The sequence below is a fragment of the Pongo pygmaeus genome, chromosome 10 (assembly GCF_028885625.2).
Source record: "Pongo pygmaeus isolate AG05252 chromosome 10, NHGRI_mPonPyg2-v2.0_pri, whole genome shotgun sequence".
NCBI lineage: Eukaryota > Metazoa > Chordata > Mammalia > Primates > Hominidae > Pongo > Pongo pygmaeus.
Window position 1 is genome coordinate 4264898 of NC_072383.2, and position 144179 is coordinate 4409076.

The 144179-nt window shown below is 43.7% G+C and overlaps 4 protein-coding genes across 4 annotated transcripts in view; 2 read left to right on the plus strand and 2 right to left on the minus strand.

Moving 5' to 3' along the window:
* The first annotated feature begins 40841 nt into the window (after positions 1 to 40841).
* CCND2 (cyclin D2) lies at positions 40842 to 72518 on the plus strand. The gene is made up of 5 exons (XM_054445484.2): positions 40842 to 41380; positions 43152 to 43367; positions 45910 to 46069; positions 56036 to 56184; positions 67023 to 72518. The coding sequence occupies exons 1-5, from the start codon at positions 41186 to 41188 to the stop codon at positions 67170 to 67172; spliced, it is 870 nt and encodes a 289-aa protein (XP_054301459.1). The 5' UTR covers positions 40842 to 41185; the 3' UTR covers positions 67173 to 72518.
* A 15545-nt stretch (positions 72519 to 88063) lies between these two features.
* Positions 88064 to 120244, plus strand: TIGAR (TP53 induced glycolysis regulatory phosphatase). Its single transcript, XM_054445487.2, has 6 exons — positions 88064 to 88259; positions 98223 to 98260; positions 103945 to 104066; positions 116856 to 116933; positions 118303 to 118413; positions 119293 to 120244. Exons 1-6 carry the CDS (start codon positions 88228 to 88230, stop codon positions 119725 to 119727), a joined length of 816 nt encoding a protein of 271 aa, XP_054301462.1. The 5' UTR covers positions 88064 to 88227; the 3' UTR covers positions 119728 to 120244.
* LOC134740353 (small ribosomal subunit protein uS19-like) lies at positions 88787 to 91762 on the minus strand. Its single transcript, XM_063672338.1, has one exon. The coding sequence runs from the start codon at positions 91760 to 91762 to the stop codon at positions 91328 to 91330; it is 435 nt and encodes a 144-aa protein (XP_063528408.1). The 3' UTR covers positions 88787 to 91327.
* A 16444-nt stretch (positions 120245 to 136688) lies between the features above and the next one.
* FGF23 (fibroblast growth factor 23) overlaps positions 136689 to 144179 on the minus strand; it is a 9642-nt gene continuing 2151 nt past the window's right edge. Inside the window, exons 2-3 of the mRNA XM_054444163.2 lie at positions 139365 to 139468; positions 136689 to 138000 (exon numbers count right to left, since the gene is read on the minus strand). Of these exons, the coding sequence (XP_054300138.1) occupies positions 137560 to 138000; positions 139365 to 139468 (545 nt within the window). The 3' untranslated portion in view covers positions 136689 to 137559. The remainder of the gene's footprint in view (positions 138001 to 139364; positions 139469 to 144179) is intronic.

Sequence of the window (144179 nt, forward strand, 5' to 3'; positions counted from 1 at the left end):
AAATCCATCTTTCTCTTCCTCTCCAAAGGGGGTGGAATGGATTGGCTTCTAGGAAGCAGCCGGATTTCCCCGCAGTGTTTGACTTCAGACTGGGCAGGAAAAATAGAACAGCCTGGGAAGGGCTGTTCATGCTTCCCTCAGAAAGGCTCGTCTCAAAAACACGACTAGCTTTTTCTCCATGAGATGTCAGATCCCGCACAGTCTCAGAAGAAAGTATTGGATCATGCACACTGTCATAAGAAAGAATTGGCCAGGATATTATAAAATCACGAAGAACCCCAAACCCATCCTGGATGGCGTTGGAGAACGTCATGATTTTCTTTTCTTTTTCTGAAGCTGACTTTCCTGACACTAATGAATATTAAAATCCATGCGTTCCCTGGTCGGGGATAGGGGAAGCTGATTCCTGATGAGAATTGGCTACAGACAAGTCTCAAAATAGACATTCTACGTGGCAATGTCCAGGAAGCCATTCTCTAGAAAGTTTTTTAAAAGTTGCAGGAATAGAGGAGAGTCTAAGAGCTGTATGTGTTCCATATTTTCTCTGATTTGAAAACAAAACCAGTCATAAAGTATCAATGCTGGAAGACTATTGAATCTTAACCCTTCCTTAAGTAGATGAGGAAACTGGGACCCACATGGTGGGTAGACTAGGTGGGCTGCAGCTGAAATATGACGGCACATTTCCTCTCATCAAAACTTTGAGTCATATACTCTTATACCACCTGGAAACCCACCTATCCAGTGCCCCTCACCAATGGCTCTGCAACTCCCCATAGATTTCTGCCCAATTGCTATTTTTTGCACCTGCTGAGTTTGTCTTTTTTGTGTGTGTCATAATGTACATTTTAACGACTTATTTCCCCTGTTAATCTAGAAGCTGGAAAAAACTGGGACCTTTGGACTTCTTCTTGTAAGCTCCATGTTAATGACTTATTAGTGTCTTCGCAAAAACACCTAATGACTTCTAACTAACCTGCTACTGACAACTATCTCGGGGTTTAAGTTCTGACTCTGCTAGTTTCTAGCTATGCAGTCTTCGGCAATTGACTTAACTTCCCTGTAGAAGTGGTACCTTTGCTTGGCAAAGGAGGGTTTTAGTCCCCATGATTGCCGTAGCCACCCCCAAACATGCAATGTGTAGAGTAAAAGCAACACAGAGCAAAAATCAGCTTCAGGACAAAACCTCCTGGTACCCCTGCAACCAAATTATAATCCATAAATCCCTGCCATAGGTTAACATTCTAGAGCTGCCACTGCTCCCTTCCTCTAAATTTCCTCTTCTGGAAAAGGGGAGAAATGATATATTGTAGAGTTTTTAAATTGATATGTAATATTTTACATATTTATAGGGTACATGTGATATTCTGTTGCATGCAGAGAATGTGTAATGATCAAGTTAGGATATTTGTGGTATACATCACCTGGAGTGTTTTTCATTTCTATGTGTTGGGAACATTTTAAATTCTCTCTTCTAGCTACTTTGAAATAGACAATACATTGTTGCTAACTATGGTAACCCTACTCTGTTGTCAAACATTATAACTTATTCCTTTTATCTAACTGTTATGTTTGTACCCATTCACCAACCTCTCTTCTTTCCCCATCTCTCGCCATCCACACACCCTTCCCAGCCCCTGGTAAACATCTTTCTCCTTTCTACTTCCATGAGATCAACTATTTTAGCTCTCCCACATATGAGTGAGAACACACTAAATTTGTCTTCCTGTGTCTGGCTTACTTCACTAAACACAACGACCTCCAGTTGTATCCATGTTGCTGGAAATGACATGATTTCATTCTTTTTTTATGGCCAAATAGTATTCCGTTGTGTATTTATACCACATTTCCTTTATCCATTCCAAGTGTCCGTCCCTTGGTGAACACTGAAGTTGATTCCATGTAATTGCTATTGTGAATAGTGCTGCAAAAAACATGTGAGTGCAGGTATCCCTTTAATATACTGATTTACTTTCCTTTGGATAAATGTCTGGAAGTGGGATTGCTGGATTGTATGGTAGTTCTGTGTTTAGTTTTGTGAATAATCTCCACACTGTTCTCCATAATGGGTGTACTAATTTACATTCCCACTGACAGTGTTTGAGTTCCCTTTTCTCCACATCCTCACCTGCATCTATTATTTTTTGTCTTTTTAATCACAGCCATTCTAACTGGGTTAAGATGATACCTCACTGTGGTATTGATTTGCATTTTTCTGATGATTAGTGACGTTAAGTATTTTTTATACAACTATTGACCATTTGTCTTCTTTTGAGAAATGTCTTTGTATGTCCTTTGCCAAATTTTTAATGGGATTATATGTTTGTTTGTTTACTGTTGAATTGTTTGAGTTCCTTGTATATTCTGAATGTTAGTCCATTATTGGATAAATAGTTTTCTCCCAATTCTGCAGGTTTTCTCTTTACTCTGCTGATTGTTTCCTTTGGTGTGAAGAAGTTTTCTGGTTTAATATAGTCCCATCTGTCTATTTTTGGTTTTGTCACCTACGCTTTTGGGGTCTCAGCCATAAAATATTTGCCTAGACCAATATTCTAAAGTGTTTTCCCTATGTTTTCTTCTAGTATTTTTATAGTTTCAAGTCTTACGTTTAAGTCTTTAATCCATCTTGAATTGATTTTTGTATATGGTGAGATAAGGGCTCAATTTCACTTTTCTGCATATGGATGTCCAATTTTCTCAATACCACTTATTGAAGAGAATATCCTTTCCCCAATGTATGTGCTTGACACCTTTGTCAAAAATCAATTGGCTATAAATAAGTGGATTTATTTCTGGATTCTCAATTCTGTTCCATTGGTCTATGTATCTGTTTTTATATTAATACTATGCTGTTTTGATTCCTATAGTCTATGTATCTGTTTTTATATTAATACTATGCTGTTTTGATTACTATAGCCTTAGAAATTATTCTGAAGTCAGATAGTGTGATGCCTCCAGCTTTGTTCTTTTTGCTCAGGATTTCTTTGGCTATTCAGGCTCTTTTTGGTTCCATACAAATTTTAGGATTATTTTTTATATTTCTGTGAAAAATAACATTGGAAATTTGATACGGATTGCATTGAATCTATAGATTGCACTGGGCAGTGTGGTCGTTTTAATGATATTAATTCTTCTAATCCATGAGCATAGGATGTCTTTTCAATTTGTGTCCTCTTCAATTTCTTTCATCAGTGCTTTGTAGTTTTCCTTGTAGAGCTCTTTTACATCCTTAGTTAAATTTATTCCTAGATATCTTAATAACTGTTATAAATGAAATTGCCTTCTTGATTTCTTTCTTAATTATTGGTTTATAGAAATGCTACTGATTTTTGTATGTTGATTTTGTTTCCTGAAACTTTACTGAATTTATCAGATCTAAGAGTTTTTTGGTAGAATCTTTAGATTTTTTATATATAAGATAGAACCATCAGCAAAGAGGGACAATTTGACTTCTTTTTCAATTTAGATGCCTTTTATTTCTTTCTCTTGCCTAAGTGCTCTGGCTAGGACTGCCAGTACTATGTTGAATAGGAGTGTTGAAAGTGGGCATCTTTATCTTTTTTCAGTTCTTAGAAGAAAGGCTTTCAGCTTTTCCCCATTCAGTATGATGTTAGTTGTGGGTTTGTCACACATGGCCTTTATTACGTTGAGGTATGTCCCTTCTATACATAGTTTGTTGAAGAGTTTTTAATCATGAAGGACTGCTGAATTTTTATCAAATGCCTTTTCTGCATCTATTGATATAATCATATGGTTTTTGTTTTTCATTCTGTTTATGTGATGTATCACATTTATTTATTTGTGCATGTTGAGCATCCTTGCATCACTGAGATAAATACCACTTGATCATGGTATATTTTTTTTTGATGTGCTGTTGGATTTGGTTTACTATCATTTTGTTGAGAATTTTTGCATCTGTATTCATCAGGGATACTGGCCTGTAGTTTTCTGTTTTTAGTTGGGTCCTTGCCTAGTTTTGGGATCAGGGTAATGCTGTCCTTAGAGAATGATTTAGGAAGAATTTCCTTTACTTCACTTTTTTCTTTTCTTCTTCTTTTTTTCTTTTTTTGAGACGGAGTCTCATTCTGTTGCCAAGGCAAGAGTGCAATGGCACAACCACTGCCTCCCAGGTTCAAGTGATTCTCTTGCCTCAGCCTCTGGAGTAGCTGGAATTACAGGCACCTGCCACCATGCCTGGTTAATTTTTGTATTTTTAGTAGATACAGGGTTTCACCATGTTGGCCAGGCTGGTCTCAAACTCTTGACCTCAAGTGATCTGCCTGCCTTGGCCTCCCTAAGTGCTGGGATTACAGGCGTGAGCCACAGCGCCTGGCCTGGCTTCAATTTTTTTGAATAGTTTGAGGAGAATTAGTGTTGGCTCTTCTTTGAATGTTTGGCTGAATTTGGCAGTGAAGTGATCCTGTTCTGGACTTTCCTTTTTGGGGGAGATTTTTTATTATTTATTAAATCTCATGATTTGTTATTGATCTGTTCGGGTTTTCTCTATCTTCCTGATTCAGTCTCCATAGGTTGCATGTGTTCTGGAATGTATCCATTTCCTCTAGGTTTTCCAGCTTGTTGGCATATGGTTAGTAGTCCTGATGATCTTTTGTATTTCTGTGATATCAGTTGTAAATTATTTTTCATTTCTGATTTTGCTTATTTGGGTCTTCTTTCTTGGGTCTTCTTTCTTTCTTCTGTTAGTCTAGAAAGTGGTTTATATATTTGGTTTATCATCTCCAAAATCTAACTTTTCATTTGTTTATCTTTTTTGTTTGTTTGTTTGCTTGTTTTTTGTTTTTTGTTTTTTTTTTTAGTTTCTATTTCATTTAGTTCTGCTCTGATCTTTAGTCTCTCTTTCCAACTACTAATTTGGGGTTTGGTTTATTCTTGCTTTTCTAGTTCCTTGAGGTGATTGTTATATTGTTTACTTGAAATGTTTCTACTTTTTTGATGTAGGTATTTATTGCTATAAGATTCCCTCTTAGCACTGCTTTAGCTGTATCTCAAAGATTTTGGTATATTGTATTTTGATTTTAATTTGTTTCAAGGTATAAAATATAATTTTGGTGGGTATAGTATCTTTGACAGACAGGTTTTTTTCTTCTTTCAGCACTGAATATATTATTCCATTCTCTCCTGGTCTGTAAGGTTTCTGCTGAGAAATCTGCTGTTTTTTATTGCCTACTTAATTTCTTCCTTGAGCCAATGGTCATTCTGAAGCTTATTGTTTAATTTCCACATATTTGTACAATTTCCAAAGTTCCTCTTGATATTGATTTGTGGTTTTCTTCTGTTGTGGTCTGAGAAAATACTTGATATTATTTTAATTTTTAAAAATTGTTTGAGAATTGTTTTGTGTCCTAACATATGATCTATACTGAAAACTGTTCTGTGTGCTGATGAGAAGAATGAGTACTCTGTAGCTGTTTGATGACATGTTCTGTAAATGTCTGTTATGCACATTTGGTGTAATATGAAGTTTGAATAAAATGTTTTTTAAATTTTCTGTCTAGATGATCTGTCTAATGCTGAGAGTGGGGTGTTGAAATCTACAACTATTAATGTATTAAAGTCTATCTCTCCCTTTATATCTAATATTATTTGCTTTATATATCTGGGTGCTCCAGTGTTGGGTGCATGTATGTTTAGAATTGTTATATCCTCTTGCTGAATTGATCCTTTATCATTATATAATGGCCTTCTTTGTCTGTTTTTACTATTTTTGATTCAAACCCTGTTTTACTTAAGTTTATCTGATATACTCCTGCTTGCTTTTGGTTTCCATTTGCATGGGATATCTTTTCCACTTCTTTACTTGCAGTCTATATGTGTCTTTACAGATGAGATGTTTCTTGCAGGCAGCATACAGTTGGTCATGTTTTTTTTTTTTTAATCCATTCAGGTAGTCTATATCTTTTAAATGGAAAGTTTAATCTATTTACATTCAAGGTTATTGTTGATATGTGAGGACTATTTCTGTCATTTTAATTGATTTCTGATTATTTTGTATGTCCGTTGCTCCTTTATTTCTCTCCTGTTTATCATTGTGATTTGGTGGTATTCTATAGTGGTAACATTTGAGTTTTTTTTCTTCCTTATTTGTATGTTTGCTCGACCAGTGGTTTTACATTTTCATGTGTTTTCATGATAGTAGCTATTGTTCTTTCACTTCCAGGTGTAGGACTCTCTCAAGCATTTCTTTTAGGGCCAGTCTAGTGGTGATGAATTACCTCAGCATTTACTTGTCTGAGAAAGACTAATTATCCTTCAGGTATAAAAGATAATTTTGTTGGGTATGGTATCTTTGACAGACAGGTGTTTTTTTTGTTTTTCTTTCAGCACTGAATATATTATCCCATTCTCTCCTGGCCTGTAAGATTTCTGCTGAGAAATCTGCTGTTAGTCTGATGAGGGTTCCTTTATAGGTGACTAGATGCTTTTTTCTTGTTGTTTTCAGAATTTTCCCTTGTCTTAACTTTTGACAGTTTGACTATAATATACCATGGAAAAGACCTTTTTGAATTGTGCTCATTTGGGGATTTTTAGGCCTCCTGTATCTGGACGTCTAAATCTTTTGCTAGTCTTAGGAACTTTTTATCTATTGTTTTGTTAAATAGATTTTCTAACTCTTCTGTTTTCTTTTCATCTTTTGGGACATTGAAAATTTGAATATTTGGTCACTTCTAAAGTCTTATATGTCACAAAGCTTTTGCTCATTATTCTATTACTTTTTTCTTTATTTTTGTCTGAGTAGGTTATTTCAAAAGACCTGTCTTTAAGTTCTGAGATTCTTTCTTCTGTTTGATCTAGTCTATTGTTGAAGCTTCAGAAAGTATTTTGTATTTCATTCAATTAATTCTATCATTCCAGAATTTGTTTGGTTCTTTTTCATGATATCTATTCCTTGGGTAAATTTCTCATTCATATGCTGAATTATTTTTCTGATTTATTCGTATTGTTTTTCAGAATTCTCTTGTATCTCACTGTGATTCTTTAGTATCAATATTTTAAATTCTTTTTCCAGGATTTCATGAATTTCTTTTTGATTGATATCTGTTGTTGCACAATTATTGTGTTCCCTTGGAGGTGTCATATTTCCTTGCTTTTTCATGTTTTCTGTGTCTTACGTCTGCTCATCTAATGTGACAGTAGCTTCTTCTAATTTTTTGAATTTGCTTTTGTGGGGACAGACATTTTCCTGAAGAGGAATCTATGGTGGTGGTTGGGTAGAGCACTTTGGCTTTGATTCTGGGTACACTCAGTAGTGCAGTTTCTGTATAATTTTTTTTGGCTGTAAACAGCATCAATGGTGCCTGTCATTTCTTCAGTGGCTTAGGGTGCAGTTGGTAGAGGAAGCTGTGGTGAAGTTTTGTTGGGGACTAGGATGCCAGGTGGGCCAATCTTTGGGCCCCAGTGGTGGCAGCAGTAGTGTGAGTGTGTCTGTCCTTGAGCGCCAGAGTGGCACTGGTGTTAATGAGTCCAGGCAGGCCATTTCTTGGGCCTCTAAGTGGTTTGCTTGCATTCTAGCAATGGCGGCGGTGGATCAGGCATATGGGCAGGTTCCCAAGTTCCTGGGTGGTAGGCATGGAATGGGTGATGGCAGTAGCAGTGGCAGGACAACCCTCTGGGACCTAAGTGGTTCACCCTGATGTGGGCAGTGGCTGCAATGAGTTGGGAGGACCAGTCCCCAGACTCACAGGTGGCATGTGCAGGTGGGTGCCAGCTGCGGTGTAGTGGCAGGTTGGGTAAGCCTGACCTTAGCCCCCAGGAGGAGTGCTCAGGTATCAGTGGTGGTGGACTGGGCTGATTGCTTCCCAGGTCCCTAGACAGTGTGCATGGGTACTGGGGGTGGAAGGGGGGTGGTGCAGGGCTGTGTGGACCTGACCTTAGTCTCCCCGGTGGTGCATGCAGGTGCTGACTGTCGTAGCAGAAGCAGGGTAATCTCCGGGCTGCCACACAATGCTCAGGTAGGGACAGCTGATGAGAGCCATGCTTCAGGCCATTGCAACATTCTCCTAGCTGCGCTCCCTGCTACTGGGAAGGGTGGAGTTGCTTTCCTGGGGAACAGTAGTAGGCAGGCAGCTGGAGAATACAGGCTTTGCTCTCACCTCAGCCCTATAGCAGCCTACAGGGGCAGTGGTTGTGGGCAGTGAAATTTGTCCTTGGGGTGCATGAAAATGCATAGCTGCCCATCTGCTGGTGGAGATAGTGAGATAGTTGCCCATGGCCCCTGTCTTGGCCCCAGAAGCAGAGCAGGATGCAGTCCGTGAGAGCTGAGCTCTCAAAATGGCACCATGCTGTGGCTGCTTAGGACTTGGGGGTTTATGGGACCCAGCATGAGCTCCTTCTCTGGAGCAATGCCTCCATGTGGTCTCCAGAGAGCTCCTTATGTTAGACTTAGGGCTTATAATGGTCAAGATGCTCTCCCATGGCTAGGACTGTAGGAGTCCACAGCAGGAATGTGGACCACTAAGGACCTCTCACTTACCCTTTCCCAAGTAGGGAGCCTCTCCAGACTCACGACTGATCCCACCCAAGCAGGCTGCCTTGCTTCTCTCTCCTTCCCAGCCAAGCAGGCTGCCTTGCTTCTCTCTCTCCTTCCTTGCTTTTGGTGCTTCCTGTCACTTCACTGTTGAATTCCAGTGTTCTCTCTTAGATGATCTATTTGAATTGTATTATCTACTCGCTATGTTGGTTTCTCTCCATGGAAAAGCTGAGTACCAGATGCATCTTGAAGCCCTCCATCTCTTACAGGGTAATTAAGGAACTTAAATAAGATAATCCATGTAAAGCACATGGTACTTTGAAAAACTCTTCAGTACACATTAGTGTCAGGTACTGTAACTGTCTTTAGGGAACTGATGACAAATAAAACCTGGTCCCTACCCTCAAGCTGCTCACAGATCCACAGGACAGACAGAGATGTGGTTGATGGAGTAACAGAAGGATAGAGACGGCAGTGTACCTGAATAGGTGTTTCATAAGCAGGCATATGAGTATCATACTAGCCAGAAGGACTGCTCTGTAACAATAGCCAGAGGCATTACACTGGTGGCACCTTCAAGGTGTGTGAGTAATAAAGTAAGGGAAGTGAGAAGCAGCAGACAATGAGGCTGCGGAATGAGACATTGCGATGTGCAGTAAAGGGCATGAACTTTGGAGTCAACAAGTCTTTGGTTCCAATGATGGCTCCATCACAGACCAGATACATGAACACATCCCTTTACCTCTCCAAGAACCATTTGGATGGAGGTTGCATCCAGGGAGAGAGGCATCCTTCAGGCCATTGCAACATTCCAGGAAAATGCTGACAAGGGGCTCAGCCACTCATGGAAACAGTAGGGATGCCAGTGGAAGGAGGGGGTTAAGAGACTCGGTGGGCATGGAGGCAAAATCAACATCTTGGAGAAACTTCAGATGGAGTGAATGATGTTAAGCGGAATTGACAGTGAAGCCCTTTTATAAAAGCTTTTTGGGCATGAATTAAAAGAAAAAAAAAAGGAGCGTACATAGACAGCACACAAAAGTTAGCATTACTATTGCGCTTTTATTGCTGAGTTTTCCTTTTGGAAAGAACTCTTGCCCCTCTCCCCTCCTTTCAGGTTGAGAAAGCTGAGGCCCAGAGTTGCCAAATCACTCTTGCAAAGCCCCGTGGAGGTAGAGGGTGGGGGTGGGGATGCCCAGTGATGGGGTCGAAACAAGGATCAAGGTCTCCTTGAGCCAAAGTCATTGGTTCAATGGCCATGTGTAGAAATAGCTATACGCTTTCATTTTTAAAACCATGTTGTGCGCTGTTTAAGTTGGTCTTAAAATGCTGTGTACTGCAGAAAGGGATATGGGCCCTTTTACGAGAGGCCAGTCAATGTCAGGGGCCAGACTATAAAAATTGCTACCCCGTGCCTAGGAGGATAAAACCATGTCTGGAGGGCTGACCTTGAAACGCCAGAGTCCTGAGGTGGTGGCAGTCACACCTCGGGTAGACCTTTCTGTCAACTCCATTTCCCTGCCCCCTGCACTGCGAGGCTACCTTCTTGCCTAGGGGTCCGGGCAGAAGAGAGAACTGAGAGCGTGCCAGCACACACCTGTGCCTGCAGGAGCAAACTGGCGAGTACTCTCCATTTGAGTGCCTTTCTGAGGGTGGAGCTAATGTGTATGAGTGAGGATGACTGGGGGAAGGGCCACAGGGGGTCTCTGCACTCCAGGAGCAGCAAGGGAGGCCATGAACTTTGCACGATTCTAGCCAAGCAAGGCGCTTCCTCCATTGGAAGAGCCAGCCAGAGCCTGCCAGGCTCAACCCTGTTTTCCTCTGGTTTCAATGGGCAGTGCGCATCTTATGCCCTGCTTGCTGGCCCTGGACTTCTCCAGCATCCCACACACAGGTTCTCTGAGCCTCGTCCTGCCTCCACCCAGAGTCCCTCATGCATTGTCTAAGCTGAGAGCAGGCGGCAGCCCCCAGGCCCAGCACAGGCTGGCAGGAGAAGGCTCTGATCCTGCTAGCGCTCCACCCCCCAGCTGTCACTCCCCCTCCATTCCCACTGGCACCATTTGGCAGACAGCGGCCCCCCACCCCCGACCCAGCCTGGTCCAGCAGGCACAGCTTAAGTATCCACAGAAACTCTGCCTTTCCTGGGGTTTGGAGCAAGCCAGGCAGGGAGGGAAGGAGGTGGTTTCTGCTGACCACAGGCTCAGCAACCACACTTCCCTCTGGGTTCCAACTGCCGCTGGTTGCTGGAGCCCCTCTCCTCCCAGGCTTCTGGTGGGGGATGGCCACGGCCACTGCAGAGGTTTGGCAAATTCTGGCTGCCAGGGCTGGGGAAGCCTCTTGTAGGTTCCTATTCCTCCACTCCCTGAAATCCAGGATAACAACAACCACACTTATGTGTCTCTTTTAACCTTTCTAAGAACTGTCCAAACTTTCTCTCCCTGGATCCTGTTTTCCCTACGAGGCAAGCAGGATGATTAAGATGAACCCTTTTTGACCAAAGGAGAAATGGAGACTAGAGAGGATGAGATGACTCACGACTGTTTACTGGGAGTGGAACCCACAGGACCTTCCCTGTGCCACACCGTCACCAGCATCACACATTCACACCGTCACCAGCATCACGCATTCACACCGTCACCAGCATCACGCATTCACACCGTCACCAGCATCACGCATTCCCACTATCACACATTCACACCGTCACCAGCATCACACATTCACATGGTCACCAGCATCACATTCCATACCCCACTGGAGGTGCCACAGCGTACTCCCAAAAGCCACAGCAGAAACATCTTTGCACTTTTCATAGTTCCCCCTAACATTGAAGAACCTGGAGGTGCCCCACTTAGCGAGTGCACAGGGCAGCCGAGGGGATGCAGTTCCCTTCTGGGCAGCCTCTCCAGGTCTGGGCACAGAACCTGCCCCTGCTTCTCTTCCAAAGAATGAAGCCCCTCCCAAGCCTGCTGGACTCATTTGCTTTGTGATCAATTCTGTGTCCTGCAAATGTTTTTGTTTATTGACATGAAAACCCCATGAAAAGATGCTTTGTCTGCATTTTTCCATAGAGGTGATAGGAAGCTTCAAAGGGTAAGGGAAGTTAGAAAAGACTGGGAAGGGTGAGGACACATGAGAAAAAGGTGTGCAGCCTGATGTGTGGGCAAGGACAGGTGTGTCTGGAGTTTGCTCCATATATGCCCACCTCTCGGTCCCTTATGTGAACTTACTGCCTTGGCCCTACTCTGGCTTGAGATGAGAATGCCCCCAAGGCCAACACTACTCCTCTCTCCTGAATCCACAGGGCTGACATTATTGAGTCCATGCCTCTGCCTCCGTGCAGACCCTTCCCTAAACTCCCCAAATGATGAGCCTGAACTCTGGCCTTCAAGATCTCCAGAGAAGGACATGTTTGGGTCTCTGTATTTGGATCGTTTCTATCGTCTTCCTTGGATCTAGCCAAAGTCTCTCTTCTGGATTTGTAAAAGATCTCTTCTTCAGAAGAGAAGAAGATCTCTGTGGAAGAGAGCAGGCATGGTGCCAACAGACAGGAAATGAAGTCACGATGCTGGTCATTTTCCTCTTCTCTTCCCTCTCTTCTCCCCCTCCTCCTTCCCCATCACCCCGCTGCACCACCCTTGCGACTGCTCGTCAGATGTTTTCACTGTGCTGAGCAATGCCTGCCTGTACAGTGCCTTTATGTGTTGTTGATTTTTGCCATGAGCCTTCAGGCTTCTCCTTGTAGCCCTGACAAGGGAAATCCCATAATGAAGGATTTCACGGAGCTCCACGGGCTGGTGGAGGCTTTTCTTTCCATCTGTCATTTTACTTTAAGCCTTGACCTTTCTGTTCCCATGTGAGGCAGTACCAGGAAGGGGCTTGGGCTGGAGAGCAAACGTCTGGGTTTGGACCCCAGATTGGGCTGCCAGTGAAGCAGAGAAGGTAGCCTAGGGTTTCAACAACATTAAAATAAGTCAAGGAAGACAATGCACATCCCAGGGGGTACGATGGGGGGGCAAAGATGGGGGGGTGAAGAGTTTAAATAAAGGAGAGCCCCTTAGTTTAGAAGGCAGTCCTACATGGAAGTAGGAAGGCAGAATAGTCTAGGCGCCCCGCTCTCTGGCCACCCCTGGCCACTCAGGGATTCCATTTTTACTGAAGAAAGCAGAGGCTTCAGAGTCCAAAATATCTGGGTTTGAATATTGGCTCCACAACTTGCTGGAAAGTTGGAGCCACGTGGCAAACAACCTTGCTAAGCAACCTTGGGCAAGCTGCTTATTTTCTCTAATTCTCAGTTTCCTCATGTGAAAGTTAGAGGTCTCAACGCAGACATCACAGGCTGCTCTGCAGCTAGAACAGGATAATGGCAGGTGCTTGGCAGAGCACCCGCACACAGGTAGCACTTAATCAAGAGTGGCCACAAATTTGTTTCAGATGAGGATAGAACCTCAACATAAACTGGAAGATAACAGAAACCAAAATGCCCAGCCTTGGCCTCTCTTTGCTGAGAGAACCCCCCGAAACTCTCCAGAGGGGCCTCAAAGCAGGACAAACAGCCAATAGGAAAGCAAGCTCGGGGCTTTGATGGCAGTAAAGGGCCATCTTCTGACCAACTTTCCCATGTCAGGTCGATAGGGAGACTGAAAAAAAAAATTACAGTCTCCAAGGCTCCAAGACAAAATACCCACCCGGCACTGCTTTGAAAGGGCAAACCCTTCGAGATGCACAAGGATTTTGATTGTTTGAAATGTTGGTAACATTTCATCTTCCCAGAGACCTTGTTCATTTATCAGGGTTCTTAAAACCCTTTTGTTCGTAAGCTTGTGGTGAGGACAGAAAACATTCTATCTAATATCAGAGCACAGCTGTTCAGCGACAGAAAGACTTAGGGGAAAAGCCCTTCAAAAAAAAAAAAAAAAAAAGGAAGGGGGGAAAGCACCAGGGCTATAAACATGGGAAAAGCGACCGTGGCTCTGAAAGAAGGCCTTGCAAGCAACAGCTGCCTAACAAGAATATGCTGTTTGGGGAAGTGTGAGAAAGAGAATCAGCACACTGACAGCAGGGCCTCTGCAAGGGCTCGGTAAACACTGGGACCAAGGCGAGGCCCCCAGAGCTGGGCTCCTCCTCTCTGTAGGGTTCCTGGCAGTTCTGCACAAGGCCCCAGCCAGGGCCCCTAAAAATGTTTGAAGTAGGTGTGGAACCTTGAGTAACATCTTCTTAAGGGCCAGTGTGGCTGGAAAAAAAAAAAAAAAAAAAAAAAAAAAAAGGCCTAGTGGAAAACTCTGTCCATCCAATGCCACAGAAGACCAAGAAATATTTTCTAAAAAGGGCTTTTACTGCTCCTGAAAGCACAAGACAGAGCGAGCAGGGTCAGACCAAGGCAGGGACCGTGTGGCACTAGCCACTGGCTGAGTGAGGCCAGGATGGACAGTTCCGGGGTCTTGGATTCATTTTCAGCTCTGCATTTTTCAGTCGAGGGTCATGTTGATTTTCACGAATTCGAACAAAGGAAAATCACATCCACATTTATGAAATGTCTGAATAGTAGCATTTTAAAAAATGTGGTTTCACATCTCAAGCCAAATTCTAAAAGGGAATAAGGATAAAGTTGATAGAAGAAAACTTTCACTACTGTGAATTACAGTCACCTTGTTATGTGATGTTAGCATGTGACAGTTATTGCAAGCAGGAGCTCTAGAATCAGAAAGACCTGGGCTTAAATGCTGGTGCTGGGTGACCTTGAAAAATGTTTCTATGCCTCTGTGCCTGAGACTCCCCATCAGTGCAATGAGAATCCAAGCATCTCCTCTACAGGGTTGTCATGACGGTTCCATGAGCTTCTATGTAGGAAGTATCTAGAAGAGGGTTGATCCTAGTGAGCTGCACAAAATTGAAGCTATAATTTTAATGAGATGGGAGTTATAATGAGATTTTGTTGCAGTGAAAAGAGCCAAGTCAGGAAGCGTGGGAGATCTGAGCTCGACCACTAATTAGATTCCATGCCACCTCCGGGCCTCAGTTTCCTCTGTTGGAGGCAAATGATACCTGTCTCCTTATCTGACATGAAAGTTATGGTTGGCCGGGTGTGGTGGCTCACACCTGTAATCCCAGCACTTTGGGAGGCCAAGGCAGGCGGATCACCTGAGGTCATGAGTTTGAGACCAGCCTGGCCAACATAGTGAAACCCTGTCTCTACTAAAACTACAAAAAAAATATATAGTCGGTGTGGTGGCAGGCACCTATAACCCCAGCTACTGGGGAGGCCAAGTCAGGAAAATTGCTTGAACTCAGGAGATGGAGGTTGCAGTGAGCTGAGATTGTGCCACCGCACTCCAGCCTGGGCGACAGAGTGAGACTCCATCTCAAAAAAAAAAAAAAAAAAAAAAGTTATGGTTAAAGAGACTTGGGAAGTATAAAGGCATGTATGAATGTGATCTATGGTTATTATAAAATCTCCTTATTATGCAATTTATTTTCCCTCATTCAGCAAAATTCTAATGCAAGGACTTTGAATGATCAGCTCATAATTCTACCCGATAATCTTGATTCTAATAAATCAATTGCAAACAGAGAGAGAGAGACATAGTAAGAAGGACAATCAGGGAAATTTGATGATATTAGGGAATTATTGTTCACTCTTTTTAGTTGTGACAATTGTACTGTGGACATATATGTATGTAGGAGAGGGGTCACACACTGTTACACATGGAGCATTCACAGATGAAATGACATGATGTTTGGATTTGCCTTAAAGTCATCTGGGTGGGAGGGGGAACTGGGGTCAGGTATAGAGAAAAACAGATTGGCCACGTACTAATAATTGTAGAAGCTGGGTGAGGGGGCATGGTAGTTATTTATATTATCTACTTTTATGTTTGAGACGTTTCCACAATAAAAGGAAAAAACAATAACAATGAAATCCAAAAGAGGGATCAATGATTAAACATCTGTGATGGCAGCTGAGGACCAGGTAGAGAGGCCTGACTGGGAGGGTCGGCTTCCCCGTATACTTTGGATGCAAGGAAGACGCACAGTAATGGGAGAAAGCTGGAAACTGGGCAGCCTGCTATGCACAAGACTGTGTGATGAAAACAAGTCACTTAACCTCTCCAGGCCACAGTTTCTTCACCTTTAAAGTGAGAATGTGAGACTCAAATGCCCCTTTCAATGTTAACGTAATATGATTTTTAGGGATCTCAATCAGGTATATCTTGCCAGATTTTCTGACTATAATAGATAAATCTCACTTTCAAGGAAATGAAACAATTTAAAATATACCAGGAAAAGAGCCGGGCACGGTGGCTCACGCTTGTAATCCCAATTAATCATGAGGCTGAGGCAGGCAGATTACTTGAGCCCAGGAGTTCAAGGCTATAATAAGCTCTGATCATATCACTGCATTCTAGCCTGAGCAACAGAGCAAGACCCCAACTCTAAAAAATGAAAATAAATAAATAAAATATACCAGAAATGTTCTTTATTTAAAGAAGCATGGCAACAGAGTATCTGGCTAAGTGACAAATCTTTCGTGAAGGGTATACCTTCCTCCCCAATGTATCTGTGGCTTCAGATTTGCTTAGTACAGTAAAAGGTCAATTGACCAAAACACTCAGAGTTTGCAGAAGTTCTTCCAAACTTCATTTTTACAAGTGGAATGTTAAGGAAAAAAAAGTCCTTTATGTTTCTCTCGAAATCAGGTAATTTCTCTCAAAAACAGGAGTGTACTTTCCCTTAGGAAGGCTAGAGCGAGGCATGGAGTCTTCTTGGTGATCTTGCAGGGTTCCAGCTTGAGGTGGCCACAGGGCACCAGCTCTCAGTGTCCGGAACTAGAGAGGCAGACAGCACAGGCAGAGATCAGCAGGAGTCTGTTGGTTTTATGGTAGATTCTCCTGGAAGTGGGGGACAAAAGAAAGAGGGCCATTAATAAAAGCTTCTGATTGGCTGCCTCAGTTAGAGGGCTTTCCTGCATCCTTCATTCCCAAATGGGCTTCTCACATTTCTCCTTGTTACCTTAAGGACTTGGAACATGGCTGGGCGTGGTGGATCACACCTGTAATCCCAGCACTTTGGGAGGCTGAGGTGGGTGGATCACTTGGGGTCAGGAGTTCCAGACCAGCCTGGCCAACATGGTGGAACCCCGTCTCTACAAAAATACAAAAATTAGGCAGGCGTTGTGGTGCACGCCTGTAATCCCAGCTACTCAGGAAGCTGAGGCAGGAGAATTGCTTGAACCCCGGAGGCAGAGGTTACTGTGAGCCGAGATCATGCCACTGCACTCCAGCCTGGGCAACAGAGCGAGACTCTGTCTCAAAAAAAAAAAAAAAAAGACTTGGAACAAAGTTTTCTAATACATGGCCTGCAAATCTCTCTCTCATTTCTTCCAAAAAGCACCTGATTTTGCCTACCAAGGATTCAACACTATTTTGTCCTGTTAAGGGCACCCTGTCTCACTGATCATTAAAAAACCAACCTAGAAATGTCTTTGAACAGTCAGTAAAAGCCCACATCTTTTGAAAAACTAGTGTATACAGACACTCGCCGGGAGCTACGGGAGATACAAGGGAGTAAGAAAGACTCTGACTTCTTTTTGTTGAGACACAAACCAGGGACAAATCACAGATTTTGATGGCCAGGGTTCCAATATTGCGTTTGAGTCCCAGCTCATCCCGTAGCCACTGAGCACTTAGGCCCCCGTTTCCTTCTCTGTAATATGGTGATAAAAATAGCATGAACTCATGGGGTTCTTGAGAGAATTAAATGGATAACCCCATAAAGCAGTTACAATGGTAGGCGGCACATGGTAAGTGTTCAATAAATGTTGTCTGATCATCTGAGAAATGTACTCACGCAAGAAGCCGCTAACACCAGGAGATGTCATACCAGCGAGGTCACATGATACCTAATACCCAAGGCCAAACGAATAGTAGAGAGGGTATATCTGCTGCAGGAGAGTAGGGTGTGAGTGTTCTTGGGGGCACCAGGACCAATTGGGCTAGCTTCCAGAGTGTCTGAGACTTCTATCACCCAAATGACTGGTTTGAGCCACAGCCCACCCAGGGATGAATGTGGAGCAGCCTGGACCTCAGTGCACTTGGGCTTTCTGTCTCCCAAAAAGAACTTGGAGCCTTACGGGTGTGGGGGATGGCTGGTCAGGAAGGGATTCGAAGAGTGGAGTCACTGGCGCCAGCGGCTCAAAGATGGACAGGATTCCCAAAGGTTAGGGGCAGAGATAATAAAGAGGCCAGCCTAAGGGCAGCCCGTCTCCTCTTTCTAGAGGCCCCCTTGATGGTCACCTCTTCCAGGGTTGAACATTATGCACTGTTGGGAACGGATTCCTCTCTCTCCCTGAAATTCCCCGGCTGCTGAGCTCTTAGTAGCTACATCCCCTCTCCTACAGAGCAGCCCTTCTCAGAGCTGAGGGCTGAGGTCCCATCAGCCCTTCCCTCGGGCTTTCTCCTCTCCCGAGGACCATGTTCTGCTGGCCTCCTGGAAGCCACGACTCGCCTTTGTGCACGACCCAGCACAGGGAAGCCAACCCTCGAGGGGACTTTGAGGTCTCCCCTGGCAGGGACCCAGGCTTGTGGCTGCTGTGTAGTTGCTGTCTCCACCGCCTCCACCTTCCAGAGCTGTAGGGGACACAGCCGCCACTGGCACCCCTTCCCAGTTCAGCTCAGAGACTTTATTCTCAGGACCCTGGCATTCTACTCTGGGCCATCGCAGGGGACTTCAAGTGAAAAACAAAACAGAATAAAAACTGAGGAATGTCTTCCTTGGTGAAACAGAAGCCCAGCTCTGTCACTTACTAGCTGGGTGACCTGGGGAAAATTACATGACTTTTCTGTGCTTCTGTTTCCCAATGTATTAAACAAGGATAATACATTGTTTGGAGGAGTGAGTGAGTTGATATAAAGGATGTGTTTAAAACAGTGCCTTTTACAGCATTAGGGAACTATTGGCGTGTTGTTCTTTTATAGTGGTTAAGGGTGCAGGGTACTGAATTAGGCAGATGGTGGAGACATCAATTAACCTTTCTGAGCTTCAGTTTCTTAATTTTCTTAAAATGAGGATAACGACAGTACCTACCCATTAGACTGTGGGAGGACCAAATGAGGTGATGCACGCTAGTGGTTTTATGTGAATGATTTAGCACAGTCCTCGGCATGTAGTAAACCAGAAAAATGCTTACACCTTTAAAAAAAAAGAAAGAAAGAAAGAAAAATCTTGAAAGAACAAAGGAAGGAAGGGAGAGAGAGACCAAAGGGAGGAGAGGAGGGAGGGAGAAAGAAAGAAGGAGAGAAAGGGAGGGAGGGAGGAAGAAAGACAGAAAGAAAGAAAAAGAGAGACAGAGGAAGAGAGAAAATAAAAGAAAGAAAGAGAGAAAGGAAGAAGGAAGGGAGGGAGGGAGGAAAGAAGGAAGGAAGGAATGAAGGAAGGAAGGAGGGAAGGAAGGAAAAAAGGAAGGAAGAGAGGAAAGGAGGAAGAAAACCCTGGCTGAAAAAATAATGACCAAACTCATTAGAGATATAAGACATGCAACCCAACCTCCAAAATGCAGCTGGCTACAACAGCGCCTCCAGTCTGCAGCCTCCTCCAGAGTGGTCTCCACGCTGGGTTATCCTCATGCCCTCTTACTGTTCCTGGTCTGGGGTCTTGCACATCACAGCCACTGAAGTAAACAAGTGTCGGATGAACAGCATGTTTAAACATGTCTACTCAGCCCCCAGGAAAACAGGGGAGGAAAAAGAATCCTTTTAGAATGTTTCTCTACTTGTTCAACACACAAGGTTCTACCATCCAAGAGGTGGCTGTGTGGGGGTGGCACAGATGGCATGAACCACCCACCGGGCTGTTGAGGGTAGTAGTGAGTGCCCAGGCTTTGGCTTTTGAGAGATTGTGGTTCATGTCTTGATTCTGCCCATTTCTTCGCTGCAGGATTTGGGCAAGTTTCTTAATCTTTCTAAGCCTCAGTTTCCCTCATCATAAAATGGAAATTGTAAAACTTACCTCATTAAGGAGTTGTGAGAATTAAATGAATTATTTGTAAGATACAGACAGTGTCTGGTAGAGGTAAGTGCTTCATACATTTGGGCTGTTGTTGTCAACCCTGGATTTCCCAAACACCTGAAGATAGCAGGGCATTCCGTACATTAAATTTTAGGGAAAATCTTGTACCTTCTTAATTTTTCTGGTTGTGGGGCAGGAGAAAAGGGGTGTGGTCATGACCTGAGCCCCTGGAGTGCTTCTGCCCAGCATCACTGACATGTTCCCACCCTGCTTTGGGGTCATTTTGCTCCTCTGGCTGCAACTGTCATTCCCCTCACCATCAACACCCCCTCCTTCTGCAGAGACGGTGAACACTCTGGCATTGTTCCTTCCAGCCAATGGCGTCTCTCTGGCCTGTGATTGGTACCCCCCAGATTCCAGCGCAATCCAGGCATCCCAGCTATGTCAGCGTGACTCAAATTGTGTGTGCCTGACATCCACATGGCCCCGTAGAAGGCTGGCTCCAGCAAGAGGGCATTTGGAACGCTGCTGAATGTTTGATGGCTGTCAAGTTATCTTTTTGGGGTTAGGCCATTAAAGTTGCATCTGATGTTTTATGGAACAAAGCAAGATAAACTGCATGTTGAAATCCATGAGACATGAAGAAGATTTTTACAGATGAAGACACAACGGCAGCTAAAGTTAGATGGGTTTTTTTCCCCTCAAAACTTTGTAGTTTTTCTTCCACATGGCTATTTCAAAGCAGAAGCAATCCTCAAAAGTGAAGCATAGATGCTGCCATAGTAACAGGTTCAGTGAGACCTGGAGCTGCTGGGGCACCTGGAAAGAACATGGATCTGTCTCTCCGCTCTCATCATCCCAACCAGAGTCGTCTGCTCCATTCCTAAATTCTCTACTCAACTTTCCTCACATACCCTGATGAAACATCCTTTTCTGTGCAAACCTAAATTCGTCCTGGGTGATTTTTAGTGCATGATCCCAGCCCTCTCTATTCTCATGCTACTTGCAAGTGACCAAGGAGCCAGTCACTCCCCTCAATTCCTGGCCCTCTGGGCACACTGTGCACCTTCCGACTTTTGTTCCTGGGCTTGGTCACCTTTGTCCAGAGCACCCTTCCTTTCCACTTCTGCCCACTGCTCATCCAAGCAAATGGTCCAAGAAGAGTCCACTCAATAACAGGCATACTGCCAGGCAACGATACGATAAGAAAGATTAGCAGACCAAGTACCAGAGCCTTTTGAGCCTTGAACCCAGGACTCAAGCACACCTCCTCCAGGAAGCCTTCTCAGTCATCTCCTCAACTGAACCCCTCAGTCTTCCTCTTCTTGCACTCCCTTAACCTTTAGTTGAGCCGCATCTCCCTAAGTAAAAGCTATGTGTGTGTCTGCTCCCCTCCAGACTATAAGGCTGTTGAAGATGGAGACCTCAAGATGCTCATTCTCTTTCTTGGACCACTTAATTGATAGAATCAGGACTTCAAGATCTTTCTCCTTCCACTGGCACTTGAATGCATAAAGAAGCAAGTGCGACAATGCTGATGGCACATCATGTATACAAGCAAACAACTGGTGAAGGAGGTCCCCCAAATGCCCATTAATTATGGGAAGTCGTAAAATTCTGGCATATCCTTGCTATTGAAAAGCATTCTGCACTTACAATGAATGAAGTAGATGTATATGTACTGGCATGGCAAGACTCCAAGAGATTATTATTCACTGAAAAAAATCAAGTCACAGAACAATATGTTTGGCATGATCCTATTTAGGTTTTTAAACTGTTATGTTCCAAAAAGAAAACCATCAGGATCTCTCTGATGTGATTGGGAAAATGATGAGTTATCTGAAAATGTTGGGAAAGTGAGAAATCATAAAAAATGAATCATACATACCAACACATTTTATTTAAAGTTAATGTACATTTATTTACCAATCTCTTAATAGCAGTCCAAAGCTTTTTTAGTCTGGGTCTGTTGATTAGAGCTGTACACCATTTTACTGAGTATGTAAGCCATACTCAGAATGCATTGTCTAAGACTTCTAATTTCATTTTCTTTAAAGTGGGATGAGAAAAAGTTATGGATACAGTAATTTGAGCAAAGGATCCTAAATTATGCTATGTAGAGGCTGTGTGATCTACATAAGTTAAATATCATTGTTGAGCATAAATTTCCAATCTGCAACACAGGGCACTGATAATATACCCATAGGTAACTGATAGGAAGCATGATGATCCGGTGTGTACAATCCCTGGTATTCAATAAGGGTGAGCTAGTCTATTAACTATTTTACTTTCCGCTCATTATAGGACAGTAAAAAGACAAAGCAGCAGCAGGCCATCACCCTACCTTGGACTCTGGCCACCTCCTCTTTCTGCCTTAAAGATGCTCAGAGTCTGGGCCAGGTACGGTGATTCACAGCTGTAATCCCAGCACTTTGGGAGGCTGAGGTGGGCGGATCACCTGAAGTGAGAATTTTGAGACCAGCCTGGCCAACACAGTGAAACCCCAGTCTCTACTAAAAATACAAAAATTAGCCGGCATTGTGGTGCATGCCTGTAGTCTCAGGTACTTGGGAGGCTGAGGCAGGAGAACGCTTGAACCCGGGAGGTGGAGATTGCAATGAGCCAAGACTGCACCATTGCAACCTAGCCTGGGTGACAGAGTGAGACTCCTCCATATCAAAAAAAAAAAAAAAAGCTCAAAATCCGTAGATACCAGGGGGAAATTAGTATCCAATAGGAAGTGTGAATGGACGAGAACCTGCTATGTGCCAGATCTGTACTAGGTGGAATGGCAGCATACTGCTCGGTAAGTTCATTTTAGTTCATTTTTGTTCCAAAGGACGTTATGATCTAATGACAAAGGTTTGATATACATGGGAAGATGATAGTAATAATAATATACAATATCAATGAGGATATCGAGGATATTTTCAGTTACAGATGATTTTTAAAACTAACAAATTAGCTTAAGTACCAATTTATTTTTTGAAACAGGGTTTCGTATGTTGCCTAGGCTGGAGTGCAGTGGCTACATAGGTATGATCATAGTGCACTCTACCATCAAACTCCTGGCCTTAAGCAGTCCTTCTGCCTCAGCCTCCTGAGTAGTTGGGACTACAGGTGCATGCCACCCCACCTGACCTAAAAGTATGCATTTTTTTTGGTCAGGTGCGGTGGCTCATGCCTGTAATCCCAGCACTTTGGGAGGCCGAGGTGGGTGGATTACAAGGTCAGGAGATCAAGACCATCCTGGCTAACATGGTGAAACCCCGTCTCTACTGAAAAATACAAAAAATTAGCCGGGCATTATGGCGGGCGCCTGTAGTCCCAGCTACTCAGGAGGCTGAGGCAGGAAAATGGCGTGAACCCAGGAGGCGGAGCTTGCAGTGAGCACAGATCATGCCACTGCACTCCATCCTGGGCGACAGAGCGAGACTCTGTCTCAAAAAAAAAAAAAGTATGCATTTTTATTTATTTTTTTAGAGACAAGTCTCACTATGTTGCTCAGGCTGGACTCAAACTCCTGAGCTCAAGTGATCCTCCCACCTCAGCCTCTTCAGTAGCTGGGACTATAGGCAACTATAGGCATGCACCACCGTGCTTGGCTCCCCAAATTTTTAATTGGCTCAAGCAACGAAACTTCCAAAGGTCAGTGGGACTTCAGGAGATCTCTGATCAAGCCTCTGGTTCTAGTTCTTTTGCTTTTCTCAGTTCTTTCTTACTGCATGTGTCAGCTTTGTCCTCAAGCTGACTTCCCTCTAGTAAAAAAAAAAAAAAAAAAAAAACAAACAAAACAAAACAAAACTCTGGCAATTCCAATTCCAAGCTTCATACCTGAGGCCACGTCATCTGCATCCTGGAAGCCACTCTAAACTAGTCAAGTGCAGGGACCCAACTCTGACTCAATCACTCTGCAAGATGGATGGGATCATGTTGATCATCTTGGGCCAATCAGGGATTACCCCAAGATCTGGTGAAGAAGTCAATTTAATGTGTGCTTCTTTCATGTGTCAGGCACTGTGCTACTTGCCTTTACCTGGATTATCACATTTATCCTCATAACAACCCTATGAAGTAAGTGCTACTAGCAGTTCCAGATTATAGTTGAAGAAACTGAAGCCTAGAGAGGTTAAGTAACTTTTCTGTGGTCGCACAGCCAATAAGTGGTAGAGCCAGGATTCATACTTTGGCCCTCTGTCTCCAGACCCCACATTCATAACCACCAGACCACAAAGTCTGCCAAGGGGTAAGTTCCAAGGTGATGCCTGATGTGCAGTGCAAACATCACTCTCTGGGTAAATTGGGAGGGAGGAGCACTTGGCCTGGTGTGATGATGACAGGTTAGGGCTTGAGCTAGGTCTTCAGCAAGGGTGGGAAAGTAAGATGAAGTGAACTTTCAGAGATGGGAATCATGTAGCAGAAATAACAAACACAGTGGGATCAGACCGACTGTCAAGTTTGCTGCTAATAGCTGAGTGAACTTCATCAAATTATTCACTTCTCTGAGCTCATAGGTGAAATAAGAAGCCATGAGAGTGAATCAAAGGCCCATGGGAAAATCTCAAGTGAGAAGTAGGCTGAGATTATGATCCTGGAAACCCTGAACAGGACCAGTAAAAGTCAAGTCGAGTCCTACGGGAAAATGGAAAGTCCCTTGGAAGGGTACACATACAAAGGATTCGCTACAGTGACAAATCTAGAGAAAGTATTCTAATCTTCCTTACCATTTCCTGCCAGCCCAGGAAACAAGAAAGAGGAAGATAAAGATGAAGCTCAGGCATTATAAGACTACACTAATAAAGATAGCTTTTTACAATCATCCAACTCTGGAGCTGCATAGGACAACAGACAACCTGCTTATTGTATAGATAAGAAAGGAGACACATTTTGAACACTTATATGAAGAGGCATATAGGTAAAGTGCCTGGCACAGTGCCTCATAAACAGTAGGTATTCAATAGACAGTGTGAAATATTACTGGTGAATAATAACAGCTATTATTTTCATAAGTGACTTATCCAAGGCCTCGGAAGTTGATTAGTGACCAAAAAAGATAAGAATCCATGTCTTTTAATGTCTAGTGCAGTTTCTTCATCACTCTGAGCGTTTTTCTCTGATGAAGGATGCCAGATACCACTGAAAGAAGGGAGAAGAAATAGCAACCTAAAGTAGGAAAAACTATCAAAGAAGGAAAATGTTGGAATAAACACTGAACAAGTAGTTTGAAAACCAAGATTATGAATCTTGGTCTGCCATTAACTGGCTCAATGACTTAACCAGCTCAGGCCCCAGTTTACTCATCTATAAAAGTAGAGATTTGAATAAGATCATCTTGGTTTCCTTCCAACTTTGAAATTCTATGAAAGTAGGTTCCTCTCTTAACATTGCAGTAGCCTTCTTTATAAAAGATATAAATATATTCTAGGAAAAAAATGTATAGGGACAAGGTCACATAAAAAATTGAAAGTAAGAAACGGCATGAGAGTTGGCTTCAAATATCTGAAAAACCTTCTAGTCATATATGTGTCAGATATATGTTGTGTGAGGCTCCAGATAACAGAAATAAGATCCAGGAGTAAAAGCAACACAGAGGCAAGTTTCTGTCCAATACAAAAAAGATTTTTTTCTATGTATTTTGGAGCTCTGCTATTAGGTGCATATATGTTCATAATTGTTAGGTCTTCAGATGGACTGACCCTTTTATCATTATAAAACATTCTTTTTATCTCTAGTAACAATTTGTGTCTTAAAGTCTATTTTGTCCAGTATTTGCGTGGCAACTCCAGCTCTCTTTTAGTTATTATTTTCATAGTATGTATTTTTTCCATCTTTAAACTTATTTGCTTTTTAATTTAAAGTATGTCTCTTACAGACAGCATATAGTTGGATCATATTTTCTTTTATCTATTCTCTCCCTTTTGATTAGAGTGTTTAGTCCATTTACATTTAATGTAAGTATCTATCAGGTAAAATTTATGTTTGCCATTCTGCTATTTGTTTTCTATATGCATTATGTCTTTTTTGTTGTTCTGTTCCTCTGTTACTGTCTTCTTTTGTGTTAAATGTCTATTATCTAGTGTGACATGTAGATTCTTTTTCATTTCCTATATTTTCAAAATTATTTTCTTACTGGGTGCTCTGGGGATTACAATTAACACTTAAATTTTAAACAATCTAGTTTGGATTAATGCCAACTTAATTTCAGCACTATATAAAAACTTAACTCCAAGCTTAGCTCCCTCCCCTCTCCTGTGTTATTATTGTCATAAAATTACACATTTATATAAGTCCATCAACACATTTAAAATTATTGCTTTATGTAGTTAGTTGTCTTTTAATCAGATAGAGCAAAACAATTACAAAAAAAGAAAACTTACATTCATATTGTCTTATATATTTACCTGTGTTGTTGCATTTACCAGTGTTTTTTATGTATTTATATGGATTTGAGTTACTGTCTAGCATCCTTTCATTTAAGCCACAAGAACACCCTTTAGTATTTCTTGTAGGAAGGGTCTACTAGCAATGAAATCTCTGTTGTTTTAAAAAAAAAATCTGGAAATATCTTAATTGTGCCTTCATTTTTGAAGAATAATTTTGCCAGATATAGAATTATTGGTTGACTGTGTTTTTCTTTCAGTGCTTTGAACATGATAGCCTACTACCTTCTGGCTTCCATGGTTTCTGATGAGAAGTCAACTGTTTAACTTATTGAAGATTCCTTGTACTTGATGAGTTGCTTTTTGTCTTGCTGTTTTCAAGTTTCTCTCTTTCTTTTGAAAGTTTGATTATGTTGTGTCTAGGTGTGACTCTCTTTGAGTTTAATCTACTTAGAGTTTGATGAGCTTCTTGTATGTGTAATGTTTTAAATAAATTTGGGATTTTTCAGCCATCATTTCTTTAAATATTCTTTCTGCACTTTTTTTCTCTCCTCCTTCTGACACTCCAATTATGTGTATGTTGGTAGGCTTGATGGTGCCCCACAGGTCTCTAAGACTCTGTTCATTTTTCTTCATTATTTTTTTTTCTGTTTCTCAGACTGGATGATCTCAATTAACACAGCTTCAGGTTAGATGATTCTTTCTTCTGCTAGTTCAAATCTGCTATTGAGCCCCTGCCTAGTGATATTTTTTCTTTTTTTTTTTTTTTTTTTGAGACAGAGTCTCACTCTGTAGCCCAGGCTGGAGTGCAGTAGTGCAATCTCGGTTCACTGCAACCTCCACCTTCTGGGTTCATGCCATTCTCCTGCCTCAGCCTCCCGAGTAGCTGGGACTACAAGTGCATGCCACCATGCCCAGCTAATTTTTTGTATTTTTAGTAAAGACGGGTTTTCACCGTGTTAGCCAGGATGGTCTCGATCTCCTGACCTCCTGATTGCCTGCCTCTTCCTCCCAAAGTGCTGGGATTACAGGCGTAAGCCGTCGCACCCGGCCGTGAATTTCTTATTTTAGTAATTTTACTATTTGATTTCAGAATTTCTATTTGGTTCTTTTAAAGAATTTCTTCCTCTTTACTGACATTCTCTATTTCTTATACTTTAATTCTTTAGAGATGGTTTCATTTAGTGCTTTGAACATATTTATATTTATAATAGCTCAAGTCTTTGTCTAGTAAGTGCAACATTTGGGCTGCCTTGGGTACAGTCTCAATTAATTGCTTTTTTCCCCTATGCATAGGCCATACTTTCCTGTTTTTGTGTGCCTCATAATTTTTTATTGAAAACCAAACATTTAAAATAATACAAGGTAGCAACTCTGGAAATCAGAACCCCCAACATCCTGCTGAATTTATTGTTGTTGTTGTTTACTTAGTGATTTTCCTGGACTAATTCTATAAAGTCTGTATATTTGGTCGTGTGCAACCACTAAATTATCTGTTTGATTTGCTTCCTGGTCAGCTAATGATTAGACAGAGATTTCCTTAAATGCTTTAAACCAATACATTTCCCAGCCTTTGTTGGGGGACTCTGTATCTGTTGGAGCATGGCTTCAACAATCTGGTGGGAAGCTTAAAGTTCTGTCTTCACTGTCACCTTCTACCTGCACAGAGCCTCCAGGTCAGCTGGTTTGGTGAAAGAGTAGCACCTTCTCAGGTCTTTCTTGGGCATGCACAGAGCCATAGACACACATGTGGTTTTCTAGATTCTCAAGAATGTGTTAGAGCTTTTCAAAGTCCCTTATGGACAGCACATTCACCTGTTCTTCTTTTTCCTTTTTCTAGTCAGCCTCTTGGTAGCACCAACTGGTATCACCACCTCAGGTAGTTGAAAGATAAGTTCAAAAGTGACTTTGAAAAGGCAGAGAAATTTGAGAAGGTGAGAAAACAGATGCAAACCCACCTAGGGACGCAAAAGTAACAGGTCTGGTGAAAAGCAAGTTACCCGATCCAGAAACCCAAAGTAGGGAGCATCATTAAAGCAAAAGTAAGCAATAAGAAGTATCTAATGTCATTCATAGGGCAGAATTCATTTGTGAAACAATAAGTGAATGAAATATTGTCAGAAAAAAACAAAAAGAATGAAAAAATTGTAACAATACTGTTCAAATGAGAAGAATCCATGCAAAGTCTTAACTTCTGTAGTTTTAGTAGTGAGGCACACTAATTTAGTCCCAGCTCTGTCACTAAAAGGCTATGTGATCCTGGGTGCATGTGAGCTGCTGTCCCTCTCTGATCTGGAGTTTTTTAAGGAAGCAATGTTTCCTAAATCTTAGTTATTTGCATACAACCTTCCTGATTTAAAAAACCTGTATCTATGTATCACTTATTCAAATTAATTTTTTAAAAATCAATTCCCTTTATAAACTTAAATACTATCGTAATATCTGTGAAATTATGAGTTTAAATGTTACTTTTTTCCTAATACTCATTAGAATAAACCTCAAATTACTAAAATGCAAAATGCATGCTCCTCCATATACCTCCTCTTTATGATTTGGGTGTCTCCACTCAAATCTTATCTTGAATTCTAATACCCATAATCCCTACATGTCAAGGGAGGGACCCAGTGGGAGGTGATTGGATCATGGAGGCGGTTTCCTCAATGCTGTTCTCATGATAGTGAGTGAGTTCTCGTGAGATCTGATGGTTTTATAAGTGTCTGGCATTTCCCTTGCTTGCACTTCTCTCTCCTGCTGCCATGGGAAGAAGGTCCTTGATTCCCCTTTACCTTCCACCATGATTGTAAGTTTCCTGAGGCCTCCTCAGCCATATGGAACTGTGAGTCAATTAAACCTCTTTTCTTTATAAATTACCTAGTCTCGGATATGTCTTTATAGCAATGCAAAAATGAACTAAAATATCCTTCCTCATTTTGGGAAACATTGGATTGGATACCTAAGGTTCTTTGCACTCCTGGGATTCTGTGGATGAGTCTTCCCTGTACCTTCTACTCAAGTTGGAAGGCTACCTCTTAGTACCTGTCAGTGAGGATGCAGTAATCTGGAGTTCAGAATAGACTGGTTTGAGATTCCAGCATGTTCGCCACAGTCATCGAGTGACCGATCCATGGTGAAGTGAAAAAGTAAAAGCCCCCCAGAGCTGAGATCTGGTACAGAAATTCCCATACCTTCACACAGTATATGACATACATGAATAATTCCACAGACTCCTAGAGGTAAATTGGTTCTGAAAGAACACAACACAGTAGACTTTAATTACTGTTAAAGTTTAAAAAACCCACTTAAGGCTTTGTTTCAGTGCTTACTATGCCAGGACACTGTATTAAACATGCTATAAACATTTACTCATTACAATCACTCTGCATGGTAGGTATTATTATTCCAATTTTACAGATAAGGAAACCAAGGCTAAGAGCAAATAAATGACTATTCAGTCCCCTCATAACATCCTAATGAGTTGCCATAGGCACTTTACCTGATTCCTGAAGTCAACGCCACTGTGTAGGGATGGCTTGCAGAGGAAGCTCATTATACAAACAGAAATCTGTCTTCTCTTTTGAGACACAGTCTTGCTCTGTTGCCCAGGCTGGAGTGCAGGGGCGTGTTCTCAGCTCACTGCAACCTTCACCTCCCAGTTCAAGTGATTCTCCTGCTTCAGCCTCCCACGCAGCTGGGACTACAGGCTGTGCCGCCGCCACACCCGGCTAATTTTTGTTTTTTTAGTAGAGACGGGGTTTCACCATGTTGGCCAGGCTAGTCTCAAACTCCTGACCTCAAGTGATTTGTTCACCTCGGCCTCCCAAAGTGCTGGGATTGCAGGTGTGAGCCACCACGCTGGGCCCAGAAATTTGTCTTCTAATGTTTAATCAGTGACACTAGTTTTATTCTTTGGGGCCACAGAACACAGATGAGGTAAAATGATCCCTCATTTAGTTCACCCGATTTACAGATGAGAAAATGGAGTGCAACTTGGGGTTTCATGAATGAGATCAGCTTCCAGAGGAAGAGATAACTCTTTTATCTTTCCTCTCTAGACCAGTATCCCCAGTGGTACTGGAGGAGGCTTGCTCCAGGAGCCTGGGGTGGAGAATGCAAAGATGGCAGTCACGCCCTATTGTATTCTTCTGTAACTGCCTTGATGGTCCACAGGTTTCTGAAGTTGCTCCAAATTGCTCTCTCTCATTAGCCACATATTAAGACACAACACTTTAAGATGGATACCAGTGAACTAGTCAGGATCCAGAGGAGGGCAGCCTGCTGGTGGTCTACGTCCAGTCGAACAGCTAAAGAGAAAGGGTAACTCAGTCTAAGGGACAGAAGATGAAGAGATGGCGCTTTCAAATATCTGAGCAGCTGTCAGTATAAATGAGGGAGATGGCTTGTTCTGCCTCGTTTCAGTGGCTGGAGACAACACTTAAGGGTAAAAGTTGCCAGGAGGTGGGATGTTTGGGCCCCTAACTAGCTGTGTGACCTTTGGTAAATCATTTAACTGAATAGGTACTGCCATGATAGATGGGAGTATGACCTCGGAGACTCAAGAAGTTTCCTTATAATCCTAAGTTGCTGTGATCTTGTTCAAGTCTTGCCCCAAGTTACACAGCTTGTGGCAGAATGAGGACTAGAACACATCTCTCCTAACCCCAAATCCAGCACTCTCTCCATGCCATATACCATAAATTTTAAAAACTATCTAGAACATTGTTTAAAAACTATCTCAGATATAATTATTTATTAATTACTATGAGTTTCTCTTTTGTAGGAGCCACACCTTAAAAAGGAAATGTGTCTACAAACATATCATTTTGTAAAGCAAATAATCTGCATCTAAGTGAACTTTACTGGAGTGCATGTAACCTCAATAAATGATGTTTCTCCCATGTTCAAAGCAATGAAAAGTGAGGGAGAAAAGTGGGATACAGCAGAAATCTTTTCTGGCTTGTTTCTGGTTATCAAGACTTGCCGGGAAACAAAAGGGGATGTCTTGTCCAAAGATTGCAACTCCACAAAATTTCCTTAATTCCCTTTTCACTAAAGGAGCAACCTGATGCTCCATGAGTTCTGGGTAGCTCAGAACGAGCTTTGTTTAAAGAGGCTCACCAGGTCCATGGACTGTCACCTAAAGAAGGATCTGCAAGTTAGGGTCCATTCCAAACCGTGTCCATATGTGCTCTGATGGGCGCTCTGTTTGAGTTGTAGGAATAAGCTTTAACCTAAAGCTTAAACTAACCTGCTAGGATTTCCTTAAACACCCTGGAGCAGTGTTATATTCCATATATTCTTATGCTCTATATATTTTTGAAGACTGCCATTCTATTAACTTAGGACAAGGAAAACAGCATTTTTCCTCAGCTGACAACATGTACCAAGTGCCCATCTATATGAGGAACTAAATGTTAAAATTTCCAACTCTTGATACATTAATTATCCCAGATACCTGGGAAGCGACAGCATACCTAAACCCACAATTTAAGAATCCTTGTTGAAAACATAAAGTATATAATAAATTGATTCCGATTTTGATGATGATAATAAAGTCACTGGAATTTTAGAGATTTTGAGCTGAAAGGGAACTTAACGATCATTTACTATAGCCAGTTAATTTTGTAGCTGAGGAAACTCAACCTTGGAAACACATAATCTATCCCCAAGGTCACAGTGCTGGTTAGTGGCAGAGTAGGAGCAAGAAAGAGGGTACAGTCGGCCCTCTCTATCCATGGGTTCCGTATCCACAGATACACCCAACCACCGATAAAAAATATTCAGAGAAAAAAACACAGTAAAAAAATAACAAATACAACGAGAAGTAATACAAATAAAAACACAGCACAACCGCTTCCAAAGCATTTACTTTCTATTAGGTACTGTAAGTAATCTAGCGATAATTTAAAGTATATGGGAGAAGTGTGTAGGCTATATGCAAATATTACACCATTTTATATCGGATTTTTACATCCTGGATTTTGGTGGTGGGGTGGGAGTCTTTGAACCAATATCCCCACAGACACCGAGGGATGGCTGTGTTCTGACTTCTAGGCTAGAGGTGTTTCACCAACATGATGCTAATAAAAAGGACAGTATTTTCTGCATCAATTCCAGGAGACAGTCAAGCAATAATCAGAGGTCTATATTCTGCTCTTAATGTCTGGGCGTCCCAGGACAAGAAAATGAGCTATTGTGACCTCAAATTCCCTAGCCAAAGGAGTGAAACACTAATCAATGCCTTGTCAGATACAGGGAGGGCTCGTTCAGACGAGAAACAGATGCTGTGGGAAATACAGCTACTCAAAGAAAGGAATGCTCTCAGTATGATGGACCAAGGAAATGGCTCTATCTTTGGCTACTTTAAAGGGACTGAGTCCCAAATATGTGACATGTGAATCAGACATCCAACCAACTTGTTCCCATAGATTATAAACAAATTAAGAACATAATTTAGGAACATAATTCTTAAAATCACTATGCAATCCAAGTAACAGTTACTTGACTAGACTGAGTTTTAAAGAAAGGATAAACTTCCACCTCCCTGGTTTAAGGTGTGTTGTGTAAGGTGGATAAAATAGCATATCATTCTATGCCTTTTGTTCTATGATTTTATTATTTTTTAAGAACATGTACTTATCCGGGATATTGTTTCCCATGCTTAATCACTAGACAATGTGCTTCCCAGGGACAGGGACTGTATGATTCAACTCTCCTTCCTGTCTACCTTCCAAAACATTGTCTATGTCCACGATATCCCCAATGCCTAGCATAGTGTTTGGTACGTGGTAAGGACTCAATTTTAATCAAATAAATGAATGGATAAATTGCAAAACCCAAAGGCATTCTCCAAAGCACAAAAATCTCAGCATATTTAACTCTTCCATTAAAACCACTTAAATTCTACCTTACAGATTGGAATCATACCCCTGACATGTTCTGATGTATCTCTGCACAGACCTGTGATGTTATCAGTTTAACACATATGTGATCTCTCAGCATGAATAACCTTAATGAATACTATATAGAGTTTCAGTCGCAAACTTCCAGACACAGAAGGCGTATTCTATGACTGGCCAAAATGGCATGAGGTCCTGCAGTCCCTTCCCCTGGCTCCAAGCAAGACTGCATCTAATCTGTGGTTGAGAATGATGCTTTCCTGAATGGGAAAGATTTCCGCTAAATGAAACATACAGTCTGCCTAGGTAAAGTCTTAAGTGTCTAAATGGAAGGTCAGACTTTGATTTCTTGAGGTAAGTATGGTTTTCATCCCAAGTGTAGCAAATTTCACTGGCGTTCCATTACCGACTTACTTAAATCATTTGCTAGATGACATAAAATTGCTGGTAATTACACTACAAAGAGTGATTATATGAACTTTTCTTGTACAAAAGCAAGTAAATTTGAGCCTTATTCAATATTTTGTTAGGGAAATTTTAAATTAAATATGCCATTTTATTTAAAAAGAGAAACATTAGAAGAATATATATTCAGAAGAAAGCAGGGGGTGGAAAAGGTTGCAAGTCACTAGTTTACTGGAACTACACAATGGGGATGATGTGCTGCTACTTGATACAACTAAATTTCCTGAGTTTAAATGATTTCAGTGAGACCCCCACACAAAACGGCCTGCACAGCCCTAATCCATGATCTAGGCTCGCCTCTCTCAAAATATTTTTTTAAAATAATGGTTCACGATCCTGAAATAATTGGTGGCCATGGGACACCAGATGTGAGACATTTCATCTGAAACCTTATGTAAACTAACCCAAACCATTTGCTTCAGAATATCTTCCTTGACACCAGTAAAGAGTTTGGGTCCTGGGTTTGCATTTGCCTGATGGACTGACTGGCTGCTCTCAAAAATGGAAACATATGTGGGTACGATGAAGGAAAGGCTTTGGAAATTACGCAAAGGAATTTTATTTTCCTTTTTAATCCTGTCTCTTTTTTTGCCTCCCCTAGGCAATAAGTACATTAAATGTTGGTGACTTTTTATTTTCAAAAGCACAAAATTAAATGTTTTTTGTGTTATTTCTCAGAACAATAACCTAACTTTGGCATCCATACTTTTTTTTTACAATTTGATGACAATGTTTAAAGAAATAAAGTGAACATCCCCCCACACACACTCATCGAAAGAATAAGGAAGATAATTTGTATTATTATCATCATCATAATTACTATTATTACCAATGAAACTTGAAGGAACTCACCTCTGTACATCACAAAGAAATACTTATTTGGTTTACAACTGATGAGACCACAACGAAAGTGTGATTTGAGATAGCTAGGAGCAGAAATAAATTTGGATTTTTTTGCTCTAATTTCACCTTCCACATAAACCCCCTTTGCTCTGGATTTGTGCTTTTTGAGTTGTTTGCATCATGCATAGGTGCAGACTTTGTTTCAAGTTCTTGTAAGAGCAGATGCCCTTATTTAAGGCTGAGTAAAGAGGAAATGCATTCCTTATAGGCATCTACATCCAACTGGCTTGGATTGTCTAGCACACTTATACGAACTACCTATTTTCAGGTCAATTCTAAAATAGAACATATCTCTCCAGAGGTATACATTTTGAAGATTATAAAACTTTAAAATCAACCTGTTTCACATTTCAAAACTCATTCCTTTTAATGCCAACAAAAGAACAACATGAAAATGATTTTAGAAAAATTTTAAATCTGCCTCCTGAAATTTGCCACAAGGAAAACAAACCAAAAAAAGCCTCAAGAAGAGAACTATTTCTCTTTTTTTATTAATTTGTTTTTTTAAGTTTGGTAAATATGAATTTAGCATGTTATGGAATTATGTTATAAACTGTACTAATAGATGCTAGTAATTCTTAAGTTTAAAGATTGAAAATTAAAATATGAAATATTTGTTAGAAATACTTTATATTGCTTCAATTGGCTGTAACTGATACACAGCTGAATAAAACCAAGAAATCGAAAGAATATTTAATCATATTGGGAAAGTGGACATTTTTAAGGGGAATGAATGTTTGAATTTGGACAAAATTAAAGTGTTTAGAAAACAAATAAAATTGACTATTGTTCAAAAAAAAATTCTGGTGAGGATAGTCTTAACATTTTACAAAGAATTTACATCTCTAAAGTGCTTAAGTTAACCTCCACTACTTAACTGTCTGAAATGAAGCTGAAGCAAAATTTAAAAGACATTTTGCTTTTTTAGTTTTTTAAACACTTCCTTTGGCTCCTTCCTTTTCTTTTAATAATTTATCCTATTTTTTCTACCTTTATGCAGACAAACCAAGTGTCCATCAAATCAGGCACCAAAAAGCAAGCACTCTTAAATACAGTTCACTCAGGCTAATCATGACAGTAATTACTGACATTTTTATTAATTATAGCTCATTTTTTCCCCCAGAAGAAACAAAACCAAGTCTCTTGGGTCAGACCAGCAATCATAAAACGAAAAAGAAATAAATAATAAGTTAAAAATAGAGGGAATGTGTTAAAAAGAAGGAAAAAGTACTGTTCATAACCAAACTGTGTCACCTTAAAAAAGAAACATTTCCACACTTAATATCTGATTCAGACAGAAAGCTTCTCTCCTACTTTTGAAACAAATAATTCCACTTCAAATCCACATTTTCAGAGACGCCCCTAGCTTTCTGCATCTGATTCCTACAACAGCCCCTTTACCTCAAAGAGGTAAAAGTGAGTTCATAGTATTTCTCTCCCAAACATCCCCACTGAAGCTCCTTGTAAATTTCAGCATAAACTCAGAACTGTCACCGTGGGTTTAGAAAATAATGACACAGTTCAGCTATAACCCCCCAGATTGAAAGATTAAAAGGACTTTGCCCAAATTTAGGGGAAATGAAGGTGCGTGGGCTCACTCTGCAGCTGCAGTTTTCAGCCCTTGTAGTTTAGAAGATTCTGCATGAGCACGGATGCCACGAGGGTATCCAGCGAGTGGGAAGGGAGTCGCCCTACATGTTTTCACATCGATTTGTAAAACTGTTTTGAAAGGGTGTTTCTAGATCCATTTGTTCCAAATGCAGCAAAATTCATCCGACATCGCTCACAATGCATGCACGGGATATCTTACACGTAATAGCCATCGTATTAACCAACCCAGCTGATACTGAGATGGTGAATGGGGCGGAGGAGCAGGGAGGAATATGTCGCGCATGAAAGGGAGCAGCGAGGAATATGTCGCGCATGAAAAACTCCGGGTGTAAAAGTCAATGCAGAACTCACTCCCCGAGGAACCGAAAAAGACATTCTCGACTCTCTTAAGCGGAGAGAGGATAGAAAGTCAAGTGGCGGGGGTCTCGACCAGTGATCGGGATTTCAGTCTGATCTCAGTACCCAGCGGAACAGGACCACAACCTAAAGAAATGAGCTTTTTCCGGAGCAAAGAGCGGCCCCGATTTCAAAGTAGAAAAAATAAACTGCTCGGGGGTGGAAGATGGCGGGGGGCGGGGGGCGGGGAGGGAGGCGGGTCGCGGCGCTGGCTCCCGGGTCTGCGGCACGGCCTCCTCTGCCGCGCCGCCCGGGCCCGGACCCTGCCCGGCGCTGCGCCCACCGCGAGGGTGCCAGACCCGCCGCGCCGCCGCCGCGCTCTCCCGGCCGCGGCCCCCTCCCCCGCCGCTTCCTCTCGCTCTCCCAGCCCCTTCCCCCACGTGTGGATGACGTCAAAATTCCGCGAAAAAGCCGCGTGGTGGCTCCCCGAGCGGAGGCGCGATTCCGCCGCCCAGCGGCCCCCTCCCGGGGGCGCCTGCAGGGGGAGAAGGGCGGAGGCGGCCGGTTCCTTCTCCTCCCGGGAGGCAGGGCCCCCCGACGCCGACCGCCGGACGCCCCCCGCCCCAAAGCTTATTGGAAAATTCACTTTTGTAAAGCAAATGTATTTCCAGAGCTATTTTCGGCCGCGTGAGGCGTGTCCTAAGCTGAATCAGACAGGAAGAGGGGGAAGTTCGGGTCTTTTAATTTTTTTTTTTTTTTTTCCCTAAGGGAGGGGAGTGAGATGCTAGGTGGGTGACAGACGGCAGGCGCTCGCCTTCTTAACTCACGCCTGTCGCATCTGCCGCCTCAGTAATCCAGCCCCGTCCAAGCCGAAATTCGCCGAAGGGAGTGCGGATGCACAGGCCGGGCGGACTCTGCCCCCTTCCAGAACGCAGCGGCCCAGCGCCCCAGCGCCCCGGTGGGCGCGGCTGCGACCAGAGGGTCCCGGAAGCGAGTTCACACCTGCAATGGCACTGCCGGTCCCCACCCACCCTCCTCCCCCGTGCTCTCCGCTTCCCGACGTTTCCCTCTTTTCCTTGTCCGCATTTTTCTACTTTGCCTGTACTCCCTCCTTCCTCTTGATGTGCCTCCTATGTGTCCCCTCGGATTTATGTGTCCCCTCGCATTTTGCCAGTCGGGTTTTCGGTTTTGATCGACCATCCATCCCTCCACGGAGAAACACAAACACAGCTTGGGGGAGCCGAGGGGAAGGCGGTGGCTCCCATTTCTGAGCCTGAACTCAGTCACTCCCCGGTCCGCACCTGGCCTAGGCGCCCCTGCGCGGAGAAGGCGGGACTCGAACTCGCGCTGCTCCCGGGCCTTGAGCCGACCGCGGAATCACCTGGCCGGCAGGCATCCGCCAGGTGAGCTTGGGAGTATGTGTGCTTAGTGCTGCAGGCTTCTGCAGAAAAGTGCCTATAAACACCCAACACCCTGCTGCACCCTCCACCTCCAGGCTTTGTACACTTTCCAACCGAAACTCCAAAACGCTAGCGTAGAGGGTGGGGAGCCGGCCGGAAAAGGGATAAAAGTCCAATAAAACTGGCGTTCGCTAAAGTTTATCACCAGTCCTACATGGAAGATATATATATATATATATATATATATATATATATATATATATGTATTTTTTTTTTCCGTGAAGGGTGAAAAAGAGATAAGTAAGAACCAACATTCCACCCCCTCTCGCCGCCCCCCACCCCCGCGCCACGGTGATCAGTTTGGACTTCAAAGCCAGAGCACAGGCTCTTGCGCTTTTTTCTTGAAACCTAAGTCTACACTGAAAGAAAATGTGCACTTTTGCCTAGAAGGCAACATGCCTTTTCCCGCGTGCTAGGTGGAGTGCATTTTAACAAGAAATTAGGGTTTTAACACATGGCTGGAGTGGCGACCAAAAGGGAAAACTCAGTTTCCAGTCCAAGCCTCCTAGAGACATTCCTGCCAACCTCCGCACCCTCTCACGCCCCACCCCACGTGTGAGAGTCTGCAAAACCACCGAGGATTGGATTCGATGGCGAGCTTCACGCTCGGGAACAGTCAGTAATCGGAAGGGGAAGTGGACAGGGGAACTTCAAGAGGCGAGCCTGCCACGCGGGAAGCGCCCGAACTTGCGGGTCTCCATGAATGCAGAGGGCGCCGGGAAGGGGGGGCATCCGGCCGCGACCCTCTCTGCCCCTCCCATTCGCTGCCCCCTCCCCGCTGGAATTTCTCTGTAAAGCAAGATGGAATAGGGGGGAGGGGGAGAGGGAAGGGGCGAGAGGGCCCTCTGCTCACTCCCGAGACAGGAGGACTCGCCACCCAGGCATTCTCCTCGGGGTGGGCTAGGCCCCGGGACGACCACCCGCTTCTTCCTCGCCCCCCCTGCCCCCACTTCGGGAGACCCAGAGCTCTGGATGCCTTTCCCCCGAGAAGGGGGGTGTGTGGAGTGGGGGTGGAAGAGACCTTGCTCGCAGAGCTATCAAGTGATGTCCTGAGGCTGGGAGCCCCGGCGGCCTCTGTCCTTGCCTGTCGGGTTAGATTTATACTTTATAAATACCTCCCGCGCTCCCTCCTTCTCTCCGCTCTCCCCGCTGCAACTTTCTTTGATCCGCTCAAAGGTGGCTTAGGTGAAATTGGAGTAATTCCCTTATGGGGTCTTAAAATGTAAGTGAATGTACTTATCCGGGGTGACTCAAAAGCTTAAGTCGGGAAGCCCAAGGTGACTAAAACCAATAGGTGATTGTTTCGGGACCGACTGTGTGCGGGTGTACACGGTATTCGGCCCGGGTGTCATCCGCGGCGCTGGACTGTTTCATTTTGAGTTTGCAACTTGGGTTTTTCAGCGAGCTTTTTTTCTTCCTGAAAGCTAATGGCTTCCACAGCAATTAGACATTTTCCTCGCCCGCCCCTTCCCTCCCCTTTCTTTACATATAGGAGATGGGATACTCATTCCCGCTGCTATTGATAAGGTCGGAGGCGGCCGGGCCTCTTCCCAGCTTTCGCCCGCCCAGCGCCCGCTCTCCCTCCGCCCTCCCTTGGCTTCCTTTTGATGTAGTGGGGAACGCGTCCTACTAAAAAAAAAAAAAAAAAAAAAAAAAAAAAGTAATCTGCCCGGTAACAATCAGCGCGCAGTAGCAGGAGCCCCAGAGCTATTGGCTATGCAAATAGAGGGAGGGGAGACGGCGCCCCAAACTCTTACTCACCCTTTTAAAGCGATATCCCCTCCTTTCCCCCTCACCACCCCTTCCGCCCCACCCTCGTTTAAAGAGGCTGGCTCCGGGGCCTGAGTTAATCGCTTGCACCTCTAGTTTATTTGCTCCCCTCCTCCGCCTTGCAGGGAACCTAGTGTACGGCTCACCCAGCCCGCGCCCCACCCCGCCTTGCTGGCTCTCCGCGCCCCTGCCCGGGCCCCCTCTCTGGGTGAGGGAGGTACTCGGTCGGCCTCGGTGTGCCCAGAGAGCTCGAGCCACGCCATGCCCGCTGCACGTGCCAGCTTGGCCAGCACATCAGGGCGCTGGTCTCTCCCCTTCCTCCTGGAGTGAAATACACCAAAGGGCAGGGTGGGGGGGGGGGGGTGACAGGAGGAAGGAGGTGAAGAAACGCCACCAGATCATATCTCCTGTAAAGACAGCCTTGACTCAAGGATGCGTTAGAGCACGTGTCAGGGCCGATCGTGCTGGCGGCGACCTCACCGCAGTCGGCTCCCAGGGAGAAAGCCTGGCGAGTGAGGCGCGAAACCGGAGGGGTCGGCGAGGATGCGGGCGAAGGACCGGGGGTGGAGGCCTCATGCCTCCGGGGAAAGGAAGGGGTGGTGGTGTTTGCGCAGGGGGAGCGAGGGGGAGCCAGACCTAATCCCTCACTCGCCCCCTCCCCCTCCCGGGCCATTTCCTAGAAAGCCGTATCGGTGTGGCCACGCTCAGCGCAGACACCTCGGGCTGCTTGTCAGCAGATGCAGGGGCGAGGAAGCGGGTTTTTCCTGCGTGGCCGCTGGCCGCGGAGGAACCGCTGGGAGCCCTGCCCCCGGCCTGCGGCGGCCCTAGACGCTGCACCGCGTCGCCCCACGGCGCCCGAAGAGCCCCCAGAAACACGATAGTTTCTGCTCGAGGATCACATTCTATCCCTCCAGAGAAGCATCCCCCTTCCTTCCTAACACCCACCCCTCCCTCCCTCGTCTTCCTCTGCACACACTCTGCAGGGGGGCAGAAGGGACGTTGTTCTGGTCCCTTTAATAGGGACTTTTGAAACAGCTTCGAAGTTATCAGGAACACAAACTTCAGGGACATGACCTTTATCTCTGGGTATGCGAGGTTGCTATTTTCTAAAATCACCCCCTCCCTTATTTTTCACTTAAGGGACCTATTTCTAAATTGTCTGAGGTCACCCCATCTTCAAATAATCTACCCTACATTCCTGGATGTTAAATACAAGGGCAGGAGGATTAGGATCCGTTTTGAAGAAACCAAAGTTGGAGGGTCGTATTTTGGCGTGCTACACCTACAGAATGAGTGAAATTAGAGGGCAGAAATAGGAATCGGTAGTTTTTTGTGGGTTGCCCTGTCCGGGGCCCCTGGCATGCAGGGCTGGATGGAGGGAGAGGGGTGGGGGGTGGCGGGGGACCGCGTTTGAAGTTAGGTCGGGCCAGCTGCTGTTCTCCTTAATAACGAGAGGGGAAAAGGAGGGAGGGAGGGAGAGATTGAAAGGAGGAGGGGAGGACCGGGAGGGGAGGAAAGGGGAGGAGGAACCAGAGCGGGGAGCGCGGGGAGAGGGAGGAGAGCTAACTGCCCAGCCAGCTTGCGTCACCGCCTCAGAGCGGAGAAGAGCGAGTAGGGGAGAGCGAGACCAGTTTGAAGGGGAGGACCGGTGCGAGTGAGGCAGCCCCGAGGCTCTGCTCGCCCACCACCCAATCCTCGCCTCTCTTCTGCTCCACCTTCTCTCTCTGCCCTCACCTCTCCCCCGAAAACCCCCTATTTAGCCAAAGGAAGGAGGTAAGGGGAACCCTTTCCCCTCCCCTTCCAAAAGACAAAAACAGAAAAACACTTTTCCAGACCGGAGAAAGCAGGAGAGAGAGAGGGGTCGCCGGGCTGGTCATGGAGCTGCTGTGCTGCGAGGTGGACCCGGTCCGCAGGGCCGTGCGGGACCGCAACCTGCTCCAAGACGACCGCGTCCTGCAGAACCTGCTCACCATCGAGGAGCGCTACCTTCCGCAGTGCTCCTACTTCAAGTGCGTGCAGAAGGACATCCAACCCTACATGCGCAGAATGGTGGCCACCTGGATGCTGGAGGTAGGTCGGGGGGCGGCGCTCGCTAGGAGCCAGGACCCCTCCGGATTCTCGGGCCCCCGGCCGGAGCCCTAAACCCGGGAGAGGGCGATCCCCGCGCCGGCCTCCCGGCTCCTGTGCGGGAGGTTACCGCGCGCCTTTTGGCGAGACGCGTGGCTTCATTTCTGTTCCTCTCCAGATAAACTGGGGAGGGAGAGGGGGGAGGAAAATCTGGGAGAAGCGAGGCTGTCCTGGGCGGGGGTGGGGGAGCATCCCGCGCGCGTGTGCCTGCATGTGTCTGCCTCTTCTTCCCACCCCCCTCGCGACCTGTCTTTTGCGAAGCCCCGCGGCTGCTTGCCCCGCGGCCAGGAAGGGAGCAGGGGCCTGAAATCGGGACCCCGAGTAGAAAGGCAACCCCCCCAAAAGGCCAGAGCAAATACGTCTTGGCCTCAGGTCCCCCCGCATGTGGTCGCAACTCCGCGCTGGCACTTCACGGGGGAGGTGGAGGGAGGAGGGAGAAGGAGAGAAACGGGGAATTCAGGAGCCCCGGAAGTCCCATTGAAGAAACGTGTGTTTCAGGGGAACCCAAAAGAACCACTTCTTGCCCCTCACTCCAAGCCTTTGCCCAGCGAGCCGTGTGCCCACGTATGCACAGCTCTGGACCTGCAGTGGTTTCGCCATGTTGCTTTGCAAACTCCCTTTGGAAAGGCTGGGAAACGTCGCCCGCTTACCCTCGCACCCCGTTATCCCGGCCACCCCACTTTTAATCGTGCCCTCTCCCCCACCCCCCACCTCACGAAGATTACTTACAGTTTGGTTTTCCAGCTTCCTCGGTGCGGAGATTTGGGTGGGGTAGGAAGGGGGGGGAGGGGGTGTGTGTAGGGGGGATATCGGGTCACCCCTAAAGGAGAGGTTAGAGCCCCCCGTGCCTCTTTCCAGGGCTCCCTGCTCCCGTCTTCCCCCTAGCTCGTCACCACGTTCCCTAGTTTCTGTCCTTGTGGGCCGCAGCCGGACACTCCCGCCGCGGCGCTCACCCCTTCAAGTTTCCTCCCGGGATCCAAAGCCCCAGGGGTCGGAATACAGACCTTTCTGGCACCCGAAACCTCTGTTTCGGGAAGCCTGGCTCCTCTTTGGGGTTTTCACGCCAAAAGGGCTTTTCTAGGATATTTCCTCGATTTTTAATTATTTTTTGAAACCATCCCCCCCCTGCTCCGACTCCAGCTGCCGAGGCTGCGGCGCTCTTCCTCCTCTCCTCCCTCCCCCTCTCTTCCCCACCTCTCCCCACCCGCCCCCCCAATAGCGGCCCCTGGGCCGCACGGACCCCCCCAGACATTTTTTCCAATTGTCGGGAATGATAGAGGAGGATCTGGGGATCCGGATGAGACCAAGAAGTGGACCCCCGGAGCCTCCAGAATATTTTTATTGATTTTTTGAAAAGATGACGAAATCCAAAAAAGAGTGAGTGAGTTAGAGTGCGCGAAGGAGTAGCCAAAGGGAGCGTCGCGGAGCTGCCGCGGCTGCTGCGCACTTCTCCGACTCCCCGTTTTGGAGCTGTAGTTCACCCCCTTTTATAGGCTCCCTGGGAATACCAAAGCACTGATGGGCTATTCTGATTCACCCCAGTTTCCTCATCTTTGTTCTTTATTCTTATCACGCATTCTACTCCCCTCCCCCTTCCCCACAGAAAAATTAATTTTTTTTGTTTCCATAGATTATGCTTTTTTATTCTTTCTCTCTTTTGCTGATGCTATGCTCTCCACCCCCGCCCTCCAACCCTTTCCCACTCCCATTATAGGTCTGTGAGGAACAGAAGTGCGAAGAAGAGGTCTTCCCTCTGGCCATGAATTACCTGGACCGTTTCTTGGCTGGGGTCCCGACTCCGAAGTCCCATCTGCAACTCCTGGGTGCTGTCTGCATGTTCCTGGCCTCCAAACTCAAAGAGACCAGCCCGCTGACTGCGGAGAAGCTGTGCATTTACACCGACAACTCAATCAAGCCTCAGGAGCTGCTGGTAATGACCGGCCCCTTCCTCCCTTCCTTTCTGCGATTCCCGCTTTCCCCTGGCCAGCAATATGCTTTCTACTCACCACTTCCAGAGCAAATTCTTGGGATCCAAAGTGACCCCACCAATAGAATTTACCCACTTATGGGCGATAGCTCATTTAATAGGAAACCACTGTCTATTGTTTTTGTGTTCCTACTATGTGCCCAGGCTCCGTGCCCAGCACTGAGGCTACATCTGTGAATAAGATCCTCATGGAGATTTGGGTTGGTGAGACTCATTTGCAACTGTGTATGCGTGTGTGTAGGGGACGCGTGGAATATTTTAATTAACAGTGATAATATTTTAATTAAATTCCAAATTTCCAAAAATAGTCTGAGAATGTGTTCACATCATAGGTGTGTGGCTGTGGTGTCTCCTAAAAACTTGGAGTTCAAAGGTAATGCCCTCTATATCTACGAAGTCTCAAGATACCAACACATAATAGCTGTTCACTAAATATCAGTTCATTGACTTTTGAGCAAAGTCAAAATGTGGCCTTTCACTGAAGGAGTCCGAGGCCTGGGTTCCTACCTCCAGTGGGACTGTGACATCTCTACAACCCCAGGGATCCTGTCTTATCTCTGGTTTTCTACCAGGGAACCTTTTTCCCACCCGATCTAACTCCTTTTCCCTGCAGCTTGACATATAAGACGACCATATTGCAGCTGTACTGGATGGAAGAGCGGCTCCAAGGCCCACTTTCAGGGGTTTGCACACCCCTCTTTGCACTGTTGAGAAAAGCACCCCCTCCTTCCCGCCCCCTCCCCCTCCTTACTGGCAGGGCCTGCACAAAGTCTACAGGGCTGAGGCTGGCTTCTTGAACTGAGCTCTTTGTGAGGAGCCTTCCTTTCTGGGGCTCTGCTGCCATCTAGTGGAAGACATGCACAAGGTTGGGGGAGGAATTGCCGAGAATGTGGAGAGGGGCCTGAATGACTTCACCTTTGAACCGCTGCCAGGTTTTAGCTGCTTCTGGTTTGGTCCGAGAGGCCTAGAAAGGTGCTTTCTTCTGGGAGATCTGCTTCCTTTAATAATGGTGCAAGACCAGTGGTTCGTACTCGCAGTACCCTGTGAAGAGGAAGGGCTGGCATTTCAAGCCATCTTTGAAGATGGTGGTGGTTTAGTAGTTTATTGGGGTGCTTTACCCGAGCTGTCCACAGAAAGCCAAGGCAGATTTTAAAGCTTATGAAGAAAACATTGTTAGAATTGGGAAGCAATTTGTTTTTCTCATGAGAGAGCAGGAAAAATCATCTTCATATGGTTCATTTGTTTCAAGAGGATGGTGAATTCACATGTTCTTCAGGACACCCAAATCTTTCCAAGACTAGCCAAGCAATATATTGCTCCAAACAAACTTGGCTTTTTCCTATTCCCTTTATCCCAGAAGTTGGGATTTGGAAGAGTCCTGTTTTACAAATGAGAAGGCTGAGGTCTGGGAGGGAAAGGGAATCACCCCCGGCCCCACAGCTGTGGGACTGGTGCTCTGGTTGCTGGTTTAGCAAATGAAAGAGATTCCAGGTTCTCCAGGTGAATGGAGAGAGGATGCATTGGCAAACAGGCCCTGCCTCTCATTCTTCTGATGACAGCTCAGTGGATAGGCATATTTTCTGGTAGCACATACGATATTTTTAATGTTTTATTTTGCACTGTTTCCCTTTGAGCACAGTTTCCCATAAGTATCTCAGTGAAAGAGGGAAACAAGGTTTTTTTTCAGATGGGTTGCTGGTGAGAGACCCAAAAGAGACAGGGTTGTGTGGTCCCCACACTTGCACTGAGGGATGCTGTGACACTGAGCAGGCACCCTCACCTTGCCCCAAATCACCTCCATCTGCAAAATGGGGTTGCTAATGACCATGTGGTCCTTTAGTCATGATGACAACGGCCCGTGAAACATTTAGGTGAAAGGGCTGAGTGTCACATCCCCAGAGTTTCTGCCTGATGTGTAAAAGGGGAGTGTGAGCAGCAGAGAGATAAAGGCACTTTTTGGCACTGAGTAAAAGCAAGCTAATTGGTTGCCAAGGAGTTGGGCCAAGGAACCTTATTTTGAGCTTTATCTGTGTGCATCATTTTTCCATGAAGATTAAAAAGACTATTAATTCGGTGATAGAGACATATACAATAAATTACCATGAAAGGGCCACAATGACCTTGGCGGTATCTCATTGTAGGTTCAGCTTTCTGGGTGGGCGGGAAGCAGTATTGCGGGCAAGTCAGGGTTGGGAGGGGGTAAGGGGAGCTGGAGTGGAAACGAAGTAGAAGAAAATAGAATCTTGGCAACAGCTACCTGGGCTCTCATTATTTTCAGTGGAGCCTGACATTTGAAGCATAAGAAGAGCTGTCAACAACTTCAAAGCTTCAGGGGCACATTGACAAATGGGCCCGCCTTACAATCTAGCAGCCACGTCCTAATGAGCAGCCTTAAAACTGGTCTGGAGCCCAACCCCCAGCCCCCTACACCAGGTCAGCTTGTGGATCTTAGATTCTCCTCTTCTCTTCCTGCCTTCTCCTCCAGGAGTGGGAACTGGTGGTGCTGGGGAAGTTGAAGTGGAACCTGGCAGCTGTCACTCCTCATGACTTCATTGAGCACATCTTGCGCAAGCTGCCCCAGCAGCGGGAGAAGCTGTCTCTGATCCGCAAGCATGCCCAGACCTTCATTGCTCTGTGTGCCACCGGTAAGATGAGGCTTGAGCCAGGGAGGGGGACGGGAGAGCTCTTTTGGGAGATGTCCAGGGAGAGGCAAAAGGCCGTACGAACTTTCATTTTAGTTTAGGAGTTTGGAGGAGGGGTGGTCTCGAGTAGTCTAAAGTCTGAAGTTTCATTCCTGGGTTGCTTTTTATTTAACTTTATCTGAGCTTTGTATATTCGCTTTCTCTGCTAAACTCATAAATGGTTTATGAGGACAGGTGTGGTTAAGGCAAAAAAATTAGTGCCTGTTAAGATATTCTTTATGATGGCTAAAGTGCTCTTTGAAGATTACATATACTGCTCACTGGTTGTGTTCAAATCTTTAATCTTTTAAGGAAAAGGATGGCTTGGAGGTAAGCCCAAGAGGAAATCTCGGGGGGGGATGGGGGCAAATACAGGTTAAAGGAACAACGTCAAGATAAATATGCTGCCTGCCTTGATTAGTGGTAAGGGAGACCGAAGAAATTCTTTTTTTTTACTGTAGGGCATTTATGGCCTTCTAGCTGTTCGCTTCTCTAGCTGTTTGTCCCACTGGGCGCGGGAGTGAACCTGGTTGGCTTTCAGTGAGGCTTTACTTTCTGAGCGCTGGGTTCTGATGCCCTCAGTTCATGTGGAGGTGTTTTGATTTTGGCCGCAGCCTTTAACATTGCAATTCTGCCTGCTACGTGGGTCCCACAATTGATACATCGTTCCTACTGGCCCATTTGCTTTGTAGTTTCCTAATAAACTAAAGGCAGTGGTTTGCTGTTGTCTTATTAAACAGCCTTGGCCAGTGTCTGCTGGTTTTTTGTTGTTTTTTTTTTCTTGGTAGTGGCCATGGCAGAGACCCTGGAACCTTACTCATCCCAGGGAGAGATGTCAGGAGTTCATGTTTTGACAATCAGAAACCTTAGGTAAAAAGCTGATCACTTGGGAAGACCTTTTGGTGTGGTTCACCTCAAATTTGCCAAGAGTAGTTAAGTTGCTAGGGGGATTCAGGTGGTAACTTTTTTCAGTACGTTGTTACATGTTACTCATGAGTTCTACGGATGATTATATAACGTACAATGTAGTGCATATGCCCTGTGCTCACAGTCAAAAAGTCAGGCTTTGCTACATATCAGTGGGTGACCTTTAATTGGCTGCTTAACCTCTCTGAACCCCAGCTTCTTCATCTCCAAAACAAGCCTATTGATACATCATCCTACAGCCTTTTCAGAGCAGCTAGGAAAATTAAAATCAGAAAGAGGTGATGCACGTGGACGTGCTTTGTAAACTGGAAGTGTAGGTTGGACCTTCACTAATTGTGAAAATGTTACCGTCTCCGATTTTAACCCTGATTTTAACTGTTCCGACTAAAGTGGATATGATGGCTTTCCTTTTCTGGCTGCCCTTACCTGTTTCCGGCAGGACCTGTGTGTTCTGCACTTGCAGGCTTGAGTTGGAGTCCTCCCGGCCCCCTGCCTGTTCATCTAGGGCACAGGTTTCCCCTTGCTGGTTTTCTGTAGTCCTGTTCTTCTGGATGCAGGCCAGGCCTCATGGCGTGCACATGCGCCCTGTGCCCCTTGGTGGGAGAGTCCATTATCCTTCCTGCAGTCCTGGGGGCGGTTCTTAGGACCCCTGTGGACCCCTGCTGCCTTTTGGGTAGTGGGCACTCTGGCTTCCTTCCCTTCTGCTGTCTGGCCCGGGCCCGAGAGGTCAGTCCTCCAGTGACCTGTCATTTTGTCTCCCAGGCTTGGCTGTCTCCTTCCTCTCTCTCTCATCATGAGTCACTGTGGGGGAGGGGTCAGCCAGTTCTTTCTCTCTGGCCCAAGGACAGCTGACCCCCGACCCTAAACTCCCCCATTGCCCAGCTGTTGATAGCCAGAGCTCTGCTTAACACTGTCTCTTGACTAACATCTTTTGGGGTCTATCTGCCCCTTCCCCCTCTTTGATCTCTGATTGGAGTAGGGGTGCTGGGTGGAGTTACCCGGGTGTGGGCAGATCCCCAGATTCCGTCTAGACCCATTCTGGAAAACTGGGGATCCCATCCCCCACCCGTGGCCTTCTTGCCCAGATCTTTGGGCTGGCTGCCAACTCCGGGGCCAGAGTAGGGAGCCTGGGATTCAGGGACTGAGGACAGAGGCCCAAAGGGAGACGGAGGCGGTTATAAAGACTGTGTTTTGGGGGCCTTGAACTAGCTTTGGTCAGGGACTGGGAAAGGACACCCCCAAACCAAATGAAAATCGTGTGCTAAGCACTAAGCCTCAGGCGTGGACTGGGCAGAGCACAGGGAGGTCCTCTAAGCCTCAGGCGTGGACTGGGCAGAGCACAGCGAGGTCCTCGGCAGTTTCCTGGGTCTGGAAAGGAGGGGCCTGTATCGCAAGACGATGCTTTCCCTCATCTGCACTTGGGTTTGTGCAACTGACTGAGTCACATAGAATCCTGGCTGCGTGGAGTTTTACAACAGTTGGCCTCACAGTACAAACACCAAAGGCCGCTTTTCTTGAAGGAGACACCTTCCATGGAGAGGAGATTGTGCGTTGTGGAGCCAGGGTATGACGAATGGGCGACGACCCAGGACTCTGGCCAGTAGCGGGCACAGAGTGGCTGAGGAGCAGAGGTAGGAGATGCAGATTCCCCAACCCGAGCTGTTGCCCTCACCTGCTCCTCATATCGCACACTTCCCTCCTTTTCTCCCAGTCCTGGATGTTCCGTCCTGGAGCTGATGAAACACCTGCGGCCAGGGTCTTGGAGGTCCACAGTGTGTGGAGGGTGGGGGTCCCGAGACATGGCAGCCAACCCTCAGGCCGTGCAGCTATTTGATGGGAAAAGCTGGTTGTGAAAGAGCTGGCAGTGGTTCTGCAGTGTGTGGGGAGCGTATGTGTGTGTGAAAGGGGAACGGAGAGCAGGAGAACACAGAGGGGCCACGGAAGTGTGGCGAAGTGGCGGTCTTGCTTTATGGGGCTCTGGGTTAAGTTGGTGGCAAGGCAGAGAGGAGCCCTCCTTCCTTCCCTGCTCAGCCTAAAATGGCTTCTGGAAGAGCAAGGGCCGCAAGCTGCTGGTATCCCTCTGCAGCAGGTCCTGGTCAGTGCAGGCATGGGTGGGTTGGGTGGGGGATCTTCCTGACTACAGCTCCTAGCATTCCTGTTCCTGGAGTCTCCAAAACTGGGGAAGCAGAACTGAGCCATAGCTTCCCTGGTTGCAGCTCTGCTGATAGAGCACCCAGGTCTGCAAGCAAGGAAAGAAGGCCATTGGAGATGACCTGGGTTCACGCTGTGGCATTGGGAGATTCTTGAAATGTGATATCATGCTCGGCGGATGATTCCAGTTAGTCTAGCAGAGCCAATGGCATTGAGTTTACACCTGGCAACGGGGAGGGGAAGGTGCTCACCCTCCCTCCCCAGGCACCCACATCCCCTCTTTATTCACTAGAAGCCCACTCTAAGATGCTGCACCTTGGTATTTGTGTCACACACGATAGCCACCCCCAGGCCTCCCCACACCAAGGCCAGAGCCCCAGTGTTGACTGGAACCCATTGTGCTGTCCTAGCCCCTGTCCTGGCTTTACCTACGGGTGTTCTCTCAGATTCCATCCCCAAGTGAGAGGGAGACATTTGTGGCCCAGAGAAGTTCGATGACTTGGCCCTTGATCTAGAGTGGGAGATTTTGCCTTGATGGGTGCTGGGAAGGAAGAATGGAAACCCATCTTTCCATCTGCAAGTCTCTGAGCAGCCCCTGAAGCCGCGAGGTCATGGGACTGAGGGGAAGTCGTTAGCATACCCTGTGGGGACAAGCAGCCAGGCAGTGTGGTGCTTGCCATCGCTCTTCCCTCTGGCTGTAAGATGAATGGGTAGCAGGCTGCTCATCGCCCTCCAACCAGCCCCCTCCCCAGCTCCTCCCAGCAGGCCTTGCAGTTGCATGGGCATTCCCTTGTCATGGCGGCCCTGCCCCACAAGGACAGGGTATGCTGGTCCTCTTCTGGGGGTGGCAGATGAGGTGCGTGCCCAGTGACGTCCCTGGTCTGTGGACACTCTGGTTCTGGCCCTTTGAATTTCCACCTGACCGCAGGTTGGAGAGAGAGATGGGGAAAGCCTGACCTGGCCTTCCCTTTCTTCTTTAGCCTCAGAGTGCGTATCTCTCTCCCCCTATTGGTGAACAGAAGCAAAGCCATCAGCCCTGCACCCCAAGACCTCGGCCACCATAGCCAAAATGATGGGTGCTAAATGTACTGGGCAGGACCATGTGTTCTGTGGTTTTAAACTTACTTAGCTCTGAACTCTTTATTCAGTAAAATCCTACCAAGAAATACAGATACCAAGTTGATGAAATGGAGCACTTCTCAGGGCCCGTGCCCCGGTGAGGGAGCCCAGCGGTACCCCCAGGGGCTCCCAGGGCGTCCTTGGGAGGATAAGCCTTTTGTGCTTGCTGGTGCTGGGGCTGGGGCTGGGACCCAAGTCCTTTGATTCCTGAGCCAGAGCGCCACCTTTGGGGCTCTTCTCCCACTTCTGACATAAAAGGCTGCACTGTCCTCCCGAGTGGTATATGGGAGGTGACTTTGAGGAGCTGGTCAGCTTCCAGTAAGTTACGAAGAGCTCTGGATCCAGAGTCTCAAAGTCTCATCCGGATCCCAGGCCCAACACTCACGGTGAGTGACGTGAGCCAGATCACTTCATCTCCCAAGACTTCATTGATTCACCTGTAAAAGGAGATGTTTGAAACAGATGAATTTCAAGCTCCTTTTTATTAATACCTCACCATCATCACCGCTGTCATGAGCAAGCATGCAGCCCACACCAGAGCTGCCCCTGGCGCCTGTGGGTCCAGCTGGGATTCCCCTAAGGTGTGTCCTTTGCCTCCACCATTTTGCCAGGAGGGAGGCGAGAATGTCGGGTGTTCCTGGTTATGTGGGCATCGTTCCTTGGCTCGGGTGAACTGCATCTCAATGAATTGTGGAATGTGCTGGGTTAGAGTTGCCAACTTCTCTCTTCCATTCGCTGAGTGTTCATGGGGTTCTTTTCATTTCCCTGTGGGGCTGCACTTTCTCCCAGTTCTGCAAAGCAGCAGGAGACTTTGGGGACTCGATGATGTCATTTCTGGGACACATACACAACTGGATAGTGACAGATTCTCCAGGAAGCACAGAGCCCTCATTCTTCCTGGCCTGCTTGGCCTGCTTGGCCTGCTTGGCCTGCTCCCTGCATCTGCTTGCAATCCAGGGATGCTGGGCGCCTTTCTCCTCATCCCTCCAGACGCTGGAGAGCATCTCCAGTCAGAACTCCCCACCACAGTCCTGCAGGAAGTCCCAGGAGTGACAGCAGAGGAGGGGCAGGTTGGGGAGGATGCTGGCTGACATTCATTTCTTACCTTGAACCAGGCACTGTGCTTTTACAAGGATTATTTTAAGTGAATCCTCAGAACAGCACTACGACGTGGGTATTGCTGTTCTCATTATTTGCAGATCAGAAAATGAAGACTCAGAGAGGTCAGGTAACTTGCTCATCTTCACACACTTGGTAGGTGGTGGGATGGAGATTCAACCTCAGTCTGATTCCAGAGCTAATACTCTGAACCAGTGAGCTGTGTTCTCCAGAGGTCTGCTTTGTTTGGAGGGGAGCTGGAGCCCTAGGCCCTGGGACGGCCTCTGTTCCCCATGGCAAGGCGTGTGGCTGCTCCTGCTCTCTTCGGATCCCCAGATGCAGCAACCTGGAGAAAGGCCTTCCTGGGTCTGGTGGGGACTGGGGCAGGAGTGGAGGCTGCCCAAGCTCCCTGCACTCCACGTTCCAGCTTGGAGCTTTTTGGGTCTACTCTCCAAATCCTTCCCATCTCCCTGGAGAGTCTTCTGAGAAGTGTCTCAAATGCTCCTCTTCACTCAAGAGCCTCCTTTCTTTTTTTTTTATTTTCTTTTTCTTTTTTTTTTGAGACAGAGTCTTGCTCTGTCACCCAGGCTGGAGTGCGTGGCATAATCTCTGCTCACTGCAACCTCCCACTCCCGGGTTCAAGTGATTCTCCTGCCTCAGCCTCCGGGATAGCTGGGATTACAGGCACGTGCCGCCATGCCTGGCTAATTTTTGTATTTTTAGTAGAGACAGGGTTTCACCATGTTGGCCAGACTGGTCTTGAACTTCGAACCACAGGTCATCTACCCACCTCGGCCTCCCAAAGTGCTGGGATTACAGATGTGAGCCACTGCGCCCAGCCTTCAAGAGCCTCCTTTTTTTGAGAAGTTTCTTCAGAAGTTATCCATATAGTAGTACAGACCTAGCCATTATAGCACACCATCCTCTACTATCTAATGCGTTGATGCCCAGCCTTAAGAAGTCTCAATGTTGTATGTTTTGGGGGGAGTCCTCCATGCTGCCTGGAACAGGGAGGAGCACATTGTAACGAGTCGATCAGAATGGGTTGCTGATCGGTTCATTGCCTCTCTCTCTGCTGCAGGAGGAGGATCTCAGGAAGTCACCAGCATCTCATCTCTCCAGGTGGGCAGTTAAGGATGGAGAGGGTACACCCTCACCCCTGAGCGTGCCTTCTGCACCAGCATATAGCTTGTTGGCATTTTTGATCAAGAGACTTGAGATTGCTGAGAAATTTATACCTGGTTTTTATTTGTTAAAATAATATTACATGCAAATTTTACAAACTCATCTGTGTTTCTCCCACCTAACAGAACAGCTTTTATTTTCCGTGCATCCTTCCAGTTCATCCATAGGCATGTATGTATGTATTTACCCATGGTTGTAATCTTCATTGTCGCATGCATGCATGCAGTTTGGTTTTCTGCTTCCTTCTTCTGAGAGGCTATTGTGACCATTTCTCCATCCTGTCATAGCGACAAAGCTGATGGTTTCCAGGAATGGCTGCATTGGGTAGGCGGAGCTTTCCACAGTTGAGGGTGGGGGTTGGCTAAGTACAGCTAGGAAGCTAGTGCACAGATGAAACGATGTTTGATTTTTCTGTTTTTCTCTCTGTTCAGTATCCCCTACCGGTAGAGAGGGGGATGTCCTTGAGAGTGGTCCTGCGGCAGCCCTGGTGCTACAGGGAAGTAACACCGCTCTGTGGAGAGGGCTGCTTTGTGAATTTGCCGGCTGGTAGACGCCGTGATCCATTCTATTGTCTCTTCATTGTTCTTCTCCTTGGGAGTCATTCCCATTCCAGATCCTCAAGTAAGAGCAAAGGAGAGCTGTGAGGCACCTGGGAGGTTATCCTGCCTACATCTTTAAACTCTTGACGGAAGCCGTGAAGGAAGGAATACATTTTATAACACAACTCAGGACACTTGTACAAGTATATCAAACTGATACAAAAGTTTCTCCGAACAATATTTACTCTTAACTACATGCAGTGAGCCTGATACTTTCTATCCTACTCTATTTGGTTAAAGGAGAACAACAACAAAAAATGCTGGTCACGACCCACAAATGCATTTCATGACCCATTAATAAGTTGCAGCTAGAAGTTAGAAAAACATTTGTCTCACCCAACCCATTATTAGACAAATGGGAAACCAAGCCCTTGGAAAGAGGAAGTGACTTGCCCACAGACCCACGTCTGGACCTAGCTGGAGGGCTGATGTTGCCTCAGTATTTGACTAACCTGGAGGAGAGGTGGGGCATGCTCAGGGATCCTGAGGAAGATGCTCGTCTCCTGTGTAGCGGGCAACGGAGGGCAGCACGGCCGCCGTCCTGGTCTCCAGCAGCTCTTCTCCTCTGGCTGTGGGAACACACTACTCCTTTGGTGCCACTCTGAGCTGCTGAGAGGCAGCCAAGTTCATGCACATAGTGCTCCCCAATTCTGTGGGATGGGACAGTGTCCCCAAGAGGACTCCCCTGAAAATCTTCTTAGTAAAACAAAAAGGGAGGTAGAGTCTCCCTGTGCAACCGGTGCACCTGTTCCCCCTATGCCTGCTGGTTTCCAGAAGTTCATTCGTATGCTGGTAATAAGAGTTGGTTTTGCTAGCAGTGGGACAGCAGAGACGGGCATGTGTGAGGTGTGTTTCCTGGTCTGAGGCCTATGGCAGAGGGAAGGGAGGACCGGGGATACTCGCCTGCCCCTTCCCTGACAGATGCTCCCACCCGGGCCTTTGTGGGCCCAGGGCCATGGGCCGGCTGCCCCACTTGTGTTATGAATGTCACAGGGGGGAGCTAACGAGGTTATTGGGCAGAGAAACACTCTCCTGTGACCCCTGTGGAAGAGACCTACAGCAGAGCAAGAGGCAGGGAGGCTGGCTTTGTCACACGGTTCATGGCGACAGAGAAGGCACAGGAGGAGCGGGTGGACAGCAGGAGTGGGCGCAGCACCATTATATACGTCCCTCGAGGTGGAGATGGTGAGAGGGCAATGGAAAAAAACCAAGGAGACAGGCAGATGGCCAGGTTTGCTCTGCATTCATGATGGGAGGGGAGGGCTGTGCTTGGCTCCGGGATCCACGGTGTCTAACAGTGCTGCTAACTTGATGCTGGGGTGATGGGCTAACCATTCAAAGAGCTGCTGCAGAAAATGTGTTTGTAATAGAGCGTGTACAGGAAGAAGGGGAAATAGGAGAGGGGCTGGTTTTTGTAGGTTTAACCTGATTGTTTTTGCTGTAAGTCGAAGGGTGACCCACGGTTCCTTGTATGCTGTGTCTCCTGCCCCAACGTGCCCCTTCCGTGTCTACACACAGTAAGCTCACTAGAGCAATGCTAAAACTAGAAAGAGTACACTTTGGAAGACTTGCTCACTCCAGGACCGTCACTAGGGTGATGGCTGCAACTATACCCACCCCAATGTCTGTCAACACAAGCAGGGGCAACTTAAACTCTCAAAAGTCTCAGGGTTCTCACCCATACCATTAGGGTGACGCTCGTGTGCACCTTCTGTGGCTGATGGGTAAATTAAACAGGACATAACGTGTAGCATACTGCATATGGTGGTCATTGGTAGCTGTCAGCAGCAGTAACAGGAGAAGTTGGCTGTCTTTATTTCCCCTCGATGGACCAAGCAGCTGCTGGATCATGGCCACCCAGCCCCTCTGAAGGAGTGCTCGAAGGAACACAAGGGGGCTGGTCTCCCAAGGGGAGCCCTCTAGCATGGCCGTGGATGGGGTTCAAGCCCCTCTGATTTATTATCCTCATTCTGCACTTCTCTGTAGCGAGTCACATTTTTTTCTCTTAGCAATAAAATGGGGCCTTCAGGCTCATGAGTCATAACATCGAAACCAAGTCACCCATCTGATTCGGATGCAATGATTAATCTTCGGTGCTTAGTTAGAGCCCTATGTTAGGGTTAGAATCCTCTGTCCTAATGTTCTGAGGGTTCTTGCTGTTGGCCTAGAGGTTGGGAACTGGGTGGGACTCAGCCCCCACTCGCCCACTCCCTGCATTGCTGCTTCTCTCATTTCCTTTTTTAAATCAAATCTTTTTTTTGGGGGGTGGGGGTCATATTAATCCTCGATGCCTGTCCAGAGACTATAACAAGATCCCATCTGAATTAGCATTCTGCATGGATTTTGCCCGTTTCTCCCACCTCCTTGTACTTTCCCTCCTTCTCAATCTGGAGCCCCTGGTCTGTCCTGCTTGCATGGCCCATGGGGTACCTTGTCTGCACTGGTCTCAGGCATTCTCTGCTCTGTTCCCACCATCACCTCTAGAGGAGACCGTGACTCGCTCACCGTGCTTCTCCCACCAGGGTCAAGAATGTTACCTCGGACATGCTTAATATGCCTGGGATTTGGGGATTGGGGACCTTGAATCTTCTGTGCATTCATTGTGTGCACTTAGATAAGCTGTCTTCCTTCCCTGCCTCAGCCTCCTTCGTTTAAATCTGGAACAGCCACGGTGATGGCAAATAAACACAGGCTCCTTGCAAAAGAACTCGAGGGAGGACATGCCTGTGGGGCACGGGGTCACTCGTGCCGCTGACCTGCTGCCGTCCTGTTTCGGAGTCTCTGCAGTCTCGGGAGCTCCGGGATCCAAATTCGTTCTGTGCCCTGACCTTCTGCCTCTCATTCCTTGCAGACTTTAAGTTTGCCATGTACCCACCGTCGATGATCGCAACAGGAAGTGTGGGAGCAGCCATCTGTGGGCTCCAGCAGGATGAGGAAGTGAGCTCGCTCACTTGTGATGCCCTGACTGAGCTGCTGGCTAAGATCACCAACACAGACGTGGTAGGTGGCCACCACCTTCTTGGCTAAGTCCAGATGTCTCTTCTCAGCTCAGGGAAGGAGATGACGGATTTGATTATGTTGTGTCAGAGGTATTGTTCTGGTTTGTTTCCTAAGATTGACATCCAAGGGAGTGCAAAGTTCAGCAGGTGACACCCCCTCTTAAGGTTCTGAAGAGCTGTGCACGGTAAAATACAGAAGAAAACTCAGCAAGCAGATGAAGGGGGTGGGGGCAGGAGGGCTATTTACCGATGTTCCTTTATGGCGTGGGCTTCTCAGTGGGTCTGAATTGTTGCTTCATTGCCATATTTGTACACGCCGCCGGGCTGCCTCTGCCCGGCAGTGAAGAGCTGCCGTGTCTGCTTTCACACGCTGAGGCTGTGAGGCGCACAGAGGAGAAAGGAGAGCCAGGACTCAGCTGCAGTGGACGGAGCAGACACACAAGCGGTGCCCCACTGTGAGAACGGTGTCCGTCCCTGGCAAACCTCTCGACCCCTCCCCGCTCTCTCTTCCCTTTGTTCAATGCAGTAATGGATTACAAAGTGTTTTCAAAAGACAAAGTGCCATACAAACTCAAGAAACTATTATTAGCTACGGAGCTTCCCTATTCTGTGTGCCCTGTGGACGGCCCAGAGGCTGTTAACTTCCTGTTGCCAGAATTTGGAGCTCCTGAGAAGAAAGGTTTCGAGAGAGACCAGGGTCAAGTGCGACTCTGAATTCAATCGGTAGGAAGCTGCAGTCCTAGCCCGTCCGAGCCAGGATGGTGCTAAGAGGTCAGAGAGGCAGTTCCTTCATTTTCCACGAGCAGGACAGGGGCTGAAGTAACCAGCCAGGAGGGGGGTGGGCAGTGGCTGAGCTGGGACTAGAACCCCCAAGCTCCGAGTGCCCCCTGGAAACTTTCCACTCCACCCTTGCTGCCGCTCCTGGGATCTTTTGGTTTGGAAAAAAAAAAAAAACCTTGGGTTTAAAGTCAACCCGAGAGAGGGGCGTTGGCCCTGAGCCCTCATGCATCACCATGGAGAGGCTGAAGAATGCTGGGCACTTCACGATGACACCCTCTGGATGGTCCAGGGGGATTCAGATGCCCTCTGTGGGCTTTTATTGAGTTAAGGGATCATGTGATTTATAGGCCTATGGCTGAGGCCTGCACAAGGGACACTGGACAGATTAAACTTCAGAGAGCCCACGGCTGCAGCTCGCTGGCCTCCTCTCCCGCCCACCTGGATTTTTCCTGGCATTTGTTCCCAGCTCAGAGAAATGGCGCGGGGAGATGCTGACAGAGCAGATCCGGGGTCCTCCTCTGAGATAGTTCTTAGATATGGTTTTAAGATGCGGGCTCCAAACATACGCTTTTTAAATGAGGACTCCAGAACACAGACTGAAAAGCTCCCTCCAGTGCAGCATGAAGAATGCTTTTCTAATCCTCCAGAGAAAAATCGTGGACAGGACTTAACGTTTATAGAAATGGTATGCTTTCCTCCTTTTCTGAATGTCTCCAATTAAGGCTGCCTTACAAATAGGACTCTCAACCAGTTTAAGACAAGCCCTTCCTCAATGCCTGGAGACAAAAATGTCAGCGACAGGAGTTTGAGCGGCCACCCCCCTCCTCCTGCCCCCAGGCATTGTAACCTTTTCCCACCAATGTTGATAGACCTTCTCTGATGGGCTGACCACCCTACCGGCTCCAGCCTTTTCCCACCTCCCTTTGTCCCCACTTACTGATCTCACATGGACAGTGGTGTAAATTTCCCTCCTGGGAGTTGCTGCTAAGTCTCTTGGCTTTTCAGGACTGCAGGCAAGTCAGTCTGTCATCTCATCTGGAGAAACTGTTTGCCTTTTTCTGATACTACGTAGCCAATCCATTTAAGTCAGCTGGCCAACTCTGTTAAATGGATATGAAGTGGATACGAAGCTGGTTTAGGGGTGTCCTCCTATAAATCCTAACTGTTGGTCGAGTTGGTATCTCATTTCTATAATGGGCACACACTGTGTTTCTTAACTGGGGCTGCCTATGTATGCCTCATTCACACCAGTGGGCCTGGGTTGAACATTTTCATATTTAAAAACCAAGAGTGAACATAGTGAAATGTAAAATTCATAACACTTTTTCAAATAAAAATCTGAGACCTCAGGAAGTTCCAGGCTTACCTCTGGCACCCCAGAGGCTGGTTCGCTCTCCCTGAAAATGTTTTTAGTGGAAAGGTTCAAGCAGCTCTGGGCTAGGCTGTGTGTGTGTGTGTGTATGCACCTTCCCAAGTGCTAAATCTCCTCCCAGCCAGTGTTCTCCAAAAAGCTGACGCTCAGAGGGAAGAAAAATAAAAGGACTAGAATTTAGAACACATTAGCGTTTGGAGGGAGGTGAGTTGTGCTTCCTGAGCTCTGTTTACCATTTCACGAGTCAAGAAATGGTGTATTTCCTTCATTCATTTCTGGAAGTCTTTACTGAAGGCCCAGTTGTTGCTAGAAGTTGGGGTGGATGGTGGCATGTGGGAAACAGAGGATGAGATTCCTGCCTTCAGGGAACTGAGCAGTTGTATGATGAATCAAGAGTAAAGCATGCAAAACTCTAGCAAATTAAGAACATAAACGAAGGTGTGCTAAGTAATGTGTTATGAACACTAAATGCAGTAGGAAATCAACCCAAAAGAAGGAGCTCATGAAGCCTAATGTAGAGTGCCGGCCTCCCAGCAGAGAAAACTTGGTGATAGAAACTCTTCTTAGAGTAGAGAAGCAAAATGTATGGGCACGCAATGGAATATCATTCAAACCTTAAGAAGAAATGAAATTCCGATCCATGTTATAACATGGGCAAACCTTGAAAATACTATGTTAAGTGAAATGAATCAGACACAAAAAGACAAATACTGTATGATTCCACGTATACCAGGTATCTGGAATAGTCAAATTCGTAGAGACAGAAAGTAGAATAGGGGTTCCCAGGAGTCTGGGGAGAGGAGAGGATGGGGAGTTATTGTTTAATGGGTATGGAGTTTCAGTTTGGGATGATGAAAACGATTCTGTAGATGGAGAGTTCTGATGGCCGCACAACAGTGTGAATGTACTTAATGCCACTGTACATTTAAAAGTGGCTGAAAAGGGAAATTTGATATTATGTGTATTTATGATAGTAAAATGTGTGTGTGTATATATGTATATACACACACACATACATAAATGGATATATATATATGTATGTATGTGTGTCTGAAACATCCTCGGGCCACACTATGAAATGCCCATAGGTTGATGTTGAGCTCTTCCCTGGAAAAGTGAAATACACAGGACCACATTTTGCCCCCTGGCCCTAGAGCATTGACAAACGGGAATCAGGAAGAGCTGACAGTTTCCCCCAGAGCCCCTGAAGTTATACATCAGCTCCTACACACCTTGCTGTTTCTGATTTCTTCAAGCTTGCAGTGCTCTCTGTTACTTTGGGGGTTAGGTCGTGGGTTGTCGGGGATCGAGCTGTTGAAAGAGGGTCCCCCTGATTCTTGTGAGATGGCCAGGCGAGTCTGTGGTTCATTGACCAGGAGCAGATAGCTTTGATATGAGGGACGCATGCGGCTCTGAGAAAGTCGGCCTTTGTTGCTCCGTCTGGTTGCCAAAATAAACCAGAACGCTTCATTCCAAAGAGAAAGCTGAGTGAGGGGCCTGACAGTTTTATAGGGAATAAAAGTCTCAGAGAGTGGTATATTTTAAATACTTTTTTCCTTCCAATCATAAGAGTTGCTGAAAACAGCCAAAGAGGCAGTTTGGCTGTAGGGGGGACGTCTATTGGGGGTGTCCAGTGCCTGGGTAGGTTTGAGAGGGGAGGGCACCACTGGCCTGGGTCCCCGGTGACCATGGCCCTGCTTCCTTGGGCTGAATCGGGGTCCTCTTCCATCCCCTCTGCACACTAGTCGGGCTATGTGCCAGCATTGATCTCACTGCTTCCTTGTCTATAGAACCTCTTGAATAAGGCCCAGCTTTTCCTCAGCTCTTTATCCAGAGCCCCTGGCAGAGTCATTGGGAGTGATGCTTAAGAGAGGAAGGGAAGAGGAAGGAAGGAGCAAAGGACAAAGGCAGGCAGATGGGTTTCCAGCGCGTTTCCGATTCACTGGTCTGTCCATGTCCTTTGAAAATCTGTATCTTTTCTTTAACTTCAGTTCTGTGTCAGGGCCTTCCGAGCCTTCTGAGTTTTCCCCAACCTTATCTTAGAGTAGGTTAAACGAAGTGGCTTCATGTTCACATGAAGTTGCACAAATTCAGTAACGAAAAAATGGAATTGAGGCTCACAGGCCATAAAGATGTTGTGAAGTTATTGCAAGATACTTAACAGAAGAAAGACTCTAGTCATCTGTTCCTTATATTTATCCTTTTTTGTCTAAGTCACATCAAAACTCTTTGTCACATTCCTTAAAAAAAAACAAAAAACAAAACTTTAGATTCAGGGGATCCATGTGCGGTTTGTTACGTGGGTATATTGTGTGATGCTGAGGTTTGGGCTTCAGTTGAACCTGTCACCCAGATAGTGTGCACAGTACCTAATAGGGAGTGTTTCAACTCTCTTCCCTCTCCCTAGACACATTCTTAAATATTGCCCAGAGAAGATTCCAGGATATCCCTTCCTTAGGGTCATCCTGGCATTTTATGGTCCTGGTTATCAATGAGCTATGAAAAAGCAGGGAGGTGGAGGCGCCGTGGAAGAAGTCTCAGTTTCAACCACATGTGTGTGATTCATGGGGTTTAGCATTGTGTCTTTCTGCTCCGTAGCTGGAAGTGCCGGCGCCCTCGCTGCACATGTCATTGTCAAGGCTCCACTCTTACAGATTCTGTCTTCTGTGGACTCTTCAGGGCCTGTGGTCAGGAACCTTGTGAAGTGTTGCTGGAAGCTGGGGGTGGGGAGGTGGAATAGAATCGGGGGCTGATGCCTCCCTCTCCTGCCTCATTTTTCTGTGGGCCTCATTTGGTATGCAAGGAAATAAGCCAAACAGCCTGTGAAGAAAGGAAGAATGAGATAGTTTCCTAAGTTGTCTCTGCCTGAGTTGGCCGCGGGTCTGGGGCTCATTCAGCCCTTTGTCCCCCTGTTGAGTGCAGTGCGTGTGTGGTGACAATGGAGTGGTGCAGTTACACTGAGGGCTAATGGTAGGAGTTCCGTCAGCCCATTCATGGAGGCAGAGGAGGGTGCAGGGCGCGGAGCTCGAGCCAGCGAGCAGAGGAAGTCAGAGGCCCTTGTAAGGAGCTGAAGATCACAAACACTGCTGTCAGGGCTCCAGGCTTGGGGGCGGGGGCAGCCAGGAGGAAGGGGCAAGGGAGGGGGCCTATCATCAGAGAAGTTGGAGGTCTGCCCGACCTCCAGCGCGGTAGGGTACCACCTGTCCAGGCTGACAGACGAGCATTATGGCTTCCCTTTTAATCAGCTTAATTTGGGGCATCTTAACACAATGGCTGGTGCTTTGGAGGCTGCAGGAAAGCTGATGTCCTAGAGCCGCCGCACTTTACATGCGTGTAACATCTTTTGATTAGAGGTGCTTTCGTGTTTTTCTAGCCACTTGGGCTATGTCTCTTTTTCTTGGAGATTCTCTGGTCTGCATGTCTTTACTTAGAGCTTAAAAGTCGAGGTATATAGGAAAAAGGAGTTCGGAAATCGGAGGCTTGCCCTTTCTAAAGCCAGTCTGAGCTTTCAGCCAGATGTCACTGCGGAGCAAGCCATGTCAACTCTCCACACTCCATTCCCTAGCTGGGAAATGAGGGCATTTGGCTATTGGATTTCCAAAGGCCCTTTGGACCTCCAGATTCTCCAAGTCTGTGATTATTTATGTATGTCTTCTTATAATCCAGTCCCTTTGGAAACACTAACTCCACTCTTCTCTCAGCTTGATCCTCTAACAGAAGCAACTTGGTTGGATTTAAGGTGGAGGTCCTCCTCTCTCCAGGTGACTGCCCCCCTCCCTACCCCCACCCCAGTCGCATGCATCCTCCTGCCTTCCTGCTTTGGGCAAGACCCAGGCGATGTGGAGTTGGCATGTCCAGTTGCAGGTATCAGCACCACTGCACAGTCTCCTCTCCCCTTCACCTCCCACCAGCACACAGAATTTATATGCCCTTCACAAGTCCAAAAAGGGCCCCTGCCATGCTAAACAAAGGTATTCATATGCAAGGTGTGAGCTCTGTCTCATGGAAGGGAGAGGCCAAGTTCTCTTTCCACCATCAGAGAGTAGTGTTCAACATCATTTATACAAGACGGGCTTTTGCCCTTTTAGTCTTGCTGAGCTAGAATGAGGGATTTGTGTAGTTGAAAGTCAAGCTGATCATTGTCAAGTTCCGTGGAAGTGGAACCTGAAGGAAGGTTAGGTGGAGACTGCAGAGAGGGTTAGCGTCTTGCTTTGTCACAAGGTAAGTCTAGAAGAGGGTGGGGAAGGGAGTTCAGAATTCTTCATTCATGGAGTACCTGCTTTGGTCATCCTTTTATCTTCCAGTCAGAGGGGTCATCAATCAAGAGCTGGCCAGGCTGGGTGTGGTGGCTCATGTCTGTAATCCTAGCACTTTGGGAGGCCAAGGCAGGTGGATCATCTGAGGTCAGGAGTTCAAGACCAGCCTGACCAATATGGTGAAACCCTGTCTCTATTAAAAATACAAAAATCAGCTGGGGGTGGTGGCGTGCACCTGTAATCCCAGCTACTTGGGATGCTGAGACAGGAGAATTGCTTGAACCCAGGAAGTGGAGGTTGCGATGAGCCGAGATCACATCATTGCACTCCCGCCTGAGTGACAGTGAGACTCCATCTCAAAAAAACAAAACAAAACAAAGCTGGCCGTAGTCAAGTCAGTGATGATTTGGATTGAAATTAAAATGTGACTAAAGAAAAGAGAGAATATGCAGTTTTGTCTATCTATGAAACCTTCCTCTGTTTTATGTGGGACACCAGGGCACTCATTCTTGGCTGGAACTTATATAAAACGCTACTGTGCACACACGTCACCTCAAGTCCTGTGGCTCTGAAAGTCGAGTAGAAGTGACAGCCAGACATCCCAGTCCTCCCTGTAGGGTTTTCTCAGAACTGTTCCTTTAAGGTCTCAGGCTGCTGGAAGAGAAGGCTGATAGCAGAAAAAGTGGGGACACTGGGAACCCCAAAGGGAAGACGTGCATGGCCTGAAACCGAGTTCTTTCGCTTTCTGGAGCCTGGTCTCCCCGTGTGGAGGGTCTTGCTGGCATGGTTAATTCACCGATGGCCATGGAGTCCCAAGTTGGCCATATTACTGCAGTAGAAGATACATTAACCCAGATGACCTTGCCGGGGGCCAGAATAGAGCCTGTGAGGAAGGAGAGCAAGGCAGAACTGGCCTGGAGGCGAGAGGGTTTTTGTTGAGGAGCAAGGTCTTTCACAGGAACTGCAACTTGGAAAGTATTCACCAAGGGCTATGCCATGCGAAACCCTCTTTAAAGGTACCACATTGCTAGGCCTAACAGGCATTTCTTTTTTAATGTAATGGTTCAGAGCTATTGTCTACCACGCCTCGCATGCACGCGCACACACACGCAAGTTCCCTCAGTCAGCCGAGAATCCTGCCATCTCTTTTAGATAACAAAAGCTCTTAGGCCTTATGCTTTGGGTAGGATTTGTCTTCCACGGACAAGTATTCAGTTGGAAACAAGTATATAGTCACTGCCTCTGTGGTATGGAGATACTCTGATTTAGTCCCACTGCCTCTTGGAAAAAAAAATATTGTAAACATCCCCTTCAACAGCTTCTCGAGTCCCCGTACGGTGGAGGAACATTACACGTGAACTTCCTGGATTCAATGGATTCTTCTTTGCAAGAAAAAAACAAAAACAAAAAAAACAGAGAAAGAAGAAAATATCAATTTATATTGTTAGGTCCAACGTTTTAGTCAGTGAGTGAGCACAGGGGATGAGGGAGGATGGCTAGAATGTGGGGTTGAAGCTGCTGTTCTGGGTCTCAGCTCCTGCCCGTGTACTGTGGAATGAGCATCGCACACCACGATGATTCTGGCATTTAAGTCAACTCCTTCACACAGTGCTCAAGTGGAGAAAGGGCTGTCTATGTCTATCCCAGCTTAGAAGAAAAACTGATGGTATGAGACTTGCCATTCCTCTCTGATGTAGAACCTTCCTAAGGGACATTCCACAGTAGTTTTGACCGTTGTCACTTTTTGCCTTTAACCCCCGCATTCATTTTGATTCTATATTTAGTATTAAATTTTTTAGATTATAAGGATTTAAGGTTTTCAAACATCTACTGAAATGCAAGTGCCCCTAGAAACGTTATACTTTTAGGCCAGGCTCAGTGGCTTATGCCTGTAATCCCAGTACTTCGGGAGGCCAAGGCAGGCAGATACCTGAGGTCAGGAGTTCAAGACCAGCCTGGCCAATCTGGTAAAATCCCATCTCAACTAAAAATACAAAAATTAGCTGGGCGTGGTGGCACGTGCCTATAATCCCAGCTACTCGGGAGGCTGAGGAAGGAGAATCGCTTGAACCCAAGAGGTGGAAGTTGCAGTGAGCCGAGATTGTGCCATTGCACTCCATCCTGGGCGACAGAGCAACACTGTGTCTCAAAAAAACAAAAACAAAAACAAAAACAAAAAAACAGAAAAGAAAGGAAACATTACACCTTAACTTTTCCCACCTAGCGAGTGGTAACCTATGAGGCTAATGCTGCCACATGGTCCTTGAGGGAAGAACTTGGGGAAGAGCTGAACAGGGATGAGGCGGGTGAGCCCCATGCGATTTATCATCATTCATTCAGCTCAACAGGTCGGACAGGGTAAGGGATGTGACCAGGAGATGCCACAGGAAAGTGAGAGGTGTTAGCAAGTCCCAGAGGCCAGTGCCTGACTCCATTTCAGCCTCGTTCGGGGTGGCACGGAGACTCCTGCCGCTGGGTCACGTCTGTCATGTTCAGCACTCTCCCCAGACACACAGTCTTGACTAAAGATTGTCAAGATCTTGACACACACTTCACTAGTCTTGACTAAATGTGAATCTATACCTCATTTCAAAGAAATCTGAATTCTTTCAGGTTCCAGGACCAGTTTATTGTTATACATAATCACGATCATTTATGGAGCTCCACTTAGCACTGCACATATATCAGTGTCATCTCAGTTGCCCTTTACTCTGATTGTTTTGTGGGGAAACTGAGATCAGAAAAGTTAAGTAACTTAGGTGCCACCTGCAAGTATGGTGGGTGGGCAGCAAATACCACCCTTCCTCATTTCATTGTTCCAGGTGATATTTCGTCTCTGCCTTTGGCGTTTGGTCTGTGGTTGTTCCTAATCTTAATTTTCATTGAAAGCTGTAGTTTGAAATGTGGGATAGATGAGAGATAGGAAAGGAAAATTTAGGGGTATGGAAATTTTGTTCCTTAGTGGTTAGTTCCAGCTTTATTTTATTTATTTATATGTTTGTTTTTAAAGATGTGGAACTTGCTATGTTGTCCAGGCTGGTATTGAACTCCTGGTTTCAACTTCCCGCCTCAGCCTCCCAGAGTGCTGGGATTACAGGCGTGAGCCAATATGCCTGGCCAGCTGTGTTTTAGATCTTTGGGAAATAAAGAGAATGCTTTTGGGCTTGGCAAAATAGAAACCTCTGGGTGGGGAGAATTGCACAGTGAAAGAAAGAAAAGGGAAGTTTATATTAAACTATGAAAAGACACAGGGAGGTTCAATTTCACATATTTTCCTTATGTATGTGCTTCTTAAGAGAGTGCACAAAGGCATCTTTGCAGATGAGGCTAGAAAATGCCTGTTAGAAGCAACTCTACTGTTTGCACCCTCTTACTAGCACCAGCAACGGTCCCTGTCTAGTGATACCCATGACTTGTCATTGCATTGCCTGTCACCTGCCTAAGAGAAGCTCCTGCCTGGGGCAGACACACTGTCAATTACCCCTGCAATATAGACTGATACTAAAGCAATGCTGCATATTCTTGCTTATTCCCAAATTGGATGGCTCAAGGGTCCAGAATGTTGTAGACATTCTGCATTATATCTTTATGAGAGTTAAGGAAATGGTAAAGAAGCAGAAAAAATTGGGGATTTTTTTTTTTTAAGTATTTACAGTGAGGTGCAGTGGCTCGCGCCTGTAATCCCAGCACTTTGGGAGGCCGAGGCAGGCGGATCACAAGGTCAGGAGTTCGAGGCCAGCCTGGCCAATATGGTGAAACCCTGTCTGTACTAAAAATACGAAAATTAGCCAGGCATGGTGGCGGGCACCTGTAGTCCCAGCTACTTGGGAGGCTGAGGCAGGAGAATCGCTTGAACCCGGGAGGTGGAGGTTGCAGTGAGCCGAGATTGTGCCACTGCATTCCAGCCTAGAGGACAGAGTGAGAAAAAGTATTTACAGTTTATGTGAGGGTCAGTACGTTGGTTCATTGGCGTCCTTCTTATCTAGTTCTCAGGGGCTGAGTTTGCTGTCATAGCACTTCTAGTAGCCTTCCCCTTTTCTCTGCCACTTCCCAGCTTCCCCAGGCAGAAAGCACCTGGTTGGCCCCTTGATTACCAGGCATCCATAAGTGACCATCATTTAGGCCAGTGCTTCTCAGAATGCCAATCACCTGGGCTCCACTAAAATGCAGGTTCCGAATAGCTCGGCCTGGGTTGACTGAGATTCTGCGGTTCCAACAAGCTCGCAGGTGATGCTGATGCTGCCAGCCCATGGACCCCACCTGGAGTAGTGGGTTCCTTGGCACTTTAAGAACATCCCTCCTTTACTTCACATTTATTTCTACTGGAAACTAGCATAGACTTATGCAAGCTAAATTATGCATGTTTTCTCGGTAGGATGCTCTATGTCCTGTTCCTCTTACTAACAGCTCTGGTCTGGACCATTGTTCTAGGATTGTCTCAAAGCTTGCCAGGAGCAGATTGAGGCGGTGCTCCTCAATAGCCTGCAGCAGTACCGTCAGGACCAACGTGACGGATCCAAGTCGGAGGATGAACTGGACCAAGCCAGCACCCCTACAGACGTGCGGGATATCGACCTGTGAGGATGCCAGTTGGGCTGAAAGAGAGAGATGCATCCATAATCTGCTCTCTCCTTCTTTCTGGTTATGTTTTTGTTCTTTGTGTTTTAGGGTGAAACTTAAAAAAAATTCTGCCCCCACCTAGATCATATTTAAAGATCTTTTAGAAGTGAGAGAAAAAGATCCTACGAAAACGGAATAATAAAAAGCATTTGGTGCCTATTTGAAGTACGGCATAAGGGAATCCCTTGTATATGCGAACAGTTATTGTTTGATTATGTAAAAGTAATAGTAAAATGCTTACAGGAAAACCTGCAGAGTAGTTAGAGAATATGTATGCCTGAAATATGGGAACAAATTAGATGAGACTTTTTTTTTCATGTTATGAGCTAGCACATACACCCCCTTATAGTATAATTTCAAGGAACTGTGTACGCCATTTATGGCATGATTAGATTGCAAAGCAATGAACTCAAGAAGGAATTGAAATAAGGAGGGACATGATGGGGAAGGAGTACAAAACAATCTCTCAACATGATTGAACCATTTGGGATGGAGAAGCACCTTTGCTCTCAGCCACCTGTTACTAAGTCAGGAGTGTAGTTGGATCTCTACGTTAATGTCCTCTTGCTGTCTACAGTAGCTGCTACCTAAAAAAAGATGTTTTATTTTGCCAGTTGGACACAGGTGATTGGCTCCTGGGTTTCATGTTCCGTGACATCCTGCTTCTTCTTCCAAATGCAGTTCATTGCAGACACCACCATATTGCTATCTGATGGGGAAATGTAGCTATGGGCCATAACCAAAACTCACATGAAACGGAGGCAGAGGGAGACCAAGGGTGGGATCCAGAATGGAATCTTTTCTGTTATTGTATTTAAAAGGGTGATGTGGCCTTGGCATTTCTTCTTAGAAAAAAACTAATTTTTGGTGCTGATTGGCATGTCTGGTTCACAGTTTAGCATTGTTATAAACCATTCCATTCGAAAAGCACTTTGAAAAATTGTTCCCGAGCGATAGATGGGATGGTTTATGCAAGTCATGCTGAATACTCCTCCCCTCTTCTCTTTTGCCCCCTCCCTTCCTGCCCCCAGTCTGGGTTACTCTTCGCTTCTGGTATCTGGCATTCTTTGGTACACAGTTCTGGTGTTCCTACCAGGACTCAAGAGACACGCCTTCCTGCTGACATTCCCATCACAACATTCCTCAGAAAAGCCTGTAAACTAAACTCTGTTACCATTCTGATGGCACAGAAGGATCTTAATTCCCATCTCTATACTTCTCCTTTGGACATGGAAAGAAAAGTTATTGCTGGTGCAAAGATAGATGGCTGAACATCAGGGTGTGGCATTTTGTTCCCTTTTCCGTTTTTTTTTTTTTATTGTTGTTGTTAATTTTATTGCAAAGTTGTATTCAGCGTACTTGAATTTTTCTTCCTCTCCACTTCTTAGAGGCATTCAGTTAGCAAAGAGGTTGGAGCAACAACTTTTTTTTTTTTTTTTGCACAATTGTAATTGACAGGTAATGAAGCTATTTGTTAAAATATTTGCCTTTTTAAGTAAAAAAGAAAAATCAGAACAGGGCTATTTGAAGAATTATTTTATACACAGATTCTGCCTTGTTTCATAGTATGAGGGTTGAAGACGGAAAACAATCTAAGGGTCTCTTATTTTTTTCATTTTGTTTTGTTCAGTTTGGTTTTTTTTTTTTTTTGCGCTGCTAAGAAGCTAAAATCATCCATCCTTATTCACATTGACAGTACCTAGCTGTAATGTTTCACAGAGTGTGCTGCTATTTTATAAACATTTTTATAATATATTATTTTACTGCTTAAATTCCAAGTCCTGAAGTAGATGGTTGAGATATGAGTTCTTCGTACTGGAAAAGCCCTTCCGTAGTTTGTTTTCTTCTGGTAGCATATTCATGGTTGTTGTTTTTTTTTTTTTCTTTTTTGGTTTTTTTTTTTTTTCCTCTGATCACATTCTTCAAAGACGGAGTATTCTTTACCTCAGGTTTACTGGACAAAATCAATAACTACAAAAGGCAATGATTCACACTTTTGTTTTCATAATACCTCACAACCGTACAGTTTCTGCTTGGGAGCCCATTCGCGTAAGGAATACAGAAGCAGTGTGAGCAGGGCTGACTCCCTCTCAGGTGGAAGGCAGGGCGGTCTCACTCCCAGGGACCTTTTTGGTCATGGAGGCCATTGGGCTCCCATTTAGACCCCAGTATCCTCATCATGATGGAAAAAATACATTGAACCAAGGGATCCTCCCTGCCCTTCAAGGCAGACGTTCAGTACAAACATTTATGCAGTAGACTCAGATGTCGTAATTTGCACTTAGGTACCAGGTATCAGGAAACAGACTAAAAAGAATTCCACCAGGCTGTTTGGGGATCCTCATCTTGCAGCTTTTTCAGAAGCGGGGCTTCATCTGCAAAGGGCCCTTTCATCTTGAAGTTTTTCCCCTCTGTCTTTCCCCTCCCCTGGCATGGACACCTTGTGTTTAGGATCATCTCTGCAGGTTTCCTAGGTCTGAATCTGCGAGTAGATGAATCTGCAGCAAGCAGCGTTTATGGTGCTTCCTTCTCCCTCCTCTGTCTCTAACTGCGCAGGCAAGCACTATGCAAGCCCAGGTCCTCTGCTAAGCGGTACTAAATGGTCGGGTTTTCAATCACACTGAATTGGCAGGATAAGAAAAATAGGTCAGATAAGTATGGGATGATAGTTGAAGGGAGGTGAAGAGGCTGCTTCTCTACAGAGGTGAAATTCCAGATGAGTCAGTCTCTTGGGAAGTGTGTTTAGAAGGGTTCAGGACTTTGTGAGTTAGCATGACCCTAAAATTCTAGGGGATTTCTGGTGGGACAATGGGTGGTGAATTCTGAAGTTTTGGAGAGGAAAGTGGAGCAGCCAGCAAGTTAGCTAGCCAGAGTTTTCTCAAGAGCCAGCTTTGCTCAGCACACTCTCCTGGGCCCCAAGGAGTCCCACAGAATGGGGAAAGCGGGAACCCTGGAGTTCTTGGGAATCTTGGAGCCTAAAGAGAAACCGAGGTGCAAATTCATTTCACGGCGACTGACCCTTGAGCTTAAACAGAAGCAGCAAATGAAAGAACCGGACAAATAAGGAAGGGCACAAGCCTACCCGACTCTATTTACAGTCTGTAACTTTCCACTCTTCCTGTAGTCCTGAGGCCCCTGGGTCCTTCTAGCTTTTCTCTTTCCCATCCTTGGGGCCTTGTGTGATGGTGGGTGTGGGGCTGCTGATGGGAAAGTCGGGTGTTGTTAGGCTTTTCTGCCTGCTCCTGCTTAAACAAAAGAAGGAATCCTGGATTTTGCCCTCTCCTTAGATCTTAGTCTCTTTGGTAGGAGTTTTGTTCCAGAGGAGCTTTCCCCCTTGGATTTGAACTTGCTCTTTTTGTTGTTGTTGTTCTTTCTCTTCTTTTTCTTACCTCCCACTAAAGGGGTTCCAAATTATCCTGGTCTTTTTCTACCTTGTTGTGTTTCTATCTCGTCTTTACTTCCATCTGTTTGTTTTTTTCTCCATCAGTGGGGGCCGAGTTGTTCCCCCAGCCTGCCAAATTTTGATCCTTCCCCTCTTTTGGCCAAATCCTAGGGGGAAGAAATCCTAGTATGCCAAAAATATATGCTAAGCATAATTAAACTCCATGCGGGTCCATAACAGCCAAGAAGCCTGCAGGAGAAAGCCAAGGGCAGTTCCCTCCGCAGAACACCCCATGCGTGCTGAGAGGCGAGCTCCTTGAAGAAGGGGCTGTTCTTCCAGGAGGCCTTATTTTGAACTGCCTCAGGACCCCACTGGAGAGCACAGCATGCCTTACTACTGGGTCATCCTTGGTCTATGTGCTCTGTACTGGAGGCTCTGTTCTGCCTCTTATCAGTCAGGTCAGGGGCACACATGGCTTAAGTGACAAAGCCAGAGGAGAAGACAACCCTGACAGCATCACACTGCATCCCATTGCTAGCAGGATTGGCAACTCTTCAGACGGAGCTGCGCTTTCCTGCAGTCTAGCACCTCTAGGGTCTCTCCAGACTGTGCCCTGGGAGCTCTGGGACTGAAAGGTTAAGAATATTAGGCAGGATCAGATGACTCCTCTCAAAGAGGGCAGGGGAATTTTCTCTCCATGGGCCACAGGGGACAGGGCTGGGAGAAGAAATAGACTTGCACCTTATGTCATGTAAATAATTGATTTTCTAGTTCAAGAAGATAATATTGGTAGTGTGGGAATTGGAGGTAGGAAGGGGAGGAAGTCTGAGTAAGCCAGTTGGCTTCTAAGCCAAAAGGATTCCTCTTTGTTTATCTCTGAGACAGTCCAACCTTGAGAATAGCTTTAAAAGGGAAATTAATGCTGAGATGATAAAGTCCCCTTAAGCCAACAAACCCTCTGTAGCTATAGAATGAGTGCAGGTTTCTATTGGTGTGGACTCAGAGCAATTTACAAGAGCTGTTCATGCAGCCATCCATTTGTGCAAAATAGGGTAAGAAGATTCAAGAGGATATTTATTACTGCCTCATACCACATGGCTTTTGATGATTCTGGATTCTAAACAACCCAGAATGGTCATTTCAGGCACAACGATAACTACCTTCGTGTGTGTCTGCTTTTAAACTTGGCTGGGCTATCAGACCCTATTCTCGGCTCAGGTTTTAAGAAGCCATCAGCAAATATGTACGTGCATGCTGTAGCTGCAGCCTGCATCCCTTCGCCTGCAGCCTACTTTGGGGAAATAAAGTGCCTTACTGACTGTAGCCATTACAGTATCCAATGTCTTTTGACAGGTGCCTGTCCTTGAAAAACAAAGTTTCTATTTCTATTTTTAATTGGTTTAGTTCTTACTGCTGGCCAACTCTTATATCCCCAGCAAATCATCGGGCCATTGGATTTTTTCCATTATGTTCATTACCCTTATATCATGTACCTCAGATCTCTCTCTCTCTCCTCTCTCTCAGTTATATAGTTTCTTGTCTTGGACTTTTTTTTTCTTTTCTTTTTCTTTTTCTTTTTTTTTGCTTTAAAACAAGTGTGATGCCATATCAAGTCCATGTTATTCTCTCACAGTGTACTCTATAAGAGGTGTGGGTGTCTGTTTGGTCAGGATGTTAGAAAGTGCTGATAAGTAGCATGATCAGTGTATGCGAAAAGGTTTTTAGGAAGTACGGCAAAAATGTTGTATTGGCTATGATGGTGACATGATATAGTCAGCTGCCTTTTAAGAGGTCTTATCTGTTCAGTGTTAAGTGATTTAAAAAAATAATAACCTGTTTTCTGACTAGTTTAAAGATGGATTTGAAAATGGTTTTGAATGCAATTAGGTTATGCTATTTGGACAATAAACTCACCTTGACCTAAATTATCTGGCCGTTTTTGACTTATTTATAAACCAGCAGTCCTCGGAATGGAATACACTTGTCTCATGTCAGAACTCTGTTTCATGCCGCTGCAACATTTGGCAGTGGCATAAAAGACATTCTAACCTGGAATGGAATCTACATGTGCCTCTGTGTTATGGCGGTACAAGTCATTGTTGACATTGCTAGGGGACGAGGGGTGCCCACACAGCCAGCTTATAAGCTAGAAGCCTCAGTCCACCTTCAGAAGGTGGGTACATCATAGACACTATGACTGGTCCTCAGAGGATCGCCCCGATTGTTGCCAGCTACTCATTCTGGGCTGTGAGGAAGCATCTCCTGGCATGAGAGGTACCAGAAGCCTGCGGTGCCATCTCCAGATTCTAGGGAGTCTGTGAGGAACCCTGCCCCTGCAGCTTTCCTGGCTCCTGCCTGCTGTTCTCTGTGGCTCCCACCTGATTTCTGATCCTTCCTGCACCCCTCCTCTGAGACACAGGCCACAACTACCCTTGCTGGAGTCTGGAGAAGCAGAGCCTGGGAATGGGATGTGACAGTCTCCGTACTGCTGAAATGAATTGCCAGGCCCTAGGCCCAGCTGCTCTTGGAACTTAGCTCAGACCAGCTTCTTTCCCAAGAGTGATGGGTGTGCAGAAGGCAAGGGCCTAATGAACACTGTTTTTGTGTTTTGTTTTGAAACAGGGTCTTGCTCTGTCCCCCAGGCGGGAGTCCAGTGGCACAATCCCAGCTTGCTGCAGCCTCAAACTCCTGGGCTGAAGCAATCCTCCTGCCTCAGCCTCCCAAGTAACTGGGATTACAGGCGCCCACCACCACGCCCAGTTAATTTTTTTATTTTTTGTACAGATGGGGTTTCCCTTTGTTGCACAAGCTATAATAGATATTTTGATGTTACTATAAAATTCATTTCTTCCAAAGTTCCTTGTCTGAAAGTCATCGAAGGCTGTTTTCCATTTTAATTCTGACCTGAGTTGTAAACAAGATTTAAAACTGGCCATTGGGGAAGTCCAGATTAATATATTCCGGGCTGATCTCAAGTAACTTCACTTAATAGGACTTTTAAGCGTACAAGGACCCTAGAAATTCCCCTTTGTTCCCATTCCCCTTGACATCCGCCATTCTTAGCGACAAATGGGGGTAACTTTTTTCTTGGGTTTCTGCCTAGTGAAGTCTGCTGGCCTCTTGGGAGTTTCAAGGACCTCTGGTTGCCATTCTTAACCATCCTTGGAATTCTCTTCGGCATGACAATGTCCAACTGGGTTCCTCTCCCTCCCTTTCCCCATCTTTTTGCTCTGTAGGATCAATGCTATATCTGTTTATAGGATGACAACTCCACTCCCTCTCTCAAATGCCACCCAGCAACACTGCTGGGCTTCCCCCATTCTGAGCAATGGATGTTTCAAGGGCAGGAAGAGCAGATGAAGCACACAGCCGAGCAGTGAGAAATCTGACTGCCCCATCTATGCTCTTTCAGACCCAGATCATCCTATAACTGGAAAATCTCAAACTTGAAAGTGCCTTTCCTGAAAGTGGCCATTAAAAATGCAATGAAGACCTGGAAATCCCCGATCTTTTGTGCGTGTTCAAGGGAGTGCTTTTGTATCTCTAACGACTTTCTGAGATCTGGAGCTTGTATTCAATAGGCAGAGGTATCACCAAAATTCACCTTCCCAGTTGGCTTAGCAGTAATACTGTCAAAATACTGACACGAAGCCAGTACTCAAAAGCTGAATATTACACCAGATTACGTCCCTGCTCTGCTAGCAATTACAGCAACAGCAAAAATGCTGTGGGCAGAGTAGGGAGATCTGGAGTATCAAGGTAAGCCTAGTACTCCCAGCTGATGTGTATGTGGGGCCTGTACTGAGCCTTTAAGGAAAAGCACAGAAAAAAACAGGACACACAGGCCTATGAAGTTGCAGAGAGAAACAGCAGCAAATGCAAATGAATCTGGGGGAAAATCGATGTTAAGGTATGGTGGGGGGGTGGGGGGGGGCCTTGCAGAGGAACAGGTTTCCTCAAGCAAGTGAGTTTTAGGAAAACACTTTTGTTAGGAAGACCATGTGGGTCAGCATAGTTTGGAAACGGAAACAGAGTGTGACCTTTCCAAAAATAAAAGGGATGGGAAGTAATTTTTTTTTTAAATGAAGGGAAAACATTCAAATAGGCGGCTTGAAGAGCACACACAATTTAATAGATTTTAAACACTATAAACACAGATGTTAGGCTTGTGAAACAGGATAAGCACAGCCACAAACATTGATTTGGGATTACCACCCACCTAATTTCTCATGAGGCTTAAAGAAAGAAGGCTGGAAGCTTCGATGTGACTGGTGGCTTTCCTTGTCTTTGGGCTCTGGGGGCCTCCCTGTGCTGGAGGGGCGGATTCCATCCGCTCGGACCACAGGTTCAGTCAAACAGAACTGGGCGGCCTGAGAAAGCAAGACCAGCTCCCCTGCCTCTGTCTCATTATCCCCCTGAAGCTTTGAGTTTATGCTTCAAGCTTTGAGTTTATTCATTATCATGGTTTCTTTCACGCTGATTCGCTTGGACCCTGGCCGTTCTGCTGCTCTCACCGCCACCGCACTGCTAAATGACTGTCCACGTGGTTTCAACATAACAGTTCTTCCTGCGAAGTCCACTAGGTGGTGCTAATGCCACAGACAGGATCACTCACAAAGCAACCCAGAGCCAGCCAGGTGTAGGTTGTCTCCGCCCTGCAGGGAAGGGAACGCCTCCCTCCAGCAGACAGCAGGAGCAGCAGCCCCGCCTCCGCCATCTCCCCAGGGCAGCCTGGGGAAGGAACGTCAGGCCTTTCCCGTCCGCACCTGGCGCAGCTCCCTCACCTGGTTCTCTCACTACCGCCACATCGTGACTCCATCTGGGGTGGCTGGTGCTGATTCATCACCTTTCCTGATCCAGAGATGGCACACTGGCAGCTTACAGACCAAATCCAGCCTGCAGACATAATTAGCTCGACTCCCGCAGTGATTGAAATTGCCTTGGATTTACTTGCCAATACAAGATGAGCGCTTTCACATAAAAGTCAGGATTGTAACGACTCTTGGGAAATTTAAGTCCTGGCAACCACAGGCCTGTGAGGCCGCGAGGGCTGCAGCTGAGTGTGACTGGCCCCTTTCTCTACCCCCTGGCCACCCCACAACCCACTGAACCCGCTGCTCTCTTTTACAGCGCCTGCCAGTCGGCTTAGGGCTTCCAGCTCTTCAGCCTAATCTGTGTCTGTTTCACCTCCCTGGCCAGGACCCAGTAAGTCCCAAGTGGAGTCATCCTCCTCCAACCCTCTCCACCACAAACAGACCTGGAATACTCCCTTCAGTTTGTGGACCATAACCTCTCCTTCTCAGATAAAGAAAGACCTTACTGCCTCATGAAGCATTAAGATCTCTTTATGTCTTTATGAGTTTTTAGTTATCAGATTACCCCGGGGCTGGGCCAGATTTTTGAAATTCCTTTGAGATCCCAACATTCAGCCCCACGCCCAGGTCTGCAGGTAGGCCCAAATAAGGTGGGGTGGGTAAAGATCTGCTTTTTGTTTTTTGGTTGTCTTTTCTTTTGTTTCTGGAGATAGGATCTTCCTTTGTCTCTGAGGCTAGAGGGCAGTGGCGTGATCACAACTCACTGCAGCCTCAACTTCCCAGGCTCAAGTGATCCTCCCACCTCAGCCTCCCAAGTAGCTAGGACAACAGGCATGCACCACTACATCTAGATGGTTTAAAAAAAATGTGTTATAGAAACAGGGCCTCACTATGTTGCCCTGGCTGCTCTCAAACTCTGGGCCTCAAAAGATCCTTCCCACCTCAGCCTCCCAAAGTGCTGGGTTACAGGTGTGAGCTACTGCGTCCAGACAGCTTTTCCTGCTTTTGTTTGTCTGGAGAGTCATTTTTAGTGCTCCTGGCACCATGGAGATTCCATGAGAAGACAAACCTGTGAGATTTCTAGATTTGTTGAAAAAGTGCAAATCTCTGTGGCTATGTTTCGGTCAACCCATTCACTGAAAATCGTTACTCTTCATCATCCCCTTCCCACACAGGGCTCCTGGGCACTGCTCGTTTATTCAACAAATGAGGGCTGGGTACGTGCCTGGTGCTCCGTATGGGATCCCTCATTCAACAAATGTGTCTCAGTACTTGCTTTTCCAGGGATGAGATCTCTGCTCTCCTTGATCTCAAAGGCTGAAGACAGAGACAGATAAAAAGACAACTGCTACTTGGTGGCTGGCCCAGAATACAAGTGCTCTATGCTCTGCTCTGGAATGCCCCCCGGGCCACCCACTCACTTTGTAACCTTGGGCTCATTACTGAGCCACCCAGTAACTCACAGTAAACTCAGTGACTTAGTTTTTTCATCTGTGAAGTGGGGTTTTGTAGTTTTGAAAGAGCTTTCCACAAGCCTCTCCTAGAATCCTTTTGTAACTCTGGTGAATTTGGTACCTTGTTTTGTAGCTAAGTGAATGGAGGGTCACATGGCTCACTTGGCTTATCACAAAGAGTTAGGCTAGGACTGGATCCCAGATGTGTCTGAATTCAAATATCATGCATCTTCTGCTACATTGGGCTACTTTATTGATCCATATTTTGCTTACTGAGCATTGAGCTGAAAGAGTGAGACTTTTAGCCCAGTGTGGGTTGGAAGGTTGTGGGGGGTGGGGTTGGATGATGACATCACTTAGTGAAATCATCAAGGGATAGTTTTTTAATGAAGACAAAGTCAATGAAGAAAGTAAAGGGCCTTGTAATCTAAGGAGGAGTTTGTCAGTGAATGTACACCAAGGAAGTAGCCTTTTCTTTCCAGCGTCTTTGCCTTGCCCCTTGGCTGTTCTTCATGCTCATTCCATTCAGGTTATAAATGAGTTGCTCATAAACTCCTGGGAAGGAGCCATGGGTTCTGCTTTCCTCCCAAATCCCCAAGCCTATGTCAATTAAGAAAAGAATCACGGCCAGGCATGGTGGCTTATACCTGTAATCCCAGCACTCTGGGAGGCCAAGGTGGGCGGATCATGAGGTCAGGAGATCAAGACCATCCTGGCTAACATGGTGAAACCCCGTCTCTACTAAAAATACAAAAAATTAGCTGGGCATGGTGGCATGTGCCTGTAGTCCCAGCTACTCGGGAGGCTGAAGCAGGAGAATCACCCGAACCCAGGAGGCGGAGGTTGCATTGTGCCGAGATTGCACCACTGCACTCCAGCCCGGGTGACACAGCGAGATTCCATCTAAAAAAAAAAAAAAATCACACATCTCGTTTTCCCTATTCTTCAGGGACCCGCGAATATCTGTGTTATTATTATTTCTCCCCCAACGCTCCCTCCTTCCCCCACCAAGCCCAGAGAATCTCAGTCCAGAGGCAGGGAAGCCTTGCTTTTATCATCACAGTCTCCCAAGCCTTTGCTATTTAAAGATTCCTTTTGTCATCCTATAGAAAGAGATATTCTTTTTCTTGGTTTTTCGTGGCCACCTTCCTTGCCCCAAAAAAAGGGACACAGGAGGAAGGGCCCAAAAACATAGAGGAAAAATACCGTAGGAAAAAATGCTGATTAATATTTCAAAAAATATTATTTTACCATGGATGCAATGACCTGAGGCCCTGCAAGGGTGAATGCTATACTGAGGGTCACCCAGCAATGTACAAATGAACAGTGAAGGAGAACTCCTGGCCTCTGCAGGCTTCCATTCATTGCTCAGCTCTGTGAGCCTCTGGACATCTTGGTGAATACTCTCGGAAAATCTTGAAGCACCACAGGTTTTAAAAGCAGTCACTCACTTATGTTTTTCATATGTCACTGTAAACTCATAATGAAGGGACTATGGAAGATTTGCTTCCATATGGCACTGCCTAGGTATTAGGGCCAGGACACCTAGGATTTTAGGGCCTAGTGGTCTTCTCTTTTCCTTAGCGTTCTGTCAGGGCTCTGGCAAGAACAAGAGGATTGGCCTTTCTAGCCGATGTCCCCCCCAGTGCCTGCTACTTGCCTGGAATATTATGGACTGTATCATACATTTCTGTATTACCTACAATCATTGTGACAGAGTCAGGATGCTGTGGTGGAAAAAGGCTTAGTTAAAAAGATGATCTGACTTTGAATCCCAGGGCTGCCACTTAGCTGTACAAGCTCTGAGTCTCTGCTATTCTTTTATAAAATCTCTCTGGATTATTAGAAGGATTAAATAAGGTAGTCTATGTAAAGTGCCTAATACATAGAAAGCTTTAACAAGAATCAGCTGGTCTGAACATATGCAAACACACCAAGGACTGCGTTAATTGCTTTTGCAGGCATTGTAGATGCAATGTTATTTTCCCAAAAAGTCAGGGGTGGAGGTGGATATGGGTTTTCTGTGGATCCTGATGAGACTACTGTCAAGAGCACAGCAGTGAAACATAAGCATTTACAGCTCTCATAATATCCCCTTGGTGCTGCTGCCCTTCTTCCAAACAGCAATGAACTTGGGCTTGGAGAGCGTTCTCTTCCCCACTAAGCAACAGGCTAACAGGCAAGGCATGAAAAGGGATTAGAGGATGCATGTATTCAAATAAAGGGGAGTTCCCCAGAAGCATGGCAGGCTGAGAAGGCATCTTTCGACTGTCCATCAGTAGGAAAGCTGTTTGACTGGCAGATATAATTTTTTTGGAACCAGCAATAATGGGGAGCTATTGGTGACAGATGTCAGATGTTGGCAGAGCAGCTGCCAAAACAAGTCTCCCTCCACCTTCAGACATCAAGCTGATGGGGGACTGGGAGTCCCTTCTCACTTGGATCATTGGTTACATTATTATTTCTCAGTCGCTGGACAAAGCAGATGGTTTACCATGTATTTGCGATTTTCTGTTGGCCTAGAAATTCTGTTCTTCCATCAGGGTACAGCATGTAATCAATTATGACAGTGGGTGGTGCAAGAAAATCCCTGCCAATAAAAGCCCAAGACTTTCTCTTTTATTAAGTCTGCATAAACCACTACAATTTCCAACTTCAAAGCAATAGAAGAAAAAAGCAAAGTAGTGGTGTTATAAATAACTTGGGTAATCACAAAAACCACAGTTCTCAGTTGGTCCCAAACACTCTCAGTCTGTACTATCTGATGTCAGTTTTGTTTGTCCATTTTTATTCTGAAACTTAAAATCCTCTTGTCTCTATTCTAGTAAGTCTTAATAATATATATATATTTTTAGACAGAGTCTTGCTCTGTCACCCAGTCTGGAGTGCAGTGGCACGATCCTGGCTCACTGTAAACTCCACCTTCCAGGTTCAAATAATTCTCCTGCCTTGGCCTCCGAAGTAGCTGGGACTACCATGCCCAGCTAATTTTGTATTTTTGGTAGAGACAGGGGTTCGCCATGTTGGCCAGGTTGGTCTTGAACTCCTGACCTCAAGTGATCTGCCCGCCTTGGCCTCCCAAAGTGTGCCGGGATTACAGGCGTGAGCCACTGCACCCTGCCTCTATTCTGGTAAGTCTTAAAGAGCTTTATCTTAGAATCATAAAGTGACCTAATTAAAAATAAACAGAACAGATACCAGGAACATACTACTCCTCAACAAAGGTTTTTTTAAAAAAAAAATTCTCAGCTGTATTCTATTACATAATAAAAATAGTAAGTTGCCTTGCTTTAGTATATATGAGTAGCCACATAGAACAGTTTATATGTTCTCCGTCACCCACCCTCTGGATAATTTTCTTTGTGAAAGACACCTTGCTTATTTGTATGCATGTGTCCCAGGAAATAAATTCTTTAGTAATAGAGCAGAACAAGCATTTTTAACGTTATAACTACCAAGTAGAGAAACCCTTGACATAAATTACACGTTTTTTCTTGTCTTTTAAAAATATGTATGCATTTTTTCTTAAAAATCAGGCTCATAAATGAATGGCTTTCTACCCTTTCTTCATTTAATCTCCTATCAGGGGAATGTTATCATACCATTCAATATTCTGTAAGAACATGATTTCTAGGGCTGGACACGGTGGCTCACATCTGTAATCCCAGCACTTTGGGAGGCCCAGGCAGGAGGATCACCTTAGGTCAGGAGTTTGAGACCAGCCTGGCCAACATGGTGAAACCCGATCTCTACTAAAAATAGAAAAATCAGCTGGGCGTGGTGGCACATGCCTGTAATCCCAGCTATGTGGGAGCTGAGGCAGGAGAATTGCTTGAACCCTGGAGGCGGAGGTTGCAGTGAGCTGAGATGGCGCCACTGCACCCCAGCCTGGGTGACAGAGCAAGACTCCATCTCAAAAAAACAAACAAACAAACCCCCCCAAAAAACCATAGATTCTAATGAATTGTTTGGGCTCCTACAATATATCTAGTACTAATCGAGGCGCTGAAGACACAGAAGGGAACAAGCCAGTCCCCACGGTCAAGGAATACATATCCTGCTGAAGAAAGACAAGCAATGAACCTACACAAATGTTCATAAATGTAATTTCAGAATAAAATCGGATGATGGATAGTGACTGGGCAGGCTACTTTGCTTGAGGGAAGACCTCTTGAGAGTGGGACTTCTGAGTTGATACCTGAAGGCTGAGAAATGCAAATATCTTGGGAAAGAGCTCTGTGAGCAGAAGGAACAGAGAATGCAAAGATCCGGAGGTAGGAATGAGCGCATGTTCTACGAGCAGAGAGAAGCCCTGATGGCTGGAGCTGGATGAGGAGGGGCAGTGAAGAGAGAATTGCAACTGGAGGGCCAAGAGGGGCCATGCCACATAGGCCTTGCAGGAGTTGGGACTTCATTCTAACTGCAATGAGAATTCAATAGAGAATTGTCCCGCAAGGGAGTGACACAATAGGGACATCTCTTCAATGGCTGAGTATCAGAGTAGAGGCAGCAGAGCTATGCCAACAGGCTATCACAGTAATCCAGACGAGAGGTGATGGAGGCTCAGCCTGGGACACAGTGAGACTCCAAAAGTGGTGGATTCAGGACATAATTTGGTGATAGACCCCATAAACTTTTGTTAAAGGTTTTGGATAGATAGCTTTTATCATTTATTTATTATTGAAGATATGTACAACAGAATAAATAAGCTTGCTTCAGACGTATATATAGAACTCTGTATCCAATAATGAGTGAATCCACGTTCTTCACAAGGACACACGAAACATTTCTGTGAAATGCCTGTGGGCTAGTCCACAAAGCAAGTCTCCATAAATTTAAAAAATGTATACCCTTGAAAATCTTTGAAGTCCTGGAGATTTAAGTCTGCAGCTATCTTAGTCTTACTACCAAGAATAGCCATTAAGGAAAAAAAAAAACCTTTCAATAAAAAAAATGATAAACAAGAAGAATATAAATTTCACAGACTCCAGCTAACCAGCTTTTGGTGGTTAGTCAACAGGCCAGCTTTTGGTCACAATGTAATTAATTTCATTCTTAATGCATTGCTGAAAGTATTTAAATGCCTGGGGAACTGGCTCCAACCCACAATCTCCTCCCCTACCCTACATTCCAAATAGATCAGGCATTTTACACTTGGCTTATCTTCAGTGAAGACAGTAATTAATCTTTATTTGAAAACAAGATTTGGGAGGCAGAGGCGGGCAGATCACCTGAGGTCAGGCATTTGAGACCAGCCTGGCCAACAAGGTGAAACCCCGTCTCTACTAAAAATATAGAAAAATTAGCTGGACGTGGTGGTGTGCACCTGTAATCCCAGCTACTCAGGAGGCTGGGGCAGAAGAATCGCTTGAACCTGGGAGGTGGAGGTTGCAGTGAGCTGAGATCACACCACTGCACTCCAGCCTGGGTGACAGCAAGACTCTGTCTTAAAAAAAAAAAAAAAAAAAGCAAGAAAACGAGTAAAATCCAGCACTCATTGCATTATTGAGCCTACAGAAGTCTATGATGAATTTGACGGGGAATATTAGGATAGGTAAAGAATCAAGGGTTTCATGAGCAGTCAAGTGGAGGGTGTTACCATTTACTGAGATGAGAAAGACTTGAATATCAGCTGTTTTTAGGGGTAAAAATTAAAGATTCTGTGTGGACAAAGTTAGCCTGATGTCAACTACAGACCCAAGCGTAGATGTTGAGTAGGCAACTATAACAGATAAACGAATGAGGAGCTCAAGGGAAAGGCCAGGCTGGGGATATAACTAAGATCTATACATTGGATTAGATCACCTAGCTGACTGCACAGTTGAGTAGAGAAGAGAGCCAAGGGCAGAATCCTGAATACTCCAACATGCACAGGGTTTATGGGATTGTCTACCCCCCAACCATTCATGTGTCCCTCATGTTTCCCATCACCTCTGCAATTTGGTAGGGCCACGTGAGTGGCTCTGGACAATGAATGAAGGAAGCATCTAATGACTGGTTCAAGACCCTCAACTATTCTCATCTCCTGCCTCAAAAATCGTGAATTCTTGTGTTTCTGAAGTTAACATGTCTGTCAACCCTAGGTCCTGAATGAGTATGTGGCGTCAAGACCCTTTCTGATCCACGTCAGACATATAGCATGAAAGAAAAACAAACACTTGTGTGTGAAGCCATGGAAATTCCGGAGTTAATTTGTTACCTTGGCATAACATGGCCTAATCCAGAATGCCATCATATGATGTGCTTCAACAAAGCACCATTTTTCATTTTTTTAAAAAGGCATATGTGATTTGAGAGGCTGTCAACAAAATATATTGGTGGATGGCTGGGTATGGTGGTTCATGCCTATAATCCCAGCACTTTGGGAGGCCGAGGCAAGCAGATCACTTGAGGTTAGGAGTTTGAGAACAGCCTTACCAACTTGGTGAAACCCTATCTCTACTAAAAGTACAAAAATTAGCCAGACATGGTGGTGCGGGCCTGTAGTCCCAGTTACTCAGGAGGCTGAGGCAGGGGAATTGCTTGAACCCAGGAGGCGGGAGGCAGGAGGATCACTTGAGCCTGGGAGGCAGAGGTTATAGTGAGCTGAGAGCATACCACTGCACTCCGGCCTGGGGCAATGGGAGTGAAACCCTGTCTCAAAAAAAAAAAAAAAGAACATATATGTATATATATGTATACACACACATACACACAAATACATGTATATACATGTATATACACACATCCTGCTTATAAAATGAACAAGGAGTTCACATAAACTTTAATTCAGATAGAACCTAGAAACATATATATATATGGGTATCTCTGGCTTCTATCTGAATATATATGGATACACACACACACACATATATATACACATACATACATATATGGGTATTTCTAGCTTCTATCTGAAACACAGTTTAAGTGAACTCCCTGTTCATTTTATAAGTGGAAGGGCAATCCCTGAACCACTCAGTGAATAATGCAGGACAATGTCCACTATTTCGAAGACACCTCATTTTTCAGCCTGGTTTTTGCCCCTGATTAGTTTTTTGTTGTTGTTGTGTTTTTTTTTTTTTTTTTAGACGTAGTCTCGCTCTGTCACCAGGCTGAAGTGCAGTGGCGCGATCTTGGCTCACTGCAACCTCTGCCTCCCGGGTTCAAGTGATGCTCCTGCCTCAGCCTCCTGAGTAGCTGGGACTACAGTTGCACACCACCACGCCAAGCTAATTTTTGTAGTTTTGGTAGACAGGATTTGCCCACATTGGCCAGGATGGTCTTGATCTCTTGACCTAGTGATCTGCCTGCCTCAGCCTCCCAAAGTGCTGGGATTACAGTCGTGAGCCACCGCGCCTGGCCCCTGATTCTTAAAATTTATGAAGAATTGTTTTTTAATTTATTCCTTAGATAATTAAAAGAAATAGCATAGGTGGATGCTATGCAACTTTCTAAATTTCTCCTAAAACAGTAATCCTCTCCCATATGCCAGCTTTTTTTCATATGTATGCTTCATTAGACAAATTGATCATAACAGCTATTCTTCATTTGACAGATTTTAATGGAATCTCCACTGTGTTCCAAACATTTTCTTAGGAACCTAGGAAGTAATGAAACAGAGCCGGTAGTTACCCTCATGATTTATAGTTGTGAAACCTGGAGTATACTTATGTGGTCTCAAACTCAGTTCTGAGATCTTGAGAGATGGGAAATTAGTTTTTGTTTGTTTGTTTGTTTTTGGAGATGGAGTCTCACTCTGTCGCCCAGGCTGGAGTGCAGTGGCATGATCTTGGCTCTGCAACCTCTGCCTCCCGGGTTCAAGCAATTCCCCTGCCTCAGCCTCCCAAATAGCTGGGATTACAGGCGCCTGCCATCACGCCTGGCTACTTTTTGTGTTTTAGTGGAGGAGGGGTTTCACCATGTTGGCCAGGCTGGTCTCCAACTCCTGAGCTCAAGTGATCCGCCCGCCTCGGCCTCCCAAAGTGCTGGGATTACCGGCGTGAGCCACTGTGCCTGGCCCAAGAAATGGGAAGTTAGTTAACCTGTATGTGCCTTAATTCTTCATCTGTAAAACGGAAATAACTCCTACCTTGCAGAGTTATTGTGTGTATTAAATAAGACAAAATGGGAAGCTGTTTTTATTTAGGCGTTAGAAATGCACTTGGACCACCTTAAAGTGAAAGAGGTTTTACTATACAAACTGGAACCTTCAAGGTATCTGGTACTATGGCAGTTTGAGTGACTAGTGACTGGGTACTCTTCGCATTACTCACTTGTTGTGTCTGTGTCTCTCTGTGTTTCTCGTTACTTCTTCCATTGACTTTGCTTCTTCGTACCCTCTCCTCTGTTCTCTCACTTGTATTATTTATGGCTTCTGTTTCTTCACAGCTTCAATCACCATATGCCCCTTTGTAGCCCTAACTCTATCTTATGATTTCTTTCTGTGTCTTCTTTCTGCTTCACCCCTCACAGATAACTACTTAATTTCATTTTTTCAGCTCAAACTTCCAGGAGAATCTGCTGGGATGATTCATTCCTTTGGGCATTCAGAACATGAACACACACACACACACACACACACACACACGATACCTGGGCCCCACTGTTAGGGCCCTCTGGATTATCCCTCCACTCTCATCCTGAAAATGCCTCCTGTTGACCTGCGAGCTGTTAGAGATGCTGAATTTGGTCCCCACTCCAATCTACTAACTCCGGAATCTACACTTTTACGCTATGCCCAAGTGCTTTGTGTGCACGTTCAAGTTTATGAAGCATTGCTTTAAACTGCTAGCTCTCAGAACAGCCACTTTTATGTTGGAAACAGCTGGGAATTAAAAACATACAGATACTGCTGCCTGAGTCTTTCCCCCAGAAGTTCAGATTTGATTTTTCTGGGGTGTAGCCTGGCAAAGGTCTCCAGATTCTAATGTAAAGATAGGTTTGAGGACCTCTAAACTAGTTCTGTGTCACCACTGACCAGTTGTGTGAGCCTAGACGAATTGCTGTTTCTCTCTAGGCCATATTTCTCTCTCTCTCTTTTTTTTTTTTTTTTTTTTGAGATGGGGTCTTGCTCTGTCACCCAGGCTGGAGTGCAGTGTTGGAATCTCGGCTCACTGCAACCTCTGCCTGCCGGGTTCAAGCGATTCTCCTACCTCAGCCTCCCGAGTAGCTGGGACTACAGGCACGTGCCACCACGCCCGGCTAATTTTTTGTATTTTTAGTAGAGATGGGGTTTCGCCGTGTTAGCCAGGATGGTCTCTATCTCCTGACCTCGTGATCTACCTGCCTTGGCCTCCCAAAGTGCTGGGATTACAGGCGTGAGCCACCATGCCCGGCCATATTTCTCATCTCTAAAGTGAAGATAATGTAGCCTATCCTGTCTACCTTAGAATTGTTCAGAAGGCCAAATGTGATATTACATGTAAGATTGTTTTGAAATGTGTGCCTATGAATCTATCTCATTCATCTTTTCTCTAAACACATCTTTTCGTATATAAGTGGGGATTCAAGGAAACAAATGCATTATGAAATACAAGAATTTAGCTAACAGTGCATGGAAGACAATGTCACCTAGCTAACATTATTGTTACTTGTGTCACATTGCTAGGTACTGCTATCCCAGTTTACCTGTCACAAAACCCAGGGTTAGAGAAGTTAATGTTATAAATAAAGTTTCAGTGCCGCAAAAGAAACAGCACTCGAATATAACATTTTCTTTTTAATTCTCAGCAAGGCAAGGTACTTCTATAGGAGGGTGCGTCCTTACAGATGGAGCAATGGTGAGCGCACACTTGGACAAGTGAGGGGAAGGGGTTCTTATCCCTGAGGCACGTGGCCCCTGCTGCTGTGTAGTTCCCCACGGCACAGGCTAAACTAATTCCGACTGGCTAATTTAAAGAGAGTGATGGGGTGAGTGGTTTGGCGGGAAAAACGGTTATGACAGAGCAGGTAATCTGAATGAGTCAGGGTGGAGTAGGTAATGGGAAGGAGTCAGAGTGGTGCAGGTAATTGGAATGAGTCAGGGTGAAGCAGGTAATCGAAAAAGGTGTGGCCGGGCGCGGTGGCTCACGCCTGTAATCCCAGCACTTTGGGAGGTAGAGGCAGGCGGATCACGAGGTCAGGAGATGGAGACCATCCTGGCTAACACGGTGAAACCCTGTCTCTACTAAAAATACAAAAAATTAGCCGGGCGTGGTGGCGGGCGCCTGTAGTCCCAGCTACTCAGGAGGCTGAGGCAGGAGAATGGCGTGAACCCGGGAGGCGGAGCTTGCAGTGAGCCCAGATCGCGCCACTGCACTCCAGCCTGGTGACAGAGCCAGACTCCATCTCAAAAAAAAAAGAAGGTTGCTTTAGGAGGAAGTTGAAAGTAAAAAGCAAAGAATTGAACATACTGACACGTTGATTCTTTGAAAAGAAATTTAGAACTCATATCTAACATTAAGTAACTCCCTCAAGGTTCTGAAGGCTATTAAAGAGAAATTATTCATCTGAGGCTTGTTAAAAACGGCAAGACTTTACTCAAGATTACTGCAATAGGTGAGAGAGACTGAATTCGACTCTAGAATGAACCGGGACCAGTGGAGATTTATAGCCGGGGGCAGGATGGAAGGGATGAAAGAGAAGATGGGAAATTACCAGAACGTGGTAAGCTATCTAGGAGGACGGGGAGCAGGAACTTGACTAGATTATCAAGGGCCTTAGAAGAGAGCATCAAGAGTGAGGTCTCTCTTGATAAACAGGCTTAGCAGGATTCTTTACCGGGCTCAGCAGGCCAAGGATGCCGTCTAGTATAGAAAAGGCCTCAAAGGAGCCCGACTAAAGTTTGGTCGAGGAGGGCGTCTGTCCCGGCGGAGTTGGGGTGGGTGGGTCTAAGTCTACAGACCTTGCAGACGCTACATCCCTAAGGTTAGGGACTAACAGACCTCATAGAACACAGTCTGTTGGTCGCTGTACACCCGTGAGGGATTCATCACAGCGGCCAGCTATAAGACGAACGGTTGCATTCCAGCCTCAATCGGAACAACCACAAATCTGTGCGCCGGTTTCCTTATCTGCCCCGAACGCAGGCTGCCGGCTATCAAGCCAAGGAATCCTACCGCGGACTCCGCGGGCGGGGCCTCCCGCACCTGCCGCGCGCCAATCACAGGCCCGCGCGCAGGGGCGCAAGCGCCGCAGCCCTGGGCGGGGCCTCCGTGGCTCCCGCATCTCCCCCGCCCCGTCGGCCTCGCCCGGCCCTGAGTGGCCTTCGGGGATGACGTGCGAGGCCGCCTCGGCCTATGGCTGCGGAGCCGGCCGGCTGCTTGGCGGAAGTGGTGTGGGGGAGGTAGCCCGCAGTGCAGGGGCAGCGCGGCGCGGGGCCACTGACGGGACGCGGCTCCGGGAACATGGCCCGCTTCGCTCTGACTGTTGTCCGGCAGTGAGTATGGCTGTGGCAGGATGACTTTCTCTCTCTCTTCCTTGAGTGTGTTGGAGCGGGTGAAGGGAAAACGGGTCTACCACCCTCTCCCCTCCCTGCTCGCTCCAGCCCGTGAGGGCTGGCTTGGAAGCGCTTTTTCCGGGGCGCTTGCCCTGGGGCCGTCCCGTGTCGCCCCTCCTCTCACCCCAGCAGCCCCGAGGGACGACGGCAGGTCTTAGATAGCTTCGTCCCGTGTTTCAGATGAAGTGAGGCCCGGAGGAGCAAAGGATCGGGGTTCGTAGGCACTTGGTGGCTGCACCAAAAACGGTGCCAGACATGTCCACAGACTTGTCTGGGTACCGATTTTGCTCCCCAGCAGATTGCAAAGAGTTTGCAGAATTGCTCGTCCATGGCTGCTGTTTTTGATGCCGGCTGCCTTCCGCTATCCTCTCTGTTTCTGAGGTTCCCCCTCGTTTCCCCAGGCAGTCAGCCCCCCAGGCACATATATGAGACTTCTTTCTTTTCCCCAGAGGTTACAGTTCTGGGAAAGAAAAGAGGATCACAGCTCTGATCTCAGCAGACCGTATCATCCCAAATAAATGTTTTTATTATCATAACATTACATGGAGCTGAATGCTGATACGTCTTTATGTCTCTTATCTTTTCTTATCAACATGTATTTGCCAAGTGTTTACGGGAGGTGAAAATCAGGGTAGTTAAGAGCACAGATTTTTCTTTTTTCTTTTTTTGTGAGATGGAGCCTCGCTCTGTCACCCAGGCTGGAGTGCTGCTCACTGCAACCTCCCGCCTCCGGGATTCAAGCGATTCTCCTGCCTCAGCCTCCCGAGTAGCTGGAATTACAGGCATGCGCCACCACGCCCAGCTAATTTTTGTATTTTTAGTAGAGACGGGGTTTCGCCATGTTGGCCAGGCAGGTCTGGAACTCCTGACGTTGTGATCCGACCACCTCGGCCTCGCAAAGTGTTGGGATTACAGGCATAAGCCACCGCGCCCTGCTAAGAGCACAGATTTTTCAGGCAAGGTAGACCTCGGTTGGAATCTGTTCTCCAGCTAAGAGCCAGGTAGCCTGGACTTAAATTTCCTGATATGCAAATGATAGTGCCTATCTCACTATTTTAATGCGAGAATTAAATGGGGGACAGGTAAAGTGTACGATGCAACAGGGGAAGAAATATATCGAGAAATAACTTCTATAAAGAAAGCTCCAATAAAACTGCAGTTGATTCCCAAATACGAACGTACAGTTTAGCACACCAGCATTTTGAGTAGGTACTATGTGCCAGTAGACTGGATCATACAGATAAATAACATACCATTTCTGCATTCATGGAGCTCACAAAGGACATTAATATGATTTAACTTTGTCAATTGACTTTAACAGCTATCTTTTCTGGCCTGTCCTTCCGTTATAAGAAAGATAATCTTAAGAATCCTGTAAAATTGTCCGTTTAGGTTTAGCAGGATTTTAATGGCTACCTTAGAAATCTAGTTCCTCACTGTCTCTTCTCCCACCCCTCTCGGTTGTATAGAATGCCTTGGGAGGATTCTTAACTTACTAAAGGTCACACAGCTAATTGGTAGCAGAACAGGAACTAGAGTCCTGATCAGCCTTTCTTCCAATGTTAGTGCACTTTCTAGATGCCTGACCCAGCCAGCCCAGTGTCATATTTATAATTGAAACTCAGACCATCAAGGTGGTTCACCCCTGTAATCCTAGCACGTTGGGAGGCGGAAGTGGGTGGATCCCTTGAGCACAGGAGTTCAAGACAAGCCTGGGCAACATGGTGAAACCTCCTCTCTACAAAAAAAAAAAGCCGGGTGTGGTGGTGCATGCTTGTGAACTTAGCTAATAGGGAGGCTGAGGCAGGAAGATCACTTGGATCACATGAGCCTGGGAAGTCAGGGCTGTAGTGAGCTGTGATTGGGCCACTGCACCCCAGCCTAGGTGACACAGTGAGACCCTGTCTCAAAAAGAAAAAAAAAAAAAAGAAAACTCAGAAGTTGTAGAATATTTGGGGTAAGGCAACCCCTAAAAAGTAAGATGATTCTTATTTAGATTCTTAATAGACAATAGTCATATAAATGTGGATTTTATTCCCTTCCTGCTGCTTAGAAAGGGTTTGATTCCGGAGGCCCTCATAGGAATCATTTAAAAAATAAGTCTTAATAAATGATTATTTGCCAGGCACTGTTGTAATTAAAATCTGACAGTTTAGTGAGTTAAGGACTGAGATCCTCGTTTTTCACGTGAGGCAGCTGAGACAGAGACGCCTTGTAACTTGCTTAAAGTCACATGGCAAGTTGAGGAAGTAGTTTAACCAAAGCAACTTTACCACTCACCATCTTTTGTTTCCTACTTAATGTGTTAAAACCTGATATTTGTAGATTACTTGAACATCACCAGCCATTTTTGAGGCTACTTTTTAGTCTCTTAATATAATTGTGTGGAGTTATGACAATAGTTTATTTTGTTCTGTTTTATGTGTAGGAAGATGGAGTGAGAAGGCTGGTTCAATGCTTTCCGGTCTGGATCGGATATCCCTCTTCTTGCCTTCAGAGTTCTCAAAACCAAAACCTGGTGATTCTTTCAGGAAAAGAAGTGATTTTTAAATTTGACTCATTATCACCATAGTTAAATGTAATGACTTTTTGAAGAGTTAGATAATTTTACTGGACTTACCTCTTCAGATAATGCAAAAAAATCTTTAAAGCAATTTAAGTTCAACAGAACCTGTTAGGAATCTTGTGCTGTTCCTATATGTGGTTTATCTTTCTTCATACTTTGAAATGAAAGTACCAGTGTGTTCATTTCTGGAACAGACTGCCCAAGATTCCAGAATTCAAGTCTATCATCATTGTCAGACTATAACTTCTCATGAGCTTATGGCACAGCATTGTTGAAAACTCCAACACGTGTAGGTTGGCATTACCATCACCTATCCAGCACTATTGAAGGGTCTGGTTCCTTGAAATGTTGTAGGTGTTTGCAGTGAGTCCCCGGCAAAACCATCCATTTAACTTCCTTTTTTTTTTTTTTGGAGATATGTGTGCCTTTATTAGCTGAGCCACTACTTCAGGGGGATGAAGCGGGAGGAGTGGGTGGCCCCGATGCCGGGCCGGCAGTGCTTCACCGGCTTGTGGGTGATGGAGAACTCGCCCAGGTAGTGGCCGATCATCTCCGGCTTGATCTCCACCTGGTTGAAGGTCTTGCCGTTGTAGACGCTCACCGTGCTGCCCACCATCTTGGGCAGGATGATCCTGTCCCGCAGGTGCGTCTTCACCACTTCCGGCTTCTCCATGGGCGGTGCCTCCTTCTTGGCCTTGCGCAGGCGCTTCAGCAGCGAGTGCTGTTTCCGCCGCAGGCCCGGGTTCAGTTGCCGCTGCTGTCGCGCACTGTACAGCTGCGTCAGCTGCTCGCAGGACATGTGCAGCAGCTGGTCCAAGTCTGCGCCGCGGTAGGTGAATTTGCGGAAGGTCCGCTTCTTCTGCTCTACCTCGGCCATCTTGTCGGATCCTCAGAAAAGTTCACTTCCATTTTTAGGCAGCTCTTAAAACTTTAAAAATTTTTGGCAAACTAAATTTAATTTACTTTTAATGATTTAAAAATGAATTAGTAAAGTTGTTTTTGTTTTGTTTTGTTTTGTTTTGAGACGGAGTTTCACTCTGGTTACCCAGGTTGGAGTGCAATGGCATGATCTCGACTCGCCACAACTTCCGCCTCCTGGGTTCAAGCGATTCTCCTGCCTCAGCCTCCGGAGTAGCTGGGATTACAGGCATGTGCCACCACGCCTGGCTACCTTTGTACTTTTAGTAGAGATGGGGTTTCTCCATGTTGGTCAGGCTGGTCTCGAACTCCCGGACCTCAGGTGATCCGTCTGCCTCGGCCCTCCAAAGTGTTGGGATTACAGGCGTGAGCCACCCCACCTGGCCGAATTAGTAAAGTTACTGATAGCAAAACTGATTTGTTTTTCTTACTGTACCTCTATTGGCAGTTACTTTTTGTGTAATGCTAATAATTGTTCTGTATATTAATAAAGCAAGCAAAATACTATTAGGTCATCTGTAATTTAGTACTTTTATAAAGCTAATACTTTTAAAAAATTTTAATGCTGCTTTAAAAGTATAAAGGTACCTCGTACAGATACTTTACAAAGATCAAAGACAGCCAAAAGTCCTGTAATCCCAGCACTTTGGGAGGCCGAGGCGGGTAGATCACCTGAGGCCGGGAGTTCAAGACCAGCCTGGTCGACATGGTGAAACCCCGTCTCTACTAAAAATACAAAAAATTAGCTGGGCGTAGTGGCACACGCCTGTAATCCCAGCTACTCGGGAGGTCGAGGCAGGAGAATCTCTGGAACCCGGGAGGTAGAGGTTACAGTGAGCCCAGATCGCGCCATTGCACTCCAGCCTGGGCAACAAGAGTGAAACTCATCTAAAAAAAAAAAAAGACAGCCAAAAGTCTTGTGTTACTAGTTCTTGAAAACTTACATATTTGCAAATGGATGTATTAGTGTAAAGGAATTAGGACTAAGCTGTATTCGTGATATCAGGTGAGGGTTTACATTTTCATTTACACTAAAGAACAACTTTCCCATGATTTGTCCCTCCTTTGTAGCACTCTGAGTATTGTGTGTTGAATTTTAATTCCTTAAATGGAATTAAGGGAAATTGAGCTTTCTATATGATTTTTGAAGAAATGCTGCAGAGTATAAATCCAGGCTAACAAGATACATGTCTTTTAAGAACTGTGAGATAAGCTACAAAATGAATGATGTATATTTGTAGGTCCTATAAATGGCTGATCTAAGACTTAACATCTTGGCAGAAGCACTTGGATTCCTGCAGAGTCAGGTTTCTGTTTTGGAAATGGACCACACTGCAGATTTTGAAAATGAGTGGTGTTATTCCTGACTCCTTCAAAATATATCCCTCTGACCTTTCAGCTCCGTTCACCTTCTCTGCTGCTATCACACGTCAGACTTGGTTAAGGGAAATAGATTAATAGTAAAACTGTTTTAGCCATCAACTTTCCTTTCCCATTCCCCAAACATACTAATTAAACAGTTACTTCAAGGATTTATATAAACCTCTCAATAAAGCTGATAAAAGCTGTACAACTAAATGTTTATGAAAGCTTTTGGAAAAAAATCTATTTTTGGATTCCTACTCTTTAATATTTGTAAGGTGATTTGAACGCAAAAATGCCAAATAGAACTAAACTGAATGCTGTGATTGTTAATAATACTATTGAGTCTACAGCAGCCTCTGTTGATATACAGCTAAATGAATCCTTCATTATATCACAGTGGTTATGCTGCTTTCACTGAAAATCGTTAGATGGTGGGGCAGTACTTTTATGAAACTATTAAATTTCTGGGATTCCATTTTTTATAAAATGACATTTTGACAGTATAAACCTTTATTTTAATTTGAATCTTTCATTATCTACTTCGATTAAATAAAAATGCTGAGTTAATCTTCAGCAAGTATACAAAAAGTAATCATCTCTGCCAAATTTCTGTGATTTGTAAATACTGAGTTTTTTTGGTGGTTCTTGTGTGATTTCTTGGTTGGCAAATTAAATTTCTTCTCACCCCCTCATTTCAAAATGAGGGTGCTTCTTTGGCTTTGGCTGGAAATTGTATTAGCAACATATAAAAAGAAAAACTTTAGACAAATTAGACTTAGTTTATTTGAGCAAAGAAATGATTCATAAATCAGGCAGCACCTGAACCAGTAAAGCTTCAGAGTGCTCAGCCCAGCGACGTAGGCAGGCAGTATTTATAGACAGAGAAAGGAAGTGACATGGCCAGGCGCGGTGGCTCGCACCTATAATCCCAGCACTTTGGGAGGCTGAGGCAGGAGGATCACCTTAGGTCAGGAGTTCGAGACCAGCCTGGCCAACATGGTGAAACCGTGTCTCTACTAAACATACAAAAATTAGCTGGACATGGTGGTGCTTGCCTGTAATCCCAGCTATTTGGGAGGCTGAGGCAGGAGAATCGCTTGAATCCTGGAGTTGGAGATTGCAGTGAGCCGAGATCACACCACTGCACTCCAGCCTGGGCTACAGAGTAAGACCCCATCACAGAAAAAAAAAAAAAAAAAGAAAGGATGTGACATATAGAAATAGCCTGATTGGTTACAGCTCTGCTTTGCCTTATTAGGACATGTCTGAGCAGCTTGCAGCCTATAATTGGCTGAAAGCTCAGCTGCCATGGTTGGCTGAGACTTGGTTTTTATTACAGGAATATACTCTCAAATTATGTTGTAGTTTGTATACATATTAAGTTAGGTGACAGCTCCTTAGGCATGGAGGCAGTTTTAGGCCAGGTTTAATTTAAGGGCTACAAGCCACTGTCTAGCGAGGATGTTACTTGTTTTGTTTTGTTTTTGAGGGTGCTATCTTGGCTCACTGCAGTCTCCGCCTCCTGGGTTCAAGCGATTCTTCTGCCTCAGCCTCCCGAGTGGCTGGGACTACAGGCACGTGCTACCACGCCCAGCTAATTTTTGTATTTTTGGTAGAGACGGGGTTTCACCATATTGGCCAGGCTGGTCTCGAACTCCTGACCTCATGATCTGCCCGCTTCGGCCTCCCAAAATGCTGGGATTACAGGAGTGAGCCACTGCGCCCAGCTGAGGATGTTACTTGTATTGAAATAACAGATATTTTATTCTTGGTCTCAGCAAGATTTTGAGACTGAGACAGGAAGTGAATCCAATACATGGTAACTATTTTCTAGATTAAAAATGACAGGTTCCCCATCATGCTTCTGCTTTATCCATCTGAATGCTTCTGCTTTATCCATCTGAATGGTAGAGGTTAATATCCTCTTTCATGCCCATTTTATAAGATTCTGAATGAATTTTGGAGTGTAGGAAATCTTTTTTTTTTGAGACGAGGTCTTGCTTTTGTCACCCAGGCTGGAGTGCAATGGCATGATCTTGGCTCACTGCAACCTCCACCTCCTGGGTTCAAGTGATTCTCCCGCCTCAGCCTCCCGAGTAGCTGGGATTACAGGCGCCTGCCACCATGCCTGGCTAATTTTTGTATTTTTAGTAGACACAGGGTCCTCTACCATTTTGGCCAGGATGGTCTCGAGCTCCTGACCTCAGGTGATCTGCCCTCCTTGGCCTCCCAAAGTGTTGGGATTACAGGCTTGAGCCACTGCACGTGGCCTAGGAAATCTTTTATTAATATTAACAACAATGATAATGGCAAATCAGTGCTGTTGGTTTTTTTTACCAAGGTATAAATAGTTCTGTGTATTTTTTTTTTTTTTTTTTGGAGACAGAGTCTTGCTCAGTTGCCCAGGCTGAAGTGCAGTGGCATGATTTTGGCTCACTGTAACCTCTGCCTCCCGGGTTCAAGCGATTCTTCTGCCTCAGCCTCCCGAGTAGCTGGGACTACAGGCACTCACCACCATGCCTAGCTAATTTTTGTATTTTTATCAGAGACGGAGTTTCACCTTATTGGCCAGGCTGGTCTCGAACTCCTGACCTCGTGATCTGCCCGCCTCGGCCTCCCAAAGTGCTGGGATTACAGGTGTGAGCCACCGTGCCCGGCCAGTTCTGTGTAATTTTATTTCTTTATCATACGTTTATTTTTTAAGCTAATACATCTACATATTTAGAAATCAAAACAATTTTCCCTAGTCTTCCTATTCTCCCCCCAACCAATAGGTGACCATGTTTATTAGTTTCATGTTTATCCTTCCATTGTTTCTTTGTGCAGATCCAGATGTTTATTTCCCTTTCTAAAAGGGTAGCTTTCTTTTTATATTATTCTATACCTTGCTTTTTCTACTTAATCATATATCTTGGTGAGCATTCCATATCTTTACATATAATCTCTGTCTTTAAAGGACACATTTACATAGGATTCCATTAGGTAGATATGTCACTGTTTATTTGTTAATATAAATAATGGTTATTCTGGCCATATTTAAGGAATGAGTTATGGACATTTGGGTTGTTTATAATCTGTTGCTACTAGAAATAATACTGTAGCTAATGATTTTTTTTTTTTTTTTTTTTTTTTTGTGAGACAGGGTCTTGCTCTGTCACCCATACTGGAGTGCAATGGTGTGATTGCAGCTCACTGCAACCTCTGCCTCCCAGGTTTAAACAATTCTCATGCCTCAGTTTCCCGAGTAGCTGGGATTACAGGCACCCGCTACCATGCCTGGCTAAATTTTGTATTTTTAGTAGAGATGGGGTTTCATCATCTTGGCCATGCTGGGCTTGAACTCCTGACATCGTGATCTACCCACCTCGGCCTCCCAATGTGCTGGAATTACAGGCATGAGCCACCACGTCTGGCCGCAAATGATCTTTTAAATATGAGTGAATTCAGTTATTCCCAGTAATTGGGTTACTGGATAAAAGGGTAAACAGATTTGTCATTTTGATGGGTATTTCCAGATGACCCTCCCTAGGTAAAAGTACATTCACTGAAGTTCTGTCATTTCCCAGGATTTTCTCCAGGCCCTGGGCATGTTGAGGGTATGCAATCCCTGCCTGTGCCTTTAAGGAACTGGAGCCGGGATAGACACAGAGCTAAGAAGTAATTAGCACACAGATCAAAACTTATGCTGGTGGTGCGAGGGGACCATGAGAACATAAAGTGTAGGTATTAAATAGAGTAGGTAGATAGGAATGGTACTGGGGAGGGACACTACCTAAAAGAACCAGTCTTGTGTTGGGTCTTAAAGAACATTCGTATTGGCCAAATCCAGCAATCTGTATCTTGGCAGAGGTTGGCATACAGCTGTTTTTGTAAACAAGCGGCAAGATTCCAGGCCGAGGCCTGAGTTTGTGATTCTGACTTCCAGGTCTGGTAGATTTTTTTTCTAGGTCTGAGTAAATCAGTCCTATGTGACATTTGAATTATTATAAACTAGTGCTTCACTTAAAAACAATGGAGCGATCATTTTCCATCGAAATCAAGGAAATGCAAATTAAAATTAAAGTGAGATGAATTGTTCAGGTACCAGATTGGTACAAATGGAAGAAACCTTCCATCACTGAATCTTGTTGAGGGTGGTATACCACACTACAGGGTGGTGTAACCTGCTATGACACTGGCATTACCTAATAAAGCTGGTATTTGCATACCTTATGGCCCAGCAATTCTAGTGGTAGGTTGGGTCAGCAAACATTTAATTAGCGCTCAAAGAAATTTCAGCTGAATTCTCCTTGATTCTACTTCTTATGTATTTGGAAGTTGCATTTATTGTTAACCTATCCTGCTGTCTGTCCAGTCTTACCCATGCACTTCCCGCCCTTTTCCCCCTCCAGCCTCCGTAACCCCAGTTATTTTGTGACAAAGTTTCCAGTTCTTTTACCCTTCCGGTTGCTTCAGATTGCTTTGATTTGTTTTGGTATTTTAGTTTTTAAAAGTGTAGTACTCAAACCTCAGTTCAGTGTGCAGTTGGTCTGCGAGATAGCTGTCAGTACTACAAAAAATAACTGCTGAAGACCTAGGAACTTAAGAGAAGGCAGGGGGTTCTGAAGGTTTGTACACTTCTCTCCCATTCCATTCAGATTCTCTTTCACTTGCTCATTCAGTCCAGCAATGAATAGACTGACTCTCACATTTTTGTTCCTGCTGCCAGTAAGAGTAGTTTTGATCAATATATTTCTTTTAACAAAATTATTTGGCTAAAATGGTATTTGCATTGTATTTTTTAGTAGGATTTTCCACCTGCAGTTCACTTAAGATTGGTTCCTGATCTACACGTTTTAGTTTGGAGTAGTTTGAAATTCTTAGCTCTTCATTAAAGAAGACAATTGCAAATATTAGTTTAGAATAAATTGTTTTTACAGGTTGGATTATGAAGTGTGTTACAAGTTTCATATGGTATTTTTATGAGTATCACCACACTTGATTGCTCATTTTTTTCCTCCTCTCAAAAATAGTATAATTTGGCTAATAAGGTTCTCCTTCTCTTTCTATTTTAGTGGAGAAACAAGATTTAACAAGGAGAAAATAATCCAAGGTTGGTATAATCCGATTGTTATTTTAGCTCTTACCCTTGTGTTAATAAGATGTGTGAGTTAAGCAGATTTGGTGGGGTGGGGTAGACTGGGGGCAGCACTCCATTGTGAATTGGGATTACAGAATCAAAGCATCATAACCACAGAAATATGATCAGGGCTGTTAGTAACCAGGAGGAATAAATCTCTCAAGTGAACTGGGTGTGAAGTACAGGTCTCCAAGTTATTCTTTATGTATGGCTTCAAAGTGGCTCTGTCAGCTGATTAATTATATTGGGTCTGGGTGTCTTAAAATATAAATGTCTGGATTTGAAATTATTTTATATTTGGAAACATGAGGTTTACTGACTGGTGTTAATGGTTTTTTTTCTGCTAAGATAGTTATTTTAATTTTAATAGTAATAACGGTTTAAAAAAAGAACTATTTTCACATGTGGTCATTACTTTATTCTGAAGGGATTCTTTCTCCCTTTTTCTGTTAATTTGGACTCAGATCTTTTATTTGCTCTGTGATCCAGCTAGTCTGGCTTTTTAAGAATATCTTGGGTGAACTTTTGGCTAGACATGCTATTTCTGTGCTGTGATTATAAAAGCATTTAGTTTTATTGTTTTGGTTAGGGACTTCTGGGGTTTACAAAAACTGATTTTCATATTCCATGTGCCTGACTCCCTTTTATGGACACTAACTGGTCTGATTCTCAAAGGAACCTTTGTTTTCAGACGAAATATGCCCCACCCAGGTTATCCTTTGGACTGAAGCCTCTTACCACCTGGCCTTTAGTATTGCTCATTTCTCTTATTTCCTAAGACATTGACAATGGAACAGCAAGAAAGTTTTTGACCTTGTCAGTTGGATGCTTTAGTTCTTTAAGTTACAGCCTTTTGTGTATAAGCATTCAAGGCTCATATATTTCTTTTTTTTTTTTTTTGAGTCAGGGTCTCACTGTGCCACCCAACCTGGAGTGCAGTGGTGCGATCTCGGCTCACTGCAACCTCCTCCTCCCGGGTTCAAGTGATTTCTCATGCCTCAGCCTCCTGAGTAGCTGGGATTACAGGCACGTGCCCCCATGCCCAGCTAATTTTTGTATTTTTGGTAGAGATGAGGTTTCGCCATGTTGGCCAGGCTGGTCTTGAACTCCCGACCTCAGGTGATATGCCTGCCTCAGCATCCCAAAGTGCTGGGATTACAGGCGTGAGCCGCTGCACCCGGCCTCAAGGCTTATATATTTCTAAGTACTGTTTTTGTTTGTATGCCCATAGTTTTGACACGTGGTAATGTGGTAAGCATTCAGCACCAAGTATTTTCAATTCCCATTGACTGACTTCCATTATAAATGCTTTTGTGTTCTGTCAGTATGGTTTATTTGATGATACTTCTTTGAAATGTGTTAATTATGGTCAGTTTTTATAATTCTTCCATTGTATGCTTCAGAAAAATGTATAATCCGTCATTGTTGGGACTGGAGTTATATATAAAATAATCAGCCTTCTTGATTTTGTTTTTCAAATCTTATACACTTTATTACGTTTATAAATGCACTAGTTTGCCTGCATGTCCTAAATATCAATTTATGAGTGCAGTATTTTTAATTTCCTGCTGCGGTGGCCAGTTTGCCCTTTTTATACTTGGAATTCTCTCCATTTTTGGTTTCTATGTTCTGCTTTTGTATCGATTGAGGTTATTTTATTAGGCTTATACAAGTTTAAATGATTACATCTTCTGAGTAAATTGGATCATCGATCTTCTTATAGTGGTCCCCAAATCCTTAGTGAGACTTTTGTCATAAAGTCTTACTTTTCTGATAGTAATATAGCTACTTGAGCTGTTTTGGGGATGAAATTTCACTGGTATGTATTTTTCCATCTCATTCCTTTCACTCTGTGTGTGTACTCATGTTTAAGTGTTATCTCATAAATAGTATGTAGCTAAATTTTGGCTCTTTTGAAAATATATATAATTTGTCTTTTTTTTTTTTTGAGACAGAGTCTTGCTCTGTCACCCAGGTGAAGTGCAATGGCGCGATCTCAGCTCACTGCAACCTCTGCCTCCTGGGTTCAAGCAATTCTCCTGCCCGAGACTCCAGAGTAGCTGGGATTACAGGTTCCCGGCACCACACCTGGCTCATTTTTAAAATTTTTATTTATTTGTTTATTTTGAGACGGAGTCTCACTCTGTTGCCCAGGCTGGAGTGCAATGGCGTGATCTTGGCTCCTGCAACCTCCACCTCCCGGGTTCAAGCAATTCTCCTGTCTCAGCCTCCTGAGTAGCTGGGATTACAGGCGTGCACTACCAGTCTCGGCTAATTTTTGTATTTTTAGTAGAGACGGGGTTTTACCACGTTGGTCAGGCTGGTCTCGAACTGACCTGGTGATCCACCCACCTTGGCCTCCCAAAGTGCTGGAATTGCAGGCATGAGCCACCGCGCCTGGCCTAATTTTTGTAGTTTTAGTAGAGACAGGGTTTACCATGTTGGCCAGGCAGGTCTCGAACTCTTGACCTCAGGTGACCCACCTGCCTTGGCCTCCCAAAGTGTTGAGATTACAGGCGTGAGCCACCACGCTTGGCCTAGAATCTGTCTTTTGACTGGCAGTAGTGACTGTTTGCCTTTATTCTGGTCACTGATGTGTTTCGATTTTTTTTCTTTGTTTTTTTTCCCCTTCTTTTTGTAGTCTTTCTTTTTTTATCTTACCTGCTTTTACTTCTTAAGTGCTTAGCTTTTTTCTTGTTCCACACTTTCTTACTTTCCCCACTACCTTTGAAATGATGTACCATTTCCATTCTTTTCATGGTTATCTTAAAATTCTTACCCTCATACCTGTCTTAGTCAGGGCTGCTGTAACAGAGTATCATGGACCCAGTGGCTTGAACAATACACAGTTCTAGAGACTGTGAATTCCAAGATCAGGGTGCCATCATATCCAGTGTCTGTGGAGGACCTGATTCCTGGTTTGCGGACTGCTGTCCTCTGGTTAATATCCTCACATGGCAGAGAGATAGATCGAGAACACTTATAAGGACACTAATCCTGTTCATGAGGGCTCTACCCTAGGATCTAATCACCTCCCAAAGGCCTGCCTCCTAATACCATCACACTGAGGGTTAGGATGTCAACATTTGAATTTTGCAGGGACACATTTACTCTGACAATACCTAATAAAGTATAATATTAATATCCCCTCTTCCAAAAAATACAAATAACTTGTCTAGTAGCTTAGTCCTGTCTTTTTTTAATTGTTTGAGGTGGACATTATTATCTTCATTTGTTTAGATGGCATTTAAATTTATGAATATATTTGCAAGTTTCTCTGCTCCTCATTTGTTTTCATCTCAGACCATTCCTGAAGTACATTCTTTGAAAAGTCCTCTAGTATGTGTAGAGCATTTGGTGGTAAACACAGTGGCTTCAGTCAGTACACACTTCTGATGATTCTCTCAGCACTTGGAAGATAGCATTCTGCAGTTTTGGTTCCATTTTTCCTGGTAAGAGGTTTCTATCAGCTAAATGGTGTTCCATGGTAGGAAATATGTCTTTCTCTGTAACTTCCTTTAAACTCTTTAATTTTGATATTCTTTAGTTTCTCATAATATATCTAGGAGGAATTTTTTTAAATTTATCCTGCTTGACGTACATGTGTTTTCTTATTCTGTGAAATTCTTAGCTATTTTCTTTTCGTATTCCTCTCCTTCATTTTTTCTATTCTTTTATTTTTTTGAGATGGAGTTTCACTCTTGTTGCCCAGGCTGGAGTGCAGTGGTGTGATCTTGGCTCTCTGCAACTTCCGCCTCCTGGGCTCAAGCGATTCTCCTGCCACAGCCTTCCAAGTAGCTGGGATTACAGGCGTGCTCCACCATGCCCAGCGAATTTTGTATTTTTAGTAGAGACAGGATTTCGCCATGTTGGCCAGGCTGACTTTGAACTCCTGACCTTGAGTGATCCACCGTCCTCGGCCTCCCAAAGTGCTGAGACTGCAGGCGTGAGCCACCACGCCCAGCCATTTTTTTTTCTATTCTTTTAGAGTTCCAATTAGATGCATGTTATAGACTGAATGTTTTTCTTCCCAGAAGTTACATGTTGAAATCATAACTCCCAATATGATGACATTAGGAGGTGGGGTCTTCGGGCAGTTATTAGGGTCACAAGGGTGCAGCCCTCATGAATGGAATTTATACAAGAGACACCAGAGAGCTCTTTCCTCTTTGTGCCATGGGAGCACTGAAGGAGAAGTCAGCAGCCTGTAACGTGGCGAGGCCCTCACCAGAACCCAACCATGATGGTACCCTCATCTCAAACTTCCAGCCTCCAGAACTGTGAGAAATAAATATCTGTTGTTAACAAGCCATCCAGTCTGTAGTACTTTGTTACAGCAACTAAGACAATGCATTGTTAGGAATTCTCATTCTTTCCTTTAGAACTCTAATGTATCTGTGCTATGTTCTATCTCCTTGTATCTGTGCTGTGTACTGGGTAATATCTTCTGCCCTGTCTTTGAGTTCATTAAACCTCCTTTCATCTGAATCTCTGTTTATCCATTGAGGGGCCCCCCAGCCCCCAGCAATCTTGATTTTTATTATTAAAAGATCTATTTGGTTATTTTAGAAAACTGTCTACTTATTTTTGATGCTTACTGTTAATTGCTTATTTTTGTGATTCTGTCTTTATGTTTTATTCATAGTTATTATAAAGTCCGTATTTGCTGTTTTCAATGTCTGAAGTCTTGATGGGTGGCTTTGGTTTATGATGGATTATTTTCTTGTGTGTTGAATCTTTGGCTAAACAATTATTTGTTCTAAATTAGTGGAAAACCTGTTAGCCTCTTTTGAGAATGATTTGCTCTGAAAAGGATTTGCATTTTATTTTACCACAGGCCTGAGGCTGCATTAAGTCTCCTTACAGGAGCCCTTGCTCGCAAGAATGTTGTGTTTAGTCCTCCCGCTTGCCGTCCCCTCCAGCAGGCCTCCTCTCCCAGCCCCACCAGCCTGTCCTCATAGTCCACCATCTTCATTTTTTTCATGTCGGTATTCACAGTTCAGCTCAGGGCTTTGGGGTTGCTTTACTTTGTCCCTTGGAGATTTTTTATGTGTTCTGTGGACCCAGCAATGCAGCACGCACACACAGACACACACACAAACACACACACACACTCACACACATCCACCATTTAGATCTTTAGTAGGAGGTCCCTTCAGAGTGTCCAGTCAACCGTTATCCTGGAAATGGAGGTTTCAAAGCATTTTTAAAATGAAAAAGAACAAGAAACAGAGGGAGGAAGGAAAGAGGAAAATTAATACCATTATAATACTGAGCATTTGGATGATGGGAATAAAGAAGGAAAAAACTTGTAGGTGATGGTCCTACTGCCCCAACACAGTACCTGTAAGATCAGAGCCAATTAATGAAGAGATGGGCAAACATAAAAGAGGGAAAAGCTAAGACATTTCTATCTCATCATCACCTAATTCCCATTAGGCAAGCATTCTTTTGGAAAATAATTGAATACTTGAGTCTTTATAGACTTACAACTTATGTTTACTTGCTAATAACTCCCTGAAAAGTTACGTGGAAGAGTACTTAAAAAATCTTTCATTAAAATATAGATAAACGCAGCTTATATTTTCTACATGTGATTTATACATCTCTGATATGTAGTTTTGAATGTTATTGTTCCTCTTCTTAATATATCACAGGACAAGGAGTAGATGAACCTCTTTCAGAAACTGGATTTAAACAAGCAGCAGCTGCTGGTATATTTCTGAATAATGTGAAGTTTACTCATGCTTTCTCCAGTGATCTCATGAGGACAAAGCAGGTACATTTATTTATTTATTTATTTTGAGACAGAGCCTCACTCTATGCCCAGGCTGGAGTGCAGTGGTGCAGTCTCTGTTCACTGCAACCTCCATCTCCTGGGTTCAAGTGATTCTGATGCCTCAGCCTCCCAAATAGCTGGGATTACAGGTGTGTGCCACCACACCTAGCTAATTTTTGTATTTTTAGTAGAGATGGGGTTTTATCACGTTGCTGGTCTCAAACTCCTAACCTCAGGTGATCCACCCGCCTCAGCCTCCCAAAGTGCTGGGATTATAGGCGTGAGCCACCACTCCCAGCAACAGGTAAGTTTAGAGTCAAGGTCTAGGCTGATGTGCCAAAAGTCTCAACAATTGTATAATCTTGAAAAATCTGCTACCAGAGTCTGTAGGGAATTAAATCCCAAACAGACATGACCTTCCTCAACAGAACTTATTTATTTTAATTTTATTTTGTACTTTTTTAAAAAATTAATTTTTAAATTAGAGTAGCCTAGAAAAAAAAGTCCAGCAAGAATATAAATAAGCTATTATGAGAGAGAGCAGGGAGAAATGACAGGAGAAATTAACCCACCATGACATCAGGTATTAGGATTACCAGATAGAATAAGAAACCACTATGTCGCTGTAAAGAAATAAAAGACTTGTTAGAAATATCTTCAGGGAACAGATTACTATAAAAATGTAAAGCCAGTTGGGCATGGTGGCTCATGCCTGTGATCCGTGCACTTTGGGAGGCCGAGGCAGGTGGATCACTTGAGGTCAGGAGTTAAAGACCAGCCTGGCCAACATGGTGAAACCCTGTCTCTACTACAAATACAAAAATTAGCTGGGCGTGGTGGTATGTACCTTAATCCCAGCTACTCAGGAGGCTGAGGCAGGAGAATCGCTTGAACCCAGGAGGCAGAGGTTGCAGTGAGCCGAGATCATGCCATTGCACTCCAGCTTGGGCTACAGAGCAAGACTCTGTCTTGAAAATAAAAAAAAAAAAGTAAAATAAAAACGAACCCAGTCTATTTCTAAAAACTCCATGGAAGGAGAGTTTTGTGACCAACTGTGAGTGAGCTATTGTTGGAATTTCATCTCCCCCAAAAACAATTAGAAAATGTGACAAAATATGTGAAACCACTGTTTTCAGACATTAGACTTTGGGCACTGTGGGCCTATGATGCCTGAATGAAGTGGAACAAAGAAGGTGAGCCCTAGGAGTGTCCTGGTTTTCTGGCTGAAGCAATTTCCAGACTCTGGTAGGGGAAGCCAAGTAGTGCTTAGAGGTCTCCGTGAGTTAAGGAGACAAAACTTGGAATTTGGGGAGGTTAATTTTTACATAACTAAAATTTGTGGGGCAGAGTACTGGAAGAAAGAGGTGGACAGAGAAAGAACTCTAGAAATATGTACAAGAATCTCCTTAAATTGAAACATTTCTTGAAACAAATGATAATGAACCAAAACCTGTGGGATACAGCAAAAATATTAGGGAAATTTTAGCTGTAAGTACCTACATCAAAAAAGAAGAAAAACTCCAAATAAACATCTAACAATGCATCTTAAAGAACTAGAAAAGCCACTTTGGGAGGCCGAGATGGGAGGATTGCCTGAGTTCAGGAGTTCAAGACCAGCCTGGGCAATACGGTGAAACACCGTCTCCACTGAAATAACAAATCAGCCTGGCGTGGTGGCAGGTGCCTGTAATCCCAGCTACTCAGGAGGCTGAGGCATGAGAATTGCTTGAACCTGGGAGGCAGAGGTTGCAGTGAGCTGAGATTGTGCCACTGCACTCCAGCCTGGGCAACAAAGCAAAACTTTGTCTCAAAAAAAAAAAAAAAAAAAGAAAGAACTAGAAAAGCAAGAGTAAACCAAATCCAAAATTATTAGAAGAAAAATAATAATGATCAGAGCACAAATAATTGAAATTGAAATGAAGACTCCAAAAGATCAGTGAAATGATAAATTGGTATTTTGAAAAGATAAAATTGACAGACCTTTAGGTAGACTTAACTAAGAAGATAAAGATCCAAATAGGTAGTATCAGATGAAAAAGGAGATATTACAACCAATACCTCAGAAATTCAAAGGAGCATTAAGGGCTACTATTGGCAACTATATGCCAAAAAATTGGAAAATCTAGAGGAAATGCACAAACTCCTAGACACATGCAACCTACCAAGATTGAACCAGGAAGAAATCCAAAGCCTAAACAGAATAATAACAAGTAACAAGATTGAAGCCATTATAAAAGTCTCCCAGTAAAGAAGAGTCTGGGACCCGATGGCTTCACTGCTGAATTCTACCAAACATCTAAAGTACTAACACCAATCCTACTCAAACTATTCCATAAAATAGAGGAGGAGGGAATACTTCCAAACTTACTCTATGAGGCCAGTAGTGTCCTCATACGAAAACCAGACAAAGACACATTAAGAGAAGAAAACTACAGGCCACGATTCCTGATGAAGATTGATGCAAAAATCCTTAACAAAATACTAGCAAACCAAATTCAACAATACCATTAGAAAGATCATTCTTCCTGACCAAGTGGGATTAATCCCAGGGATGCAAGGATGGTTCAACATAAACAAGTGAATCAATGTGATACACTATATCAACAGAATAAAGGATAGAAACCATATGATCATTTCAATTGAGGCTGAAAAATATTTGATAAAATTTAACATCCCTTCATGATGAAAACCCAAAAACAACCTAGGTACGGAAGGAACAATATAAAACAGTACAATAAAAGCCTCAACACAATAAAAGCCATATGCAGTAGACCCACAGCTTGTATCATACTGAGTGAGGAGAAACTGAAAGCCTTTCATCCAAGGTCTAGAACAAGACAAGGATGCCCATTTTCACCACTGTTATTCAACGTAGTACTGGAAGTCTTAGCTGGAGCAATCAGACAAGAGAAAGAAATAAATAACATTTAAATTGGAAAGGAGAAATCAAATTATCCTTGTTTGCAGATGATATGATCTTATATTTGGAAAAACCTGAAAACTCCACCAAAAAACAATTAGAACTGATACATAAGGTAAAGTTGCAGGATACAAAGCAAGATACAAAAATCAGTAGCATTTGAATATGCCAACAATGAATAATCTGAAAAAGAAGTAATCTCATTTACAGTGGCCACAAATAAAATTAAATACTCAGGAAGTAACCAAAGAAGTGAAAGAGCTCCACAAGGAAAACTATAAGACACTGATGAAAGAAGTTAAAGAGGACAACAAAAAAAGGAAAGATATTATATATTCATGGATTAGAGGAGTCAATATTGTTAAAATGTTCATACTACCCAAAGCAATCTACAGATTCAATGCAATTTCTATCAAAATACCAATGACATTCTTCATAGAAGTAGAAAAATGCATCCTAAAATTTATGTGGAACTACAAAAGACCCAGAATAGCCAAAGCCATCCTTAGCAAAAACAAAATTGGAAGAATCACAGTATCTGACTTCAAATTATACAAAGAGCTATAGAAACCAAAATAGCACGGTCCTGACATAAAAACAGACACATAGACCAATGGACCAGAATAAGAACCCAGAAACAAATCCGTACATCTGCAGCAAATTCATTTTTGACAAAGATGCCAAGAAGATACATTGGGAGAGTCTCTTCAATAAATAGTGCTTGGAAAACTGGATATCCATATACAGAAGAATGAAACTAGACCCCTGTCTTTCTCCATGTACAAATATCAAATAAAATGGATTGAAGACTTAAATCTAAGACCTCAAACTATGAAACTACTACAAGAAAACATTGGGGAAACTCTCCAGAACATTATTCTGGCCAGAGATTTCTTGAGCAATAACCTGCAAGCACAGGCAACCAAAGCAAAAATGGACAAATGGGATCACATCAAGTTTAAAAGCTTTGGTGCAGCAAAGGAAACAATCAACAAAGGAAACAATCAACAAAGTGAAGAGACAACCCACGGAATGGGAGAAAATATTTGTAAACTAGCCATCTGACAAGGGATTAATAACCAGAGTATATAAGGAGCTCAAACAACTTTATAGGAAAAAATCTAATAATCCAACTAAAAATGGGCAAAATGTCTGAATAGATGTTTCTCAAAAGAAGACATACAAATGACAAAGAGACAGGGGGCGGTTCCAAGATGGCCAAATAGGAACAGCTCTAGTCTACAGCTCCCAGCGTGAGCAATGCAGAAGACAGGTGATTTCTGCATTTCCAACTGAGCTTTGAAGAGAGTAGTGGTTCTCCCAGCACGGAGTTTGAGATCTGAGAACGGACAGACTGCCTCGTCAAGTGGGTCCCTGACCCCCAAGTAGCTTAACTGGGAGGCACCCCCCAGTAGGGGCAGACTGACACCTCACACGGCCAGGTACCCCTCTGAGACGAAACTTCCAGAGGAGCGATCAGGCAGCAAGCAACATTTGCTGTTCAGCAATATTTGCTGTTCTGCAGCCTCTGCTGCTGATGCCCAGGCAAATAGGGTCTGGAGTAAACCTCCAGCAAACTCCAACAGACCTGCAGCTGAGGATCCTGACTATTAGAAGGAAAACTAACAAACAGAAAGGACATCCACACCAAAACCCCATCTGTACGTCACCATCATCAAAGACCAAAGGTAGATAAAACCACAAAGATGGGGAAAAAACAGAGCAGAAAAACTGAAAATTCTAAAAATCAGAGTGCCTCTCCTCCTCCAAAGGAACGCAGCTCCTCACCATTAACGGAACAAAGCTGGACGGAGAATGACTTTGACGAGCTGAGAGAAGAAAGCTTCAGATGATCAAACTTCTCCGAGCTAAAGGAGGAAGTTCTAACCCATCGCAAAGAAGTTAAAAACCTTGAAAAAAGATTAGACGAATGGCTAACTAGAATAACCAATGCAGAGAAGTCCTTAAAGGACCTGATGGAGCTGAAAACCAAGGCACGAGAACTACGTGATGAATGCACAAGCTTCAGTAGCCAATTCGATCAGCTGGAAGAAAGGGTATCAGTGATTGAAGATCAAATGAATGAAATGAAGCGAGAAGAGAAGTTTAGAGAAAAAATAATAAAAAGAAATGAACAAAGCCTCCAAGAAATATGGGACTATGTGAAAATACCAAATCTACGTCTGATTAGTGTACCTGAAAGTGACGGGGAGAATGGAACCAAATTGGAAAACACTCTGCAGGATATTATCCAGAACTTCCCCAACCTAGCAAGGCAGGCCAACATTCAAATTCAGGAAATACAGAGAATGCCACAAAGATACTACTTGAGGAGAGCAACTCCAAGACACATAATTGTCAGATTCACCAAAGTTGAAATGAAGGAAAAAATGTAAAGGGCAGCCAGAGAGAAAGGTCGGGTTACCCACAAAGGGAAGCCCATCAGACTAACAGCAGATCTCTTGGCAGAAACTCTACAAGCCAGAAGAGAGTAGGGGCCAATATTCAACATTCTTAAAGAAAAGAATTTTCAACCCAGAATTTCATATCCAGCTAAACTAAGCTTCATAAGTGAAGGAGAAATAAAATCCTTTACAGACAAGCAAATGCTGAGAGATTTTGTCACCACCAGGCCTGCCCTACAAGAGCTCCTGAAGGAAGCACTAAACATGGAAAGGAAGAACCGGTACCAGCCACTGCAAAAACATGTCAAATTGTAAAGACCATCGATGCTAGGAAGAAACTGCATCAACTAACGAGCAAAATAACCAGCTAACATCATAATGACAGGATCAAATTCACACATAACAATATTAACTTTAAATGTAAATGGGCTAAATGCTCCAATTAGAAGACACAGACTGGCAACTTGGATAAAGAGTCAAGACCCATCAGTGTGCTGTATTCAGGAAATCCATCTCACGTGCAGAGACACACATAGGCTCAAAATAAAGGGATGGAGGAAGATCTACCAAGCAAATGGAAAAACAAAAAAAGGCAGGGGTTGCAGTCCTAGTCTCTGATAAAACGGACTTTAAACCAGTAAAGATCAAAAGAGACAAAGAAGGCCATTACATAATGGTAAAGGGATCAGTTCAACAAGAAGCGCTAACTATCTTAAATATATATGCACACAATATGGAAGCACCCAGATTCATAAAGCAAGTCCTTAGTGACCTACAAAGAGACTTAGACTCCCACACAATAATAATGGGAGACTTTAACACCCCAATGTTGGCATTAGACAGATCAATGAGACAGAAAGTTAACAAGGATATCCAGGAATTCAACTCAACTCTGCACCAAGCGGACCTAATAGACATTGACAGAACTCTCCACCCCAAATCAACAGAATATATACATTCTTCTCAGCACCACACCACACTTATTCCAAAATTGACCACATAGTTGGAAGTAAAGCACTCCTCAGCAAATGCAAAAGAACAGAAATTATAACAAACTGTCTCTCAGACCATAGTGCAATCAAACTAGAACTCAGAATTAAGAAACTCACTCAAAGCCGCTCAACTACATGGAAACTGAACAACCTGCTCCTGAATGACTACTGGGCACATAACAAAATGAAGGCAGAAATAAAGATGTTCTTTGAAACCAACGAGAACAAAGAGATAACATACCAGAATCTCTGGGACGCATTTAAAGCAGTGTGTAGAGGGAAATTTATAGCACTAAATGCCCACAAGACAAAGCAGGAAAGATCTAAAATTGACACCCTAACATCACAATTAAAAGAACTAGAGAAGCAAGAGCAAACAAATTCAAAAGCTAGCAGAAGGCAAGAAATAACTAAGATCAGAGCAGAACTGAAGGAGATGGAGTCACAAAAAACCCTTCAAAAAATCAGTGAATCCAGGAGCTGGTTTTTTGGAAAGATCAACAAAATTGATAGACTGCTAGCAAGATCAATAAAGAAGAAAAGAGAGAGGAATCAAATAGACACAATAAAAAATGATAAAGGGGATATCACCACAGATCTCACAGAAATACAAACTACCATCAGAGAATACTATAAACACCTCTATGCAAATAAACTAGAAAATCTAGAAGAAATGGATAAATTCCTCGACACCTACACCCTCCCAAGACTAAAGCAGGAAGAAGTTGAATCTCTGAATAGACCAATAACAGGCTCTGAAATTGAGGCAATAATTAATAACTTACCAACCAAAAAAAGTCCAGGACCAGACGGATTCACAGCTGAATTCTACCAGAGGTACAAGGAGGAGCTGGTACCATTCCTTCTGAAACTATTCCAATCAGTAGAAAAAGAAGGAATCCTCCCTAACTCATTTTACGAGGCCAGCATCATCCTAATACCAAAGCCTGGCAGAGACAAAACAAAAAAAGAGAATTTTAGACCAATATCCCTGATGAACATAAATGCAAAACTCCTCAATAAAATACTGGCAAACCGAATCCAGCAGCACAACAAAAAGCTTATCCACCATGACCAAGTGGGCTTCATCCCTGGGGTGCTAGGCTGGTTCAACATATGCAAATCAATAAACGTAATCCAGCATGTAAACAGAACCAAAGACAGAAACCACATGATTATCTCAGTAGATGCAGAAAAGGCCTTTGACAAAATTCAATAGCCTTTCATGCTAAAAACTCTCAATAAATTAGATATTGATGGGACGTATCTAAAAATAATAAGAGCTATTTATGACAAACCCACAGCCAATAGCATACTGAATGGGCAAAAACTGGAAGCATTCCTTTTGAAAACTGGCACAAAGACAGGGATGCCCTCTGTCACCACTCCTATTCAACATAGTGTTGGAAGTTCTGGCCAGGGCAATCAGGCAGGTGAAAGAAATAAAGGGTATTCAATTAAGAAAAGAGGAAGCCAAATTGTCCCTGTTTGCAGATGACATGATTGTATATCTAGAAAACCCCATCATCTCAGCCCAAAATCTCCTTAAGCTGATAAGCAACTTCAGCAAAGTCTCAGGATACAAAATCAATGTGCAAAAATCACAAGCCTTCTTATACACCAATAACACAAACAGCCAAATCATGAGTGAACTCCCATTCACAATTGCTTCAAAGAGAATAAAATACCTAGGAATCCAACTTACAAGGGATGTGAAGGACCTCTTCAAGGAGAACTACAAACCACTGCTCAACGAAATAAAAGAGGACACAAACAAACTGAAGAACATTCCATGCTCATGGATAGGAAGAATCAATATCATGAAAATGGCCGTTCTGCCCAAGGTAATTTATAGATTCAATGCCTCCCCCTTCAAGCTACCAATGACTTTCTTCACAGAATTGGAAAAAACTACTTTAAAGTTCATATGGAACCAAAAAAGAACCCACATTGCCAAGTCAATCCTAAGCCAAAAGAACAAAGCTGGAGGCATCACGCTACCTGACTTCAAACTATGCTACAAGGCTACAGTAACCAAAACAGCATGGTACTGGTACCAAAACAGAGATATAGACCAATGGAACAGAACAGAGCCCTCAGAAGTAATACCACACATCTACAACTATCTGATCTTTGACAAACCTGACTAAAACAAGAAATGGGGAAAGGATTTCCCTATTCAACAAATGGTGCTGGGAAAACTGGCTAGCCGTATGTAGAAAGCTGAAACTGGATCCCTTCCTTACACCTTATACAAAAATTAATTCAAGATGGAGTAAAGACTTACATGTTAGATCTAAAACCATAAAAACCCTAGAAGAAAACCTAGGCAATACCATTCAGGACATAGGCATGGGCAAGGACTTCATGTCTAAAACACCAAAAGCAATGGCAACAAAAGCCAAAATTGACAAATGGGATCTAATTAAACTAAAGAGCTTCTGCACAGCAAAAGAAACTACCATCAGAGTGAACAGGCAACCTACAGAATGGGAGAAAATTTTTGCAATCTACTCATCTGACAAAGGGCTAATATCCAGAATCTACAAAGAACTCAAACAAATTTGCAAGAAAAAAACAACCCCATCAACAAGTGGGCGAAGGATATGAACAGACACTTCTCAAAAGAAGACGTTTATGTAGCCAAAAGACACATGAAAAAATGCTCATCATCACTGGCCATCAGAGAAATGCAAATCAAAACCACAATGAGATACCGTCTCACACCAGTTAGAATGGCGATCATTAAAAAGTCAAGAAACAACAGATGCTGGAGAGGATGTGGAGAAATAGGAACACTTTTACACTGTTGGTGGGACTGTAAACTAGTTCAACCATTGTGGAAGACAGTGTGGCGATTCCTCAGGGATCTAGAACTAGAAATACCATTTGACCCAGCCATCCCATTACTGGGTATATACCCAAAGGATTATAAATCATGTGCTATAAAGACACATACACACATATGTTTATTGCAGCACTATTCATAATAGCAAAGACTTGGAACCAACCCAAATGTCCAACAATGATAGACTGGATTAAGAAAATGTGGCACATATACACCATGGAATACTATGCAGCTGCCATAAAAAAGGATGAGTTCATGTCCTTTGTAGGGACATGGATGAAGCTGGAAACCATCATTCTCAGCAAACCATTGCAAGGACAAAAAACCAAACACCGCATTTTCTCACTCACGGGTGGGAATTGAACAATGAGAACACTTGGACACAGGAAGGGGAACATCACACACCGGGGCTTGTTGTGGGATGGGGGGACGGGGGAGGGATAGCATTAGTAGATATACCTAACGTAAATAACGAGTTAATGGATGCAGCACACCAACATGGCAGATGTATACATATGTAACAAACCTACACGTTGTGCACATGTACCCTAGAACTTAAAGTATAATAAAAATATATATATTTAAAAAAAAAAACAACAAATGACAAAGAGACATATGAAAAAGTGCTCAACATCATTGGTAATCAGAGAAATGCATATCCAAATTACAATGAGATATTTTACCCCAGTTAAAATGGCTTTTATCCAAAAGGCAGGCAATAATACATGCAGGCAAGGCCATGGAGAAACGGGAACCCTTGTACGCTGTTGGTGGGAATGTGAATTAGTACAACCACTGTGAAGAATTGTTTGGAGGGAGGTTCCTCAAAAAACTAAAAATAGAGCTACCATATGGTCCAGAAGTTCCACTGCTAGGTATGTACCCAAAGAAAGGAAATCAGGATATTGAAGAGATAACTGCACTCCCATATTGCAGCACTTTTTACAGTAGCCAAGATTTGGAAATAATCCAAATGTCCATCAGCAGATGAATGGATAAAGGAAATGTACACACACAAACAATGAAGTACTTTTCAACCACAGAGAAGAATGAGATCCTGTCATTTGCAACAACATGGATGGAACTGGAGGTCATTATGTTAAGTGAAGTAAGGCAGGCACAGAAAAACAAACTTGCCATGTTCTCACTTATTTGTTGGAGCAAAAAATTAAAACAATTGAACTCATGGAGATAGAGAGTAGAAGGATGGTTACCAGAGTCTGGGAAAGGTAGTAGGGGGAGGTGTTGGGTCAGTGGGGATGGTTAATGGGTACAAAAAGAAAGAATGAATAAGACCTAGTATTTGATAGCACAACAGGGCAGCTATAGTCAATAATAATGTAATTGTACATTTGAAAATAACTAAAAGGATATAATTGGATTGTTCGTAACAAAAAGGATAAATGCTTATGGGGATGGATACCCTGCTTACCAGGATGTGATTGTCATGCATTGCATGCCTGTATCAAAGTGTCTCATGTGCCCCATAAATATATACATTTACTGTATACCCACAAAAATTAAAAATTAAAATACAGAAAAAAGCCAAAAAATGAAAACCTCAGTGGAAGTACTAAAGTATAGCTCACACATGGCTGAAGTGATCATTAACTTACAGATAAATATAATAACCTAAATGTAGCACGGCATGATAGATTTAAAATATGAGAGTTTAGCTGGGCACAGTGGCTGACGCCTGAAATCGCAGCATTTTGGGAGGCTGAAGTGGGAAGATCACTTGAGCTCAGGAGTTTGAGACCAGCCTGGGCAACATAGGGAGACCTTGTCTCTACAGAAAATAAAAAAGTTATTTCAGTGTGGTGGCACTTGCCTGTAGTCCCAGCTACTTGGGGGGCTGGGGTGGGAGGATCACTTGAGCTCAGGTAGTTGAGGCTGCAGTGAATCGTGATTGTGTCACTTCACTCCAGCCTGGGTGACAAAGCGAGATCCTGTCTCAAAAAAAAGTCCCTTTAAAAAATAAATAAAATATGAGAGTTCAGAAGACATGAAGAGCATGATGAGAAGTTCTAATGTCTTTCAGAAAGAGATAGCAGAGAGAATGGGGAATGGGGAGGAAGAGGTGATATTCAGAGGTTACAGTATATTGACAATTATACAGAACTGTTGAAAGATCCAAGAAGTGTACCAAATCCCAACCAGGATAAATAAAGAAACCCATATCTACATTCATTATAGCAAAATTGCAAGACTCCAAAGAATAAGGAGGAAAAAACTATCCTTTATTAAAGACCATTAGTTAGGCTGTCAGCACATTTGTTCATATTGATGATTTCTTTATTGTGCTGAGAAATAACAAGGATTAACCTAGAGTTTTATAGCCAGCAAGATTTTTTTCTGCTGTGTAGGTGAAATGACATTTCAAAGAGATCCTGAAGTAACTTTGAAAGGAAAAATGAAAAAGAGGAAAATAATTGCAGAAGGGAGATCTGAGTTTCAGAAAAGAATAGTGAACAAAGTTGGTAAAGGTATGGGAAAATACAAGGAAATATTGACAATACATATAAAACAGTATGATGATGATGTCTAATTTGTCGGGGAATGTGTTTTTAAGAAAGGCAGATCATGGACCTAAATTATTTCTACGTGACAGGGTCGCTTGTCAATCAAAAATCGCTAGACATACAATGAGAGAAGGAAATGTGAATAAAAATGAGCTAAAGATAACAGAAACAGCCACATGACTTACCTGATGGAGTTATCAGACATAAGCTTTAAAATAACTATATTTTTGTATAGGTGAAAGATGTAGAATTTCAGCAGAGAACTGTAATAAACTGTAAAAAAGAGCCAAATGCAAATTCTAGAACTAAAAATACAATTGGAATTAAGGCTCAATGGATGGGTTTAACAACAATTTAGACACATTTGAATGGCGAATTAAGGAACTAGAATGGCGATTAGTAAACATTTTCTGCAAAGAGCCAGATAGTAATTTTTTTTAGGGTTTATAGTCTATACAGTCTCTGTTACACCTGTTCAAGTCTGCAGTAATAGCAAGAAAGCAGCCATCGACCATGCATAAATGAATGCTGTGGCTGTGTCCCAATAAAATACTTTATTTGCAAAAGCAGATGATGGCCTGGATTGTGCTGACTTCTGAACTAGAAGATAGGTTAGACGAGAATATCAAAATCAGGAATGAAGAGACACGGATGTGCAGTACAGAGGGAGGCAACTTTTGCAAAGGAAAATCATTTCTAGTTTTTTTTTTTCTTTTTTTGAGATGGAGTCTTGTTCTGTCGCCCAGGCTGGAGTGCAGTGGCACAATCTCGGCTCACTGCAACCTCCGCCTCCCAGGTTCAAGCGATTCTTCTGCCTCAGCCTCCCGAGTAGCTGGAACTACAGGCGTGTTCCACCACATCCGGCTAATTTTTTGTATTTTTAGTAGAGATAGGGTTGCACCATGTTGGCCAGGATGGTCTCGATCTCCTGACCTCATGATCCACCCGCCTCAGCCTCCCAAAGTGCTGGGATTACAGGCGTTGAGCCACCGTGCCTGGTTCTAGTTCTTTTTTATTCACTAAGATGACATAGATTCTTTCAGGGCTTCCACCAGAATGGTGATTATTTAAAAAAAAAAAAAACAATTGTCTTGATTTTCAGACCATGCATGGAATTTTGGAGAGAAGCAAATTTTGCAAAGATATGACAGTAAAGTATGATTCAAGACTTCGGGAAAGGGTAAGTAACTTATTTACATATTGTTCTTCCCCATAAATTATCAGTAAGCCACCTCAGTTCGTCACTTGGCTAAAAGTTAAATGCATTTCTGCTAGGGATTTTGAATCAGTGAAAATATTTAAGAATCTACCATATGACAGTCACTGTTACATACCCTCATATATAGGATCTTATTATTAAAATCAAACGAGACAAGCATCTTAAGGTATAAAAGAAGGTACGCTCATAAGAAACTTAACACAGTATAGAAGAGTTTAAAGTAAAGGTGTAAAATATGGATATTGCATAATTTATGTAACCTAGCTACGCTGATGGACAGCTAGGTTTTCACTAGACTCCCACTGATGTAAATAATGTTAAAATAAACATCTTTGTAGTTAATTCATTGTAGACCTATATATTTCTAGAAATGGACATTGGCGAGTGTGTACTTTTTTTAAGGCTTTTATATACATATTGCCAAGTTGCCTTCCAGAAAACCTGTGCCAATTTATAGTCCCATGGATGACCTAGGAGAAACTTTTGTTTTTTTACACCAACAATTGGTATTCTTAGACTCTGTGATTTTCCAATTTAATAGCTTAACAATGTTGCCGTGTGGCTGGCGTGGTGGCTTACGCCTGTAATCCCAGCACTTTGGGAAGTCAAGGTGGGAAGATCACTTGAGTTCAGGAGATTGAGACCATCCTGGTTAACATGGTAAAACACCATCTCTACTAAAAATACAAAAAATTAGCCGGGTGTGGTGGCACGCGCCTGTAGTCCCAGCTGCTCGGGAGGCTGAGGCAAGAGAATCGTTTGAACTCAGGAGGTGGAGGTTGCAGTGAGCTGAGTTTGCGCCATGGCACCCTAGCCTGGGTGACAGAGCGAGACTTCATCTCAAAAAATAAAAAGGAAAAAAAAAGAAATAGATCTCTCATGTTAGCGTCTCTGAAACTCAACTTCCTTATAACTATGGTGATGTATTTATTTAGCTATTTCATGGTACTGTCATTGGGATCAAATGCGATGGTATGTGTGGATGGGAGGTGGCTGAATTGGTACCTTGTGCATGTTAATCTCTAGTCCTACGATCTGTGCAATCTCTGTATTTGTTCAATAAATTCCCACCGTCTACTTGCGATAGCAAGTTCTTCTAAAATAACCCATTTGGACATAGTGTATAACGTAAGATTTCAATTATATTTTCTAAGGTTCATGGCCCTCTACTGAGTACATTCTCATTATCAGTTCAGAGGAGATAGAATAAATTAAGTGGAGGAGAGTTAGCTTATTCCTGGGATGAATGTTCTAAATTTGCCATAAACATAAACTTAATTGTTATATTGCAATTTCATTTGAGAAACTGTTATCTGTTGGACTGTTTCAGAAATACGGGGTTGTAGAAGGCAAAGCGCTAAGTGAGATGAGGGCCATGGCCAAAGCAGCCAGGGAAGAGTGCCCTGTGTTTACACCGCCCGGAGGAGAGACGCTGGACCAGGTATATGGCACTGCCAATGTCAGAGTGGTTGAATTAAGACTCAAAATTAGATATTTTGGAATTTTAGCTAAGCAGTTTGAAAGTTGCTTGGTTTATTCTCTTTTCCATTTTAAATTATCTATTTACTTAGCAAATTATTCTTTTCTATTTAAAATCTTATTTACTGTTCAGTTGCCTTTGTCATTATTGATAATGGACTTAGGGAAAGGTGTTATTAGATGGTACTTCTAAACAAGACCTTTGAATATGAAGCGGTGGCTTAGTGGTGGGAATGGAGTTCAAAGAGGGTGATCGGCAAGTCAGTCGAGGTGAAATAACTCAAAACATGAAGTCTTCAAGCCTCTGCTGCCTCCTCAGCTCTGTTCATGGTGGCATCCCTGTGCTTGCATTTCTTCAGAGTGTTCTGCTTCGAATTGCATTATTGGTGATTCCCCCTAACCCACCACCACCTCCTTAATCTTTATCTTAATTTTCTTGAAAATACTTTACATTACTTTAGTAAGGGAAGGATTTGTTGCTGCTGTTGTTCCAGTGGCACTGAAGTGCCAGAGACAGCTTCCTAGTTAGCACTGTTTTATGAGTTTCTGTTGGCTTGTAGATTTCCCTAACTAGACCGTGAGTGCTTTGAAGTCAGGAATTTGGAATTGGATCTTCTTCATCTTGGTCTCCATGGTGCTTTCGTAATTCCAGAAATGTGGTGGATACTTATATATGTCCGTGAAACTACTGATTGAACAAACAGAAATGTAGATTGAGATTCTTTTGCTTGTATAGTACTTGGCATTCAATATTAGAAAAGAATCCAGTCAGTTATGTTCTATGTTAACGTTTTAAGGAAGTCATTAATGTCACTTTATTTTGACTTTTCTTTTCTTGTAGGTGAAAATGCGTGGAATAGACTTTTTTGAATTTCTTTGTCAACTAATCCTGAAAGAAGCGGATCAAAAAGAACAGTTTTCCCAAGGATCTCCAAGCAACTGTCTGGAAACTTCTTTGGCGGAGATATTTCCTTTAGGAAAAAATCACAGCTCTAAAGTTAATTCAGACGGTGGTGTTCCAGGATTAGCAGCCAGTGTGTTAGTTGTGAGTCACGGTGCTTACATGAGAAGTCTGTTTGATTATTTTCTGACTGACCTTAAGTGTTCCTTACCAGCCACTCTGAGCAGATCTGAACATAATATGTCAGTCACTCCCAATACAGGGATGAGTCTCTTTATCATAAACTTTGAGGAAGGAAGAGAAGTTAAACCAACGGTTCAGTGTATTTGTATGAACCTACAGGATCATCTAAATGGACTGACTGAAACTCGCTAAGGTTAAATCTGCATCAATATCTAACCATTTTGAGCCTCTGAAGGGAGTGCCATTAGCTTTATTTACTTCTCTACTCTGCTAGTTCTGATTTGGAAACAGTTAAAAGCCAATTTTTAGCTCAAGTGGAATCATAGCCACATAAAACTTTAATGGACAACCATATAGAATTAACTTATTTTGTCTAAGTATAGTTGGCATTTTCCAGAATAATTTTACCACCCTGCTACGTGTCATCTCTGGATTGCCCGTGGATGATGAAGGAACTCAGCATTGAAAGCTGGGGGATTAGTAACCTTGTTAACAACGGTTTCTTTTTCATTTAAGCCTATTTTAATGGCTATTGGTAAGATACTGTATGTTTTTAGTATCTCATCCAGTGCTTAGAAGAAAGAATGGTTTATAATTCCCAATACATGTTTATATTGACTATGTGTTATATTTTTTAAATCCTTTAAATAAAAAATCCTTTTATAAGTTTATGTAAAGCAAAATAACACTAACATGTTTTACATATGAATCAACTATTGGAATTTTTTATTCTAGAGGGCTTGAAATGTGGATGAATACAGATTATGATTGCAGAATGGTCTGGGGGAAGAAGTTAAAACGTTTGATTTAAATACAGTAAAGAAAGAATCTTGGAGCAGAAGATAAAAGAACAGCCTTTTCTAAACAATACCTTGCAAAAGTCAAGTCAATGGAAACCAGGAAAGCCAAAAAAATGAAGAATATCCACTTGCTTCTTACCTAACCTGTAGGCTGAAGAATTTCCAGTTTGAGGAAGGCTCTAAAGAAAGTAAACAGTTAACAGAACACCACACAGTAATCTCAGAATAAAAGAGGGAACTTCTTTGTAAAGAATGGTGCTCTGGGCCGGGCCCAGTGGCTCACACCTGTAATCCCAGCACTTTGGGAGGCTGAGGCAGGCGGATCACAAGGTCAGGAGTTCAAGACCAGCCTGACCAACATGGTGAAACCCTGTCTCTACTACAAATACAAAAAAGCCAGGCGTGGTGGCAGGCACCTGTAATCCCAGCTACTTGGGAGGTTGAGGCAGGAGAATCACTTGAACCCGGGAGGTGGAGGTTGCAGTGAGCTGAGATTGCACCACTTTACTCCAGCCTGGGTGACAGAGGGGATGACAGAGGGTGCTCTGGGGGCAGGGAGGGGGGGTGGTTGCAGGGGGAGAATGGTGCTCTGATAACCACAGCTGTGGTTATTTTGTGGAAGGTACAGGTGAGGTTGCCTCTTCTTTCCACCAGATGGCACTGGAGAAAAGGGATTTTGATTAACTTAATTTTATACACAAGATTGGTCTTTCAGAAATCTTTATCTAAATGAAGAAACTGTTTTACATGTAGTTCGCTTTTAAGTCACCATGTTGCTAAATGCTGTGAGTCTCAACTTGAAAGAGGATTAATACTAAAGTTGTCAGTTAAGGCTATAGTCACATATAGTCAAAATTTACTTTGACATCATTTTAAATCATATGTAAAATTCAGTATTATATTGTTCTTAGTGTGTCTATCACTACCAGTTTTCTACCAGTATTGAAACAGGGCACATGTTTGAGCATGAGAGTAAGTATACTGTAAATAAAAATTTGAAAAATAAGCAAAAAGGACAGACTATCTCCATTCCCACCGTACTGAAGTCATCTTTCCATTTTTTTTTTTAAAGAAACAAAACATAAAGATAAAAGTAGAGTTCTCTTTAACCCGCTCTCACAGTCCTGTTCCCTCCAGAGGCAGCCACTGCAGTGAGTCTGTGTATATGTTCATCTGTTCCTTACATTTTCACCTAGTGTCTGGAAGGAGATGGTACTCTTGGTGCTTTAAAAATAAATATCAAGCCATCTGTGTTCTTTATTTTTACTTATGTCTTGGAGGCATCTCTATGTTGATATATATAGATCTAGTTAATTATAACCACTGTATTCTATTAAATATAGCACATTTTTGTTTATTCTATTAGTGGGTATTTAGGTATATTCAGTTTTTTTTTTTCTTTGCTTTTTTTCTTTTTTTTTTTTTGGAGACAGAGTCTCTCTGTTGCCTAGGCTGGAGTGCAATGGCGTGATCTTGGCTCACTGCAACCTCCACCTCTCGGGTTCAAGCAATTCTTGTGCCTCAGCCTCCTGAATAGCTGGGACTACAGGCATGCGCCACCATGCCTGGCCTTTTTTTTTTTTTTTTTTTTTTTGTATTTTTAGTAGAGACGGGGTTTCGCCATGTTGGCCAGGCTGGTCTTGAACTTCTGACCTCAGGTGATCCACCTGCCTTGGCCTTCCAAAGTGCTGGGATTGCAGGCATAAGCCACCATGCCTGGCCTATGATGCATTTTTTTTTATATGTGTTCTTAATTTTTAAGACATACCTTATCCTTTATGGGTTTTTTTGGTGTGTATCTTTAAGAAGACTTCTCTACCATGAGGTCATACAGTAATCTCTTCTTACAGTTTTTGAGAACTTCTGAATGTCAAATCTTGAAATTGAAATTTGCTTTTTATAGTATAAGGTAAGAATTTAATTTTTTTTTCATGTGGTTGAAACAGTTATCCCAACACCATTATAAAGGCTGTTCTTTCCCAATTGGTTTGTGGTGTGTGCTCCCAGGCCTCACACACCCTCATTTGCTAGAGTCTGTGGAGTCTTCTATTTTAGTTATCTATGTATTCCCTTATTAGTGTCATACTTAGTTACTGTGGCTTTGCAGCTGACTATCTTAAAGGGTGGATACCTCCTCTTGTTCATTTTTAAAGTTGTCTTAACTATTTGTGCACTTTTATTCTTCCATATAAATTTTGGAATCAATTGGTCAGTTTCCAGAAAAATTCTGTTACAAATTTTATTGGAGTCGCATGCATCTCTTCATTTATGTAGTTATTCAATACATATTTTTTGAGCATGGCACACACATGTCAGGCTATTTTCAGAACTATTACAACTGTGATAAAGCTGTGAATATGTAGCAATGAACCAAAACACAAAGCCTCTGTCCTTGTGGAACTTTTGTTCTGTCAGAGAAGACAGTGTGTTGGCTCACATTGTGGTCAGTGCTGTTGAGCAAAATAGGGCAGAGTAAGGGGGATGGAGACTGGTGGGAGGAATGCTGCTTTATCAGGATGGGCAGGGAGGACTCGATGATGTCAGCACTGAAGGATGTAAGATCTGCCGCTCTGGGGAGAGGAGCAGCATGGAAGAAGTAGAGTGCAGAGGCCATGAGGAAGGATCAGGCTTGACTCCTTTGAGCAAGTGGGATGGGAGAGTGATGGGAGAAGAGGACAGGCCACATGGCCTGGTGGCCTGTGCTGAGGCCTTGGGCTTTTACTCAAGTGAGATGAGACGCCATTGGCCAATTTGGGCAGTGATGTGTTCAGACTTGTTTCAGTAGGACCATCCTGCTTGCAATGTGGAGAGCAGGCTGTAGGGGGTGCTATAGGAGCACAAGGTTGGAGGCAGGGAAGATGGCAGCACTGGCTATTGGGCCATTTGAAGAAGCAAGGCCAGAGATGTTGGCAGGGACCAGGCCAGAGTGCCTCCAATGACTGACTAAGGAGCCTGGACATTGAATTTCTAGGTTAGCTTAGGATTTCTCATCCTCCCATCTGTGAATGTCATAGATCTCTCATTTTGCCTGAGTCTTTTATCCAATGATATTTTATTTGTAATATTTTCCCTGGTTTTTGATTGTTTTTTAACAAATGAATTTTTTAAGAGACTTAATTTTTTAAGAGAAACTTTAATTTCCCAGCGAAAGTGAGAGGAAGCTACAGAGATTTCCCATCTATCCCCTGCCCCTACACATGCATTGCTTCTCCCACTATCAACATCTCCCACCAGACTAGTGCATCTGTTACCACTGGTGAGCCCACATTACACTGACGTATCAACATCACCTGAAACCCATAGTTTACATTAGGGTTCACTCTTGGTGTTGCATGATCTGTGGGTTTGGACAAATGTATGAAGACATGTATTCCACCATTATAGTATCATGCAGAGTATTTTCACTGCCCTAAAAGTCCTCTGTGTTCCATGCACTCATCTTTCCTGCCTTGTCTTGCCTGTTTCTGTTAGGTTTAGTCCCAGGCCTAGCAGAGGGAGTGGGCAGAAGTTTCCAGTTCCAGGCTTCACCCCAGGCTCACAGCTTCAAGCAGAGCCTGTCACTTAGGCTCCCTTGCACCTGGAGCCGAAACCATGGCTCCCATTCACCTGTCTCTTATTTTCCTGTCCTTCCCACTCCTCACTCAGCTACTATTCATCTCCATTTTTGGATGAGGATTCTCCTTTATTGCTTTTTAACTAAAAACCTGTTTTAGCTAGCATCTTTATTCTGACTAATTTCTTTAAATGTTATGTCATACTCAGCAAGGACATGCTCATATTAGGGGAAGCACATAAAGTAAGATATCCCTGAGAGAACAGTGCATCTCACACCCAATTCCATGGCTTAGGCTTATGCAGGAAGTGCAATATTTAGCCATATCACTTAAGTACATATGCTTATATTATGTATACTTGCATGCATATTACATTTACAAGTAGTTGAATTCGTGTAAGTTAAATGGTTCTATTATATGTCTTCACTATATTAAGGTCAGTCACAACTTAATTGAAATAGATCATCCTAGGTGAATCCACCTGGCATAATTATCAGCCCTGTTAAGCACAGACATAGGAGATGCAAAGGAAAGAAGTATTCAGTAGAGCGGTGGTGCTGGGCTGAGTACCTGCTATCAGACGCAGCACTTAGCAGTTTGGAAATTGAATGGGGCTCCTAGAAAACATCCTTGTTTTATGTAAATGTTGCCTTTTACCCCTATTTCTTTGGGCCCCATCAATTTGGAAGTACAGCTTTCAGATTGAAGTATGTGTCAGTTCCTTTGTCTCCAAACAAGATGGCCAAGTAGGTCGTCATGACAGGTAACTAACTACCAGTGCTTTAAAAACTTCAGGATTTCCCCCCACAGTTCTCAATCACTTGGTTCATTGTTCAGCAATATGGCCAAAGGGGGTGATTTGTTCATTGATAAGTGACAGGGCAGGGACACTGGAAAGATCTATTGTCAGAAGGCCTGGATTCAAGTTCAAGGCCTGGTTCTTAGTAATTTTGTGGCTAAGCAATCGCTGAGCTGTCCGGGCGCGGTGGCTCACACCTGTAATCCCAGCACTTTGGGAGGCCAAGGCGGGCGGATCACGAGGTCAGGAGATAGAGACCATCCTGGCTAACACAGTGAAACCTCGTCTCTACTGAAAAATAGAAAAAATTAGCCGGGCATGGTGGCGGGCGCCTGTAGTCCCAGCTACTTGGGAGGTTGAGGCAGGAGAATGGCGTGAACCCAGGAGGCAGAGCTTGCAGTGAGCGGAGATCGTGCCACCGCACTGCAGCCTGGGCGACAGAGCGAGACTCCATCTCCAAAAAAAAAAAAAAAAAAAATTGCTGAGCTACTGTATCCTCATAGAGAATAATTACAGTAACGTGTATGTGCATATGTTTTGGTAATCTTTTATTTTGGATTTATCAAACCTACAGAAAAGTTGCAAGAACAGTAGAAGGAACGGCTGTATACTCCACACTTATTCACCATTGCTTACATGTTGTCCCATTTGCTTTGCCATTTTTTCTCTCTCCCTCTGTTTTCCCCTGAAACATTGGAGAGTAACTTTGAGTCCTCATACTCTTCCCCTACAAAATTTCAATGTGTGTTTCCTGAGATCAAGAATGTTCTTACATATAACCCAGAATAAATATCAGAGTCAGGAAATTTGACATTGATATTGCCTATTAGCTAATCCTTAGACCATATTTAAATTCTGTCAATTATTTTGTTGATGTACCTGTGGCTTTTTTTTTTCTGAATCAAGAATCCAATCAATCCAGGACTGTGTGTTGTGTTGCATTTAGTCGTCATGTTTCTTCATGTCCTTCCGTCTACTCCTTTGCCTTCCTTTGCCCTTCTTTTTTCTCCCACCATCTATCTAACCAGATGAACTTTGTCTTTCTTGATCTTGTTACTTTTTTAAAAATAGGTGAGTTCTTGTGTTTTTTTTCCTGACATATCCTCATTATTAGATTTGGATTGTATACTTTTGTCAGAAGCAGCCCAGAAAGGATGTGTCCTTGATCATGTCAGGAGGGACAGGATGTTGTATCAATATGTCTGGTTCCTCATTAAACTTGCAACTACTCTTTTAGCCTTTATTGTTTCTTTTCTGACTCTTTTTTTTTTCTTTAGCCAACTCACACCATGACTGTACTTTTGCTTCTGTATTTATTAGTTGGCATTCTGTACTAAGAGCTTTCCCTTCTTGCCTACTTATTTATGTCAGTATGAACTCAGAAGTTCTTATTCAGGGGCTTATAATATAGTACTCTTATTATTTTATGGTTACACAGTCCCAACTTTGTCCTGTGGGAACCCTTTCAGGCTGGCTCTTATGTTCTGGTGACATAATCTCATCCTTCTTTAAGTACTTTCTTTCTGGTATTAACAATACGCTCCAGACTCATTCTTCCTGAACCCCAGCCCCAGAATCAGCTTTTTCTCTACAGAGCCCTGTTTCTTTGGAAATGAAATGAAAGATACCTGGTATGCATGGTATTTAGAAACCAAGATCTGGGTGCTGGGGTGCTCATTGCTAATTGTGCCTTTAAAAAAAATCACTGCATTGAATTCCAATGCATAAATATAAAACAGTTTGTTTATTCTTCTATTGATGAACACAAGGACCATTTCTAGTTTGGAGCTGTTATGAATAAAGCTGCTATAAATATTTTTACAAGTCTTTTTGTGGACATATGTTTTCATTTCTCTTGGGTAAATAATCTAGGAGTGGAATTGCTGAGTTATAGGTTATATGTTGGTGTATGTTTAGTTTTATAAGAAACTTGCCAGATCTTTTTCCGTGGTGGTTGTACCATTTCATGCTTATCAACAATGAGTTTTAGGTGCTTCACATCCTTGTCAACATTTGTTATTATCAGTTTTTAAAATTTTAGCCATTCTGATTGTTGTATGGTAGTATATCACTGCAATTTTAACTGATGATATGGAATGCTTTTTAATGTACAGTTCTTATTGATCATTCATACAACTTTCTTTGTGAAATGTGTATTAAACTCTTATCCATTAAAAAAATTGTGTCATCTTCTTATTTTTGAGTTGTAGGAGTTCTTTATATGTTTTGGGTATACAAGTTCTTTGTCAGGTGTGTGTGTGTATGTATGTGTGTATGTGTGTGTGTATGTGTGTATACGCATGTATCTGCATATATTATGTATAATTTTATTCCAGTCTGTATATTTATTATAAAATATAATTTTATTCTACCATTTATCAATTTTTTTAAGTTGTTGATTTTCATAAGACTGATTTACCATTGTGTTTGTTTTATGATTATTGCTTTCTTTGTCTAAGAAATTTTTGTCTATCCCCTGGTCATGGAGACTCTTTTCTTCTAGAAGATTTGTGATTTATAAGTTTTATATTTAGGTCTTGATCCATGTGGAATTTTTGTGTGTGGTATGAGGTAGCGGTAGCAGGTTCAGGCTTATGGTTATTTACCTGGATATCAAATTGTTCTAGCAGCATTTGTTGAAAAGACTTTTCTTTTCCCTTGAATTTATTTGGTTCTTTTGTCATAATTCAACTTATTGTGTAAGTGTTGGTGTATTGCTGGGCTCATTTTATTCCATTTATCTTTTTGTCTATCCATATGCAAATATCACACTGTCCTGATTATTCTACATTCATAGCAAGTCTTGAAATCAAGTGTATAAGTCACCTGTGTACTTGTTCTTTTTCAGGGATGTTGTTGTTTTGGCTCATTGCAGGTCCTTTGTATTTCCACATAAATTTTTTAAAAATAGACTTTTTAGAGCAGTTTTTAGATTTATAGAAAAATTGAGACAATATGCAGAATTCCCATACACCTGCATCCAGTGTCCTCTGTTATTAACATCTTAAGTTAATGAATTGATATTGACACATTATTAACCAAATCCCATAGTTTATTCAGATTTCCTTAGTTTTCACCTAATGGCATGTTTCTATTCCAGAATCCCATCCAGGATACCACATTATGTTTAGTTGTCATGTCTTGTTAGGTTCCTCGTGTGTGTATGTGTGTGTGTGTGTGTGTGTGTGTGTGTGTGTGTATCCATTTCATTACCCTTGCTTTTTTAATGTGGAAAATACACATAGCAGAATTTACCAAATCAACTATTTTTAAGTAGACAGTTCCATGGCATTAAGTACATTCACATTGTTGTGCAACTACCCTTGCTTTTTTAAAAAATTGACACATAATTGTACATATTTGTGGGGTATAGAGTGATATTTTGATAAATGTATGCAACATGTAATGATCAAATTAGGGTAACTGGCATATCCATCACCTCAAACGTTGCTCATTTCTTTGTGTTGGGAACATTCAAAATCCTCTTTTCCAGCTATTTGAAAATGTACAATAAAGTATTGCTAACCACAGTCACCATATAGTGCGACAGAACACTAGAACTTATTCCTTCTCTCTCACTATAATTTGGGGCCCATGAATCAGCCTCTCCCCATCCTCATTCTCCTCCCCTTTCCAGCCCCTGGTAACCACTGTTCTCTCTCCTTCTATTGGATCAACTTTGTTAGCTCCCACATATGAGTGAGATCTTGCAGTGTTTGCCTTTCTGTGCTTAGACTCCCCTTGGCTGTAACAGCTTCTCAGACTTTCTTTGTTTTTTTAATGACCTTGGGAGTTTGAGAAGTGCTAGTCAAGTCTTTTGTATGATGACTGTCTGTTGGAATTTGTCTGGTATTTTTCTCATGATTAGACTGGGGTTATTGAAAAGTAAAGTTCCATTTTACTTCCTTTCTTTTCTCTCTTTCTTTCTTTCTTTCTTTCCTTTCTTTCCTTTCCTTCCTTCCTTCCTTTCTTTCTTTCTTTCTTTCTTTGTTTCTTTCTTTCCTTTCTTTCTTTCTTTCTTTCTTTCTTTCTTTCTTTCTGTCTTTCTGTCTTTCTGTCTTTCTTTCTTTTCTTCTTTCCTTCCCTCCCTCCCTCCCTCCCTCCTTCCCTCCTTCCTTCCTTCTTTCTTTTTTCTTTTCTTTTCTTTCTTTTCTTTCTCTTCTTTTTTTGAGATGGAGTTTTGCTCTTTTCGCCCAGGCTGGAGTGCAGTGGCACAATCTCGGCTCACCGCAACCCCTCTGCCTCTTGGGTTCGCTTAAGCGATTCTCCTGCTTCAGCCTCCCGAGTTGCTGGGATTACAGGCGTGAGCCACCACCCGGCTAATTTTGTATTTTTAGTAGAGATGGGGTTTCTCTGTGTTGGTCAGGCTAGTCTTGAACTCCCGACTTCAGGTGATCCACCTGCCTCAGCCTCCCAAAGTGCTGAGATTACAGGTGTGAGCCACCGCGCCCAGCCTGTAAAGTTCCATTTTCATTACATCATATCAAGGGTAGATGCTATAAATATGACTTGTTTCATTTGATTGTTGATGTTGACTTTGATCACTTGGCTGAAATAATGTTTGTCAGGCTTCTCCGTTGTAAAGCTATTCTTTTTTTCTGTCTTTCCATACAGTACTTGCGGAAGAAAGTCAGGAAGTCACTGTGCACACAGGGAGTCGGGATTTATGATCATTCCTTTTGAGGAGGGCGTATCTACAAGTTATTTGGAATTCTTCATGGATGATTTTTTTTCTTATTACCTTATTTATGTATTTATTTATTCAATCATTTATTTATATCATTTTGGACTTGTGAATAGTTATTTTATACTTTGGGTTATAATCCCATGCCACTTTTTATTGTTGTTTCTTAAATTGCTCCAGCTTTAGCCATTGGGAGCTCTTTCAGTTGGCTCTTGTGTTCCTTTGAAATACCCCCATCAACTTGGCTTGTTTTTATTGTTGTTGCTGTTGTTTTGACACAGGTGTACTTTCTGTCAGTACTAGACACTCTAGGCTCCTCTTGCATATTTCGTGTCCCATTCCTAGAACCAGCCATTTCTTCAAGGCACTGTGGTTCCTTTTATTAGAGAATGGTATTAAAAACCAAGATGAGAGCTAGGTGTGCTGGTTACTATTAAGGTATTGTTTCTTTAGGCCCTCTCAGCTGACAGAACAAGGAAATATATGTGTGTGTACTAATCCACATATGTATACATAGCTATAAATATTTCTATATGTGACCATCTGTATTCATCAATGTAACGCTTATGTGCAGTTCTTTTTGCCTTTAGTCTTGCAGACTTTACTCATTTCCAAAATTACTTAGGTCAGTCAGCACCTTTCCCCACCACCCAGTGAGGTTGTTTTATACACATGTAATATAGTTAGATTACCTTGTTCCATATACATTTTTAAGTCAGCTTGTTCATTTCTATTTTAAAAAGGCTGCTGAGACCATACTTGTGGAATAATTGACATTTTAACAATACTGAGTCCTCCAAATCAGTATACCTCTCTATATAACGAATTTTTCTCATCAGTGGTTTGTAATATTTATGTTTGACATTAAATTTGTCCCTAATTATTTTATGTTTTCGTTTGTTCCTATTTTATGCTTATGACCCTGTTATAAATTGAATGTTTACATTTTAATTTAAAATTTTACTTTCCAGTGTTTGCTGCTGGTATATAATTTGTGTGTGTGTGTCTGTGTGTGTGTGTGTGTGTAGCTAAATTTACATATTATTTTTAGCTTTAGTTGAGTTCTGGTAATTGCTTTGTGGATACCCTAGGGCTTTCTACATAGACAATCATGTCCTCTCAGAGTAGAGACATTTTTATATTTGTATGCCATTTGTTTCTTGCCTTATTGCACTGCCTAAGACCTTCAGCAGAATTAAATAAAAATGCAGGTTGAGCATCCCTAATTCAAAAGTTTGAAATCCTAAATGCTCCAAAATTCAAAACTTTTTGAGCACTGACATGAGACAGTGATACCTTTGCTTTCTGATGGTTTAATGCATACAAACTTTGTTTCATGAACAAAATTATTCAAAATATTGTACAAAATTACCTTTGGGGTAAGTGTATAAGGAATATATGAAACGTAAATGAATTTCATGTTTAGACTTGGATCGCATCACTAAGAAGATCTCATTATGTATTTATAAAATCTGAAAAAATAAAAAATTCAAAATGCTTTTGGTCCCAAGCATTTCAGAAAAGGGAAACTCAATCCATAATGAAAGAAAACATTTTTGCTTATTCCTAATTTCAGATCAGGTTGTGAGCTGTCTTAAGATATGATGTTAGCTGTAGGTTTTTCGTAGATGCATTTTATCAGGTGGAGGAAGTTCTCTTACATTCCTAGTTTGCTGAGAGTTTTTGTCATAAATACATATTAAACTTTGTCTAATTTTTTCCTGTGTCTATTGAACTGATATTTTTTTTCTTTATTTTGTTAATATCTTGAATTACATTTTAAAATGTTAAATCAATCTTTCATACTACCTGGAATAAACTTGACTTGTATTATTAAAATTTTTATATGTTGTTGGATTTGGTTTGCTGTATTTTGTTAAATATTTTTGTATCAATGTTCACAAAGATTTTTAATTTGTAGTTGGTTGGGTTTTTTTTTTTGTCATTTCTTTGCCACGTTTTGAAGTCAAAGTTGTTTTGTCATTATATAACAGGTTAAGAGGTGATGCTGCTCTGGAAAATTTGGGTAGGATTGGCTGAAATGTTTAGTAGAACTTGCTACTGAAACTATCTGAATCTGGAATTTTGTTTGTGGGAATTTTTTGACAATTTAACTTTTGTAATAGGAGGTATTCAGATTTTCTGTGTCATCTTGTGTCAGTTTTTATAAATTTAGATTTTTCAAGTACTTTATCTTTCATTGAAATTGTCAAATTTATTGTCACAAAGTTATTTTTAGTGTTCACTTGTCTTTTTAATTTCTTTCATGATATTGCCTCTGCTATTTTTCTTTTTTAAATTTTTAAAAATATTTATTTATTTATTTATTTTTGAGACATAGCCTCACTCTGTTGCCCAGCCTGGAGTGCAGTGGGGCATGATCTCACCTCACTGTACCTCTGCCTCCTGAGTCCAAGTGACTCTCCCGTCTCAGCCTCCCGAGTAGCTGGGACTACAGGCACCCGCCACCATGCCCGGCTAATTTTTGTAATTTTAGTTGAGACAGGGTTTCACCATGTTGACCAGCCTGGTCTCGAATTCTTGGTCTCAAGTGATTCACTCGCCTCAGCCTCCCAAAGTGCTGGGTTATGCAGGCGTGAGCCACCACACCTGCCCCCCTCTGCCATTTTTCATATTGGTATTTTGTATTTTCTCTTTTCCTTAATATTCTTGGCAAATAATTTTTCAGTTCTATTAATTTTTTCTTGAAACCAACTCTTCTGTTGTTTGTCTCTTTTCTAATTCGTTGATTTCTGTTCTTATATCCTCTGTCTACTTATTTTGGACCTAATTTGTTTTTTATGTCCTCCTAGAGTCTTAATGAATAATCTTAGATTGATTTTAACCTTCTCTCTTTTTATATATAAGCTTTTAAAATGTAGAGCTTTTCTAAGCGCTGCTTTAGCTGTGTATCATAAATGTTGGTATGTTGTATTTTTATTGTCATTTAGTTAGATGTACTTTCTAATTTTATTTTTGATCTGCTCTTTGATTCATGTATTATTTATAAATGTGCTATTTGATTCAAAATATTTGGGGATTTTTTTCAAATAGCTTGGTGATTTCCAGTTAAATGGTAGGAGAGAATATTCTGTAAGATTTTGAAATTTTTAGTTGATTGAGACTTCTCAGCCAAGCATATGATCTGTTTTGATGGATGTTTAATTTGTACTCAGAAAGAGAATGTATTGTGTAGTTGTTGGATTTAGTGGTCTACACATGTCAACTAAATGAAGTTAGTTAATAATGTTCAGATATCTGTATCCTTACTAATTTTTTGTGTATTTGCTTAATCAGTTACTGAGAGAGGGCTGTTCACATTTCTAACTAAGATTTGAACTTGTCTATTTTTTCAGTTTTGTCAGTTTTCTTCATGTATTTTATTGCTTTGTTTTTAGGGACATGAGCCGTTAGGATTTTTATGTCTTCCTGATGAATTAGCCCTTTTATTATTATGAATTGTTCCTCTATTTATGCGGTATTCCTTCACTTGAAGCCTATTCTCTATGATATTAATATAGTAAGTTCATATTTTTTATATTGAATGTCTTCACTGTGTATTTTTCCATTCTTTTCTTTAAGTGTGTGTTTTGTACAAAACAAATACTTGGGTGTTTTTTAAATCCCATTTGACCATTCCTGTCTTTAGTTACAGTGTTTGGCCCATTTATATTTAATGTAATTATTGATATAATTTGGTTTAGTCTATCATTTTTCTGTCTGTCCCATTTGATTTTTATTCTACTGCTCCTCCTTTCTTCCCTTCTTTGGAATAACTGAATTTTTTTAGTATCCTATTTTAATATGTCTACTGGCTTTTTACCTGCACCTCTTTGAATTATTATTTTTAAATTTTTTGTTTTTAGAGACAGGGTCTGACTCTGTCACCAAGTTGAAGTGCAGTGGCACGATCATAGCTCACTGCAACCTCTGCTTCCCAGGCTCAAGTGATTCTCTAGCCTCAGCCTCCTGAGTAGCTATGACTACAGGTGCATATCACCACTCCTGACTTCTTATTGTGAGTATTTTAGTGGTCACTTTGGGGATTACAATATGCATCCTTAATTTATCACAGTCTAGAGTTAATATTGTAAGATTTTTACATACAGTGTTATCATCTTGTAACCATATTGTTTCATTTATCCCTCCCATCCTATGTGGGAGTTTTGCCTTATATATTACATCTATATATGTTACAAAACCTGCATACAGTGTTATAATTTTTGCCTTAAGCAGCCTGTTGGTGAAGTCAGGGAAGAAGGTATACAATATATATAGTTTAAATGTGTTCACACATTTAATGATGGTCTTCTTTCTGTAATTCTAAATGTCCATCTGGTGTTACTCCTTTTCAGCATGGCAGTAATTTCTCTCCATTTTTATTCCACCTTAATTTTGAAGGATATTTTTGCTATGTGTGTAATTCTGGGTAGGTAGCTTTTTATTTTCTTTCAACCTTTTCAATACATCATTCCATTGTCTTCTAGTTTCCATTGTTACGATGAGAAATCCACCACTATTATAGCTGTTCCTCTATATGTAAAGTGTCATTTGTCTACAGTAGCTTTCAGATTTTCTGTTGATTTTTGATTTTTAACAGTTTGACTGCAATATACATAACTGTGATCTCTGCATTTGTCTTGCTTGGAGTTTTCTGAGCTTCTTGTATTAGTACACTTATTTTTAACCAATAATTGGGAAATTTTCAGCCACCATATCTTCAAATATTTTTTACTCCCCAGTTCTTTATGCTCCTTTCCTTCTGGGACTCAACTTACTCATATGTTGGACAGCTTAATAAGGTCTCACAGATCATTGAGTTTCTACTCATTTTCAAAAAAACTTATTTCTTCTCTGTTACTCAGATAAGATAATTTATATTAGCTTTATCTTTAGGTCATCTTACTAGTTTCTAGTGACTGCATTTTCTCTTGATTGTGCACATTTTTTTTCCTATTTCTTCTCATGTCCAGTTATTTTTCTATTACTGATTGTATAGGATACCGTGTATTAAGTCTGAATCATGTCCTCTTCCTTTAAAAGGTGTTAAGTTCTCTTCTGGCAGTCAGTTAAATTATTGGCAGATCCTTGTAGTTTTGCCAGGATTGGTATAATTCTCACTTAGAGCAAGTCTATTTCAGTTTTGAATTTGGTTTTAGGATATACCCCCTGCCTCTGGGGCTTAGTCTTATAAGAACAGCCTTTTGAGTTCTGAGGCACTCAGTAAGGTCTCTTCACCCAGGTTTGGTTGGATTTCTAACGTGTTTCAACATTGCATAGCCTCTGGTATCACTCGCTATCTATCTCCTACTGCTGTAGCAGGTGATCTTTGTAGGACTCACTGTATCTTACTCCGTGCATGTGCTACCCAGTCTTTGGCGAAGGACCTGTAGTGAATGCTTATGCCCATATGTAAAGTCTCTCCCTTTCATAGTTCCTTCTGAAAGAAGGAACTCTGGGAACACCAATCTCGGAATGTAGATTCATTATCTTGGTGTCCTGCTATCAAATCTCACAGGACAGTAACACTGTGTATGTGTTAAGTGCATAGCATTTGGTTTACTGAGATACTGATGTGGTTGTGATGGTGTGTATTTTTCAAATAAAAATCCCCTCTTTAAAGAAAACACGGCTAGGTGCGGTGGCTTATGCCTGTAATCCCAGCACTTTGGGAGTCCAAGGCGGGTGGATCACAAGGTCAGGAGTTCAAGACCAGCCTGGCCAAGATGGTGAAACCCTGTCTCTACTAAAATTACAAAAATTAGCCAGGCGCGGTGGCAGGTGCCTGTAATCCCAGCTACTTGGGAGGCTGAGGCAGGAGAATCGCTTGAACCTGGGAGGCAGAGGTTGCAGTGAGCCGAGATCGTGCCACTGCACTCCAGTCTGGGTGACAGAGCAAGACTCCGTCTTAAAAAAACAAAAAAGAAAGAAAACACTTTAGGGTTAGAATGATCAGAAATCCAATATTGATATAACTTAAATAATTCTGTCTAGATCAATTAAAATCATTGAGTCTGCTTATAAATGGAAGAAATCTTTGAAAATTTTAAAATTCTAAAATCTTTTTTTCAATTTTGCCTTCTCTATATTTCCCTAATGTTCCCCTCCCATAATCCTTTTTATTCTTATATTCCGACATGCTTTTAATTAGTATACAAAGAAGATAAGCTAACAGAAGCTGAGATAAATTTTATTTTTATTTTAAACAGAAGAAAGGAAAAAGGGATTACATTTTTATAAATATCTATAAATATAGAAGGATAGGCAAACTTCCAAATAAATAAATAAATACTGCCACGTGACGAGGGATATAAGAAATTGTAGGAGCTATTTTGGCTTTGCCATAAAGAAAACCCCTGATGGTAGTGTTGAGTTTGTGAGATTACAACCAGTTTTCCACCAAAATCCTTTTGGGATCTTTCACTGGGGAGCCTCCAATAGCTATTATGCAGGATAATATTTCCAACAGGAAATGAAAACAGAAATATTAAAATATTTGCCATGCATGGCTATATGCTATTATACATAGTTTTGCTGTTTCAGAATAGGAACCAGTCCTTCAAGTTCAGCTTAAAACCATCAGGTAAAAACAGTTGCCCAATGTTTCTCTCATAACTAAAAAGAATAGATCAAAGTATAAGGTTAGTATGTGATGGCAGTGAGGAAAAAAAAAAAGGTGACTGGGAAGAAGCTGTTGTTGAATCGACGTTGCTTGTTAATATACTGTCCTTTAGGTGGTCATTTAAAGAGAGGTAGAAAAATGGAGTCCCCTTACAGGAAGAACTGCAGTAATGGGGTAAGGCTGGGATGAGAGCTGACCGTCAGGCCCACCTGCCTGGTGCTCCTCTGCTCCTCTACTGCTTGCTCTGTGAAGCTTTGCTTCCTCCAGGTAACACTGGGGCTCCTGGGACTGAAAGCTGACTTCATTTAATGCACCAAGAATTTCCGAGGGGATTGAGACCCAGATGTGTCAGCCTAGGAGTGTTTTAACTAATCAAAGAGCCACTGCTGCTGCAGGGCCCTTGAGACCACAGTCAAGAGCCTGACCATGTGATTGTCTTTTCATAACTTCCATAACATGTCCCCTGATTATTGGATTTTTTCCCCCTGAGTCCTTGATGCCACTTCACTTAGAGAAAAGGACACGATTTTTCAGTCCACAGAAAACCTAACCCAGAGCAGTCCCAGTCTCTCAAAGTCCCCTTCCCAGTCACATTTTTGTAGTTTGTTCAGAATGGATTCCTACTCAACCTGGGAAGTAGAGCCTTAATTAAATGCCTCTTAGGAGAGTTGGAATTTATTTCCATTTTGAAAAGCAAATCCTAGCAGGGTAGATTTTCGTGAGCCAATATAAAAACTATTCCTTAGACCAAATTTTCAAAAACCAGAGATAGGGCCAAAAGGTGAGGCTGTATCATGAACCACTTGGGAACAGAGTGGGGCCGTTCTGGGCCCTCTGGCCGTGGCTGCATAAAGGGAGACAGCGAGACACAGGGTGCTCACCCTGTAGGGAGGCTGAGTTTTCTGTTATGATTCCTGCCTCATTTCAGCAAGCATCAAGTCTGGCTGTCAAGTTTTCACCAGCCTACCACCAGTCTTTTGACAGCTCTTCCCCAGAGATGCCCAAGGAAGAACGAAGGCTTGAAAGTAGTGTTTTCATCAACTTGCCCCGTTCAGCTCTTAATCTCAAGGTTTGCACACTCAAATGCCAGTGGGATCGGGGCATCTAACATAAATGCATAGGGCAGTGGAGAAGCTTCTGGGATCTCCGGATCTCCTCTTCCCTACACCTTCAAAGTCTTGAGCTCAGGAACCCACTGCTATTTTTTTTTTTTTTTTTTTTATGCTTAAAAGTGATAAAGAAGAGAGGCACAAGGAAGAGAAATATGTTGGGAGAGACCCCTTCTCTCTACTTTCATGAAGGGGAAATTTCTAGTTTACCTGTTGTTGGAGTTTCCTATTCGGAAAGGTGTTCTATATGGAGTGAGGAAGGCGGTGAAACCCCGTGACTTGGGCCTCAAAGGTTGATTCTCACAGGACCTCCTGTGGAAGGGACCCCAGAGAAGCAGCAAATTCCGTGCATTGCCCCTGTCACCTTTCCCATCCTCGGAACGTCAAGGGACCTGGTCCTTGGGAAGAGCTGCGTTTGCTGAGGGATGGGTTAAAGAGGGTGCCCTTCCAGCGACCCTAGATGAACTTGGGGAAGGGGCGGCAGCCTTCCGGGCCCGTTCCCCCAGCGTGCGTGTTCACTCGACCGCCCCTGACCACCCCTAATGGGTCGCTGGCCATCGGGCTGTTGTCCTCGGCGCTCGGGAGCTCCTGTGAGCAGGAGGCCGGGGCCGGGGTCATCCTGGCCCGGGGCTTCAGCACTTTCAGGGGGTCCCGCTCCGAGTCATCCTCGGCGCTCCGGGTGTGCCGTCGTGGTACGGGGGTGTTGAAGTGAATTAGGGGGATCTCGTTCCTCCGGGACAGGAACTGGGAGTATGGGGGTGGGTTCATGCCTGGCAGGAAGGCTCTCTTCACCCGGCCCAGACTGACCAGAAAGTGATGCTGAGGAGAGTGGTAGACGTCATACCCGTTTTCCAGCGTCTGCTGTTGGAACCTGCAGTTCTCTGGGTTGAAATAGTGCTGGAAGGACAAGAGCGAACCACGTGAAGGCTGGCAGTGGGGGCCCCACCCACCCCCCAGCTCCTCCTGGGGTCACAAGCTTGAAGCCCTGCAGTTCTTAGGGCGTTGAGCCTTCACCCCTTTGTTCCCTGCTGGGGTAGAGTGCTTTTGATTAATGCTCAAGCCCTGACTATAGTTCCCCTTTTCAGAGACTGCGACTACTGGGGCCTCCGCTTACTGCCTGGAGGCCCGGGCTGGCCTGGCTTGGCCTGTGGTTTTCCTGGAGTAGGCACCACCTCGTCCTTCCGGCCTTCTACCTTTTCCAAGCCTCTGCTGGCTGAAAATTGGCTTGGGTTTGTGTCTTTACTGGAGAAAGGAGAGGGGATGGAGTTTATAGGGTCAAACATGAATGAGGGCACTGACGGGATTGGACACATGAACTTTGCTGACAGATGAGCTGGGTTTGAATCCTCTACCACTAGTACTGGGTTTTACTGAGTGTCCCCACGAAGGCCTTTGCCTGTTATTTCTTTTAATCCTCAAACCCCACAAAGTAAGCAGTTTACAGATCAGGGCTATCTACATGCCTAGAGGGGTTACCAGATGTTTAGTTAGTTATCTATATTTCAATAGTTGTTCAACAGATTTTTGTTGTTGTTGTTGTTTACCTACTCTAGCCAGACAGTATTGTAGGGGCTGGGATGCAGCAGAAAGCAAAACAGAAAGTCTCTGTTCTTGTGGAATTTCTAGTGGGCATGGGTGGTGATAAGAGACTCCTGAGATAAGCAGTCCTACTATTTTACTATCTCAAAATCCTCAAAAAGAGGCCAGCAGCCTTTAGTTTGGGAAATCCTTTGCTTACCAATCCGAATGAATAGCTTATCACAATTGGGGCAGGGGTTATTAATTAAAAATCTTTAACTGGAGGGAGCTCCACAGGTCACGTGGTCTATTCCACTTCACTTTTTCCAAGTGAAAATGCTGAAGTTTGGAGAAGTGAGGAGATGTACCCAAAGTCACAGCTAGTCCCAGAATCAAGAAGACACCAATGGCTTTTCACCCTTTCTAATGTACTTTACAACGTGAATTGACATGACTTGAGGACTTACGACTACATACCAGGGCCTGTGCTAGATTCAAAAATGGGTTCCAATGGGCAGTGCAGACTAGGGGCTGAGAGCCTGGGATCTGGAGCCAGACTGCCTGAGTTCAAACCCCAGCTATTAAACGTGAGCATTCAATACTTAGACTGCATGAAGTATCAGTGGAAACAGGTCACCAGGGTACACTGCCAATGGAATTGTTAAGCTAGAAAAGTCTATGTCGTGTCAAATAAGTTAGGTTAATTGTTTGCAAATGGTGACCAACACAAAAAAGAAACTCACTGATCCAAAAATGTTGCCTCTGAAATCCATGCAGAGGTATCTTCTGCTCATCACACCTGTAATCACCACAAAGCCAGCATCCTCTGATCTGATCATCAGGGCACCTATGGAGAAAACCAGGCAGGGCAAAGACTCATTGCGCATCCAATTCCCACCTTCAAGCACCTCCTGAAACCCACCTTCATGAAACCTCCCTGGATTGATTTTAAGGGTGGTGATGACTTCAACACCCTTAAATTCAGCCTCATTTCTGCATATTCAGCGTTTCTTCTGACATCCTCTCTTTCCCCCAACACGTATACAGTCATTCACCTCCTGCTTCATCTTGTTGCCTGTATGGGGACCTCTGAGCTCCTGGAATTCTTCTACCTGTGCTGAACACATGTTTCTCTCTCTCTACCTGGACCGTCTTTATTTTCCCTTTTGCCTTACTAATACCTTTGAATGTTTGTGGTGATAGTCACATTCTTCCGTGCCTTCTACTTTGTGATTTTTAAATCTATGCTGAGATGTCTTTCAAGGATCCAGCTTGCCATAGAGTCTGATTCTCCATGTGTACAGAATGGTATTAGGCTTGATCTCCCTCTTCCTTCTGTACTTATTGAAGTCACTCACTCTTCAAGACCAGGCTCAGGCGTCACCATCTCTATGAAGACTTTCCTCATCTTTCCATTCAAAATCAGTTGTTCTTTCTTCTCAGCTCCTCAGGACAATGCCTTCACCTCTATTACAGCATGTATTCCATTTACCTTGCTTCAACTGAGTTTACCTATCTAGTGCCTTCCTTAGAGTGAGCTGCTTAGGGGCAGATGGTATAACTGTTTATGTTGAATCAATGTAAGTGACGGATGGAATTTTCTTCTTGGCTCTTCTTGGGTTGGTTCTTTGTCATTTTCTCACTTGGTGGTGACCCCTCCAGGTGCAGTCCCTCATGGACTTTCAGTGTTCCCTCTCAAAAACTAGTCTCCGACAAGGGCCTGAAACCCATTCACACGACCTTCCTCTTAAGTAATTGATAATGGCTTTAAATGTGCTTTCTGTTTTGTGGCAAAGGCACAACTAAATCATATACTAGTGTAACATGAGTGATAATTCAGCGAGACTTCTTCCCCAAATGTTATTTAATTACCTGACATTTTCTGTTAAAAATCATTACTTTAGGTCTTTGGGGCCACTTCCAGTTACCTATCACAGAATTTCTAGGTGCTTCTCATCTGACCTCATAGCCCCCAGGGAGGCAGCTAGAATCCCACGCAGGGATTCTAATTCCTCTTCTACAGCTGTAGCTTGGAGAGGTTGTAAATGCCCAATGTCTGTGCCTAGCAAGTGATGGAGCCTCGTGGGGGTGATTTAAAGCCCAAAGCTCTTCTCCCACCCCATGCAGGCGCAATACAAGGACCTTTGAGGAAAATAAGCAGCAATAATTAGGTACTAGCTGAGTAGAAATCATGATAGGGACTGAAATTGGACTGACGTGGAACAGAGGGAATGAGGGTGGAGACAAGCCCCAGAAAGGTGAGAAAGGAAGAGGGCCAAAGAGAGAAGTTAATTTGTTTCAAAGTTTGGCTGAGGGGAACCTTGAGGGAAGCTTCCCAGGAAGTGGACTGGGGTATGACAGGCGCAAAGGATGCTTAAATTCCTCCACAGTGGTGTCTGCCTATGTGTCTCAAATGTATGGCTAGTTTTGTGGTAAACCTTTGGAGAAATATAAGGAGCATGTAAGAAATGGTTTTGGCTGGGCACAGTGGCTCATGCCTGTAATCCCAGCACTTTGGGAGGCCGAGGTGGGTGGATCATGAGGTCAGAAGATCAAGACCATCCTGGCTAACATGGTGACACCCTGTCTTTACTAAAAATAAAAAAAAAAATTAGCCGGGCGTCATGGTGGGCGCCTGTAGTCCCAGCTACTCGGGAGGCTGAGGCAGGAGAACGGCGTGAACCCAGGAGGCGGAGCTTGCAGTGAGCCGACATCTCGCCACTGCACTCCAGCCTGGGCGACAGAGCGAGACTCTGTCTCAAAAAAAAAAAGAAATGGTTTCTGTTCTGGTGACTTTTCAGTCTAATTGGGAAAAAATTACATTTAGTAATGGTCTTTGAGTGGCTGCACTCTAAGCATTTACATATTTTAAATTCTCAAAACAAATGTTATATTGTCAGTACTAATTATTATTATTAGTAGTAGTAGTAGTGGTAGCAGCAATATCCTAATTTAAGTGATAAGGAAACTAAGACAGGATTGAAACTCAGGTCAGAGACATCTTCCTACCACTCGGTAACAAGCCTCCAGCAGAAATCACTAAGAGTCTAAGACAACATCAACTGCTAAAATACATGCTGCAGGCAGTGAGGACAAGGAGTCACGGCAGCGCTAAGGGCTCGGGGAAGGGGCACTGAGCCAGGCACCGAGAACTGGGGGACTTGGATTTTGTCCCAATTGTGCCACTTGCTGACCCTGCACTAGCCTCAGTTTCTTCAGCTGTAAAATGGAACAATAGCTGTCCTGCCTACTTCATAGGATGACGATCAAATGGGATAATGGTGGTAAAAGTGACTCAAAAGTGTCGAGCAAACAGAGGACATCACGTGGCGTGTTCTGACCTGCTGTTTATGCCGGACCCATGCCTTGACAGGCGTGCTGGCCTGATGCTTGGGGTCAGTGTGGGCAGTGCGTATGGCACACACGCTCCTGGTCTCCAGAGCCAGTCCCCCTAGAAAACATCCGGCGATGGTTGAGGAACTGTGAGCAGCTGCTACGGAGGGCACACAGACTCTTCCATCAGACAGTGTGAGCCAATGTGAAAGTTTAGAAAATGTGAGAGAGTCAGAGTTTCTTTCCCTTGTGCTTTCAAAAGCCATCTTTTCGCAGTCTGCACAGATTCAAGGGAGAATTTTGCAGAAGGAAGGAACAAGCCACTGACTGCCAGAGCCACCAGCCCCGCCTGTTGGAGCTGAGCAGGCTTAATGGACTTTGCCTTCAATGACAGAGGTGTCTTCGTGTGTGACCTTGAAAGAGCATGGGATTTGGGGTCAAGGTGTCCTCTAGGTCTTTTACTACCTGTCTGACCTTCAGCCAGTTATTTACGTTCTTTAACTCTTGTTTTTTCACATATAAAATGAGGACAGCAGAAACATTTACCTCATTTGGTCATCTTGACATATGAGATAATGTTTTTATCCTTTAGAAAGCACTTCCTAAGTGCTAGTAATTTTTACTATTACCACTTTGCCTCAACCTCTGCTTATAGAAGTAGAAAATTATCTACTCCATTCTACTCTTGCGGCCAGTAAGTGATAAATAAGATGACAGCAGCGAAGTGCTTTGAGCACCTCAAAAGAAAAATGTATGAAGAAGGCTTAAGGAGCCCAATGGTAACTCAGCTTCAATAAAGATAGTTCTTATGGGGAAGATGGAGGAAGTGAAAATAGCAGGATCTAGGAAGTGATATTACCAGGGACAATAAGCACCTCTCTTGCTGTTTCCATATAATGAGGATAAAGGGGAGTCAGAGGATGGCCTAGTTCATGGAAGGGGTGATAAGGACATCAGAGGGGTATCTGGCAGCAGCGCTTGTGAGTCCCAAGGGCGCTTGAAGAATCTGGTAGGCAGGGGATAATTTCATTTTGTCAAGTCCGATGACCCAAAGATGGGTTGTGCACTCAACTCTTCAGAATTTCTTACAGCAAAGTAATAAGATGAACCAGAATTCAATAGAAATGGATAATTAGGAGGGGAAAAAAATACCCCTCACATTTTAGATTTCCGTCAGCGTAAAAACATTGCTTAACAGTCACTGATGAGGTCATTACAAATGCTTCACCAGACATTTAATTAGTTGTGCTTCTTATCTACATGCATTAATCTTTCCTCTTTCTTTTGGGTAACTTTTTTTTTGAGACGGAGTCTCACTCTGTCGCCCAGGCTGGAGCACAGTGGTGCGATCTCGGCTCACAGCAAGCTCCGCCTCCTGGGTACAAGTGATTCTTCTGCCTCAGCCTCCTAAGTAGCTGGGACTACAGGTGCGCACTATACCCTGCTAATTTTTGTTTTTTTTAGTAGAGACAGGGTTTCCCCATGTTGGCCAGGCTGGTCTCGAACCCCTGGCATCAAGTGATCCTCCCGCCTTGGCCTCCCAAAGTGCTGGGATTATACGCATGAGCCACCACACCTGGCCTCTTTTGGGTAACTTTTAATTGTAGTGTTTAATTTTTTTCTGCACTTTTTTTTCCCATAGTACACATGATAACTGATTGAACAGTACAAAAAGTTATCTACATAGACTAGGAAAAGTAGGTCTCCCTCCTGCTACCCTGACCCTAAGTTCCCCTCCCTGCATTCAGGTTTAACTCTTTAAAGATACAATGTTTAGCTAGTGCCTGTGTCTAAGGAAACAAAATCACATTTCTATTTTTAAAAATCTGAAGTCAGTTCAATTTATTTTGCTGCTTCTCAGTCATTTTAATTCACTCCAACTAGCACTCAGTGATCCCTTGGGGCCTGATACTAGGTGGGCTTTCAAGGAAAAGGTCTACAGTTCAGACTGCCAGCCCAGAAGGTTGACTCTTCACACTCACTCCCCACCGTAGCCAGCCTGTTCTGTTCTACCCTAATTCTTGTTCAGGAAGAAACGTCTTTAAGGAGTTCCTTTCAGCAATGGGATTCCAGGATTCGAGACAAGTTGTATAAACATTCTCTAGTTGGATGCAGCCCTTTCCGTCTAAGAGAATCAAAATAATTTACCATAATCTACTATTCTGCCTTTTAAATCACATATAGTCCTTTTTTTTTTTTTTTTTTTTTGAGATGGAGTCTTGCTC

Excerpts from the sequence above, each read along its gene's own strand:
- CCND2 (XM_054445484.2), top strand. The coding sequence starts at position 41,186 with ATGGAGCTGCTGTGCTGCGAGGTGGACCCGGTCCGCAGGGCCGTGCGG. Across the intron at positions 46,070-56,035 it reads CATTGCTCTGTGTGCCACCG|ACTTTAAGTTTGCCATGTAC; the intron begins GTAAGATGAGGC and ends CATTCCTTGCAG. Across the intron at positions 56,185-67,022 it reads AGATCACCAACACAGACGTG|GATTGTCTCAAAGCTTGCCA; the intron begins GTAGGTGGCCAC and ends CCATTGTTCTAG.
- TIGAR (XM_054445487.2), top strand. The coding sequence starts at position 88,228 with ATGGCCCGCTTCGCTCTGACTGTTGTCCGGCA. Across the intron at positions 98,261-103,944 it reads CAAGGAGAAAATAATCCAAG|GACAAGGAGTAGATGAACCT; the intron begins GTTGGTATAATC and ends AATATATCACAG. Across the intron at positions 104,067-116,855 it reads ATCTCATGAGGACAAAGCAG|ACCATGCATGGAATTTTGGA; the intron begins GTACATTTATTT and ends CTTGATTTTCAG.
- LOC134740353 (XM_063672338.1), bottom strand. The coding sequence starts at position 91,762 with ATGGCCGAGGTAGAGCAGAAGAAGCGGACCTTCCGCAAATTCACCTAC.